General features: G+C 38.3%; 5 protein-coding genes across 7 annotated transcripts; 4 read left to right on the top strand and 1 right to left on the bottom strand.

Moving 5' to 3' along the window:
• Window positions 1-12,621: 12,621 nt before the first annotated feature.
• LOC128491350 (pinopsin-like) lies at window positions 12,622-16,525 on the bottom strand. Its single transcript, XM_053463667.1, has 4 exons — window positions 16,195-16,525; window positions 13,837-14,165; window positions 13,155-13,400; window positions 12,622-12,759 (listed from the first exon to the last, which is right to left on the bottom strand). The coding sequence occupies exons 1-4, from the start codon at window positions 16,523-16,525 to the stop codon at window positions 12,622-12,624; spliced, it is 1,044 nt and encodes a 347-aa protein (XP_053319642.1).
• Window positions 16,526-42,670: 26,145 nt separating this feature from the next.
• Window positions 42,671-58,685, top strand: DCN (decorin). The gene is made up of 8 exons (XM_053462408.1): window positions 42,671-42,881; window positions 45,066-45,307; window positions 50,058-50,170; window positions 52,795-53,008; window positions 53,689-53,802; window positions 55,170-55,263; window positions 56,282-56,420; window positions 56,952-58,685. The coding sequence occupies exons 2-8, from the start codon at window positions 45,103-45,105 to the stop codon at window positions 57,144-57,146; spliced, it is 1,074 nt and encodes a 357-aa protein (XP_053318383.1). The 5' UTR covers window positions 42,671-42,881; window positions 45,066-45,102; the 3' UTR covers window positions 57,147-58,685.
• A 7,541-nt stretch (window positions 58,686-66,226) lies between these two features.
• Window positions 66,227-73,475, top strand: LUM (lumican). Its single transcript, XM_053462409.1, has 3 exons — window positions 66,227-66,374; window positions 68,468-69,388; window positions 72,084-73,475. Exons 2-3 carry the CDS (start codon window positions 68,488-68,490, stop codon window positions 72,236-72,238), a joined length of 1,056 nt encoding a protein of 351 aa, XP_053318384.1. The 5' UTR covers window positions 66,227-66,374; window positions 68,468-68,487; the 3' UTR covers window positions 72,239-73,475.
• A 17,849-nt stretch (window positions 73,476-91,324) lies between these two features.
• KERA (keratocan) lies at window positions 91,325-100,423 on the top strand. Of its 2 annotated transcripts, none has more exons than XM_053462411.1 (3): window positions 91,325-91,479; window positions 92,919-93,811; window positions 99,765-100,423. In XM_053462411.1, the coding sequence occupies exons 2-3, from the start codon at window positions 92,926-92,928 to the stop codon at window positions 99,932-99,934; spliced, it is 1,056 nt and encodes a 351-aa protein (XP_053318386.1). In that variant the 5' UTR covers window positions 91,325-91,479; window positions 92,919-92,925; the 3' UTR covers window positions 99,935-100,423. The 2 variants fall into 2 exon arrangements, with proteins under 2 accessions (XP_053318386.1, XP_053318385.1); XM_053462410.1 differs by lacking the exon at window positions 91,325-91,479 and adding an exon at window positions 91,628-91,715.
• Window positions 100,424-103,548: 3,125 nt separating this feature from the next.
• EPYC (epiphycan) lies at window positions 103,549-124,644 on the top strand. Of its 2 annotated transcripts, none has more exons than XM_053464531.1 (7): window positions 103,549-103,693; window positions 105,139-105,315; window positions 118,688-118,853; window positions 119,949-120,107; window positions 121,714-121,916; window positions 123,342-123,437; window positions 124,090-124,644. In XM_053464531.1, exons 2-7 carry the CDS (start codon window positions 105,148-105,150, stop codon window positions 124,258-124,260), a joined length of 963 nt encoding a protein of 320 aa, XP_053320506.1. In that variant the 5' UTR covers window positions 103,549-103,693; window positions 105,139-105,147; the 3' UTR covers window positions 124,261-124,644. The 2 variants fall into 2 exon arrangements, with proteins under 2 accessions (XP_053320506.1, XP_053320507.1); XM_053464532.1 differs by lacking the exon at window positions 103,549-103,693 and adding an exon at window positions 104,591-104,675.
• The last annotated feature ends 19,535 nt before the right edge of the window (window positions 124,645-144,179 follow it).

The raw sequence follows: 144,179 nt of genomic DNA, 5'->3' as shown, positions 1-144,179 counted from the left end.
TCTTGTGTCGTGGAAAAATATAATTTTAATGTTTGAATTCATTGATAAAGAAGAAGTTTTACTATCACATATGTCCCCCTCATTGCCTTTCATTGTTAACAGGTAATGTACCTGAATTCCTTGGGATTTTTCTTTTTTTCTGGATCTACAGCTTAAGGCACCGTACCCAGGAGGCAACTACAATGGAGTTGGTACACTCTATTGGCTATTATACCACCCAGTCTTCATTTGATGTAACCCACTAGATGACCAAGGTATTATATCCATATACAGTGTGTTAAGTAGTCATAGTTACAGGCAGCACAAACACTTGTCCATAAATGTTTATTTTAGCAAATTTTATTCACAGCCCAAATTAGGTTTACAACAGCTTATTAAACCAAATTTTTCTTAGGAAGGGAAAATCCATTTAAAAAGTGATGCTTTATTTATTTTTAATGTCTTTAATTAACATTCAACAAGTATTCAGCTGCTTATGTTTTTTTTATTAACCAAGGCAGCATATTTCTAATTTTTTAAACAAGCAGGGCAAAAAAAAAACATTTGCAAAATATGTGTATAAATAATTTTTCAGTTTAGATACAGTAAGAGGAATAATTTGTATGTGACAAAAATAACAGTTCCCACAGGTCTTGTAATATTGTCATAAACTGCAGACACTCAGAGATGACTTTTAACAGCAACTTTCTTTATTTTCTTTCCTAACATCACCAAATTCCTCCCTCCATGTCCCGGCTCCCAGCAAGCCAATTCCCCACTTCCTGTTTCCTGTCCAGAGTCCTCTTCCCTTAAAGGGATGCTTACTGTATGTTACAGGTCTGTATACAAGGACTTCATGTGTCAGGTTTGACATCCTGGAGCACCAGCCTCAAGGGACCCCCAAGTAAACTCTCACTATAAAATATTTTTTTTCTCTCAAAGTCTTGTTTCTCACTCTCTACCATCACTTCCCTCTCTCTACTTCCTGCTTTCTTTTATTACCCCTAATGAATTTAAGCATCCATTTACTCCCTTTCTGCATACTCTTTATGGACTTCCTTCCTTCTTTCTAAGTCTTTACCTGGTGTCTTTGTACCTTTGTCTCTGTCTTCTCAGCTACGCCCTCATGTCTTTTTACTACCTATCCTCTGATCTTCAACTTTTTCCCCAAATCCTCCTTCATTCTCTTTTTTCAGCCTGGCTTTTTTTACCCCTCCACAGCCAACATTATTTTCTAACCTTTTTAAACAATTTTGCCTACCTTTAAGTACAAATGAGAAGACATTTTCCATGGTGGTCCACAGGAGAGTATGTTAAGCCTATTATTCCAAGTGTATGATCTAAAAATACAGATGGACCCTGGACTTGGCCACACCAATATTTAAGCAATCATAAATAAATAACAAAACTATTTGTTGAAAACCCCAAATTAAATATTTCATAAAACTGTCAGGTATTCTTATAAAAAGAGTTTTAAGACATTTACAGTTGCATTTAATGATTACAATGGCGAATGATCAAAATAATGTATCCCTTTCAATGCACTTTTAAAATATTTTTTTCTTGTCAGCCGTAGTTTACAAGGAAGACCATTGGTATTGTTTTACTAGATGTGGGAAATCACTTTTACAATGGCCTTTTGTTTTTACAGGTTTTTAAGCATTGTTAAATCCCCTCCAATCATTCAGGTACAGACGTAAACGCCTGGGGTAGTTACATTGTCTCATTGAGACTGGATCAGCTGTTAATAACACAGATATAGCCAAAGTCCAAACAGGTCAGGCAAGCTTCCCCTGCTGTCAGCTGAAGTTGACATGGGCGTGTTTATTCATGTGTAAATAGTGAAACCCAAGCACTATATAATAAAACAGAACAAGATAAAACAAACATTCAGGCATGTCTGTTTTTTTGAAAGGACTACATGTTGACAGAAAATAAACAGGGTATATAAATGACCCCTAATCTTATGGTTTAAAACTGAAAGACTTTTTCTACCTAACCTTGTAAAAAAGATTAAAAGAAAGAGAGATTATATATATATATATATATATATATATATTGTAGGGGACAGCTCACGCATGGGGCGGCAATGACAGTTTCACACAGGTTTCCAACGTAAAAGCGCGTTTATTTAGATGTTGTAGTCACAGAGCACCTTGTAAACAAAACAAACTATAAGCCTGTCCGGCTCTAACTAAACAGCAGGATACCTCTCTAGCAGCCTAAGGTCTGACGCAAAGCAAAGTAACCAGTTTTGTATGGGGTAAAGCTTCATACCTGGTGAGCTGCAGCGCTGGCTGTAGCTGCTCCTTCATTCAGTTTCTCCCTTCACCTGCAAACTTAACAGCCCTCTCTTTTAAGGCTTCCTCCCCAGTAACGAGCTTAGGAAGCCTCACCTGAGAGCACCTGGGTTTGCTACCATGCCTGGCAGAGGTAACCAGGTGAGATATATATACCATCAACCACGCTCCCATACACTTTACCACATATCCCCCCCGTCGACTCCAGAACAGAGGTCTGGACAGCGTCAGCAACCATACAGTACACCCTGGACAACGCATCCGCATTCCCATGTAACTTCCCTGGTCTATGCTCCACTGTAAATCTAAAATTTTGCAAGGAGAGAAACCATCTCGTCACTCTTGCATTCCTCTCCTTATTCTGTTTCATCCATGCCAGAGGAGCATGGTCAGTCACCAACACGAATTCCCTGCCCAGGAGATAATATCTCAGGGACTCCAACGCCCACTTGATGGCGAGACACTCCCTTTCCACTATGGCATAATTTTCCTCGGCTGGGGTCAGTTTCCTACTCAAGTACAGCACTGGGTGTTCTTCCCCATTAACCACTTGTGACAAAACTGCCCCCAAACCTCTAGCAGACGCGTCTGTCTGAACCAGAAATGGTTTCCTAAAATCAGGGGAAACGAGCACTGGCTGGTCACACAGGACAGACTTCAGACTCTGAAAAGCCCTTTCTGCCTCGGGGTTCCACTTTACCATCACTGACTTACCACCCTTTGTTAAGTCTGTCAATGGTGTGGCCATGGAGGCAAAATTGGGCACGAACCGACGGTAGTACCCGGTTATGCCAAGGAAAGCCCTCACTTGTTTCTTTGTTACTGGCCTAGGCCAGTTCTGTATCGCCTCAATCTTATTGATCTGGGGTTTAACCAGCCCCCTACCAATGATATAACCCAGGTATCTTGCTTCCTCCAGACCCACTGCACATTTTTCAGGGTTTATGGTTAGGCCTGCATCACTAATGGAGTCTAACACGCCCTGTACCTTACCGAGGTGACTTTTCCAGTCAGACGAAAAAATTACCACATCGTCCAGGTAAGCAGCGGCATAATCACGATGTGGTCTCAAAATCAGATCCATCAGCCTCTGAAAGGTAGCAGGGGCCCCATGTAACCCAAATGGCATCACAACATACTGGAACAGGCCCTCTGGAGTGGAAAAGGCAGTCTTCTCTTTAGCCTCCTCAGTTAACGGTATCTGCCAATAGCCCTTTGTAAGGTCAAGTGTTGTAATGTACCTTGCCTTCCCAAGCCTCTCAACCAGTTCATCCACTCGGGGCATGGGGTACGCATCAAACTTTGAGACCTCATTTAATCTCCTGAAGTCATTACAGAACCTCCACGTCCCGTTGGGTTTTGGGATTAGCACTATGGGGCTTGACCACTCACTAGTAGATTCCTCAATAACACCTAATTCAAGCATGCGCCTGACCTCCGTGGATACCGCCTCTCTACGGGCTTCTGGTATCCTGTATGGCTTCAGGTTCACTTTACTGTGAGGCTCAGTTTTAATATGGTGTTTTATGAGGTGGGTACGGCCAGGTAGGTCCGAAAACTTTCGTCTGTTTTCCTGCAGGAACTCCCTCACCTCCTGCTTCTGGGGCACTGACAGTGCCTCTCCTATTGTTACTGGGGGAACTGGTTGCCCCACTTCTTTGACCCCTGCCTGGGTCGCCCCCAAAGACTCCCGCTCTTTCCACGGCTTGATCAGGTTTACGTGGTAAACCTGGAAGGGTTTTCTCCTGCCCGGTTGATGGACCTTGTAGTTCACCTCACTCATCTTCTCTACAACCTCATAGGGACCCTGCCACTTGGCTAAAAACTTACTTTCAACGGTGGGCACTAAAACCAGGACCCTGTCCCCAGGATTAAAGGCCCTCAACCTGGCAGATCTGTTATAAATTCTGCTCTGGGCCTCCTGCGCTCTTTGCAGATGCGTTTTAACTATAGGCATCACCGTCGCTATTCGCTCCTGCATCTGAGCCACATGCTCAATAACACTCTTATATGGGGTGGCCTCGGCCTCCCAAGTTTCTTTGGCAATATCTAACAAACCCCGTGGATGTCGGCCATACACTAACTCAAAGGGGGAAAACCCTGTAGACGCTTGGGGCACCTCCCGGATAGAGAACATGAGGTAGGGTAATAGACAGTCCCAATCCCGACCATCCCTTTCTACCACCTTTTTTAGCATATGCTTTAGGGTTTTGTTAAACCTCTCCACTAACCCGTCTGTTTGAGGGTGGTACACTGAGGTACGGAGGTGAGTGATTTTAAACAACTTACACAGGTCTTTCATGACCCGTGACATAAAGGGCGTACCCTGGTCAGTAAGAATTTCTTTAGGGATCCCCGTGCGAGAGAACATGTAAAACAACTCCCTAGCAATATTTTTGGAGGCCATGTTTCTTAAGGGTACCGCCTCTGGGTACCGGGTAGCATAATCCAAGACAACCAAAATGTATTGGTGTCCCCTAGCAGATTTGACAATGGGCCCTACCAAATCCATGGCAACTCTCTCAAATGGTACTTCAATGATGGGAAGTGGCACCAAGGGGCTACGGAAGTGTGGTGTTGGGGCACTCTTCTGGCATGTGGGGCATGACTCACAATACCTTTTTACTTCTTCATATACCCCAGGCCAATAAAACCTTTGGAGGACCCTCTCTTGTGTTTTATTAGTCCCCAAGTGCCCCCCAAACACATGGTTATGGGCTATGTCCAGCACCAGGTGTCGGTATGGTTTTGGCACCAGAAGCTGTTCCACAATTTCCTTGTTAACTTTGGTGACCCGGTACACTAGATCCCCATTCATGGCAAAATGCGGAAATTTCTGGTCAGCTTCGGGTTCCTGTGGTACCCCATTTACTACCGTGACATTTGCCCGTGCAGTTCCCAGAGTGGGGTCTCTCACTTGCTCGGTCCCGAAGTTACCCCGAGACATTTCTAAATCTAAGACCTGTTGGCCGGGTAGGGAAGTTTCTTCTTCTTCCTCCCCAGCTAACACCTGCAAGGGGAAAGAATCTTCACTATACATTTCAGGTGGGCCTAGATCCTTTTCATCATGCCCCTTACTGGTATCATTGTTCCCAATGGCCGTCTCACCTGACCCATTATTTACAGGGAGGGTTACAGACTCTGCCGGAGTTTGTTCCCCAGCTGCAGAAACGTTCCCCCTTCTCCACAACTCCCAGAACAAGGGGAAATCGCGGCCTAAAATAACCGCATGCATAAGTCTTTTTACAACTCCGACTTCGTAGGTCACAGTTCCAGATGGGGTCACCAACTTAATGGGGGCCACAGGGTAAGCTACAATATCCCCGTGGATGCATAGCACTCTTATGTGCTTGTTCGGCACGTAGTCCATAGTCACAAGGCCAGCCCGAACCAAAGTCACCAGGCTACCCGAGTCCAAAAGTGCCTTCACGGAGCAGTCACCTATCTTCACCATACAAAAATGCGGCTCAGTCTCTGATTCTGGAATGGCTGCACAAACAGGTTCTGCAAACAGGGACTGACGCCGACTAGCGTCACACACCATGGGCTCTGAGTTAAGAGGGCAATAGGCGGCTAAGTGTCCCCACTCATGGCACCTCCAGCACTGGGGGGTCCCTGGCCTCCTTAGTAGGGAGCCCTTTCTAGGATTGTGGGGTCCCAGGGGTTCAGGATCAGTCTTTTGCCCTTGCCCAAACTCTAGATCCCTGCTCTCTCTCACATTTTTCCATACACCTCCAGCTGGAACTCTCTTACCCAAAGATGTCGCGGGTCTGACAGTCTTGGAAGGTGTTGGTGCCGCAGGGACCTCACGGAGGAAGTCCTCGGTTGCTATGAACCTTTCCACCATGTTGACAAGCTGCTCAGCAGTTCTGGGGTCTCCATGCCCAACCCACCGTTGTAGCTCCGCCGGGAGGGCGCGGAGGTAGTGGTCCACTACCACCTTTTCCACAATCTGGGCTGGTGTAGTGGATTCTGGTTCCAGCCACTTGCGTACAAGATGAATCAGATCATACATCTGGGACCTGGCAGGCTTGTCCATGGTGTATTTCCAACAGTGGACTCTCTTGGCCCGAACAGCGGGCGTAACACCCAGGCGAGCAAGGATCTCCATTTTTAGTTTTGTAAAGTCCCGGACATCCTGCTCCCCGAGGTCATAGTAGGCCTTTTGCGGTTCACCAGTCAGGAAGGGTGCAATCACTTCTGCCCACTCTGCAACTGGCAGTCTCTCTCTCTCCGCCACTCTCTCAAATACGGTGAGGTATGCCTCAACGTCGTCGTCGGGTGTCATTTTTTGTAAGCCCCGCTGAACGGCCCTCCTCACGTTAACAGTCTCAAGGGGGCTTGCCTCCACTTGTTGGGACTGAGCCACAACAGTCTCTCTGAGCGCAGCAATCTGCTCCATTAACAGGCGATTCGTTTCCTGTTGTTGGGCCATAGTCTGCTGTTGCGCATGTTGCTGGGCGTGAAAAGCCTCTGCATGAAACTTCCGTTGCTGTTCCAAGGCCTGCTCATGTCTCAGGTTAGCCTGTATCAGCTGCTTTATCACTTCCTCCATTGTGCCGGATGGGCCTTACAGTGCTGCAGCCTTCACTCAGGACATATGCTTCCGGCCCTTTAAATGTCCACAAAATTCAGATGCTGTGTTTTGTCCTGCCGTTGCTCCGAGCACCACTCTGCCCGCATCCTCCACCAATTGTAGGGGACAGCTCACGCATGGGGCGGCAATGACAGTTTCACACAGGTTTCCAACGTAAAAGCGCGTTTATTTAGATGTTGTAGTCACAGAGCACCTTGTAAACAAAACAAACTATAAGCCTGTCCGGCTCTAACTAAACAGCAGGATACCTCTCTAGCAGCCTAAGGTCTGACGCAAAGCAAAGTAACCAGTTTTGTATGGGGTAAAGCTTCATACCTGGTGAGCTGCAGCGCTGGCTGTAGCTGCTCCTTCATTCAGTTTCTCCCTTCACCTGCAAACTTAACAGCCCTCTCTTTTAAGGCTTCCTCCCCAGTAACGAGCTTAGGAAGCCTCACCTGAGAGCACCTGGGTTTGCTACCATGCCTGGCAGAGGTAACCAGGTGAGATATATATACCATCAACCACGCTCCCATACACTTTACCACAATATATATATATATATCAGAGTCCATCTCTAACATAAGCACTCCACTAAAAAAGGCACTACTCATGTAACATGCAGTGAGGGATTATCCATTAGGCCAGGCCTGGACTAGCCATCTGGCAAATGCTCAGTGAATCAGTACCAGATGACGCATGTAACCTACCTTTGGAGTCACTCGCCTGGTAGATTTGGTTCTTTAATATGTGGCCAAATATGCGCAGGTGTAGGAGAATAGTGTGTGGCTTAAAGTGCCAGTAATACTTTTCTTCCCCAGTCTGGCCCTAGGCACACTAGGTATATATATATATATATATATATATATATATATATATATATATATATATATATATATATATATATATAAATATATATATATATACTAATTGATGTTCTGGAGAATTGATGTAACAATGGTTTAACTATTAAATATTTACTTTGTGCTCATCCCAATTATTTTTGCCCCGGTAAAGCAGGATGATATGTATTAACCAGATGTTGCTCTGAAATCTAGAAATTAAATTCACGATAGAGACCCTTTTGTTGCTATTGCATATGACACAGGAGCTTTGTGCATGCATGTACATCATTTTATGCAGGGAATACTTACCTAATGTTCGTTATATAGGACACCGTTCGCAGTAGGGCAACTGGCTAATGCAGTTTTTACTCACTAATGTCATTTCAAGCACACAGAACATGTATGCCTTATTTATTGTATTATTTTGTTAAATTGCTGTCCACAATATTCTTTTTGGATAGCTACTAATTATGTTTAGGATCATCTATATCAGAATGAATGATTTTCATCACTGGAGCCATTAAACCAGTTGTTGGTGCTGTATTTTCCCAAGTCTACTGTCAAGCTTACCCAGTTACAGGGGCTAAACGGCGGTAAGTAGATCACATGGTAGTATAATCTCCTGCATGGAGGATAAAGTGTCTTCTATTTATTAACGTGCATATGATGCCTGGAGTGTCCCTTTAACAGATATACAGCACTGCCTTTTTCCTTTGCATGCAAGTGAATAGAGGGATTTCATTTTTTAGACCATGGGACTACTTACATAATCATGTGTGGATTTGCCTATTCCCAGTACACAAATACTCAAAATTAGGGTTTTTCAACTAAACAATATTTTGACAGCTTCTGTCATTTTATATGCCCTGGATGACAATTAAAGCAATCTGTATTGTATATAGAAAATATAAACCCATCACTGACAGCTACAACAATGAATATGCATACCAGCATTAGAAATGTCACATTGAATATACAGTATGGATCACAGCCTATTCAGTAAGTCATCAGTTGTTAGAGATAAGAGGCAGCTTAATACATCGAATGGCTACTTTGCCATTGCATGTTGTCATTTTCATGGTAGCTTTGCCCTGAAGTCCATTCTAGCTGGCAGGTGGTGGATTTGTTCAAGGGTGAGACAAAACAGGTGCTGTAACTCCATTTATTGTTCCATCATCTGTTACTCCAGGCTGACAATGATAAGATGCAAGGCCAAAACTAAATAAAGGTTATGAGATGGATTATGGAAAACTGCAATTATGTTTCGTCTTTTTTTTCTTTCTGACACAGAATATAGGTCAGAAATCCACCCTATCGCTTCATCTGCTGCTGGGGAAGAGGGCCACTGCTGATTTTTTAAACAACAGCACTCCAGTACAGACTTTAATCTCATTAGACCATTTTTGAGTATTTCAATGTTATCTGAGTCCAAAATTGCGTATTTTTTTTAATAATAATGATACATGTTACAATTAACAGAAATTTTTTTGGTACTCTGTTACTACTAATTACATTGAAATCAATAGTGGAATAAATTACTGCGGTTAGTTGAGGATATACATGAATTTAATTGACCTTAAAGGACCTTGAAGGAAATGTTTATTGATTACTTCATTAGTTGATCTGCCATTATTGCAATGCATAATCAGAACATTCTAACACAATGTTTTGGGTTTGCTATGTTTCAGACACACGCCAGGCACAGTCACACGAGTGGAGCTGAGACCATCTGTAGATCACCCAGCACATGGCACGTGGGGTGTAGAGGCAGGAATAGAACATTGTGCTCCCCAGCTATTTTTTTACAGAGGTTATTTTATTTACACTACCCTTATAGTTTTTTTTAGTAGATTAGGTTGAGAAAAGACTTGCATCCTTCAATCTCAACCCTTTTTAGGTGCGCCCCTCGCAGCCGCACCCAAGACGAGTGCCTCTCTTGCTTCACCCTTCCTATGGCCCTGATGTAGAGGTCTATGGAGTACTCTGTCTGTGGAGTAGACCCATTGCCACAGGTGTATAATCAAGCACCTAGCCATCTAGTCTGCATTTACAAACATTTGTGACAAAAATGGGTCATCCTGAAGACCTTAGTAAATTCAAGCATGGTACTGTGATAGCATGCCACCTTTGCAATAAGTCTGTTCTTGAAAGGTATTATTGGAAAGTGGAAGAGTTTAGCAACAGCAGGAACTCAGCACCAAAGCGGAAGACCAAGTAAAGTCACAGAGCGGGGTCACAAAATACTGAGGCAGGCGGTACATAAAAGTCACCAACACTCTGCTGATTCATAGCTGAAGAGTTCTACTGGCATTAATATCAGCACAAATAAACATCCAGCGGGAGCTTCATGGGATGGATTTTCATGGCCAAGTGGCTGCATGCAAGGCTCACATCACCAAGTACATTGCCAAGCTTTGGATTGAGTGATGTAAAGCACACCGCCACTGAACTCCGGAGCAGTGGAAACGTGTTATGTGGAGTGAGGAATCATGCTTCTCTGTTTGGCAGTCTGATGGCCAAGTATGGGTTTTGCGGATGCCAGTAGGATGTTACTTGCCTGACTGCATTGTGCCAACTGTAAAGTTTGGTGGAGGAGAGTTAATGGTTAGGAGCTGTTTTTCAGGGGTTGGGCTAGGCCCCTTACTTCAAGTGAAGGAAAATCATAATGCTTCAGCATAACAAGACATCTTGGACAATGCTATCCATCCAATTTTGTTTCCAACAGTTTGGGGAAGGTCCTTTTCTATTCCAGCATGACTGTGTCCCAGTCCAAGGTCCATAAAGACATGATTGGATGAGTTTGGTATAGAAGAACTTCACACAGAACCCTGACATCAACCCCATCAAACACATTTGGGAGGAACTAGGATGAGCTGTTTATACAACAATATGGGTTTTTATTTAGTGTATAGAGCTGTAAGATGTAAAAATTTATGACAGATCAACTTCAATTCACTTATTCACTAACACCATTTGGGGTACAGGTTCAGGTACAGAGAAAACTAGTGTGGTATAGAGTGCACCTTGAGGGTTTATGACGTTACTCAAACTCCTCAGCATATTCACAGTTTACTAAGTCTTTCTGCTAACGATTTGTAATTGTGCCAATTCACGCCAACAAGAACTTTGCTAAGATGTCTTACAATAGTTTAATACATTGGAGGATGGAAGAAAAGGTTGTTCTGTTTACATATTTGAAATCATGCCACCAAGATAATTGCCAAATTAGGCACAGAATTATTTAGCAAACGTAAGTTGAATTAGTCTAATTTGGTACTGAATTAACAGAACAAATAATTCTCTCATTATTCGTGGAGAGAAACATACAAATCCCGGCCTACATATTTTCCCGGAAAGAAACATGCAAAATGAATGCCTTAAGTTCTTGCTAGATAAAAAAGCTATATATAAATAGTGCAATGGTGCCCCCTGTTGGCATTTCAAAAAAAGATGAGAAGGTATGTTAGAAAAATAAAAAATAATACACGTTTCATGTACATTGTCTCTACACTGGCTGGCATAAGATAATGGGGAAGAAATATGCCAAGATATGTAAACAGAGTTGGTATGTTAAAGCTTGTCCTTTGGAATGTGGAGTATTAAGAGCTATGAATATGCTTGATTGATTAAAACAAACAGAGCTTTATATAAAAGAGGGGAAGAAACAGAAATAACATGTATTATGGACTCCTAAACAGACACTTGGGAGTAGTGCAGTAAACTCAGACTGAAGGCTGAAAAACTCCCCACATAACTGTTTACATTGACTCAGCTGGGCATTAAGAATAAAGCAGCTAATCTCTAAATTAACTTATACAAATAGTTGTTTCCTACTGTTTGCCTGATATCTCGCTACCTCCATGGACTAACCTTTACAGACCACCCTCAAACTCAGAACAAAGTCAACATATGAAACACGCAAGCATACACCAGCTCACTCACTGTACCTTAATTTAAGCCCCACTCAGTGTAACAGACAATTCCCATGGTTACAAGGCATATTCACACATACATCACATCCATATTTGCCTGAAAGAATAACAGGATAATATAAAAGAATAGTGAGACAGATAGTTGCTGTTTTTACTCATCAAATTATACAAATGTGTCCATATCAGTGGTCCTATATGGCCATTTCAAAAAGCCATACAGTGTGTGTGTATGTATATACATATATATACCGATCAGCCATAACATTATGACCACCTGCTTAATATTGGGTAGGTCCTTCTTTTGCTGCCAAAACAGCCCTCACCTGTCGAAGCATGGACACTCCACTAGACCTCTGAAGGTGTGCTGTGGTTCATCAAACCAGGCCACCTTCTTCTATTGCTCCGTGGTCCAGTTGTTATGCTTACATGCCGGTTGCATGAGCTTTTGACAGAGGACAGGAGTCAGCATTGGCACCCTGACTGGTCTGCAGCTACACAGCCCACAACAAACTGTGATGCACTGTGTTTTCTGACACCTTTCTATCAGAACCTGCATGACATTTTTAGCTATTTGAGCTACATTAGCTTGTTTGTTGGATTTGACCACACGGGCCAGCCTTCACCCCCATGTGCATCAAGGAGCCTTGGCTGCCTATGACACTGTGGCTGGTTCACCACTTTTCCTTTCTTGGATCACGTTTGACCTTGTTAAAGTCGCTCAGATGCTTACCCTTGCCCATTTTTCCTGCTTCCAAGACATCAACTTTGAGGATTAAATATTCACTTGCTGCCTAATATATCACACTCACTGACAGGTGGCATGATAACAAGACTATCAGTGATCATAATGTTATTGCTGATCTGTATAAATATAGATTTTTATATATATATATATATATATATATATATATATATATATATATATATATATATATATATATAGTTATAGTTTTACAAAGTAAATATAAACAATTTATAATGTTGTCCAAAATCTATTCTGTTGGTGCCACTTGGTTAGGTTTGGAAACAACTTTGGTTTCAACAGGGACTTGCATAGAAGCACTTTCCTCTTCAGGTGTGGATAAGCTGATGTGACCACAAGTTAAACATTTGACAGCGCAGTTTCTGAACTATAAAAAAAAGATAGATTATAACATTTAAAGGAATAACAAATGTACAAGTAGGATGACACAGTTTTTATAGGTTTTGTTATTGTTACTACATTCTTATTATAATTATTCTTTAATGAAACCTAAACTGGTAGGCAATGCTGTAGAAAATAAGCCCTGGCCGTGTAGTACCAGGTCTTCAATGCAGTATTTTATATTAGGGATTTCCCTCTTTTAATGTTTACTATCCCTGGCCAATATTAATGCTTAAATAGGTCACAAATCCAGCACTGGTAGGGTATTCCTCTAGCACTTGTTTCTTACTTTTTCGCCAGAGAAGCCATGGGAAACTACCTATGGAAAACCTATCTGAAATTTGTTCCAGATTACTAAAATACAACGAGTAATGGCTGTACCTCTTTGTTAAGGAAGATGTAAATGATTGGATTGTACACAGGACTTGTCTTGGCAAAGTATGTAGGAAGAGTTGCAGCAAGTGGTGAAATGTAAAGTGTTGGATTGATGACAACTATCAATGCAAAGATTGTGTACGGTAACCAGCACACAAGGAAAGCGATCACCATGGAAAAGACCATGAGTACAATTCGCTTTTCTTCTTCTGGATTAGTCTTCCCTCCTTGTTCTTCAATTTTCCTGTTTAGCTAATAAAAATAGACACACATTTGAAACACAGAATTAACATACACATTTATATATTTTAACTGTGTGGCTATCATAGAAAACATGAGAATTATATTGTCAAAAATAATTTGAACATTTTTAAAATTAGCAGATATACATTAACGTATTTCTTGCAATAACCTGTGTTGATTACATATATGTTTTCAATGACAGGGCCTTAAGGACTTTGAACTATCCAGCTGTTGACCAGAATTCTGTGTTTTGGCAAGCTTAAATGAATATGTTTGATATGTTACTATGCTCCAACTTCACATGAGTTGTTGATGCATCAAACTAATATATAAAGATAAGAAATGTTATCTAGAGTCTGATGAAACATAAATTAAGTTACATGTATTTAGTACTGTCACCCTTTTATAAAAGAAGAAAATAAATGTAATAACATATGAAACATACCCTATGAAGTGACTGAAGGATTTTACCATACGAAAATCCAATTATGCTTACAGGAATAACAAAACAGGTCAGAAAGTAGGCAATTATGTAACTGTAGTTGTTCCAGGATCTCACTTCCCATCCAATAGAACAGGATGTTAGGACTCCTTCAGGACCATAAGAGCTCCAACCAAAAAGTGGTGCTATAGCCCAAATAAGACAGAAAATCCAGATAAATATTAGGCCTTGGAAGCCCCTGATGCTGCTTAGTTTTAGTGCTCCTATTGGCTGGCATACAACATTGTACCTCTCGTAGGCTAAGATGGTCAGAGACCAGAGCGAGACAATTCCTGCAATACATCAAAATACAGTGAGTAAATAAGATGTATCAGATAAACTCCAAATATATTAAACAATGTTTTTTAAAAAAAAATAATATATATGTATATATATATATATATATATATATATATATATATATATATATATATATATATATATATATATATATAAAGAAAAATAGCTGCAAAAAAGTAAAAACAAATAAGACCAAATGGTTTTATAATGCCCTGAAGACTGAAGCTTTTTACCACATGCTTATTCAAGTAGCCACACAAATTAAATATGTTTTATGATTATTTATTAGTCCTCATATTAAAAATGGCAAATTAAAAAAGACAATGTTTTGCTATTTTTTTTAGGACTTCTTCTCAAAAAATGTAATATTTCATTTTTATGTTCAGTGACATCCCTCAAGTAGAGAAATATACCACATATACATGTTTTTTTATGTTTTGGAAGGCCAAAACTCACATATTTTGTGTTTTTTTCTTTTCTTCAGCAGAAACTCTGGTATCCGATGCCTTGGCTGTAAATTCTAAGAGTCAACTTGATACTTTTTGATTATTACATAATTTTTACGTTATAGTATATTTATTGGGTCATGAAAAGGTTAACGTCTCCAACAGTAGAGTTGGTGTTTGTCATTGTATTTCCAACCCAAAGATTTATTGACCACAACGAGTAATATATATATATAGAGAGAGAGAGAGAGCTGATATATATATGGATGTAACAAACAAAAAGCTCTACAACACTTCTAGTGACCAGGACAACGTAAATATATTTGGAAAGCCTGATTAAGAAGTGCGTATTATTAGTTTATTAACATATAAAAGCAAAGGAAGAGAGAAATAAAGCTATGAGGAAAGAGAAAACATAAAATATTCTATGCATTGTGATGGTAAGCTGAAGAAAGTGTACTGCATTATTCTTTTGTTCTTTTAAACTCACAGCATCATCTGCTTTCCCAGATGAGCCGTAGCATTTAAGAATCACATGTACACTTCTGACAGAGGATGTAGCAGATTGCTGCTGATCGGCGGGCTATACTACAGATACCTGTTTTTTTGTGATCACTTGTTGTGATCGCTAAGGGGAGTCCCTACAGTGCCACTACACATGTAATGTTTATGTATCAATCTAGCTCCAGATTTCCAACTACAGTTAAATGTTTCAGGGCAGAAACCAAACTCTACAAGAAAGAGAGCCTTTTAACTGCCCCTCCGTTAATAAGTAGATAGCAATATGTAACATGTGAGAGAATATCAATTCCTCCACTGATCCGCTGCTACTGGAAGCCCCTGTTTGAGGTTATTGCTGCCAAAGGTGGTTCGACCAGTTATGGAATTTTTTCCACCAGCAATGTCAATGTTCATCGTGTGTGTTTAATAGAGATGTGAAAGAATATCATTGTTTGTGTGTTATTAGCTTAAGCATATTGTGTTTGTCTATACTTGTGATTTAGATGTAAATCAGATCACGCTTTATGAACAATGAATACAGAAAACAAGGTAATTCAAAATGGTAAATTTACCTTTTCTTGTCAATATTACTACTTACACGGGTATCCAAAACAGTTGTAACATCTACATATGTAGAGTTTAAAATATATACAGTATGTAAAATTTAAATTTTGGTTTCAGTACCTTTCATGGCTAGTTTAGCTTAATTGAACATAATTGTTCAATGACTTTGATGTTAATTGGCTGCTCAAATGGTAGCTTTGACCTAGTTAGACAAGCTGTGATTTTTTTGTGTGTTTTTTGAATTGAAGATAGTGTTTGCTTTCAGGAAATTCTGAGTTATGTTCACTAAACTTGTGCACAAGGTTGAAAGTAAACACATATTATTTGACTATGTGCCCTGGGAGTTAAATCATTAGTGAGCACACAGAATCCTCAGAATCCACACTTATATAAAATTACACACATACAGCATATACATCTTTAATTTACTAGAATTGAATATAGATTATTAAAGTGCAAAAAGACATAGAAATACCAGTACCATTAAACAACACATATTGATTATACTTACCAAAGTAGTTTACAGCAAATCCTTGAAAAATACAAAATCTTTCACCGAGGTAGAAGTATCCATGGTAATTGGTGCTGACCACAATAGTGGTACCACACAAAGTCATCATCAGATCAGAAAATGACATGTTTAAAATAAAAATATTGATAGGACTGCGCAACTGAGGATATTTTATGGTCACAATGATTACCAACATATTGTTAAATATTGAAAATACTGCATTTAAAAACATCAGAAATGACAAAATGCTATATCCAGATTTTGGAAAAATTGTAGGTTCTGCAGTGAAGTTGCTATTTAAGAGACTTATTGGAGTGCTATTGTCGGCCATGGTGGAGTAATAGCTTCCTGGCATGTCTCTCTACCTATGACTTTATTTTAAAACGGTCATATAATTTGCTGTGATATTAGGGCATCATGTTTGCAAGAACTGCTATTAGTTTATTGTTTTGTGTAGGATAAAGAATATGGGATCTTATGCTAAAAGCAGCAGATGTTCTTATAAGCTCAGCCTCATTAGAGATCTATATGTAATATGTATAAGAACAGAATATTATAATCAGATTATATTGAGCTCAAGGAGAAGACTAATTAAATGCACATGCTTCTCTTGATTATTGTGATTTGACAGATTACAGAATTAGAGTAATTCTGTGTTAGTGTGAGTGTCTGTGTGATAGTGTGAGCACTAACTTCGTCTTTTCTCTGAACAGCTTTTGAGTGTCCAGGAAATGGCTCGGCAAAAAAGGTTGCAACCCTCTAAATGAGTTACCACTGCATGAGGGAGAAGATGACCCATGTCCTTTGTGAGGTGGTCACTGGTCAGTGGTCTCTCCAACCAACCCTTTCGCATATGCTGCAACAACACTTGGCTAAAACTCAGTGGGCTCCTGTACAATCACGCAATACTACTATTTTACATTCTTTTGTAATATACACTATTAACAGAGAGTGACAAGTAAGGGAGAGTGGTAGGTAACAATATTCAGAAAAATGTTATTAGTGGCTCAAGGATTGGTTGCTTGCATGACTATATGAAAGTTTAATTCCCAATAATCCAAATTTAAAAGGGTTTGGGAAAATTATGAGAATGGACAAAAGTGTGATGAGTGAATTAATGCAGAATCCTTCACATACGACTGAAAAGGTCAAACTAGCTGCACTGGCAAGGTCTCACCTAAACTATCACTGGCAGTACTTTAGACCATATGTAAAAGATGGGGCTCATAAAAACACAGTTTAGGGGAACTTTGATAAGAGGCTACTATATGCCTACTATAAGAGGCTACTATATACCCCCCAAATTAAACTTCCATGGGGTATACAGTGCTGTGAAAAAGTGTGCCACTTCTCGATTTCTTCTATTTTTGATTATTAGTCACATTTAAATGTTTCAGATCATCCAACTAATCTTAAAACAAGGACAATGTGAGTAAACACAAAATTCAGTTTTTAAATTGTCATTTATTGAAGGTAAGAAAGTAATCAAAACAAATATCACCCACGTGAAAATTTAATTTCCCCATAAACCTAATAACTGGTTGTGCCACCCTTGGTGGCAACAACTGCAATCGAACTTTGTGTTAATTGGCATTAACACATTTTACATTTCCGTGAAGGTATTTTTGTCCACTCTTCTTGTCAGAATTGTTTTAATTCAGCCACACTGGAGAGTTTTCTGGCAGAGACTGAGCATGAATACATCATTTCAATCAGATTCAAGTCAGGACTTTGACCAGGCCACTCCAAAATCTTTATTTTGTTTCTTTTGAGCAATTCAGTGACTTGCTTGTGTGCTGCCAATCAATGTCCTTCTGCATAACCCAATTGCCCTTGAGCTGTATGTCACAAACCGATGACCAGACATTCTCCTTCAGGATTTTCTGATAGAGAGCAGAATTCATGGTTCCATAATGGCAAGTCACTCAGGTCCTAAAGCATCAAAGCAACCCCAGACGGTCACACTACTACCACTGTGTTAGACTGCTGGCAAGATGTTCTTATTGTGGATTGCTTTGTTAGCTTTACTCCAAATGTAATGGGACCCATGTCTTTCAAAAAGTCCACAAGTATTATCTCAAAAATCTTGGGCGTCATCAAGATGTTCTTTGGGAAATGTTAGACGAGCCTTTGTGTTCTTTTTGGTTAGTAGTGGTTTAAGTCTTGCAACTTTGCCTTAGATGACATGTTTGCACAGCCTCTTGCTTATTGTGGAACTGTGAACACTGACCTTAACTCATGTACTGCTTTTTGAGACCTTTTAGCCTGCTTTACTTAGCAAGACAGGTTCTTCTTAATTGATGTTTAGATTCACCAGGACTTGAAGTAATCATGCCTGTCTGGTGAAATTTAACCCAATTATCAGTTAAACTAGGTTAACCGGTTGATTTAGTAACTAAACTATTTAGAAACTTGACATGTAGAAATGGGCCAGAAACAATTTTCAGTAAATTTTTGACCCATTTATTTTGGGCAACAAATTATGTTATCTGTCTATTTGGTTCGGACGAAAATCGGGAGGCATTTTTAAATCGGGAATGAAATTTGTTGTCCGGTGCACACATTTACTCACATTCACACTCACTCTCTCGCACTCACACTTTCGTTCACTCTCTCAACCTTCCCCTAGTTTTCCCTACCTTCTTTAAATGTTTCCCTACCCTGCAGACTTTAGATTCTAGACCTGTTACTGAGAATTCATAGAAACGGTAAATGGGTTGTCATTCAATGCAATCATTTAAAAAATATATATATTTCTATAGTTGCTCAGTGATGTTTTTGGTAGTTTGAGATTGTTATTGTACAGGTTCGTGTTGTGATATATTGTTACCACTAGATGCTGCTATAGTTTAACATAATCAAATGCATCTTGCTGTACCACTGAGCAGCAGAAGAGGTCACTGTTGCATAAGGTAAACCATGTGTTCAGTTTATATATTAGATTTTTTTTTAATTTTTTTAATTAATTTTTTTAATTAATTTTTTTTTTCATTTTTTAATTTTTAATTGTTGTTATTGCATAGGCATACCTTAAAGCATTTTAAAAAAGACAAAAGCAAGGACATTTTTGGGGAGGTGGAGATTGTGACTTGGAAATGGGTTTACCACAATTTAAACATTTTAGTTAGGTAATAAAAAGAAAAAGGTTTTGAAGAAGTTTTTGCTCCGAACTTAACCGTCTTATGTTCCTATTCTGATAGCCTCTACTCTTTCTTTCTTGCTTGCTTTCTTCTTTTTCTATTTCATATATATCTTCTGATGCACCTTTTTATCAAAAGAAAAACTAATGGCATGCTGGACTCCATTTATTAAATAACATTGCTTCTCTAATACCATACCTAAATATGGGGATCCCATTATTGAGCCTTGAGAAGAACTTCCTCTGAATATTCATCATTAACTACAACCTTCTGTCTCCTGTAACTCAACAACTGTTTTATCTGTTCAACTATCTTAACATCCAAATAAAAGCACTGCAGTTTATTTATAAATCTGCTATGAGCGAAAGGGTCAAACGCCTTACTAAAATCTAATTTTCTTGTTGTGTGGTATGGTGTATATACACTTCTCTATACAACCAGCTCCAATTGGTTGAAGGAGGTATTGTAGCCTCTATTTACTTGTATAGACCCCTTTCAAGTCTATGAAGCTGCCACCCAATCCAAACAAAATGTAAAATAAAAAGTGTGGACTTTTGGCCCTCCACAGCATAATAAAACCATGGTCTTAAGTAATAATCACTATTATGGATGAGAAGACAACTGTCCTATTGCCTAAGACCTATACATATTGCATATTATACTACAACTCATAAATATATAGCAGAAGTTGGATTGTTCTAGCAACGGTGTAATGCAGTGAAATAACCACTAATAAGACCAAAAGGCAGGGTTTTTTTATAGTCAAAGTTCATATACATTAGAAGTATATAGTTTTGTGTGTGCACATATAACACATGTAACCTCTGGGAGCCCCACCTATGTTTTGTAAAAAATGGCCTCACACAACCGACAGTTGTGCGCTAAAGTATCAAAAGGGACATGCCTCATTTATTTGGGCTAGGGAACAGTTATCTCCAGTTATCTTCTCTCCAAATTATGTTAACCCCTTAACGACCAATGTCGTGCCAGGCACATCATGGAAAAAGCATACGGTTAAGAACCAATAACGTGCCTGGTACATCATGGGGTTAAAGAAGCATAGAAAGCTATAAATGATTGCTTTCTTCACTTCAGTGTTGCTACAATACCTTGATATTGAAGCATTCAGCAAAACCAAAAACATTGCAGGGGCCCCATGCAGGTCAATGGAGCCCAGCTTACTTATGTGATCAGTAACAGAAAAAATAAATATTTTTAAAAAAATAGTTAATACAAAATTAGGATGTAATAAAATTTGAAATTAAAAAGGCCCCACTACTGTCACCATGACACCATAACCATCAGGAACCATCCAGCTGCAAAAAAAAAAAAAGTAAATAATAATATAAGCAAGTCCTAAAATTGGCACTTCCCAAAATAGCATGGAAAGTATTAAAATGCCACCATTTGAAATTACTTAGAGTGTCTAGTTTAAAAGAAAAAATAGTTGATAGGGGAAAATTTAAGCAGCTCATATAATTAAAAATATATTGAGCACCACACATTATTTCAGTGCCTAACATAATCCGGTTTATGTAAGTAATTTGTTTCTGTGCAAAAATCAAATTTAATTTACATAATCCTCTTTTCCTGGAATGTATGATGTGAGGAGACCACCAATACAAAATAATTCAGGCGACACGGGATAGCGCGATAACTATATACAGTAACGTTCAGCTACAAAAAGCAAGTATATTTTACTTTGTCTAGTATTCAGGGTTTTTCTGATTTCAGTAAGATCTGTGGTCTGTGGTGCCATATTAATATTTGAATAAATAGAGTCTTTTGTAATATATCAGCTCACTTAAGAGTTAAGGGGATGTTTGCAAGCATTTGATGGTCTCTTTCTGTGTTCTTGTTCTTAAAAATTATGTATGTAGATAAACATTCACCATATACAAATGTTACTCAATGTAGAACAAGCATATATATATGGAAGTACGTATATAATAAGCACAAATCACATCTGAATAGGAGTTGTACTCTTGTATTGGCAAATGTAGTTGCACTAATAACTGTGTTATGCAAATCAAAAACAGATGCTAACAACTGTGAACATAGCCAAGCATAACTTGTGCATGAACCAATTTTTCCTCTTGATCAGAGGGGATTAAAATGTGCATAAAAAAACCAAAAGGTATTGTGGCTTAAATTTGTATTTTTAAGATAGTTTAACACCAATTTTGGCATTTTCCTTAGGAAATGACATACTGCATTCTGCAGGAAAATTCAGTAAGATTTGTAATATTTTCCCAGAAACAGTCAAAATTCAAATTTTCTTTTCCCTATCCACAATAGGACAAGCAAATAAATACTTAGCTGTGGCCAAGTATATAAAATCATTTATTGGCAGGGTCTACATTTGCCATTTGGGACCATGTGGGCTGAAAAACAGGATGCATTAAAATTTAAGGAAATTTGCCTAATGCTCCAAAACATAAAGCATGACTGTCAAGATAGGGTTTTTTTAGCCTTTTGTATGCTTGAACAGGGTATAATAGCCTTTGCTTTTTTAACGGGAATATGGTCTTCCCATGAAAAACTGGGGTAACACTCGTCTAAAGTAAAAATGGGTTTCAGGGTTTACATTAGTGTGTAAAGAAGTGAAAACATTTTCATGACATCTTGTTACCCAAAAGACTATGGGAGTTTCAGAAAGAGGGACAAAAAAGGGAGAAGAACACATACAACTGTGATGGAGCCAATGTATTTGCCACAAAATGTTCCAGAATACAACAGTCACACCAAGATGTAGATCTTTGACCAAAAAAAAGCCACACAATCATGCAAAAGAAAGTATTGCATCTCATGTACAAATACTTGTCTGGTTTCTGCTTGAACCTTCTGGTGTCAATGCACCTGCGCCTTCTTCCACTTACAAAGGAGGATGTGAGGTCAGTATGTATATAAAGCCTGGTCATTCCATTTATCCATGTTATTGTGCTGAATTGCTCCTATACATATATACATTTAGGTTACCTTCTATTTGCGTAGGGATGTTCTGAGCAGGCATTGTTGAAAACAAAATAATATATTAAATTGAATATAATATGTACCAGTCCATTTTATGGGGTATGACATACTGGGGTTTGAAATTTATAAATGCTTGCAAAACCTTTTTCATTTAAAGAATCATACCTGCTATCAATATTTCTGCTTTGCATCCAGTTACTAATGTTAATAAAGGATATAAATTAATTAATACACCGAAGTGCCTTCATAACTCATCTGGCTCATCTGTTCATCATAAGCTTCACAATAATCAGATTACTAGTAAAGCCATTATGAAATGGACTTTTCACAACAGGGTTTAATTAGTAAGGTTATATTTAACAAATACCTATTTGACAAATTGTTAGGAAACAAATTTGTGAGAAAAAATATCTGGAAATATTTAAGTGATGTGTGAAATATATGTGTAAAATTAAAATTAAAAACTGACTTAAAGCAAATAAAAACAACAGTTTAATTGTTTTCTAACAATTCCAATATCTATTCGTCTTTGGTTTACATTTTCAATAATTTAAAGGCTAATTACTTTAATTTCTCCACTAAAGAATGTAAGCTCGCAAGAGCAGAGCCCTCTTCTCCTTTTGTACCAGTTTGTTATTGTTTGTGATTTTAAATTTAACCTACCGACTGATTCTAAAGCCCTACAGAATCTGCTGGCTCTATTTAAATAAATGTGATGTAAGATAACTTGGATGTTCCTAAAAACTAGTTTTTTTTCTTAGGCTGTATGTCCTATTTATCCTTATTAGTGATTTAAGACTAATCTCAAGTAGTTTATACATTTCCATTTTTAAGATCACTCTTTTGTCGGTTGCTGACCATCCCCTGTTAGTTAGACTATGTGCAGTATGCTGAAAACCTCCATAATGGCTCCATACCTATTGCTTTAAATATAGCAGCTTACAGTACATGTCTGTCACTGTCTTATGACATTTATTCATGCTGGCCCATTGGTATTGTATGGAAAAGAAAGAATGTATATTTACTAGCACTATATCATCTGGCATGAGTAGTATGAGTCTTCTCTTTGGAATATGGATTACTTTATGAGATGATGTATTTTCCTAAACATAACATTCTTAATAATCAATATTTTGTTATATCACCTTAAACTGTATCCCAAATCCCAAAAACCTTATCCAGACTCATATATAGTAAGTGATAGCTCTCTTATTGAGGCAGTGGGTAAGCCTGATCATCTCCTCTACTGTTATTTGGATGTGAAAATACTTAATTTACACTGGTTCTAATGATGATGGACATTTTCTGTACACTATTACTTTCATCTATTAACAATTGATCACATATTTATAAACACTCTGATACACATTTGGACTGTATAGATACCGTGAACATAATACCTTTTATGACTGAAGAAAAGATATTCTTGGGAATAAGGAATTCACATTAACCCAAACCATATATTTTTTCATATTTTTACCAAAGAAACACTCTGCTGGTTTATTTACACAGTATCACTATACCAAGAGCATATTGATCATACACTTTTGTTTCGAGTAAAGCTTTGCTGGAGATTTCTGGGAAACAGCTTCTCTTAGCAAACAAACCCAAGTGGGTAGATTTTCTAGGAAACATAGGCATGCATTGCTTATGCATAAAAGAAGAATGAGTGCTTTTTTTGACACAAGTATACTTAGTTTATAAAGACTGCAAATCAACCAACTTCATGGTGAATGCTTCAGAGAATGTTATATGCAAAATTGTGAAAATGCATTTCATTTTATTATTAACCCCTTAATGACAAGTAGTACACTTTGGGATAAGGGCTCTTTAACATTTTTCAGTGTTGCTGTTTAACTGTAATTTTCTTCTTTCTCATTTTGTGCACCCACACATATTATATATTGGGGTTTTTTTCAGGATAAGCACGCCTTTCTTTCTTAATGAAGGAATGTTTTGTCATTTGGTGAATAATTATAACTAGACATGCACTTAATTATTATTATTGATTTATATTACACCAAAATATTTCTCAACGTAGTGCATAGCAAGTGGGAAGTGGTAATGGCAGTAGAAGAGAGACACAGTTCATAAGAGGAACGAAGAGGGTGGTTAGTGGTGTATTTGGATTAGATGGTAGAGATGTAGGGGGGTGCAGAGTTGTTAATTTGACTGGGAAGGGTAAGAGCAGCCAACAGAGTGATTTGCACAGTGGAGCAGCAGATGAGGAATGGTGACAGAGAAAGATTAGTCCAGCTACAGTGTTGAGGATGGATTGGAGCGGTGAAAGGTCGGAGAGGGGTAGACCAGTTAGTAGGGAGTTGCAATAATCCAGAGGGGATATCACAAGGGAGTGGAATAGTATTTTGATTGTTTCTTGAGTGAGGAATGGGCGAATTCAGGAGATGTAAAGGCGGCAGGATTTGGTAAAGGACTAGGTCTGAGGAATGAAGGAGAATGCAGAGTCAAGTGTGACGCCAAGGCAGCGAACTTGGTCTGTTGGTTGAATGATGGAGTTGTCAACAGTAATAGAGATATCAGGAATTATGGACACAGGCAATGGCAGTATAACCATAATCTCAGTCTTTGAGATGTTGCGTTTCAGTTAATGGGATGCCATCCATAATGCAATTCTAAGCACTGCGTAAATTGTCGGCACTATATAAATAAAAGATAATAATAATTATTACAGAAAGACAGTTAATGAGTCGAGTTAGAAAAGAGGGAATGTAGAACTGGGTGTCATCTGTGTATAGATGATATTGGAAGACAAAGAAATATATCAGTTGTCCAAGGAAAGAATTTTAAACCAACCAGAAAAATATGGGGCGCAGATACATATAGGGAAAAAAACAAAACAATATATAGTGTAGAGTGTAAGATCAATCTTATGTGGAAGTGAAGTGTTTGCACTCACAAGTGGAACAGATGATCCAAGCCCATCAAAGTGAAATGCAGTGATATCTTTAATGATCTTCGTGTTGAATCTAAAAACATAAGCTAAAATGGTGCAATATCTAGGGTAAAAAATCAAATTCACCGTTACAAATGCACTCACATGTAGTCCATGCACTCAGAGTGCATAACAGCGTGTATGTAGAAAATCCACCGATTGTGGAATAGAAAATAGTCCAAATGGATCCTTCCAAACGCGTTTCGCCGACTTGGCTTCCTCAGTAGAAGTATAATCGATCCGGTAAGTGACTTTAGGGTTATGGGAAAGGGAGGAGATTAGTGAAACAAAATAGGTTTGTTTGGAAAGATGGAGGGCCAATGTATAGGAATAGAGCATGAGTTTGTAAAGTCTTCAGTTGAGTGAAGCGTAATCCACACGTGGTTAGAGGTACATAAACACCTTTGGAAGAGAGTGGTCTGTGTGGAATGAGAGAGCATTCTTTTATTATACTGTAAACTATAAAGCCCTAAGTACATCCGTTTGTGTAAATAAATAAAAAATATACATAAACACACATAAGACAAGAGGCAAAAGCACTTGCTAAGTTAACTTGAACATCCACTCTATTTACACAAAAGTTGAACAGCCTGTTCTTCAGTTGGGTTCAGTTGTACTCAACAGCAGGCAAGTTGATCTGAGTTTAACAGCTCAGTTAATTTAAATGGAGTTAAAGTGATTTGGACAGGTTGGAGCCCATTTCACAACTCAAGAAGCAACAAATATGTAAAATTTCTGTGAATAGACAAGTTTCTATGATTTTCACAGCAACTGTCAGTGATTTAGCAGATGGGTCAACTGGAGCTGAATCAGCGTCAACTATGGATGAGTTGGCGGACAAAATCACTTTAGTCAATAGGACAGCTTCTCAATTTCATCTAACTAAAGTTGTATCAGTCCGAGCCACACAACTGTGTTAGCAGAAATGAAGCTTTTGTGAACAGACCACATAGTAAACCAGCTTTGTAACTGGATGCTCTAATCTTCTATTACCACGGCCCAGAGGTATATTTAAGCTAATTTACTGCATAGGCATTCACAAGATGTGAATTGTTTATTTCTCAATGTTATTTTCAATCTGTAGGAATATATACCTAAAACACTAACATCCCTTACAACAGTAAAGGTTCATAGCAATAAAGAGTTTGTTCTATCTGAGAAATACAATATAATGGACCCAGGAAATATGCATGTCTGATTAAGAAAAAATAATGCTATACTTTTTTGCCTGATACATGGGAAAACTAGATGGAAAATAGTTTGTTTAGTGCTTTAAAACTGCCACGTAGTCTGTATTTTCTGATCCAGAATGTTAATAAAGAAAAAATAGAATACCAGAGAGAATTTGGAAGCCTGCTCACTCTTGAACTCAGACCACACATTAACACTGTACAAAAGAATGTAGGGCTTTCTATCATAAAAGATAATAGTACATATGTAACAAATTAAAACTGCTCAGTGTCTTAATGAATCAAAGGTTTTTGTTAAAGACATATTAAACTATACAAATAAAAGTGTTACATTTATTACAGGGTGCTCTGAGCTGTATTATGAATGAGGAAAAAACTGGCTACATATGTTCAGATGGGGAAATATGATTTAGCTTTATGTGACAGCACATTAATCGTATATGCAAAAGCTCACACATAGATAAAACGTATCAGATTTGCATTGTGAGACGTATGAAATAATGGAGATTTAGCTTTAGCGATACATTCTATGCCCTGCGTTACACACCAAGGAAGCCTTTTACTCCTAGAGGACCGTCACAGTCACATTACCTGCAAAATCATTTTTTTTCCGCATGAACTGAGATAATGCAGAATGGTTTGTAAGCATGTTGATGCAATGTTGTCATCTGAATAGAAAATGCTTTCCCGGCTCTTTGCCCTACCTGTGTTTTCAATAAACTATTTGATTTTATTAAGCAAAAGAGAAAAAATAACAAGAACGAACGGGGGTATTTGAATGCAGCTGTTCTGCAGCTGTTCATTGACCCACTGTTGAGTAACTTTTGCAGACATGGAACATTTTGCCACGTGGATAGAATCATCTGTCCATTCCTGACTTTTGCTGTAGAAGAATAAATTCAGACATTTAGAAATCCAAATCATTCTCATTTAGAAGGATATGGATTGTTTGCTTAAATGTATGTTTACACTTCTATATATCAAACGTTTTGTGGAATATGCTATGAGGAAACATAGTGACCATTAAAGGCATAAAAAAAAAACAGTTTTATATTTCAAGAATTAATTAAATCAATACCATGCACATTGGCTGTTAGTGGGAATAACTGTCTCGCAAGTACTACAGTAGTTCCACCCACTGGCTACTCCCACAGTGTGGTAGGTGGCAGTTGTAGGGTTAATATACTTTTAAAGGCTGAAGTTTTAAGTACAGAGCTAGTCAGCCTATTACAAAAGACATTTTTCAAAAGTGGTCAGGGAAGGGTTGGAGAGGCAGCAATTTGCCCTTGGGCTGCTTTGATGTGAAGACTTTGGGCCACTGTTTTAGTTGAAGTTCTACATATAGCCACTAGGATGTCAAGAGTTACAAGGGCCTTAATCAGCATTTTCACTTTGTATCCTTTCTGTGCTCCTTCTAAGCAAACCACTTTGGCAAATATGCGTGACAAATTGTGCCCATTGAGCACTGTTGCCTTAGCCATCATTAGCCAAATGTTTTAGCATACTATATTAAAGGGCCTCTAGCTGTTTCTTGCCCCTGGGCTGAATAGTGCCCACCCTTCCCTGAAAGTGGTTATTTTTTTCTATTATGAAGAGTACACAGATTTCCATCAGTACATGCTATTTCGATAGAGAAAGGGGAGTTATGCATGCAAACTATGTTTACATCTTGGAAATGTTTGTTTACTGTTAACAGCATGGTAAATACCTGTCCAAGTTGTAGGTATTATGCTTCTATCAGGTTCATTTGTCAGCAGCTACTGCTTATTCTTTTAATTATTTTATGTAAATTCTTTCTGAGTGTGTGATGAGAGCTCTGCAGCCACACTAGGCAACAAAAACCTTAAAAAATCAACATGTTAACACAAAGCATTGCTGGTGTACTTGGTGAATACATTATATTCACTTAAAAGTCAAATTACATCCTTTTTTGGTATTTTCCCATTAAGCTGAGGATTTTGTGATGTAACGTTTGCTGGTTACATAGATGTGATGTAAACCAAATGCATAATTATTTGTTGAGTTATCATAAAGGACAATTTGCAAATGAATAGTTGTAAATTTCTGTAATTGCTGTTAATTTGCATATTAAACTTAATTGTGATGCCATCAATAAGGGACAATGTAGATCAATTTAAACAATGTATACAACAGCTATTGTGCTCTATACTAACGTTAAGTAATATGTAGGTGACTATTTAGATTAGTCTGTTTAATTAAGTATGCATTTTGTTCTTTAGTGTGGCATCTGAAACAATGTTGCACCTTCTAAAAGCATCCAAGAGTGTTTTTTTATGCAACATGAAAAACATTTGTTTTGTTCTTACAGGTCTGGCTAGAGCTCCAGAGGAATGTCAGAGGAGGTTTGCATGCTATCATTAATTATTGCATTCATTATATTCAGATGCTGCGAAGGGCTGGCCTGCCAGGATACCATGGAAATGTTAGAGAATTCCTCTCGCCTGCTCTGAAAACTTGTATGTTTAACATATAACTTGTGCTGCAACATTAGTGAATTTTGATGCATCCTTTAAGGTTGATTTTCTCAAGTCGATTTTCCATATAAGATGGTATAAAAAGGCAAAAAATCATCAGAGTATCCCCAGAACTCTTAGGGTTAAAATAAAGTGGTTTACTGTGGCATGTGGCAACAATAAAGTCCTTTCTTCCAATCGTTGTGTACCAAAAACGCTATTTAGCATTTACTAAATTATTACACAAATTTGGTCTGTCTATGCCAAAAAGTTTGTACAGACATGAAAATTAAGTTAAAGTCCAGCTGGCTGCAGTACCTTGCTTTGAAGTAAGGTGGCGCTTGTGTAGCCTCGCTTTCTTAGTTTCTTTCCATTTCTCTGTCTCTTAGCCAGGGGAGCCAGACGGACCCATATTCAGAATTTTTACAGATGCTGACTTGCTGGAAGCTTTCTTTGTAAAAAAAAAAAAAAAAAAAAAAGGTGGAGTAGCATAGCACAGTCCAACATGATGTGGCAGTAAGACTCCAGTGAAAAAGGCAATTACTTCATGAAGCTCTCCTGTTACTGACATCTTATTCTGGTTTACAAGAACCATTTTATTTCATATTTAAATCGAAAAAAACAAGAAATGGCTGTTTTCTGTGACTTTACCATGAAACTCTAAGAATGAGGAACATATGTGGCAAATGCAGACAATGTAAATACACTTCAGAACATCAAATATTTCTTTACTGTGATTAAAAAGATTTGTTCAGTTTGAAATGTTTTCATTTTGTTTCATTTTATAAACCGAATATACAGGCACAAAAATATACACATACACATTTTGTGCGTGAAACGCTGTTGTATACTGTAGTTAACCTGACCCATGCAGCTGTAACTAATTACAATGTGACTATTATATCGCTTTTGTCATCACATGTCGTCAATGTCTTGCTGTTTCATTCTTTAATTCTGTCAGGTAGGGGAACATCACCTCATGTTATATGTGATTTGTATGGCTGAAAAAGACTAGAAAGTTTTTAATAAAAGTAAATATTAAACATAAAGTTCTACACTACATGGCTGTTAGCAATCTATCTGGGGCAATACTTTCTTAACCAGTAGTCCCTCGGTATCCCAACTTCCGGCCATGATACCTAACTACCTCTATTTAACCAGTATAAGTCCACACTTTCTGCAGCTAACCTTATACAGATTTGCAAATGCAATGCTGTTTGTTTTCAGAGAAAAAAACACTGCACGTCCACAAAGAAGAAGGAACCCAAAGAATACATGCATTAAACTGTATGTGATGTTATGTGGACTAAAACTTAAAGCAGGTAGATCACAACGTTACTAAAGCCAACCACATAAGTAGGTGTGAAAGCAACAAAAGACAAAAACTTTGTTGATTACATCTTATTTTCAATTTTTGAGATGTTAGCATTTCTAAAAAAAAAAATAAATCAATAATATAAAACCATGTGTATATCCTAAGGCAAAATTAACTTTCAAGAGTCTTGAGATTTCTCTTTTCAGACAAGTAAAATTAAGCGTTACCGAGCAGTTTGCCTCTTCTGTCTGCAGCCATTAAGATCTAACCAGGGTGCTTCTGTTATACGTGCTACAAAAACATAATGTCTAATGCAAGCAGTGCATGGTATATATCGTGAAAAGAGCTTATTTGAAACGCACATGTACTTTGTAGGCATGTCAGTGATGAGTAAAACCCATAAGACAAAGTCTTTAATCATAGGCACTGAATGAAAAAGTATCCATTCATTTTATAGTGAGTTATTTTGCTGCTTTTAGTTCTTTTTCAATTCATGACCTACACATATGTTAGCATATATGCAGTTCCTTATGGCTCGTAGTTTTCTATGGGGCCCTATTCTGTCTTCAGGAGACAGAAGATAATAATTTAAACAACAAAAAAAAAACAAGAGCAACCCAAATAACACAAAGACAAGATCAGCAAGATGGGGAGACAGTACTATGGCGACTTTTTGTAGCCTGAGTAGGACATTAGTATATCAGTCACTCTTCAGCGGTATAAAGGAAACAAAAAGAAAAATGAACATGGTCCAAATTATAAAAATCTAGTGTACATATTTAGCACTCCTTATGTATCAAAATACTTGAAACTTTAAATGGATCGCATCTTTCTGCCAGAATAAAACAATTTATAGAATGCTCATGAACCTCTGGTCATGGTGAATGAGTGTGTTAGCATGTGTGAATGCTTTGTGTGTGTGTCAATGTGTATATATGTTTGTGTTTGTGCTAGTTACATGAGGCATATGGCTTTACTTGACCCCTGGGAAATAAGGTACCAACTCTCCCTTGGGATCGAGTAATATTCCATTGGTAGCATACTGGTCACTGAAAACAATGTGGTTTTCAAGTGGCAAAATAATAAATCCTGCGTATGACTCCATTTTTTCATGGCATTACAAAATAATGTTCATGATGGAAACTCGCTGGGATTGTCTCTTCATGAACCGATGTTTAATGAACCAACCAATGACCTAATTATTTCTCTTAGTTTCTATCACCCTCTTTACTTGTCTTTCTTTGTCTAGACAGACACCTTTTCACTTGCAATAAAGAGAGTGTTTACTGTATTTCCAGTTTCCAGTTGTCTGTGTCGAAGCCCCAAACTGGCAGCTTCCAGTAACCACAGGTAATGGAACTTTCCCTTCAATGTTCTTAACGAGTCAAAAAGAACATTTGTAATATGTACCAATGCGCCTTAAGACACATAAACTGGAGTATTCTAATGATTAAATATATACACTTCTTTAAAGGTTATATAATAGTAACCTATGCCTCCTTTGAGTTTCTCTTTTATTAGGTTTGCTGGACAAGACAATACATGAGATATGTGATAAGCCACCAACTATCACATACCCCAGGAAGTGCTTTTCCCAAATTTCAGCTGAAATCTTGTTTAGAAGCACATGCAAAACTTTCATTTACATTTAAAGTTTAAAGCATTGATGTTTGAAGAGAGATTACTGCTATTGTTTTCATTACCTCACACCTAATTTTATCCAGTTATTACTAAGTACTAATGCTTCCCCTCTCATGGGCTGTGCACCACCTGTTATGATGCCATATGCTTCAACCCAGCAACTGGCAATGCAGCTGCACAGACTGTCAACTTGCTCTTAGGGCTAGGGGATGGATTCCACAAAGTGGAATCTTGCCCAGGAGGCCTAATTATATATAAAAGTGTCCCTAAGCCCATTGATTGGTACCCTTTTCCTTTACACACAGCGTTGGATGGCACACAAGAGACATTTATTTCAGATAGTGGCACGGTTAATTTTAAAACTTCTCAAAATATGTGTTTTATGCCTAAATTGTGGTTCTTTTTTATGAATGTGGCATGTAACCACAATTTATGTATGCCTACCCAGTGATATGCTGTGCCGTGCAACCTACATTTGCCCTGTGTGCTATCTACAGGTATACAGAACAACAAATATTGATAATTTACTAAGAGGGCTTCCAGAACAAAATGTGTAGTTTTCATTAATTTTGTAATTTGCATATACTGGAAATAAAGAAATTGTTTCATTTTTTATTATTATTTATTTATTTTCAATTCATACCATTTGTTAAGGGGGGCCCTGCTCAAATGAGCATACAATCTAGAAGCATCTTTACCATCATATTTTGATGTGATGCACATTTTGACTCAAACTAGGCATACTAGGTATGAACTATCGTGAATAGTTTAACTTGTATGGTGGGGGAGCGCAAGGTCTCTAACATCCACCAGCTCCGTGATGTTGTCATGGAGGTGTGGAAAAGGACTCCAGTGGCAACCTGTGAAGCTCTGGTGAACTCCATGCCCAAGGGGGTTAAGGCAGTGCTGGAAAATAATGGTGGCCACACAAAATATTGACATTCTGGGCCCAATTTGGACATTTCCACTTAGGGGTGTACTCACTTTTGTTGCCAAGGTTTAGACATTAATGGCTGTGTGTTGAGTTATATTTGAGGGGACAGCAAATGTACACTGTTATACAGGCTGTACACTCACTACTTTACATTGTTGCAGAGTGTCATTTATTCAGTGTGTGAGATACTGTAATTCTCCTGATTACAGTCATACCCCACATACACATTTTTTGTGTCCAAGAGCGTCACATCCAGGCTTTATGTTATTGTTTTCCATTTTTTTTGTTTACTTTTTTTGTTTTGTTTTTTTGCACTGTTCCAAGTGCAGTATGGCTCGATTTAGTTTTGGTCTAGAAAGACCCTGCTGAGGCTTTCCTGTGCTCAAGTGAATCACGTGAGCAGGCATGTCTTGAATGACATGTACTGGTGCTCACATGGCGAGCACAGTTACCCACGAAGCAAGTCCAGGCATGTTGATAAGCTGTTGATACTTCCCCATGGTTTTAAGCATATACCGGTACATCCTATGGTGACTGAAACGGTAAAAGACTGGCACAAAACAAACTTACTTGGTATAAATAAAGCTGTATTCTAAATTACTTTAAGAACTAATATAAAGTCAAGATGGAATAGCAATATACATATTACTTAAAGACAACACTAGATATTTTGATTAAGAATTGTTTTTGTTATATTAGTCCATAATGGCTCCTTTACAGGGGTCTGAAAAGGAAAGAAAACCACTCCTGTGTTACAGTTCAACATACATGTACAATAAAGTATAATGAAAACAGATATAAATGCTTACTTTCACAAGAATGAGTTTGACTTCCATTAAATCCGACAAGGGAAATAGAATTTTATTTCCAGATACAAAAACTTTTTGGAGAAGCCTTTTGTATAGCTGGATGTACTCATGGATTTTTCCTCTGTCCGTGTAATTAGGACGCCTCATGTCTGTTTAAAGTCATGTCTGGCGACAATGGTATATTTCTTAATTCACTTTTTCCTTTGCAACCGTACAGACCGACTCTGGTTTGAAAGATTGTACTTTGGAAATTCATTCCAGTTTATTGTAACTGGTTTCGGATTCAAGGGCAATTTAATAGCCAGTTTTTCTGTAGATTGTTTGTAGCAAAACAATTTAGAATGATTGTATATCCTGGAAAGGTGTTGTTTTGCTCTTTCGTAAATGTATAATTGACTCCTCCCTATAGAGTTATTATTATTATTTATTTTTAAAGATGCATTATTTAGAATATAAGGGTTTTTTTGTAGCAAAGGTTAGCATTTCTCTATTTACCACGCAATCAAATACTTTGGCATTTCTCTTAAGGATTTAAAATGTTTGGTTTATGCCCTAACAAGTTTATAAATTTTTTTTTGTTATTGTCCTTTTACCTTTAAAAGAAAAGCTTTGGCTAAGACTGCACATATTTCTTAAGATAATTAAACTACATTTTGTTTGTAATACAATTTATTTGTATTCTGCTATAAAAGTTGCAATATAAAATCAAAAGGGAATTGTTTTCTGCTATGGATTTCTTAGGGACGACTTGAGCAAAATATTGGGATGTTGTTAAGGGGTTTTCCTTTACCATGGAAAGGATCCTACAATTATCCACCACTGTTGTATTTCATGGGTGTCCAGTCCTTTTTATGTTGCAGAGCTCACCAGTGTTCTTTTTATGTCAGAATAAATTAATGTCCCTGCTATCTTTCTGATGGATTTTTTTGGCAGCCTAATTATGGCCTGTTTCATTGAGAGTGCATCTTTTACAGCAAGTTGTGGGTTCACAGCAACAGCTTCCAAATGCAAATGCCACACCTCAAATCAACGTTTTACCTGCTTAATTGATAAAGAAATAACAAATGAATAGCTCACACATCTAAATGAAACAGCTTTTGAGTCCATTGTCCAATTACTTTTGGTCCCTTGAAAAAGCGGGGCTGCCGTTGAAAGACTGCACTTTAAGTCCATATTAATTATCTAACTGTAACTTATTTTGGCAAACAGCCAAAATAACAAAACTTGGGTCAGTGTCGATATTTCCGGACCTAACTGTATATACATTGGCATTATCGGGAAATATTAAAGAAAACTATTAATGGCTTAAAACCACTATTAAAACACATTTTTATTATGTTACAGGGTATTCTGTAAAGTTCTGTAAAGCCATATTTATCTTTTTATTTATCTATTGCAGTCCTTGTATCCACGTAGCTTATTTTTTCTTACTTTTTTGTTAATAACCTTTGCTCTAAGGCCTTCTCTTTTTTTTGCTTTGTTAAAAGAAACATTTGGAAAATCCATTTAACAAGATTACTTTTCCATGTGAAAAGAGGTGTGTCCGGTTCTTTGAATTTACAACGTACCTATTTTTTTAAGTCCTGATTCATTCTTTTGTGGATTTGTGCAATATAACACTAGAAGCATACTAGAACATTCTTATGTATTATTTAGTTAACTGTTAAGAAACAGAGAAAAGAGGGACAATGAGGGGAAATGCATACATTGAAAACAAAAATTCATTTTTATGCTAAAGCAAGTATTATTCATAAATGCTGAACTGACTTATGTATATTTCCAACTCTTTTGCTGAGATAAAATTATTTATGTGCTATTGTATCTGTGCACAGTTTAAAAGTGTTGCTTCACTAAAAGGAGAGCTGCCAGGAGAGTTTGCAGAAGAGTTGTGGTTTCAACTCCCTTACTTCCCTATTCTTTATGAAGGATCACCCCTAGCAAATTTATATAGAAAGAAGGGCTGAGTTGGCCCTGTATAATTCACAATTCAATGGGAAGAGACTTTGAAGAAATCTCACAACCAAACACAACTCTCCTGCAAACTATCCTTGCCACTCCCTTTAGTGAATAGACCATTTGATCCAATGATGGGGGCCAAATTTCCCAATGATGTAAAGTAAACCATGACAACAATATAAACATATTTATTGTTAACCTAAACCACCCCTCATCTATTGAATTTAAAAAAATGCCATATGTACTATTTTGAGAGATTTCAAAAATAACTCAGATTGCAAAAAGCAAACATTGAGGCAAAATACATTGATAAGTGCTTTCTTATAAGTGATAATCCACCTCCACAGCTACAATACCACTTATTTTTCGAATCCTTTCATTTATATGCACACTCGTTTACAGGAAGTTTATTAAATAGGAACTGAAGTCCAATTAAATTTTATATAGAGGAATAATGACTAGTGTGCCCTTGTGCTAGCAAACCATTGGTAGCATGAAAGGGGTTAACTGATTGAAAAGCAGAGGAGATCCTGCAACTTCTGGTCCGTCTGTACCAGAAACGACGATGCAAGATGAGACTTCCATGGAAACGCTGCTGCCATTTTAATAGGCTCGAACTACTATCTGCATGTCAGCAGTAATGAAGCTACACTTACCTTCGGAGTCTGGTTTGTTAATGAGCTAGATGGGTCCCAGTGCCACCTCAGATGATGGAAAATACTATCAATAATGATTATTTGATCATACTTTTTATTATTGGAATATAACTGCTTTGCTGTTATATTTACCACTACGCCAAAGTACTCCAATATTCGGTGGGTCCTAACGCTAAACCCTGCCTACTGATTTATTAAAAAGCTGAAAAAACTGCCTAAAACTGTGACTTTGTCTTGCAATCTGCATTGGTCTTAAGATATGCACATTTGTAGATACCCTGTATCTCTTCCCCATAGTGCAGGATGACCACATGTTTTACGCTACCTGTCTCGCCTCTGTCTGGACCTGGATGTCTGCACATTTCCTGAAAAAAAATCTCTCCAAAACCAATCTTTTAAACTTCCCTCCCTCCAATGCTAAGGCTCCCCCTTTATCAGTTTCCCTTACTGTTAATGGTCCAATCATCTCCCTGTTTCCTCATGCTCGCTGTCTTGGTGTCACCAGTGACTCTGAACTTTCGTTAACCCCTCACATTCAGTCTGTCTTTAAAAACTGTTGTCTATCTTAAAAACATTGCCTGCATCTGTCCCTTCCTAACACAAGATGCCACTAAGGCTTTTGTCCATGCCCTCATTATCTCCTGCCTTGATTATTGTAACTCTGTCTTAACTGGTCTCCCTCTTACCTGTCTCCCCCCTCTACAATCCACCATGAATGGTGCTGCCAGACCTATCTTCCTCTCCCATCGCTTTACTAACACCTCTCCCCTGTCAGTCTTTTCACTGGGGGCCTGTACGCTTCAGGATTTATTTCAAAATCCTGATTCTTACTTACTCTACCTACATCTCTAAATGCACTCCTAACCTGTCTCTTAGTTCATCCAATGATCTTCTTCTATCCTCTCTTCTCATTTCTAGCTCTCATGTGCGCTTACAAGATTTTTCAAAGGCTGCCCCTATCCTCTGGGATGCCCTCTCCCGGCCTATCCATCTTTCCCCTTGCCTTCAGTCCTTCAAAAAATCCCTCAAGACCCACTTCTTTAAGGACGCCTGCAACATTGCACATTAACGCCCTCTCAAATTCGATTAGCTCACCTTTCCTAGTCCCTCTCCTTTAATACCTATACTAGTGTGGCTGGTCCATCCCTAATAATGGAACTTTTACCTTTTACCTAATGTGTAATACACCCTAACTCCTTCTAGATTGTAAGCTTGTTTGAGCAGGACCCTCTTCACCTGTTGTTTTGATAAGTCAAATTGGTATGTTATATACTACTTGTTATGTCCTGTCTACCAATTGTACAGTGCTACAGAATATGATGGCACTATGTAAAGCAATACATAATAGTAGTATTAAATCATAGTAGTAATCAATTTGAGATTTGGAGAAAGGAGGCATTTTGACATGGTGGATTAATTGAAAGAAATGGTATGATAGTCAATGCTAGATCACAGCATGCATATTTATCCTCTGAGGCGGACTGTTCCCTATTTTAATGTAAGATACTTTTACTAGTTTGTTATTAAATATTTGCATTGTATTGATGCATTGCTTACTCTCCTTCTAGCTTGCTCCATGAGGATATCGTCAGTTGTTTGGAGAAACTACATCCATGTGATAAGGACCACAGGTGTTTCAAGCAATTCTGCTGTGTAGAGCAGGAAGTGAAAGCCCATTGTCAACAGGGACCCTGTGGCAAATATTCCTTTTGCCCCATAGTTAATCAATCCCTGAAAGGGAAATAGAACAAATAAGCCTTTCATCAGGTTCTAATGGTCCTGCAATTTCAAACTTGCAATTACAGGGGTTGTAATCAGTTATTTTATCAGTTTTAAGGACCTGTAACTTCCACCAGATTGCACTCTAATTTGCCAATATAGAAAATATACAATGTAAGAAGAGATCTTTGGATATGAAAATGTATTTACCTATTTCACTACATGATTTTATCTACCTCAATATTCAACTAGACATGACCTGCCCATCCAATATTAACTTTCAAATAACAGAGACACATTTACAACCCATTTTCATTTAAAAAATATTATAATTATATAGCACTAATATTGCGGGGGTAAAAACTACCAATAATATTCAAATGGAGAGTATACAAAGCTGTCAACAATATCAATACATGCTAAGACATACTGGTACAGAAGGAGAAGAGCTTAAAATGAACTTACAATCTATCTGAAGTTTATTTTTTTTTTACAATTGATATAAACCTATATAGAGGTGCTATATATTCTTGATTTTAATTTAAATAACCACTCTGCAGATTTTGTAATAACTCTATATATTAAATTACAATAATCTAGTTGTAAAAAAGGCAAATTCGTTATTGAATGCACCAAGGGTACATTTTTTAATTATATTCCAAAATCTTAAACATATAAAATGAATTCCCAGAATTTAATTTGCATGAATTTCTATCTATCTATCTATCTATCTATCTATCTATCTATCTATCTATCATCTATCTATCTATCTATCTATCTATATGTGTGTGTGTTTCTTAAGAATCATGACTTCTATATATACACTTTAAAGTCATTAAACTACTTTTCATATTCCCCAAATATGTACATTTTCTGAAACACCACTATACCTACTACAAATATCCTTAATTTGTTCTGCAGATTGTCCTTTTACTAAAACATTCAACAGAAATGGAAAACCTCTAGCAGATTCATGAAAGGAATTTTATTTAAAACGTGGCATATGCCTAGACATACTCTACAAGAGCTGAAAGTAATACCACATGAATCAGCTGTAATTATGGGTAGAAGTACTTATATAAAATCTTGCTAAATAAAGTTAGTGAGGGATTTTGCTGTTTATGACCAGTGGAAAAAACACAATGGCACGGTAATATGACTGTATGTTAACTTCCTTTTCTTTTGTATCATACTTTCTATCAAACTCCATTCATGGCATTTCAAAATATTTCCCACTCTCAGAACTATACTTATATAACTCCATTATATCATCAATACATTAATTAACGCCATGAGATTCTGTAGCACTTTCTTTTTTTTTATCTATTCTTATAAACATATAGATTTAATGAACTATCATAATCACAATAAGTTATCACTCACTAGTTAAAAGTTCTGAATCATGCTCATGAAGGCAACACATTCTAAGAATGACAATTTGTAGAGCCCAGCTAGGGCACTTCCTGTGACATACTTCTACACTCAACTAAAGAAACAAATGGCCAAACATATTGATAAAAAATATTGATTGATTCCAAACTCATCCATTCTCAGTTACATATAAGAACAGATTGTGTGAAATTGCCATATGAGATGGTGATAGATTAGATAGAAGTGAGGTATTCTGTGAAGAACTTTCCATACATAACCAACAGGAGAAGACAGACATGTATGCACAAAAGATGACCATACAGAAAGGATGGAAATCGTGAAGAGTAAGACTAAAGTTGGGTAAAAATACAGTGGAAGTTACTGCAGAAACATCATGGTTTTGGTTTCTTCCGTTGGGACTGAAGGTGCCCACAGCTGATATCATGGCAGACACAATGTTTGATGTGTCACATCTGTGCACTGAAAAATCTAATGCAGCTGCATAAATCAATAAATAATAAGTGGTAACATGATGTCAATTTTACAAATGCATGTGACACAAATGGCTCTGTTAACTCAAATGTGGAAACAATCAGGACAGAAAGTGCCCCTTTTTTCATATATTTTGTATATAGGTAGTTTAGCCAAATCTAATAAAGTTTTACAACCCCTCCGTAGGTTCAAATAACACAGGAAACTTTAATTCATTTGAACAAGATTATCACAATGTCAGTGTAGTTTCAGCAGCAATCATGTGTTTTTATGGTAGAACAATATTCAAATCCTGAAGAAAACCTACGTCTAGGTTGATGGTTTTCTGAAGCAGAGGAAACTTTCCTTACACTTCAGGTCTGGACGTATGGATGGGTGGGATCAGTCTGACATTCTGACATATAGTTTTCTCTGCAATTCCACTTCTGTGGTGGATTTATTACAAGTCTTTAGCACTGCCTGCTCTTGGCCAAGCTAGGGTCACATTTATTATCTTATAGTCAACCACCTGAACACTGCATCTTGAATGTTTATGTTACATGATTTTATGATATGTATATATAAACTCCAAAAAAATAATGTTATATGTTTAGTTTACCACATTTCTGATGGATTTATCTTTAAAAAGCTGTACTATTATAGGTGGCATCATTGTGAAAACATTAATCTTAATTTCCAAGTCTTGAGAGGTCTTGCATGTCTTCCATTATAATTGTATAATTGTCCTGCAAAGACCAGAATGAAATGACACATTTTTAAAGTAATTTCTGCAATCTCTTTTAGAGTTGTAATGAAGATTACAAAGATAATTTACAGGTCATTTATGTAAGGTTCCTTGTGAACTGTAGACATTCTACCAATCGACACTTCTTTTTTTCCTTACTTCTCCATGAGTTAACCTTATTATGTCTCCCTCCACATACTCATACCCTTACCTTGCCTTGAGCTCTTCCGTATAGCTGTACAAGCAGTTTGGCCATTTTTGCAGGGTCAAATAATGTAGTGTTACATGACCCCACTGGGTTCCAGCCTCTGCAAGTGGGTTGCTCCAAGTGGAACTGGGTCTGTTTAATTAATTAAGGACCAGACCAAAGGGCAATAATTCCCCCCTGCCTCCTAGGCCAGCCTGCTGCTGAAGTTATGTTGTAAATTCTCAGTATACTTGTGAGGTCCAAACGTGTTTAGATTTTTTCATACAATTAGTATCACAGTCAGCCTCAATTATTAGAAGGTAACTAAACAGTAAAATACTTTTGTCTTTCTGATCTGTTTAGGACACTGACAACCAGAAGAATCAGTTTCAGAGATGGGGCAATGAACCATATACTTTCTATTGGCTTGGAAGCTGTCATAGGTGAAATGTCCAACAGCAACTGCAATAGCCACAACCACCAAGTAAATGTCACTTGCTATAGACATAATATACACCAAAACATATAATCCTGTCTGGCCTGGCTTAACCTGATAATGGCCTCTATGAACTTAGCTTTTACATTGTGATGGGTTTTTTTTTGTCCGATTAGTCCTAGAATCGGACAATAGCTCCTTAAGTTCCAGAACTAAATCAGAAAAGGTGGTTTGTATTGAGTAGAAACTGTAGGGTACTCCCATTTAAAAGCTCAGCTTGTCTTCTCTGAAAACAAACCCAATTAATAAATCATTTTCATCAGGATATTTATTTTAACTACAACATGAAACGTGGAAAGAACGATAACATTTTAACACATTACATATTTCAGTAAGAAATAAATAATTCCCTGATCTATTCACAAACATGATTTACAAATAACTATGGTGAGCCTAATACCTCTTCTTTACAATCAAGGCTGAAGTTGCACCTGGTCGTAGCCTAAGGGCAGGCATGCAGGTACATGTCACAGAGCTTTTTGCATATTTCTGCCTGATAGAAATACAATTCAGTTGCTTAAAGGATAGTAATTAATGCACATACAATTCAGTTGCTTCAACCATATAATTTAATACAGAATCACATACAGCCTTATACAGTCTGATTTTTAAGTCACTAATGCAACATGCAAAGTACATGGAATCTTTAACATTCAATAAATGTTTACAATGTTTACAATGCAAGCAGTTTCATTTCTTCTAAACCTTACAAATATGTTTTATTTGCAATAACGCTAAAAAAAACAAAACCTCAGATAGGGCATCGTGTTATGTTTATTCATTGCCCAAAGGCCCAAAAGCCTATATGCAAATACCATAAACACTTTAAACCTACAATTTATTGTATTGTTCCATTATTAAGAAAAAAAGTAGTCTACTTGCATCTACAAGGAAAAATACAAGTACTTCATTTTACATCTGGAAAATATGTTGACACTATTCAATTAAACTAATTATAACAATGTGAATGTTCTTAAAACGCAGGATATACACTATAAAGGACATACAGTATATGTCATAAAGAACACCCTCTAAAAGGCTGCATAATTTAACATGACATATTACTATAAATAAGTTAACCAATAGCTTTTCAGTGTTTGAAAGACAATGGAAATTATTTTAGATTTTTTTTAGAGTGCATGTGCACGCTTGGTATTCATGGAGTTAAAGTTATTGTTTTTTTTCTTATACTTCAGGTCAGAAAATATTATTTTTCTTAAAGAAAATACAAAAAGCATCATGTATAATAGGGCATTAGGACTAAGGAATCTGCATATTTTAAACATTCTGAAACTATAAAATGTAATCCAAAGTAAACAAATAATAACTCTTTTACTTGACAGAGTAACAGAGCACAGGAAAGTTAGAAAAGCAAAAACTAAAAGGCTGATAAAATCCTGGCTAAAGAGCTGGAGACATATCATTACCATATGATCTAATGTGGGTGTCAGCCTGGATTGTGTTCATTGAAGGAAACTGTATTCTCTTAACAGTGCTTAGGAATTGGAGCAGGAGGGTTTTCCACAAAGTGACAGTCTGTAAACCCTGGGTGTACCCCCTCCTCAGATGCACACCTGCATACTCCTTTTGTCTGGACTGAATATTTAAATTACATCTCTGCTTTGAGAGTTCTTCTAGCAAATCCTAGGATTACAAGGTATGAATTAAATAAAATGTTCAATTTAGCTTGTTACTGACTACATTTTCTTTAGCTGTAGAGAACAAAATATGCAATTTGTATAGTAATGGAAGAAACTTTGATTTGTGCATTTGCTTAGCTAACATAGCCCAGTTGTTTTGGGCTTCAGGTTTATATGTGGTTCTATTAAAGAATCAGTTTTTGTAATAAACCTGAGCTCAAGGTTTGCATAGGGAAATGTATACCTTTATATCAACATTGCTGGTATCCTTGATGTGTGTCTCATGGCAGTGTGACCCTAATTGTGTGTTGACTTTCTGCTTCATAAATGGTACATGCATGTAAAGAGTTTGGTTGGAGGAGGTCTGCATCAGGTTAACTGTACAGCAACATACCTAACATCTGTTTGATTTAAAATTGCTAGCTATAGCAGAATGTTAAGTCAGTACAATAAAAGGTTGTAATTATTTCAATTGTTTAAGTATATAAACCTCAAATGCACAGTCAGATGCCTAGTTGGAATCATTTTACTTGGCAATGGATTTGTTACTGTATATAAAATAGTCAGTGCGGTATTTAAATAATTACACATTGGAAGGACTGAAAAAAGATTGTGTATCCAGTTTTGGTTTATGACTAAATTATGATTGATTGATGTTTGTGAAGATGAATTTGTAGTACCTCTTGAACACCTCTTGACATCATAAAACAGGTTTTCATATTACACCTGCTTCATCAATACCCAGTAAATATCTCCCTTACTTAATGAATATACATTTTTTTTATAGCACATAACCAACTCATTTAGTGAAATCAGAAATCTCTGTGCACATAACATTGTACGTAAATTGTCTACCTATGTATAGACAGGATCTGTAAACCTAAGATGTGATTGGATAAGAAAACGCAATGCCACCCCTTATCTGCATTCCATATAATAAATGTGAACTTGCACAAGCTACACTTGCTTTTATTATATCTATATTATTAATGATATTAAAAAACAATTATATTTTTATACATACAACCCAAACTTGTACTGTTTTAGTACAGTCATATCATACACAAAACTAAACTAAAATACATAAGCATTTATATAATTTACAAACCAACGGAAAAACAAATTACATTTTGTTACATGAAAAGGAACATGAATGTATGTTTAAGAAGACAATTTGAAATATGAAGTTTGTTAACCTATGCTCATATATCAAAATAACTGTTATTTAAAACCTTTGCTTTTTGCATATTTGTGCACAGGTTTTAGTCAGTATAGCTTCTTTGGCAGTTGATAGTACTGGGATTCAAAGAAACATCCACAAAACCATACTACAAATGTGGAACATTTGTATCTTGCTCTCCTAAAGTGGATGACAAAATAAGATAAACATGATTAATCTGAAAGCAATATGTGCTGAAAGCAAACACCACAGGCTATTTTCCAAGACTTGGCAAGTAAACGCACTCATTTCATGTAGCATTTCTTCCATTTGAAATTTCCTTGACATAATTATGCATTTTTCCGCATATAAATCTTAAAACGTATAGTTTACAGTAACTCAATAAAATAAGTTCATACTTATATTTCAAGGTTTTAAAACCAATGTGCATATAGAATTCAACTTTCTCTAAGTTAAAAGTATTTTATACAATCCTATGATATCTATAGTATTACTGTAGAGATGCAATTAACAACTATAAATAGTTTAATTTGCTGCTAAAAACATTGTTAGTAAAAGTCCATTAACAAAGTATATAAAATATTTGCCTTGAAAATTATTATTTCTTTGCTTAGGCACATGCTTTTGCCCTACAAGAAGAGAACATTTTGATTGCTGCCCACTCAAAGAGGAAAAGGAAGTGACAACAATGCTTCCTGTTAAATATAAACAGTAGACAGCTTTCTTACCAAGCGTAACTTTTTGAAATAAGCGTTTTCAATTGAATTTTTAAGTTTAATGCATCACCATTGCCAAGAGAAAAAGAGTAGTTCTCGACCAAAAAGCATTGGAACTTAAATATGGATGGGCTTAATATATTATCATGTTTATCAACTGTGTCTACCATGCATTTTCCAAAAAAACATTTTGGTACCTGTATACCAGAAAAATGGAAATGGGGTTAATTTGTTATTACAGTATTATACATCAGTAATATGCCATTATATGTGTAATCAGTCTTTTGCTTATTTTTTTATCCTAGGGTATTGTGCTGTCCGCGAACTAGATGATCTAACACCATGAGGACAGCCATCATTCTCACTCTTCTTGTAACAGTATGTTGGGCCAAACCCTTCCACCAGAAAGGGTTGTTTGACTTTATGCTAGAGGATGAGGCATCTGGTTATGGTCCAACACTTGATCCATTCCCTCGAGAACCAGTTGTACCTACCTGTCCCTTTCGCTGTCAGTGCCACCTCCGTGTTGTTCAGTGCTCTGACATAGGTATGTTTCCCTGTCAGAATAATTTACTCTGTAATAGACTCTCAACTTTGAAATGAATACAAAATCCAATAGGATTGCCATCCCCTCAATCTAAAACCACTTTGTGCACAGTTATAAAACACATCCAGCACTATAAAAACACGGGTAATCTGTTAAACCAACACTGGTACTAGTGGACCTTGCATCATAGGAAATTTGCACCAAATGCCCTAGATTATGCTTTGACAGAGACATATGTGCTACATTGTTAGAGTTGAAAAAATATATGACGTATGAAATAAAGAACAAACAGAGGGTTCTTAAACCAGGATTAAATCATTGGTTTATCTCAAATTTGTCAATAACCCTTTATTAAGTTACTAATAAATACATAATAGAAATATTCCACTAATAATGATGTAGTCCTTGTTTAGAAAATACACTCAAGCCATCATCATAATCCCCTCTAAGCATTTACTCTCTTTGCATGAAAGTGGTACAGAACATACAGAAACTTGGTCTCAGGTGCAAAAGTCTTTGCAACCTAGGTAGCCTCTTGAAGGAAGACTTTTGCACCGTGACCAAGTTTCCGATGACATAAATGCACAAAATGTGAGCGTGTTGATATCAGTAGGCTGAAACAGTTAGTTTCCATCTACTTTTGGGCTCATCTTTCCTGATGTGTGAGATAATAAGAAGCAGCTTGATAAACTTGGTAAACTGGGACACTCTTCCTCACAGGGTGCAATGGACCTACAGAGTCACTAGAAATAAAGCAATAAGGGGCCATATTAACTATTAAGAGTGACTTATGATGGAATAATTGGGGGGGGTTAAAATGAAAGATGACACAAAGGAATTATCAGCTTCATTTCACTTTTGCCTGTTCAGTGTAATGTGTTAACTATCACCCTTAATACACTGGCCCCTTTGCAAACCCTCCAGCTTACTGTTCTGCAGAAGATATGTTCAGCCAAACACTTCTACCTACATTTGATACTCACCACCAGTCAGCTCCAGCTTTGGCTCTGTGAAGGCTGCATTCAGGGGACTGTTTAGACCCCAGTGTGCATATTTGGAAAGTGCTACCATTGATTTCTTGATATTGATTGACTGCATCAAGTAGCCAATCGGTGACAAAACCAGATGGAACATGGGGGGGCAGCTGCTGTTGCAGGGCTGTCTTTCCTGTGTCAAGTAAGTGCTTTATTACTTTTGTTGTTTGTTTGGGGCAAATGTATATTAAAGTACTTAAAGAGTTTTCTGTAGCATCAGGGATATTATACTGTACATTTAAAGAAGCAACCAATTGCAGTTGCAGTTTTCTTGTGCATTTGAAAGATGAATATGCTTTCAGTGGAGGCAACTAGGAGAGGAATTACATTTTTGAGACAGAATTCTCATTTTGTAACTCCAGTAAGTATGCATGCTCAAGTTTACATGCAGCAAAATGCACAGGGGTCCATGCAAGGTAGTATCAAAAGTAGTCAGTATGTTTGTGCTATAGATTGGACTAAGACAACACAGCTAAAACAAATACACATGACCACTGGCGTAACTACAGGGGTCACAGCAGTCGCTGCGACGGGGCCCATGCCTCTTAGGGGGCCCGGCACGACCCGTTCTTCCTGTCTCCCGCGCTGGTTAAAAATTGTTTAGAAAGGGCTCTTCCAACCTGGACCACACCGATCTAGGTCAGAAGGGCCCTTTCTAAACTATTTTGACCTGACAGGGGGATATGGGGGGGATCACGTGACGTCACATGGCTGCAAAGTGAAACAGAGGCTGCTCACACAGGCGGGATGTATGTATTTGTGTAAACATGTTTGTGTGTGTACTTATGTGTGTGTGTGCATAGTGAGCAGGAATGTGTACTTGTGTATGTGTGTGAGCAGGGGTGTGTACTTGTGTATGTGTGTGAGCAGGGGTATGTACTTGTGTGTGTGAGCAGGGATGTGAACTTTGTGTGTGTAGAGATGTGTAGGTGTTTGTGAGCATGTATGTGTGTGGAGTGTGTGTTAGTGAGTATGAATAGGTTTGTGTGATTTGTGTAAGTGTGATTTCAATAATAAGTGTGATTCAATAATAATAAAATTAGGGACAAATGCACATAATCTTTGTCTACTAAGTCTTCTGGTAGTTACTTTACCATAACACATATTTTAGAAAAAAAACTGTTTCTGTTAAAGAGGCATTCGTTTAAGTTTTATAGATGCAACATGTTTATTAGGTTTATAATTAACATACTGCATTAGCTCAAAGCAAAATCATTTTTATAAAAGAGGCACAGCAAGGGTAAAACTGCTTTTTTTTTTGCTGTAACATGTTTAATTTCCATTACTTCATCTGTGCTGCATATAATTTTTTATATGCAAGGTTTTTTTATTTAAACTGTCCGATGATCTTTTGGCACTCTCTGTGAAAATGAGAAATCTGTTCTCCAGAAACCCTGGATTCAATTTTTTTTTTAAACTTAATTTTGGAAACACTTTTTGTATAAGAGTCATAAAACGGTCAAATCTTACGTTGTTCATTTACAGTTGCTGAAGTGAACAAAAAGAAGGGATACAGAAAAGTAAGGCCATTGACATGGAATAAAGACACCCATTTTCTCTGACTTTACAGCAAATTATAGCACAGATGTTTCCCATGATGAGACATGCACAAGAAGCCATCTTATCTGTGCACGCCACAGGAAGTCTGTACATCTCTTTGTAAACAGCATGACTGCTGTGATTTGCCATTCAAGAACACCCATGTGGTGGCCTCATAGACCAAAAAAAGCTTTATAGCAAAACTAAAAGCAGTGTGTTAGCAACGGCTAGAAGTTTATTCTCGTGTCTTTAATTCTGCGAAAAATAGGCAACTGCCTTAAATCCAAGTTGCCCCATTGGTCCCTGAACATCTGCCACTGCCATGGACTAGAGGTCTGTAAGTCACGTCAGAGGTATGTGCAGCCACTGGCTTTAGTGTGACTAAAGCCTGCCCTGGTCATGGCAGGCAAATTATAAGAGCATGTAGTTCATCGTTTTGTGGCCAAACACATCTCCTGCATGACTTATAGTGGGGAGTAGGGCAAATGCATATTATTAGATTAAAGGGAGCCCACATAAATCGATCATAGTATGTAAATATTTTAATAGTTTAAGGAAGCACTCCAGATCTATTTTCATGATAAATTGCATGAATGAGACAGAAGTTTTATTTGGAACTCCAGTTACTAAATTATGGGTGCTCCTATATGCATGTAGTAAAATGCACTAACATCCAAGGTAAATACAATTTTAGGGACTAAACTGTTCCCTTAAGAAGCTTGCATTATGGAATTATATACTGAAAACGTACATGCAAAATCTAAATCCAGTGTACAGGGACGTAACTAGAAACCACAGAGCCCTGGTGCAAAAAATTGCCCTTGGCCCCCCCAACTTCACCAAGCAACATCTCCCACAGTGCCACCCCAACCAGTTTATCAGTGGCATCCTAATCCCCAAAGATCCCGTTTGTGCCATCTTTGCCCCCAGCTTGTGAGTGCCTCCAAACAGTTTATCTGTGCCATCTTTGCCTCAAACAGCTGGTCTGTGCCATAATTGCCCTCAACTTGTCTGTGCCTTCATTGCCTCTTGCCCCCCCCCTTCCAACATACAATCTGGTACACAAACACACACATACACATTCATTCTAACACACACTCCATCTCAACCCACTTACACATCCATTCTTACACACAGACACCTACGCATCCATTCTCACACACACACACACACACACATTACTCATTCATTCACACACACACACACACAATTACACATCCATGCTCACACACATAGTTACACATCCATGCTCACATGGGGCAGCTTTCTCTCCAGCTGCTCGCACAATGTGAGATCAGCCTCGGTTTCACCGCAGGGTCAGGTGATGTAACATGATCCAGATGTTCCTGTCTCCCTGTGCTGGTTCAAAATAGTTCAGAAAGGGGCCGTATGACCTGGGTCGGAAGGGCCTTTTCTAAACAATTTTGAACTGGTACGAGGAGACAGAAACAATTGGTAGTGGTGTAGTTATGTCGATGTCAGTGGAAACTATGGTATTGTGAAAGCTGTTGGAGTTGTTTACAATACAGTGTTTTACACTTCCAGAAGCTACAGTTGTTAGGGTTTGTTATGAACCATTGTCTTCATAGGTGAAATATTTTGCAAAACAAAATTAAAGGAGAACCCATCATACAAGCAATTGCTATGCATTATCTGTGTCATTGTCCCTAGTTCTGCAGTGGTAAAGATCTCAAAGGTGGGGAGGACAGATGTTTCTTCAGGATGCAGGTTTGGGGTATTAGAAGGAGATGTATGCTTCACTGATTGTTTAATATTAGAATAAGTGGGAGAGATAGAACAAGGCAGGGAATTCCAGAGCATAGGAACAGCATGAGTGAAATCCTGGATACCTGAGTGGGAAGAGGTGATAAAGGTAAAAGAGAGAGTCATGGGAACAGCAAAAAAGTCAGGTAGTATTTGGACATGGTCCAACGTAGGGCTTAGTGGGACAGCAGACAAAGAACAATGGAATAAGAAAATGAGTCTGGAGGTGGTGTTCTGGATGGATAGGAAAGGTGAAGGACGAGAGAGAGAAGGAATGCAGTTGCAATAATCTAGATGAGATATTACAAGGGGATTGATTAGCATTTGGGTAGTCTTCTGTGTGAGTAAAAGAAGAAAACCATTAAAATTACAGGCCAACATAAAAATGTTTAAATGAGTTTACTTTATCCTAGGACTAGAGCACGTGCCAAAGGACATCCCAGCAGACACAACTCTTCTTGATTTGCAGAACAACAAAATCACTGAAATTAAAGATGATGATTTCAAGAAGCTCAAGAATCTTCATGTAAGAATGTTTCTAATATTTCTAATATTATTGGTTCCATTGACAGTTTGTCTGACATAACTTGTAAATGTAACATACTTATTGGACTTGTCTGAAATTACAAAGAATATATTGTCCTGTATTTATATATATACATATTTATATAGAAAAGTCATGCTCTAGAACCCATACAAAAATATGCAGCACATGTTTTTGTCTCTTTCAAGCATTCTTTTAGACAAAATAGTTTATCCAGTCCAGTTCCTTTTTTTGTGCCCTGTCTGTGCACATGTATAGCCATAGTGTCATAAGCATGGGGCTGAGGTAGAGACAGGGACACGCATCCCCATGCTATACTGTTTCCTCAAATGTTCTCTGTCACAAAGATATACAACTTACAGACCTTCCTTCTCAAAAGAGCACTAGCTACTTTAAATCTGGAACCAACTGAAAGCAATATGTGTAAATATGATAACTGCTGCAAACCACAAATTCAGTAAACCCATGGTGAGCAAGCAAAGTTATAGAAGTCCTACATAGTACAGAATGCAGCAAGAAAAAAAAATCACATACATGGGTCAGTGAGCTCATGCAATGGCAGTTTAGGAATAACAAATTGTATTACGCACTTTACATACATGCCTCCACCTACGATTCTTAAAGAAACGTTCTAGTACTATCTGCCTACAATGTTGAAAGGGTAGGTTTGGTAGATTAGAGGAGTCTGGAACAGGGACTGGCAGATGACAGCAGATTGAGACCGTTTCCGATGGGAGGTGCAAAAAGACAGACATGGAGCCAGAAGATGGAACCAGGGAGAACAAATGAAATGTAATCAGAGTCAGCTGGATGAGCCATAGAACCGGAACAAGGATGACAGGGAACGTGGGGAGACAGGAATGCCAGCAACCCCAAAGACTACTGGTGGAAAACAACTTCCCGTGCTTAGGGTAACTGTATCTAATTCAAAGGTTCCTGATACTGTTACAAGAACACTAGTCCAATATATAGTGAGTTGTAGTCAGACTTGATTTGTCTCAAATGGGTAGTGTTGCCACTGGAAACACATGCGCAAAATATCACATTCATCATATGATCATTAGCTTTGACTGTGCATATATTGGTCAGTTTTCATAGATTTGATTATATATAGTACCCACAGTCATTATTGCAGGTTACCTTTGGTACAATGTACCGAAAAGTATCTTTGGAAGGTCACTTAAAAGGAAGAAACAGATTTTATAAGAAAAAAAAAATCAGTAACACTTACTAAAACAGTAAATAGGCTGAGGATAATTCTTAACATAATAAGAATTTTAGCATCAGTTCTCCAAAACAATAACATTTTTAATAAATTAAAAATATTTTAAAAAGTCGCACTAAATATTTATTAACACTAAATTCATGATTAGTACAGGGCTGCATTGCTTAGAACATTTGTGAACATAGTAGTTCATTTGACCTAATCATCTATTTGGAAAATAATGCCTTTTGAAAAAAAAGAACAACACTACAAGAACAACTTATATGTAATACTGTTACTTCTGAGAATCAAACTGAGTATTTTTTGGCATTATTTTAAATCGTCCTCAGTTATTTGTCAGAGATGTTCTTCGCTCTGTCTTCATACAATTTGTGCATTAATTACAAGTTCAACCCCCTAAAATACTCTTAGTAAATTAAAGTGAAGATAAAATGTACTTAATTTTGGATACAATTGCCATGGTCTATTTCCAAGTGCAGTGACATTTGAGAAAGAGGCCAAAAGGAATCTTGGCTGTCTCACAGGTAGTAACGAAAAACATCTGCAATACTGCTGACTCCAAATTAAAAAGCTGAATGTGAGGAGAAAAAAAAATAGAACTTTATGGAAAAGATTACTTTATGTTTCGTTTATACAGGCAGGGTACATGCTCGCTAGAAAAGTATATACATGTACTAATTTAAATGTACCTTTAATTTTATGGGAGAAAAAAATACTTTTTTTTTCATATTATAATTGAATAGTATATTTATTTTTTTAATTAAATAATTAGAAAACTTGATAGTGGTAGTTTTATAATATTTACCCATGTTCACATGTTCTCCATCCTCTTTTGACCCAGAGCAACCTATGAACTAAAGAAAATGAGCTAAAGTGAACTCATTTTTCTAAAGAGGGTAAAGAGCATTTTGTCACAGCATATTGGTAATGAATGGGGTTTGAACTGGCATGTCTTTGTCTTGCTATCCTAAGTTGTTATTTATTTCAAGAATGGAAAGTAATTATTATTATTACAAAACTTAATACTGTTTGGCATTAAGGAATCCCACGTTTCCGTGACTAACGATTTGTATTTCGTAAAGAAGGCAGTAGTAATATTAATAATCACTCAACTGAGTGGAGAAAACATTCCAAGCTTATATATTTCCTTTTAGAAGTGGCTACAGTTCTAAATTTAGAACCCCATATTCTGTTTGTAGTTCTGCCATAGTTCAAGTTTTCATTTAATCCATACATATCATCTTATATTGGCTGATTCTCAATAGAGTTGGCCACACAAATTATTTTAACTAGAATTTTAACATAAATATAATTGATCTATTTTTTACAAACATTATAGTACACAATTATCGTTTTAATTATTTTGTATTTTCTTTTACAGGCCTTAATTCTCGTTAACAACAAGATTAAATCAATCAGCCCTAATGCATTTGCCTCCCTGACAAAACTGGAAAGGCTGTACTTATCAAAAAATAACTTAAAAGAAATTCCTGTTAACATGCCCAAATCAATTCAAGAACTGCGTGTGCACGAGAACTCGATCACTAAAGTAAAGAAATCTGTGTTTGATGGCTTGAATAACATGATTGTTATAGGTAAAGTACACACAATTATTATTATAATTAGTATCATTAGTATTATTACAGTGATTATTCAGAAAGCATGATAAAACCAAAATCTTATATTCCTGTGTGTGACGATGTGCTTATTCAAATGTTCAAGTTGATCTTTCAAAAGCATTCAGTACACAAAATAATCATATGTGTTTACAGATTAAATAAGATTAAATGTTTGGAAAAACATATGAGGTTAAATATACCATCACAAAATAGACTGAGCTAAATGCAAGACCTGTTCGCAGATTATTTCCTGCCTAATTGCTATGATGGATTAATTACTCCTGGCTATTGATTGACAGTTATTTTCAACCACCAATGGTGACCGATATGAGTGCCTATCACCTTTGGCTTCAAGAATGTTTCAAGAAAAGCATTACTTCAATGCAGATACAACAATGTTCATAAAAAGTACAGTTGTATAGACTTAATATAAGATTTAGAAACAAGAAAAACTAAACTCAAACTAAAAATGTCCTACCATTCCATAACAAATTGTTCGTAAATCCAAGTGAGACCATCTCAAAAGAGTCAGAATAAAGCATCTCTGTCTTTAGTGTTATTGGATTTTGCAGTAGATTTAAATATGTATCACGCCCTCTATACCAAAAACAATGTAGAAATGTAATAAATAAAATAATGTTATTGCTCTCTTACAGAACTCGGTACAAACCCAATAGAAAGTTCTGGAATTGAGAAAGGAGCTTTTCAAGGAATGAAAAAACTGTCCTACCTAAGGATCGCTGACACTAACATTACTAGTATTCCAAAAGGTAAGAATGTCTAAGTGTTGCCTTTAACAGAAGCATTCTAATAACACATGTGAATATTGAAAAACATTATGAACAGCATTTCTAACTTACACAATATTCCACCTTCATACTACATGAGGTTTTGGCCATGTCTTATGTTATTTCTTTAGCCTAACTTAAACACTGAGTCCTAGAAACAATACACCATGTCTTTTATTAATGCACATCAAAATATACAGAATGCTTGGTTTAGGTGAGATAGATTGAACTGACTAACCTAGAACGGACCAGTAAATAGTCTTAACAAAGGGCAGCCTTTCAGTATCCTAATTAATTTTCAGGCAAACTTCATATGCTACAGTTTTAAGAGCTTGACTGGGTCATTTGTATTTGGAGTCATGAGTTCAGAGTATGGATGTTTGGGTTCTGCAGTTTAGATAGCAACCCAGAATTTAGCATTGATGAAAGGACTGCTTCACTAGACATGGACTGTAATTAACATACAATGCTCCTAGGGTTCAGGTTAGTGTGGACTATGGCCAGGAGGTTTTAGTGATATAGTAAGGAGAGGGGTTTCCGATGGATTTTAGATTAAGTAGGGATTAGTGTTTAGTGTGGGTCACTGAAGAACTTGGCTGGTAAGTGTAGTGTGTTCACCACGCAGGGGGTGTTATGCTGGTGCCTCATCTATGTCAGTACTCTTACAAACCCCCATCTAGTCAACATAATCTCATCAGTTAGCAATTTCAATCTAATCTAATAATTTTAATAAATTACTTATATTGATAAGATATTTTATTACAGTTTGTTAACCTTAAAAAAAGTCTAACAACAAACACTGTGGTCTTTAATCTCTGCGCTTCTGTCTCTATTTTACTGTAGCCAGTTAATGTATTGACATTGCACGTGTCATAAATGTCAATTTATATGTATCCTATGATTTAAATCTAACTTGTCTGAAAAATACCCAATGTGCCCCTTTTCTTTCCAATGTACAAAAAAAAGCGAATCTTAAAAATAAAGTCTGCCTTCTAGAAAAGATGCCACAATATTTTTGAAGTTGTATCTATTTATAAAGGTGTAACTTTTGTATCTTTATGCTGGCCAGTGTGAGATAAAGAACAAAAAAAAGTAAATGGCTGAATCGATCAAAAAACTAAACTAAAACTAGACTAGTTTATGACAGATGTTACATGTCTTTCTCAGATTGTTGAAGATAAGATGTGAATGTTCAGGGTCAGGACGTAATGCAACAAATTTGACACAAAAAATTCCAGATATAACTCAGGTTTTCTGATTTAATCATCACTTTATTCCAGTCTACTTTGTTGAGATGTTTACGAGTGATAATACAATGGACATAATATGGGAATTATTTTTCTTTTAAGGTCTACCAAGCTCTCTCACCGAGCTTCATCTTGATAGCAACAAAATCACCAAAGTTGATGCTGACAGTTTCAGTGGTTTAAACAACCTTGCAAAGTGAGTAAATCTATCATTCATCTAATTAGATACAAATGTTCAACAGCAAACATTGACTTTGATTCAATGAACCTGACTAAAACTAGTAATAATAAAGTGTTTGGGAGTAGTGAAGGGTATTTTTACCTGTAGCGCCATGATGTAATACCGTCTTTATTCATTCTACTAAATGTGTTGTTCTTACACATATCCCATGATAGCTCACGATAGCTCATGATAGGTCCCATTAAGATTTATGTTTTTCAATATTCATTACACTAAATATCAATATGCGCCTACTATTTCATCAGCAAGACATCCTTACAACACAAACACTACATCAAATTATATCACAATGAGTTTATTGATTTATTTTTTAAAATATTTTGGGTCTAAGACCAAAACTCGTCCTCTCTGTACATTTCACACCGTGTACTTATTAGAAATGGGTTAACCTCTCTGACACCTTTTGAGATAAGAATTCTGCACATTTAGATAACAGTGTCCAAACATGTGCTAACCCTACAGGCCATAACATAGACAGCAAGCACAGACAGTCAACATTGCTTGTGGCTTCATAGATAACACATTCCAGACTTGCTCAAAAATGCATTCATCTTTTTTTTTTTCAGTTCTCAGCATGGAAGCCCAACGTTTATCTCACATGAAAAATAAAGTAGATTAAATTGCTTTAGATTACAAATATTGCCATTCTTTTGTTAAAATGATTGTGCTATATAATTGTGCTACCATGCGTCATATGATTATGCTACAAGGTCTCATCTCATGTGTTAGACTATGTCAGACTACTAATATTTGAAGATATAATAGTAAAATAAGCTACTTACATATTGTAGGTAATATTTAAGATCCTTGCATAAAATTAAAAAAAAAAAATACCATGTTAATAAATAAATCAAATGTATTGTTGTAATAGATATCTGTTAAAATGAATTCACAGTGTAATACACAGTTTTCAAAACAAGTATTAAACTGATTAGGTAAATATTTATTTTAACATACATCCTTTTTATTACAGACTTGGTTTGGGTTTTAATAACATTGCCTTTGTTGAAAATGGATCAGTACCCAATGCTCCACATCTTAGGGAACTTCACTTAGATCACAATTCTTTAACCAAGGTGCCTGCTGGACTCGGTGAACACAAATACATACAGGTAATCTATCAGTACTCTATAATTCCCATGGAGAAAAAAAACTGTTTTTTTTTTACTGTATGTATTTAACCAATATAAAGTCAGTTTCAGTATGTGGTACTTCTATGCAGGGAGAAGACAACATTTTAAGACCACTATGTGACTTGAAACAACTTGAATAAACACTAAGCAATGCATCAATGATAGGTGGCTACATAAATCTTTGCTAGCCATAACCTTGCTCCCTCAGACTAGAAATATATTCTTTATGATAAAAATGCATTGATGGTGATGCTTACTGTAAGATGGAAGAAGATCCAAAGACAGGTAGTAGGAGATAGCACTGTAAATGGGGGAAGTGGTAGGCGATAATGCAGAAGAAGATTCAATATTGGTGTTGGGGTGTAAATGGTTATCTAGAGAGGAAGTGTCAATGGATGTCCGTTATGTGTAGGAACGAGACATGGGCATGTATAATACAGAAGAAATAGTAATATATCCACCTAGAGACATTTGCCATTTGAGTAACTAATTTCATCCTGAATTTTGCAGGTTGTGTACCTTCATAGCAATAAAATTGCCGCTGTTTCAGTCAACGACTTTTGTCCCATTGGATACAACACCAAGAAGGCTTCCTATTCAGGCATCAGTCTGTTCAGCAACCCTGTGCAGTACTGGGAAATTCAGCCAGCCACATTCAGATGTGTATATGAACGTTCTGCTGTTCAAATTGGAAACTACAAGTAAACTGTTTCTATGTTATAATGTATTTCAAATAAAGTTGTATTTGTTAGTATGTTTCTTCCAAAAAACCTAAGCAACAAATAAAAAATAAAATTCCAGAAAATGTCCTGAATAATAGAGTGTATAAAGCATTTGATGAAGTGATTCCCTACATTGCAACGGGATTACATGCAGATAATCCATAGTATCGTGCAGCAACCCATGAGTTATGAAGGGAATTGATAGTTCATATTTAAAGTTATGTAGAGGATTCTGTTATCATGGTAGGTTTGCTTATGTGTTGCTTCAGAAAATGAATGTTTTAGGCTCTATTTCTCAGAGACAAAAACTTCTCACATTGGTAAATATATAACATTTTTAGCAAATGGTAAGGTCATAATTTCTCATTGTCTTAATTCAAATTATTTTAATGGGCAAATAACAATAGGAAACATGTTTAACTGAATAGTATCCACTGATCAGCACTTAATCTTTATCAAGACATATAAGTGATATGTATAGGAACGTCCCAAGCACAAGAAGCTCCAACCTAACTCAATTCTGTATGAACTAAAAATTTGAATAGGGATAACTAAGGTTATTAACTAGAAAAATAATAACTAATGAAATATGTGTCACAATATAATAACCATACCAATTGCATTGCATAAGTACCTTCGTGGGGAATTTTAAGTGGAAATGTGCTTTTCTGAAGTTTTGGGTTTTTTCACCCAAATCACAGTTTAGCGGCATTCTTTCATTCGTGCTTTATGCCCTTTTCATGTCTGCCATAAAACATGTGAAATCCAATCCTTCATCCGAACCGCAGTCCTTAATACTATGTTTGTACTTAATGGTACTTTTAAGGCATAGAATTATATTAATATGTATAGTACTTACACATTTAATAGGAGACATATATTTGCCTTTTAATATACAATTGACCAATGCAGGCATTTAAAAAAGGGATAAATAATTAAATTCATTTATGCAAAATTAGCAATATTGTTCACAAGTGGCAGTTAATGTTGGCCACAAAATGAAAAAAATAATGGCTATATATATGATTTCTGATGTATGAAAATAAATGTATTGTAGAAATATATTAAAAAAGCATATACATGTACTGTTTGAAAAGGGTTTTAAGTATGTGTACTACACTTAACATTGGGCTGGAATGTCTTACTTTCCAGAAAAGAAGATAATTGTGAAATTTCACAGAGTTATACATGTCTAGATAGTGAATGGATGTTAGAACTATGTAGCAACTTCTATTATAAATTGGAATGCGATGAAAGATATGTGGTAAATTGCGGACTACTATGGAGTATCAGTACAAAAAAGATTATCTCCCTATAAATGTTACAAAAGTTAATAAATTGAAGCCAGATGTGGATCACAAATTTAGAGCAGTAAGTGATACGGCAAACTAAAGATGACTGGATAACGACAATTAAGAGTGCAAAGCCTCAATTGGTCTTCTGTTGTATAGTTTTGTATAGACTCTTATACAACATGTTTACATTTTCCAATTAAATAAAGCTTTAGTTAGTATGACTTTTATTACACTTGTTATGTTTTTTGTTTTGTTTTTTTTTTATCTTTTTTGTCTCTTGTAAAACTAGATTATGGGAAAGAGTCATACAGAGAAAAGGAAACATTTAAGGAAGTAATAATACCTTTGCCTCTCTGAGCAAAGTTACCTGGGTGCAGGTTGTGATATGAAAACATAGAGCCCAGAAGGATTTAGAATCTTTCTAAATCATGACATGATGATCTTTGTAGGCCTAAAAACAGTGGGCTCTAGTCAGGACACACACCAGAATACAGGCAGATACACAGTGGTGGAACTACCGGGGTCGCAGGGGTCGCGACTGCGACCGGGCCCTGGAGTTCTGCCAGTACGGGGGGCCCAAGGGGTGCCGAGCGGTTGCTGAAAACGACCGCTCGGCAACTCTTGGGCCCCCTGACTGACAGAAATCCAGGATGCCTCTGCTCCCCACTGCTGCCGCCGCCGCTGCCGCCGCCGCTGCCTGCCTCCGCTGCCTGCCTCCGCTGCCTGCCTCCACCGCCGCCTGCCTCAGCGCTGCCCAGAGTGCAGTGTTGGGAGCGTGAGGCGTTTGTCTCATATGCCGGCACTCTGCAGTGAAGCGCCGGCACCCGAGACAAACGACTCACGCTCCCAACACAGGAGTTGCAGGTAAGTGACCTACAAAGGGGGGGAGTGGGGAGGGAGAGGGTAGATCGTGAGAAGGGGGGTAGGGAGGGAGAGGATAGATTGTGAGAAGGGGGTAGGGAGGGAGAGGGTAGATTGTGAGAAGGGGGTAGGGAGGGAGAGGGTAGATCGTGAGAGGGGGGGTTAGGGAGGGAGAGGGGAGACTGTGAGACGGGAGGGAGAGGGTAGATCGTGAGAAGGGGGTTAGGGAGGGAGAGGGGAGATTGTGAGAAGGGGGGCAGGGAGGGAGAGGGTAGATCATGAGAAGGGGGTTAGGGAGGGAGAGGGTAGATCATGAGACGGGGGGTTAGGGAGGGAGAGGGTAGATCATGAGAAGGGGGGTTAGGGAGGGAGAGGGAGATCGTGAGAAGGGGGGGTAGGGAGGGAGAGGGTAGATAGTGAGAAAGGGATAGATGGGTTGGGGGGTGTGGGGGCCCCTTAACAGATTCTCGCACCGGGCCCTGAGGTTTCTAGTTACGCCCCTGCGCATACATAAACAAAGTTATATATATATATATATATATATATATATATTAATCCTTAGTATGTGGTTTTAAGTGAAATAAATTGTTAGAAGAAACCAGGTGTCAATAACATGAGTTTTGTATGGAAAATACAGATCTGATTTGTGAGAAGCATTCACATATAGATGTAACTTAATGGCACCTGAGTAGGACTTTAACCACTGGAACAGTTTTTGATGGCCATAGTTTGTGGCATCATGAATAGTTCTGATCCCAAACAACTGTTTTTATTTGCTCAAATGTTTATACTGCAACGGAAATTAATTATTAAATTATCACTATGGTACTTGACATGGCACAACTGAATTATTTCTCCTGTGATCGCAGGCTCTTTGTTATGCCAACTATACTGAGTGAAGTACAGCTTCACTTTGCTTCAATATGACTTCTACCAGCACAGATACTATTGTCAAACCAATTGGCATGTCTACATCCTCTCTAAATGATGCGATTATATTCAGGAAGTATTAGTCAGCTGCCTGGAATAAAAACACTATGCCAAAATGTCAAACTTTTTCCGAAAATTCCTGACCACAATTGATTTTTAAGCCTGATGATGGCTTTTGGAGCACTTTATGTGCACAAGACAAGTAATGTCTGGAGATCCTCTAACCACTCTTAAATTAACCAGGAGAAGCCCTAATATCTGGAGACACAGATAGAGGTTTTTGTTAGTGTAACAGTTGGTTTAAATACACTGGGTTTTGTAATGCCAAATATCAGAAGGATACATGTTTAAGTGTTACTATCAATATGGGTCTGCTTTACAGGCCATTATATTCATAATAATAAAACAAGAAAAATAATAATATGCATAAGAAGTTACCTATGTAGTTTTGAAAACTTACAATCTAATTCAATCGGTATTATCTTCAAATTTGTTTATTTTCTTTCCACAGCTAACTTATTCTACATCTTTATATGTTTGAAACATGCCACACCGAATACAGCTATAATTTTTTTTTCTTGAAAATAAAGTCTTTTATGAGCTGACAGTAGAATTTGATTTATCAAACAACTATCGTCTTCAGTTCCTATACATGTATTGGTAAAACATAAAAATATTATACTTGGAAATATATCTAAAATGATAAATGTGTTAAAGGGAATTCTGATTAAAAGCACATAATAAATTATGGACATTATCAATATGTTATTCCGCGTCTTATTGCTCAGGATAATAGATTAGTATATATGATGAATGGGATAAAAGGGCCATTTGCCTAATGCCCCTAGGTGGCATGGACCACCAGTTGCTGCAGTATGATTTATATATTTGCCTTCAGTAGAAACACAGTGCTTCTTGTGCTGGGAAGGCCCTTGGTAAATTGGGGGTCCTCTCTTGCAGGGGTGTATGTTCAGAAAAGCAGAATCCACTTTTGGAGTATGATCAGCAATCGCAAATTGAGCTTCTCACTTCCTGTCATGTGACAGAACCAGCTAGTAGGAAGCTTTCTATATCTATATATCCTTTTGCAGTCACATGTTGCGTAACAATGGAAGCTACATATGTATTAATGTTAAGATATCACTCCATGAATGCATGTGGCTGAACCACTTTATGCCTTTATATATCTATGTATATCAATGTATCAGTATAAAGAAATGAGCAGGATCTCTAATTCTATGACACATATAACAGATGACATATATAACAGATAAATGGTTATATGTGGACATTCAATTAGCTGATAGAATTTGAATGCAGAAGTCTGTGGAAAAGAAAAAAAATATTACATGATGGTCCAAGTGGTCCACTTTAATTGAGCTGTGGCTCAATTGTGTGAATAAAAATTACCCAAAAATGTCCATGTTATTTTATTAACAGTATTTAATACACACCATCTTAATGGACTTCTTTCTTTTTTCAACCTCAATTACTCTAAGTATCTCTTTAACTGTTCAAAAATGGGAAAACATGAGTTGTATCCATTAAACATGTACATGATACTACGTTCAAAGTAAAAAAGTTATCTTCTCAGAGTTGTTCAAATCTTTTTTCCAGTGCAAGGAAGATATGGGAAGTCTACTACTTGATGCCATTTTATGTAGACCATAGTAAAACTATTCAACCTTTATCCATATCTCCCTTGCATTATTTTGAAAGGACACAAATAAATGTTTTCTATTAAATACTTCTGCTGTTTTGCAGTTAAATTACATCACACTTCCCATGAAACTGTTAATCTTTAGAATGCAAAAAAACAGAATGTTGCAGAATCTTGTAATACCTTTTTTATTGGACTAACAGTATTTAAAATAATAGAGGAGCTTTCGGGAGTCCTCCCTTTATCAAGTCAAAAGCATTAATCTTTAGGAAATACATATTGTTTTTTTTCGTTTCTAAAAAGTCACAAACATATTAACTATTGGTAATCTATTTTTGCTTCTAGTATTTGCTGCATAATCTTTGCCCTAAACTAAATACATTTTGGTTAGAGCAAACTGTTGTATTTCAAGTATGACAATCACCACCATGTAAACAATAAAATGTAGTACTTTGCTACTGCTTTTTTTAAATATTATCTATGCCCATTTTCCATTGACTGGGGCTTCAAAATGTATCTCAGATTTCTCACTGTCAAACATTAAGTATTCCCAGTTTCCCCAAATCAGAAAAAGAAACGATTACATTTCCTTTCTTAAAATTATTTTTTTCAAACAATATCCATACATCTATAGTTTTACCACATGTGGATGATTTGGATTTTAGTAGTATGGCTATCATGTTCAACACTGCATTTCTTTATTATATTTAAGCCACTCTTGCACATTTCTGTGGTAAGTGGGTTTGGCTGGAACAGTATTCTTCATTTATGTATTGTGTTTCAAATTCTCTTAACTTTTCCTGTAACCGTTTCTTTTATTAGGATTTTTTTCTAATTCGCTTTGAAAATAACATTAAAAGATATCTGGGATTACAGCACCTGTATTATCCATCCCTCTTACTTTTCTAGTTAAAAAATAACACACAAAACTAATAACACACAACCTAGTGAGTAATAACACACCTTTTAATCTCAGTAGTGTCAGGCAGGTATGAACAGAATGAAACATTCACAAACATAGCCTGGACGATGTCTGGAAAGAAAAGCTTTGTCTATGGGAAGAAGAAAATGTAAGAAGGAAACTAGAATATTGAAACACTTCAATGGCACAATTTATTACTACAAACAATATGTTATTGTTTGTAGTCATTTTTAAAATGTGGGTTGGTATCCTATTGGTTCTCAGGTGTACTTGAGAGAACCATTAAGACTTTTTTGAACATTAGGGGTTCTGAAGCTGCTTTAGGCCATAAAGGGGTCCTTAGTTTTAAACAACTAGTCTGGAAAGTAGGGTGAAGCTTTTAAAATGTACATTTGTGAGCTTCCATAGCAAAATAAATATGTGCATCTGACTTGAATTTTAAGTTAAAAAATAGCAGCTGAAATGAATAGCTATGGTGAACCTATGTTGGAAAATTTTGAGATTGAAAAGCAAATTTAACCCTAAATCTGGGAACTTGGATGAACTTCAATGAATATAGACTATATGACCAAAACTATTTAGACACCTGACCATCATGCATTTATAAGCTTCTTAGACATCCCATTCCAAAACCATGGCCATTAATGTGGAGTTAGCACCCATCCTTTGCGGCTAGTAGTTTCTGCTCCTCTGAGAAAGCTTTCTATAATAGCTTGCAATTGGTGTTGCAATTGATCACAAAGGTGTTTAGTTGGGTTAAGGCCTGGGCTATGTGCAGGCCACTCAAGTTCCTCCACACCAAACTTATTAAACATGTCTTTATGGGCTTTGCTTTGTTCACAGGGGCACAGTAATGCTGGAACAGGGCCTTCCTCAAACTGGTGCCACAAAGCATACATATGTCTTAAATGTCTTTGTATGATGTAGCATTAGCATTACCCTTCACTAGAACTAAGAAGCCTAGCTCAAACCCTGAAAAACAACCCAAACCATTATTCCTGCCCCATCAAACTATACAGTAGGCACTATGCGTTGCAGTAGGTAGTGTTCGCCAAGCATCCACCAAACCCAGATTCATTCATCATTCCAGAGAACATATCTCCAACTGGCATTAGGCAAAGTGATCTTTGTCTTGTGTGTAGCAGCTCAGACATGGAAACCCATCTCATGCAGCACCTAAAACAGTTTTCTAATGCTACAAATGATAGCCAATTTTTATGAGATAAATGCTTCAGTACCCCAATCAATGACAATGTGTGGCCTATGACTTTGTTGCTGTGTTGTTGATACTCCTGGATGCTGCTACTTCACAATAACAGCACTTGTAGTGGACCAGGACAGCTCTAACAAGGCAGAAGTTTCACAAACTGATGTGGCAAAGTACGACCTAACAGGATTGTTGCACGATATTGGCATCATGTGTGTTCCCAAGAAAGTCAGCAAACACCTCCATTATTTAGACATTATTTAGGTAATTTCTACCAAAGTTGTTAATGTACATTTTTGTGGTATGTATTTTTTGTTTCTGTACAGCAGTGATATTGTCAAAATAATGCCATGTGCACATATATTCATGTGGTGTGTCCGGTCCATACAGATTAGACATAACTCCATGGTTGTAGTTTAGAGCCCAATGTATCCATCCTAGAATTTTTCCCCCAGGCATTTTTTCTAGCTCTACAGCCGATAAAAAGACTTTTGGACACATCATTAGAAATGATCCAATTATTTGCTTTTCCCTATAAGTTAAAGAATGCATTTTAAACTACTTATAAATCAACCAAAGATGACTTAAACATGTCATTGTTTTAGGAATAAATGGATTATGAAGAATTGCAGACTTTATGTAGTAGCAGGACTACCCTTAGGAGTTGGAAAGTGGATGCCTTTCAGCTCTAAAATTGTGAACCACTACATCAAATAGGACAGCTGTAGGACAAACATGCATTTCTTGCTTTCTCTGTTGACACTATATTATCCCTTGAGCCTGCTTCAGCTGTATGTCAAAGGTCCTATTGCTCAAGGGTTGAAGACATATGAAATCCAAACTTAAGGACTTTAGTTTGCAATATTTTGCTTAACAGGTAACAGCATGTAACAAATGCGATTCATATAAAAAAACTAAATAGCCTCCAGTGACACCGCATGTCACATCTAGTTGCAGGTGAAAACTGATTCGAATCCCACAGTCCATCATAGAATCCCATATACAGATCATTGTTCCAGCTCTACCACACTTCAAAATCTGGTGTCATAGAAAGACCTTTCACATTTTTGTACATAACACAACATTTTGGTTAAATATTTTTCTTCCCTGCTCACCATACTAATAATATACTGAAAGTTGTTGCTGATCCATAAACAGGTTCATGTAGAAATGCTATACACAAAATTGCTACCGTTTGGTCCCTAATTATCCAATTAAAAGCTGAGATCTACTGTTTAGATTCATTATTATAAGACACAAGTTGCACAAGATCATCCCAGTAATCTCATCTGTTTATTGAGTAACAACTTTCTGGTTTGTTTTGTATTAGGGGCAACTAAATACCTTCACAACATCAATGATTTAAAACCACCATAAAAGGTCAGCAATACATTTTTGACTTGCTTCCAAGAAAGAAAAATCAAAAAGAACTCTAGTCAGCACAAAATGATTAAAAGCAGACATTTGGAAGTAGAAAAGAAAAAAAGAATCTGTGGCACACATTAATATTACAAAAGCGCGTTGAGTGTTACCGTGTGTGCTTATATGTGCCATTTTGGCTGTGCAAGTGATATTATTAAGTATTAAGCACACAAAATCATTTAAAAACCCAAAACATTAGAATAATAAGAATATGCATAGAATGTAACAATATCAATATCAACAGGAACTCAGCTTTCTGTTTATATTTGTAGATAAATTAGTAGAAGTCTGTATTAATATAAACACCTTCATTGATTTAAAAAGTGCCATTTCTTGAAAACCAAAACCTGCGACCTATTAGGTGCAAACATTTTAATGTAAACGCTATTATTGAAGTAAAATTATTTTAAATGTATAGCATAGTACAATCTTGGAAAGCACATGAATTGAAACTATCATTTTCAATAGGCAACCACATTGGTATATAGAGCAAAGCACACACATTTCAAACCTCACATTATAAAGTTTTTGAACTATTTATTAAATGGAAAGAGAAAATAACCTATTGTTCACTGAAATTGTTGATTTCCATAATTACAGCCATAATTGGGGCATAATTGATAATGATACGTATACTAATTATTATTATTATTTCCGCATTATCCTGATTAATTTTATTCAGAGTAATGGCAGCTGGGCTGAGCTATACACGTCCACCTGCACTCACTCAAAGAGTTATGATGACATAACAGCAGTGTGACTAGCTTTTTTTTCTCCCTCTTCACTTTTCTTTTTTCAGTTCTGAATTACAGTGGTTCTGGCAGGCAGTTCCCTCCCGACATTGTTTACAGCACATGATACCTGATTCAGACTCTTTTTAATCTGTGTAGGGAATTAGAACGAGCAGCATCAAGGTAAGTAATGCTTCAATCATGTTTAACTATACATTGTCTGTGTAAATGTGATAAGTTTATGTTCATTTGCCAGATCTAACGTGAAATGAAGTCATAAAAACACAATCTTTGTTTTTTAATTACCAGACATTAATAACGTCTATTTCTTTAAATATGGCATATTACTTTATGTGATCACAAAACGGAATCGCTGTGATTTGTTTCAGAGTTAATCCTACATTTTCAGGAATGTTTTGCTTTTACATAAAAGTTTCTTCTTAGCGAGGGGCTTGTGCAGGCATGCATTAAAATGTACAGGTTTTACTAAAAGCTAAACTTTACTAGCTAAACTATACAGATTTGCAACCTATAACTTAAAGCATTATAATAACATTTGAGAATTTCACTTAAAACCCCACCTAAATTACACTAAAGAAATAATTCTTTCTATTTTTGTAACGCATTACTATCTTGTAAAACATAACTAAATGCTGATTATTTTGGCTAAGGCTGTTGTAGTTCAAATTTTAAGTGCAAACATCTTGCTTTTGAAATGTTTGGTGGTTCTGTGAAAATAAACTGTTGTAACACTGTAAGTTGTTATAAAGTGTTGGTTGAATATCTAGTTTCTTTGAATTGTTTAATCAAAACACTCAACATCTAAAAGCCCTAGTTATTAAATAGGATATCTCAAATATAATTTCAAACTTTTAAAGTTATAAAACATAACTTAAAATATTAGTATATACACAACTTATATATCCATATATGTTACCTCCAGTTTATAGGCAGTAATCCAGAAATATTTAAGTTACTCAATACGTGAAACAAGTTTTTGTTGAGCATCAAATGTGACACATACATTGCAGTTGTGTTTAGAATGTTATCTGATAAAGAACATTTGTGATTAAACACATTTATTTGGGGAATGCCAGTGTTACATAGTCATTTTGTCCTATTGTAAAGATTTTTTTACATTTGTATAATTCATATACAAAGACAAAACATTTGTGTACAACCTGAAAACTATGCAGCTTGAAGTCTACACAGAATCTAGTAGCCATTATATACCAGCCTAAAATTGTAATCCATATATTATGATTTATAGTTTACTAGTTTACACAAATGTCTTAAGTAAAAAGTACATAAAATATTAAGTATAGATATTGAAAAATATTTAATTTACTGGAATGCTAAAAAAAAACAAAAACATATGCGCTCCTTTAACAAATTACACATTTTTTTCCCTTTTTTAGTTGTAGAATATATCTGTCTATTTTGATGATCCCTTCAACTATAAAAATATAAGAACAACACGCCCACAATAGGTGGGAAATCAATCGCTTTAGCTAGCACTAGCTGAGTCAGCAGTCCTAAGCTAGAAAACACAGGTGAACAAATAAACAGCATTCCACACCTTGAGCATGGTATAGGATGCAAAAAACAAAACAGCATGAGGATACTTTGCCTGTTTATGTATAACATATTATCATTATTATTATTAACTATAAAAATATTAACTTAATCGATAACCATCACCCAAAGTAATTATTATTGCAACCCTATATTCTCATTCTCTATATACACTCAACCAAACCTGACCAAGGCTACTTCTGTGCTGCTAACACACTATAGAGAGCAACTCTGGTGCCATCAGCATAGCCACCAATGGAGTATTTCTGAATTTGAAAGAAATTGTTTAAATTAAGGCTCAAATATCTTAGATAATGAAGGAAAATGGTTGTAGACCATTAATTTTTTTTACAGAATAGGATAAAGCCTAACCTATTGAAAGAAGTAAAATATTTGGCATTTTGTATGCAGAGTATTCAGATATGCATATTTCTTGGTCATGGAGACAAACACAATGGCAGACATAAGAAAAGTGATAAATCTGACTGTATACGTATCTTCAGAAATAAATAATGGTCCAAATTTAAAAATATGCTCTTGATTGCCCTATTTATTAATGTAAGGTGTGCTATTCTATAAAAAAAAATCATATGTCGATGCATTTGGGCATTAAACACATATTCATAAAAATGTCATGAGGTGATTTAAAAAGTTGACCATCAGATTCATCCTTAATTTGTTTTTTTCCTATTATTACTCAGGGAAAGAATTCATTGCAAAGATGCATCTTTACTCCATTCCTTTTTTCGCGCTACTTATTCCAAGCATTTTATGCCAATATTCTGACTATGATTACGGAGCATACCCTTCACCAGAGGGTTATGATTATTCAAACTTAGCATTTGGTCCAGCGTCTCCAAATTGTGCACCAGAATGTAACTGTCCAGCAAACTACCCCACAGCAATGTACTGCAACAACCTCAAATTAAAGAAAATTCCAACCATTCCACCAGGGATACAGTATTTGTACCTGCAAGAAAACTTGATTGAGGGCATAGACGATGATACGTTTAACAATGTGACAGACTTAAAATGGCTAATTCTAAGCAACAACTTTCTATCCAACGCTAATATTAAGAAAAATGCCTTTTCCAAATTAAAACAGCTACAAAAACTGCATATTAACTTTAACAACCTGACTGAACTTGTCGGACCACTGCCAAAGACACTTGATGATTTGCAAGCATCCAACAATAAAATCTCCAAGATTACCCCCAACATCTTGGAAGGTTTGGAGAACCTGACTATCATACATTTGCAGCACAACGCTCTGAAGCAAGACTCAATCTCAGGCGCATTCAAAGGACTAAAATCACTTACATACTTAGATCTAAGTTATAATCAGCTGACGAAGGTACCAATGGGGCTTCCTCCAAGCATAACTATGCTATATTTAGACAACAATAAAATCACCAATATTCCAGATGAATATTTCCAAGGCTTTAAGGCACTGCAATACCTCCGCCTATCCAACAATCAGCTTTCAGATTCAGGTGTACCTGGAAATGCTTTCAATATTTCAACTCTCCTTGAGCTGGATCTTTCATTCAATAACCTGGGCAGTATTCCAGCTGTTAATGAAGGCCTGGAAAACCTCTACCTGCATGTCAACAAAATCCAAAGTGAGTTTACATATCATGTGCTCTTTGCTACTGATTTTTGCAGGTACCCGCAACTCACTGGAAAGAAGTAGGATACTCGTTGTTGTAAATTATAACAGCTAAACCACCAGTACAGATGATTGACACATTTGTACACGTTTATGCAGAAAAACCTGTAGGAGAATGTTTATAACATTGCATGTACATATGAATTTCAAATTCTAGGCCAGACAAATGCATCTAGGTAAGTAAACTATGTGGTTGATTTTAGTGAGATGCAAGTATGCAGAACACTAGGTTGGCCATATCAGTTAGGAATAATTATTTCTTTGAGGCAGACACGCAGACCAAAGCAGTGGGGAATGCAAGTCAGTAATATGAATTATTAGTAGAAAAAAGAGGGATGTGGTTACGTTACAGACCTCACCTAGAATATTACATATAACAGTTTTAGGCCCACCTCCAGGTAGATATTGAGGTACTCTTGAGGAAGTCAAAAAAGGGTCTGCTGAAAATTGCCCAGGTTTTACAGAACAAAAAATAATATCAGGAGGAAATATAATAGAAATATTCAATATACAACTGGGTAAAACAAACTACAAGAGACTACTATATTTAAAGAAGGTAAAATAAAGGGTAAGTTCAGATTATTATTATTTATTTATATAGTGTCATCATAGAATTTTGGACCTACAGAAACAAATAGTAGGGAGAGCCCTGCTCCGAAAAGCATTCAATCTAGATATTGTCTACATTTATAGCATCAGAAGCCAAAACAAGTATTTCTTCACCAAAAGAGTGGTGAGGTATTGATTAAGTCCAAAGCATACGCACCATTCTTCTGAATGGTTGTTTGAAACCTATGATATTTCTGGGTCTGCTAAATGCACAGCCATTGATTATGATTATGATTAATAGTAAACTCTGATTACAAATATCTGGGAAGTAAGTAAGTATCCTTACTAAAGATAACATATTTATGTATATGTTTGTCACAACTCAGGTACACACCAATTATTGCAGATGCTGTGTTACATCATGTGCCCAGGTACCCAGGAAAATCACTGAGAAAAAGAGCCAATAGGCTAATAACCAAGTAAAGCCTCAGGTCTTGTGGCGGAAAATAAATGGGCAGAATAGATGGCCAATCACCCTTGCCTGTAGTAACGTTCTGTTGGGGTCATGTATGAAAAGAGATACTGGGGGAAAGCTAGAAAGTGTGTCTGCCATAGCAACCAATGGCATCTTTAGGCAACTACATCACTCCATTGGTTGCAATGATGATAACAGAATATTTTTAAATAGTTTTTTTATTATTTATTTTCCATATTGTGTTTAGAAAAAAGACAATTGCACTCTATGTAAACAATTAAAGCAATGAGGATGTGGTTTATGCTAATTTTAAAACTCCATCCCAATGGAAACAAGATGTAGAGTTAGTGTTAAATAATATTTAACCCACTCACATCTCTGACCAGGGGAACAGGATATATTCCGGCAATGTACTATTATTTACAATTATTTAACTACCCCTACCCCGCTGATGGAAGCAGAGGGAGGACAATCATTTGCACCGTTAAGGACCCCCATTTTGTATTATAAAGGTATACGCCCCTCAGGTGAGGTGGGCTTTGCAAGTTGAAACTAATTCTGAATCTGTGAGTTGCCTGCTTTTTTCTACTCGCATATAATCAACCTTTCCGTAAGTTGATTAGTTATGTTTTGCTTGTGTTAACACAAGTAGGCTTTACTGAGTTTGCAAACTCGTATTTTGTGCCAGTTTGCAAGCACTTGCACTTTAGTTAATAGATCCAAGAGTGATAATCCATAAGAAGTGGGGACCCATAAAACAGAAAAGGACTTGGAACTTCCACACGTACTGTTTGTCTCTATTCCTATGTGTATGTAAGATTCCCCACCCATTAGACTGCCATCCGAGGAACAGACTCCATATTCTCTTGGATCAATTTAGCTACATTCATTTTTCTTCTTAACCCAGAAATGAGATTGAAGTTACTAGCTGCTTTATGCCAACCTTTTAGACATCTATCAGACCACCAACATTCATTCACAATTTTACTTTAACATAGAACAAAAAAGGAGATAATATTTGCATTAACTATTAATTGCTTATTTGAAGAGAAAACACATTTAACTTCTGTTTGTATCAGCTCACAACTCTAGCTGATCAACTGTGAGAAGATAAGCACAGAACATGTGGTACACATTTTTGGAAAATTCCTGTAGAATATTAAAAATAACTTTTTCCAAGAAAGCTAAAATAACATTTCAACTTTAATGCACTAATTTTCCATAGGGTCTCCTAATTTTACAAAAGTAAAATGTAATTATTTTTTTTGCTGCATTAGGAACACTTAACTGGAGCACCCCATAAGACTCAAGCCCACCTGGTAGTAGTAGTCCCTGTTTTTAGCCTACTAATTTTCTCAATTATATGTTTTGTTTTATAATGGTTGGTGCTTAAAGTAGATAATATTCTGGTTTATTTGATCAGGAAAATAAGCAGAATGTTCAATATAGACATAAGGAAAAATATCACTTTTTAATCTCTGCACTACAACAATTAAACATATTACTACTACTACTAATAATAATAATAAACCTCAACACTGGTAAAGTGCACAAATATCATTTTGTAGTTTTCTATGCCCTATGCTTACACCTGTGTAACAATTGTGCTATTTTTGTGTTTCAGAGTTTACTCTCTCCAGTTTTTGTAAAGTTGTCGGACCCCTGGAATACTCTAGGATAAAGCACTTGCGTTTGGATGGGAATAACATTACCAGAGCTGACCTTCCTCAAGAGATGTACAGCTGTCTTCGCACAGCTACAGATGTAGAACTAGAATAAGGGATGTTCATACTGTTTAAGCAGTGGTCCCCAAGCTGTTGAGTTAGTCATTCTTTCAGTTACAAAAATGCAGTTAAAATGTACAAAAACAATAGCAGATGTGAAACCTCAGTTTGACACTTTTTATGGTGTATGCATGCTTAAAATATACAATACCACACTGCTAGGGTATAAAAAGTAAAATTATACATAAAAGCAAGAGTAATGAATACAAGAAGTATACATCAGTACTTTATGAAAGCAAGTACAATGTATTGCTAGTCACTAGCTTATATAACTGGTTGCCCTATACAGAAGGGGGAACTAGAACCCAAAGTATGGAATCAGTGGTGATGGGGCTGAATGAAAACCAGGTCCTGCTTGCCAAGCCTGCATGGAAGCCAAGGTGACATATTGCTTCAGACAAGCCAGGTTGAAACCCACACAGGCTCACTCTGCTCTACTGCCTAGCACACGTTACATGCCAAATAATAAAGATATTCCCTGGCAGTTTAGAAATTTACTTTTTGGGGTTAAGTACAAGTAATTCTGAAGCAAAGTCAGTATAGCAACAATGGAATGGTTTTGGTAATTGGATCATTCCATTGGTTGCTACAATAATGAGACCATTTTTTAGACCAGGATCACTTTTTTATACTTTTTGTGTCTATATTTTATGATTCCATGTTACAGCCATATAATCTGACTGAAGGTGACATGTTTGCTGCTTGCAGAAATGACTACTTTATGTAGAAGCCCTTCATAACTGAAAAAAACCCATTGTGATTCATTCTGATATTACATATCGATATAATCAATGAATTACTAGCGCCTGAGCCTAACAAATTCAGGCTTCCTTAAACCAACGGCTTACAGGTCTTTATATTTTCAATGTATGTATGTATATATGTATATATATATATATATATATATATATATATATATACATACACACACACACATATATATACATAAGTTGGGTAATGGCTAATAATAAGATAACGTGTCATCGTAGTTCCTTACAACAATGAAACTTTTGACTATCCTGTGTTTAATCTTCTATTACTTTACCATTGTTATTGGTGACATTATATGCAGCTGTAATAAAAATAGAAATTGCTGCATTTTGGGTTCTTATAAAAAAGGGGTGTCTAACACGTTGTATTAGTTAACAAGGAATAACTGGAATATAAAGATGCCAGGAGCCCACTGTATAAACTTGACCACTGGTTAAGAAATAAAGCCTTATCAAACAGTATGTCTCGTTAAAGCCATTTATTCAAAAGACCTTTCCGACAGTGCTGTGTTAGAAATGTAAATGTACAATATCTCTGAATGAATGAAGGCAGTCTGGGCACCACTGACTCAAAATACTACTTTTTTTGTCCATGCAACTTATCTATTCAGATACTATTTTATTTACCAATATGGTGGCTGGTGGCTAGAGTTTACTTTTTATTCTTTATGCTTTTTTAAGTCAAAGATTTATCAGTTTGAGGTCATATATTATACCTGTATGTTTTTAAGTTTTAATTTTTTTATAAATAATATAATTATTCACTTTAATTCAGACTGACAACCACAACATACAATAATTCAAAATGTCATATTAGCCACAAGGAACAAAGAAGTACCCCTGGTACTTTAAGGCCAGAGGCCGATTAATCGCTTGTGTGTGTGGCTACATGCTGGATACCGTGAATTATTTCTACAGTCTTACATCTCTCAGCTCCACTATTACAGCGTGTGGCCGTTTCTATCCAGCAGGTGTACAGCACTTATGGTGAGAGCTAAACAGCCCTTACGAAAAATTACTGCAGTTTTTTTCTGAAGTAATACTGCAGTTTTTTGGACATGAAAAAACTGCAATACTGCACTTTTACTGCAGTATTACTGCACATTTACTGCACTTTTTTTTTATATTGCAAACCTACAGTTGTACTTCAAAGTACTGTAGCTTTATTGCATTTGTACTTCTGTACAAAAATAACTGCAGTACAGTGAAGTACAAATGCAGTAAAACTGCAGTAAATGTGCAGTAATACTGCAGTAAAAGTGCAGTATTGCAGTTTTTCATGTCCAAAAAACTGCAGTATTACTTCAGAAAAACTGCAGTATTTTTTTTGTAAGGGAGGCCTCTTAGCTATGAGCAACGAAAATGCTCACATTTAAATTTAACATAAACGTTTTATCACGTTAATACATAAAGTCAGAAATGGTTTTGACGGTTTTGGTAAATAATTACCATTGTTTAGCATTTATTTTCAATCTTAAGCAAAGTGTTGAGATTACAAAATAAAAACGTAAATTTCATGTAACAATCATTCTGTTTAAATAAGGGTGTTGAGTATAACAAAAATATAGAAATTCAATAATTTGAAATAATTCTGCATTATATATATTTAGATATTTGGTCTGGTACCGACAAATGTTTTTTTTTTTTTGAATTTTGTATAATTTGGTTAAGGTTTTACATTTCACGCTTAACTCATTTGCCATTGTCTTTGGGAATTGTTGATTAAATCCCTTTTTACTTTTTTTGTGGCTGTACTCTTTTCTTTTCACAAATGCATGTTTTATCTTGTTTTTAATTATAATTATTCTCTGCATGTTATAATAAACAATTATATGGCAGCCTTCCTGTGATTAGCATTAAAATCTTTACAAACATATTTTTATTTTAAGTATCGCAAGATATCTGTGCGTCTGTCTATTGAGTGATACTATTAACCCAATCACTCAAAAGCTTGCTAAATTTGTTGTGCTATTTTCACATGCATGTGTCTATGTCATTATAATTATATTATTATTTCATTTTAATTAAATTATCACTCAGTTTTGAGATAGATTGAAACACATTCTAAACCAAGGACATGTTCAGTCTAGCAAGTAGTATAGTACCTAGTTCTAATTAATAGTTCTAATATTTTAGATATTACAAAACGTACTAGATTTTTTTTTTAATTTAGAGACAGTTACTGAAGATACAGTTTTGTCAATAAATTAATTAATCTCATAAAGACAAAGTTTTGTTTTATTTTTGTTACCCTTCATGACAATAGCTGTTTTAATAGCGGTACTCATATTTAGCTGTAATTTTTTTCTTTCTCATTTATTGTACCCCCACGTACCCCCTGGAACTGGATGGTTCTTCTGAGGGTGCTATCAGTGGGAAATTATTTTTACATGTTACAACATTTTTATTGATTTTTTTTTTACTTGTATTTTTACATATCACTGTATATCAATATATCACATTGTGATTAGTAAGCTGGGCTATATTGACTTGCATGGTTAAATGCAGTACCTGTATTCAACCTGGAGAGTTATCAGCAACATCTGGAGAGAGCCCGCAATTTTCGTCACAATACCAAAATAATATCCGCATGAATGGAAGGACCCAAGGTTTCCCAACAGAACATTGCCCAAAGCATCACATTGTCTCCACCAGCTTGCCTTCTTCCCATAGCGTATGCTGGTGCCATGTGTTCTCGAGGCAGGCGACACATAAGCCCCAACAATCCACGTGATGTAAAAGAAAACATGATTCATCAGACAGGCCACCTTCTTCCATTGCTCCGTGGTCCAGTTCATATGTTCACATGCCCATTGTAGGCCCCAGGGGTCAGCATGGGCACCCTGACAGGTCTGCGGCTACACAGCCCCATACACAACAAACTGGGATCCACTGTATATTCTGCCACCTTTCTATCCGAACCAGCATTAACTTTTTCAGCAATTTGAGCTACAGTAGCTTGTGAATTTGATCACACGGGCCAGCCTTCGCCCCCCTTTTGCATCAATGAGCCTGGTTCACCACTTTTCCTTCCTTGGACCACTTTTGTGGCCCATCACAATTTGGCCCTTGTGAAAGTCTGTCAACTTTGAGGACGAAATGTCCACTTGCTGCCTAATATATACCACCCACTGACAGGTGCCACGATAACAAGATTATCAGCGTTATTCACTTCACCATGATGTCAGTGGTCATAACGTTAAGGCTGATAAGTGTATATACGCACACAAACAGCATAATTGTTAACATTTGAAAAACATTTCCAAGGACATTTTGCAGCGCAGCTATCAGTTGCTTACTTAAAAATTAACCACACCCACTGCCCAAAACCTTAGACCACTCTCCTCAACCACCAGTAACACTATCATACATCCGTGCTATGCGGTAGATACATTTGCAGCATAGCATCTATGGGGAGTGAATATACAGTAGCAAAACAAAAGCTAAACATAGGAAATAAAAAGGTATAGAAAGTGATTTTATAGAATGGAATTAATGAGAGAAATGGGAGCAAAAGGAAAACATATCCACATCTGCCATTAGCCCTTTTTCACACCACCAAATCAACAAATCTGTTATTTTACGTAGAATAATATACTGAGACTTTAGTCACTACGCCACTGCTTCTGAATCTCCAATACGGGTGACAGGGCTCCTTTAAAGGTGCTAGGTGCGGGTGATACCCACAGATAGGAACACCAAGAGTGTAGATATCATCCAATCAGATGATCTCTCAGATTCTCTCCCTGTATGCAGTGTCTGTGTTACGTTTGCAAAGGTGTGGAAACCAGGATGCAGGATACAAATGGACCAGTCTCTTATTGGTCAGATAGTCCAGGACAGGAGCAGAGAAGTAACGAGGTCAGGAATCAAGCCGAGATCGGAACCAGGTATCAGGCAGAGAATGGTCAAAACAATCCGGGTCAGGAGCTGAGAGGTTAACGTGGTCAGGAATCAAGCCAAGGTCGGTAAAAGGCAGCAGGCAGAGAATGGTCAAACAATCCGGGTCAGGAGCTGAGAGGTCAACGTGGTCAGGGATCAAGCCAAGGTCGGTAACAGGCAGCAGGCAGAGAATGGTCAAACAATCCGGGTCAGGAGCTGAGAGGTTAACGTGGTCAGGAATCAAGCCAAGGTCGGTAACAGGCAGCAGGCAGAGAATGGTCAAACAATCCGGGTCAGGAGCTGAGAGGTTAACATGGTCAGGAATCAAGCCAAGGTCGGTAACAGGCAGCAGGCAGAGAATGGTCAAACAATCCGGGTCAGGAGCTGAGAGGTCAACGTGGTCAGGGATCAAGCCAAGGTCGGTAACAGGGATCAATATAACAGGTAAGCAACAGGTAAGCACCAGGTAAGAACAACAGCTAGTTGTAAAAACAACTGAGCACTGAACTGGCATCAGTGCTCTGTTTTTAAACCTGCTGCCCTTCCAGATCCCGCCCCCAACTATGATGACGTCCAATGGACGTGTTTCTTCTCCATAGGGGTAAGAGATCGGCAGGGGGGCGTGTCTTGTGACACCAGAGGTGTCCATCGCTGTGCGGCGGTTCATTCTTGTGAACCGCCGCGGAAGAGGACCCTGTGTGGCTGGATTGTCCCGGGAGGGGTAAGTACCGAGTACCCGCCACTCGGGGGTACTCGGGAGATGCACTCCGCACCGGAGCGCGACGCCACGAGCACCCGGGCGACACGTCCCGGACGGGGCTGTGACGCCGCGGGTACTCGGGCGACGCACTCCGCACGGGAGCGCGATGCGGTGAGTCCCCCCGGACCGTACTCCGGCCGGGATCGTGACAGGCTCCCCTCCTGAGGAGGGGCCTCCGGCCCCTCAAGGGTCCAGGGCGACTGGGATGACCAGAGTGAAATGCCTTTATCAGGTCTTCAGCGTGTAGTCCACGGGCGTCTTCCCATGAATTGTGACTGACATCATACCCCTTCCACTGGATGAGGTATTGAAGACGTCCTCGATATCGCCTGGAATCCAAGATGCTGGCTATCTCATATTCCTCCGTATCGTCTATGGTACCGGAGCTGGAGGATCGGGACTGCGTCCCGGGAAAGGATTAGCGTGATAAGGCTTCAGCAAAGATACGTGAAAGATGGGATGGATCCTCATCGTCGGGGGTAATTGTAGTTCAACAGTTACTGATGAGGGTGTGTTTAACACGACATACGGTCCTACGTATCTAGGTCCTAATTTTTTAGTGAGACAACACAGTTTGAGATGGATGGTTGATAAACATACCTTGTCTCCTGGTTTGTAGACCGGGGCAGCGGAACGCCGTCTGTCTGCTTGTGCCTTATATCGCTCTTGTGCTCTATGGAGGGTGTTGCGTAACATCTTGTGTGTCTCGAGTATGTTCTTTACGCGTTCCGTCACAGAAGGGACCACACTACGGATCGGAGAACCAGGAAGCATGGATGGATGCAGTCCGTACATCGAAAAGAAGGGAGACAAACGTTTGGAGGAGTGGATATGATTGTTGTATGCAAATTCGGCGATGGGGAGCATCTCATACCAGTCATCTTGGAGATGGGTGGTAAAGCAGCGGAGGTATTGCTCTAGCGTTTGATTAGTCCGCTCCGTTTGGCCGTTGCTTTGTGGATGGAATGATGTAGACATGGAGCGGTGGATGTGGAGTGTGTCACAGAAGGCCTTCCATACTTTTGAAGTAAATTGGGTTCCCCTATCTGACACGATAGTCTCTGGTAATCCATGTAAACGAAATATGTTGCGTATAAAAAGAGAGGCTGTTTCAGCAGCTGAGGGTAAGCGTTTGGCTGGTATGAAGTGACCCATTTTCGTGAACCTGTCAACTACCACCATGAGGGTGGTGTGATGCGATACTGGTAGGTCTGTGATGAAGTCAATTGACAGGTCTGTCCAGGGTGTCGCGGGGACCGGGAGTGGGCACAGAAGACCAGCCAGCTTGTTCCGAGTGCCTTTGGCCCTGGCGCAAACAGTACAGGATCGAACGAATCAAAGGACGTCGTTGCGTACTGTGGGCCACCAAAACGATCTGTTTATCAGGTCCATGGTCTGGGTCATACCACCATGTCCTGCTGCTGGTGTGTCATGGCAGTATTGTAGAACTTGGAGACGTGCGGCAGGAGGTACATAAAGCAAGTCTCCACGGTAGTAGTACCCGTTCTTCTTGCGTAATTGGAGGTTCTCTGGAGGGACGGTGTCAGATGCTTGGAAGTGGAACAAGTCCCAGAAAGAGTGGGTACCAGCCAAAAAATGCCCGGGCCTTAACACGGTCTCCTCGTCTTGTTGACGAGACGAGGATACGTCACACATGCGGGACAGTGAGTCCGCCTTGGTGTTCTTCGAGCCTGGTCTATAGGTTATATGAAGTTGGAACCTGGTGAAGAATAAGGACCATCTTGCGAGTCTAGGTTTCAGCCGTTTGGCGGTCCTGTAATACTCCATATTTTTGTGGTCGGTGAAAACGGTAATGGGATGTTGCGTCCCCTCCAACAAATGTCTCCACTCTTCTAGTGCTAATTTCATGGCTAACATTTCTTTTTCTCCGACTCCGTAATTCCGTTCTGCAGGAGTCATAGTACGTGAGAAGAAGGCCACCGGGGGGAGTTGGTTGTCGACATCGGCCCTTTGCGAGAGAACAGCACCAACCGCTGTGTCAGAGGCATCAACCTCCAACGTATATGGCTTTTGGTGCATCGGATGGATCAATATGGGGGCTGATGTGAATCGCTCCTTCAGAAAAAGAAAGGCTCTCTGTGCGTCTTCAGACCAGTGGAATTTTCGTTTGACGGACGTGAGAGCGGTGATGGGCTGTATGACTTTAGAGAAGTTGCGGATAAACTTCCGATAAAAGTTCGCAAAGCCGACAAACCTTTGAACGCTCTTTCGGTCCCTCGGGGCAGGCCACTGTAGGATGGCCTGAACCTTCTTTGGATCCATCTCCACTCGTGTAGGTGTCAAAATGAAGCCCCAGAATTCCACGGTCTGTGTTTCAAACACGCACTTCTCGGGTTTTGCGTATAGTTCGTTTTCTCGGAGACGTCCCAGTACCCTGGAAACGTGTTCTCTGTGTTCAACCAGCGATGGTGAGTAGATCAGTATATCATCGAGATAGACCACAACAAAACGATCTAACATGTCTCTGAACACGTCGTTCATGAAATGCTGGAACGTGGCTGGGGCTTGCATAGCCCGTAAGGCATTACTAGGTACTCGAAATGTCCATACCGGGATCTGAATGCTGTCTTCCACTCATGCTCCTCTTTTATTCTCACCAGATTGTATGCGCCTCTCAGGTCAATCTTGGTGAAGTAGGAGGCAGTGCCAACTCGTTCCATAAGTTCTGGGATCAACGGCAGAGGATATCGATTCTTTACTGTCACTTTGTTCAGTTCCCGATAGTCGACACAAGGACGTAATCCTCCGTCCTTCTTGGGAACGAAGAAAATCCCTGCTCCAGCGGGGGAGGTGGATGGTCGGATAAAGCCTTTGGCTAGATTCTCATCGATGTAGGCCTTGAGGGTGACGAGTTCAGGTTCGGACATAGGATACAAACGGCCGAACGGAATAGGGGCTCCTGGGAACAAGTCGATCGGACAGTCGTACTCCCTGTGGGGTGGCAATCTGTTGGCTGCTTTTTTCTCGAACACATCAGCAAATCGGCTGTAATGACTCGGAATCGTGGGTATCGGAAGGGAGCTGTAGTCGTGTGCTATATTGATGGACGAAGGCGGTTTTTGTGAATAAGGGTCTTTATTGATATGAAATGACACAGAGTTGGATGTCCAGTCAATGTGAGGGTTTTGAGTCCATAACCAGGGGAGTCCCAAGATAACTGGAAACACAGGAGAGGGTATAACATCGAATGATATGTACTCCGTGTGATCAGGATCGACGTGCATGTGCAAGGGTGATGTCTCTGTGGTGATGGGACCGGACTGTAGAGGACGTCCGTCCACTAACTGGAGCAGTAGAGGTGTTGTCTTCTTCTGGACAGGTATGACGTGTTGACGGGTCACGTCTGTGTCGAGTATGTTACTGCTGGCACCCGAGTCAATCATAGCTGCGAGAGCGACGGTATTCCCCTTCCACTGTAATGTAATGGAGAGGGACAAATGATGTGGTAAATGTGGAGAAACACCATGGGTGGCCGGAATGGATAATGAGGGTAGCTTACCCCGGGATAGTCGTCTCTTATTTTGGCACTCGTTGGCGTAGTGGCCTGGGGTACCACAATACAGGCAGAGATCAAGAGACCGACGTCGGTCCTTCTCGGCACCTGACAACGGACCTCGGATGAGTCCCAACTGCATAGGTTCCTCTGGGGTCTCACAATGTGGCAAAGTCTTCCAAAGAGGACGGGATAGCAGAGCGAGCAAGTTCATCTCGTATCGAATCCGACAGGCCCAGCCGGAACTGGTCATGTAAAGCCGACTCATTCCATGTTGTCTCGAGGGAGACACGTCAGAATTCGGCTATGTAGTTCTCTACTGGACGTTTCCCTTGACGAAGGGCTCTTAAGGCACTGGTAGCGGACGTGGTCTGGAACGTATCGGCGTATAGTGCATCCATGGCCTGCCGGAAAGTGTTCCATGTGTCAAGCACCGGACTATTGTTACGGATCAGATGATGGGCCCAGAGTTGGGGTTCTTCAGACAAGATGGCTATGACCGTGTGAATCTTGATGTAGTCATTAGCATAAGTTCTAGGTTTGAGACGGAACAATATTTAGTATGAGTTCATAAAGGTCTGGTATTTTGTGCGGTCTCCGGTGTACTTGTCTGGCAAGGGCACTTGTGGTTCCAGCGCTGTTGCTCCTTGAAGTACTGGTGGTTCAGGCACCTCGACTGGTGCTGGAGGCAGGTTGCCAGGTACCTGGAGAGCACCTTGAATTTGTACAATCTGTTGTTGCTGTTGATTTTGTCCGTTTTGGATCTCATGAAGGGATTGTGTAATTGTCGCCATCTGTTGGGCGAGAGCAGCGACAGCATCGGCTAATCCTGCGGTTTCCATGTAGGCTCAGTTGTTATGTTACGTTTGCAAAGGTGTGGAAACAATGCAGGATACAAATGGACCAGTCTCTTATTGGTCAGATAGTCCAGGACAGGAGCAGAGAAGTAACGAGGTCAGGGATCAAGCCGAGATCGGAACCAGGTATCAGGCAGAGAATGGTCAAAACAATCCGGGTCAGGAGCTGAGAGGTTAACGTGGTCAGGAATCAAGCCAAGGTCGGTAAAAGGCAGCAGGCAGAGAATGGTCAAACAATCCGGGTCAGGAGCTGAGAGGTCAGGCAGGGGGGCGTGTCTTGTGACACCGGAGGTGTCCATCGCTGTGCGGCGGTTCATTCTTGTGAACCGCCGCGGAAGAGGACCCTGTGTGGCTGGATTGTCCCGGGAGGGGTAAGTACCGAGTACCCGCCACTCGGGGGTACTCGGGAGATGCACTCCGCACCGGAGCGCGACGCCACGAGCACCCGGGCGACGCGTCCCGGACGGGGCTGTGACGCCGCGGGTACTCAGGCGACGCACTCCCCACGGGAGCGCGACGCCACGAGCACCTGGGCGACGCGTCCCGGACGGGGCTGTGACGCCGCGGGTACTCGGGCGACGCACTCCGCACGGGAGCGCGATGTGGTGAGTCCCCCCGGACCGTACTCCGGCCGGGATCGTGACAGTCTGACTGATCCAGCATGCAGGACTTGATATAACATCCACTTCCTGCTTTCTGGATGAGTCTGCACACAGCACGGAGAAAGAGAGACACACTACTGGGGTGGGCTGGGGCACTGACAAGCTGTTTGGTGGCAAATATAGAACAGGCTAGCTGTTTGGGAACAAAGATGGCAAGGTAGTAAAGATGTTTGGTGGCAAATATGGCACAGACATGCTGTTTAAGGGCATTAAGGAGCTGTTTGGGGACAAGGATGGGACAGGCAAAATGTTTTGGGGCTGTTTAGGGATGGAGGGATTAGGACAGCCTCTCACGGTTCATCCTTAAAGGAATAGAGTGTGCTCAGAGGCAGAAGTGGTGAAACATTCTGCAAAAGTGCTGTGTGACAAAATGCTGTAGAGTAAGAATGCTTTCAAAAATAGATAATAGTTTATAACAAAATGTGAACAGAACAAAAATACAAATCAAATCAATATTTGGTGTGTCTACCCTTTGCCTTCAAAAAAACATCAATTCTAGTGTGAATATTGATTATGTGCCTTCAGCTTCTCAGCAACCCTGAGTGTCCTTTTCTGTGTGACTCTATGTGCAATGAAAGGTTAAGAGTGGACAGGTGTTTGGCTATTTCTTGCTCCAAGTAAGTTAAGAGAAACTGACCAAGTCTATTCAAGGACCACAATGGGGGAGGGTCAGAAAGTGATTGATCATCTCAGCTGCCAACATGGTCTTTGACATAAACTGACCATAATAGGATGAATGGTTTTCTGTATCTTTCTGTATGTGTATTTCAGGACACTAATTATTTGCTACGTAGACAGATCTTAGCACATAGCTGTCTTGTGTGTTAAGGTATATAAGACATGTGTTGTTTTCATGGAGAGAGAGTAGTATGGCTGATGACACTCCCTCGTGTGCACGAGCAAATCAAATCTGCTTATTCAACTCTTTTGGGAAGAATCTGTGTCTCAAAGTTATTGAGCATTCACACTAGGTACATTTGAATACAGTTTTTTAAGGAACTCGGCAGGTAGGTTGTTTCAAACATCTTGGAGAAGTTACCACGGTCACTCTGTGGATTTACATAGCCTTAGTTGCTTCTTTCTCTTCATGTTATTCCAGACAGAATTGATGTTGAGATTGGGGCTCTGTGGAGGCCATATCATCCCTTATAGGACTCCTTGTTCTTCATTACACTAATGATTACAGTAATGACTTTGGTTGTATGTTTGGGGTAATTTTCATGCTGCAGAATACATGCAGGGTCAATCAGATGTCTCCTTGATGTATTGCATGATTATTAAATATCTGCCTGTTCTTCTCAGCATTAATTCTGACCAAATCCACGACTCCATTTGCAGAAATGCAACCCTAACCTTGCAAGGAAACTCCACCATGCTTCGCTGTTGTCTGCCCTCTCTGGTCCTTCAGTGAGCAAACTGTCTTCTGTTACAGCCAAATATTTGAAATTTCGACATATCAGTCCAGATCACCTGCTGCCATTTATATGTATCTCAGTCCCTGTGTTTTATTGAACAGTTGAGTCACTTGGCCTTGTTTAAGGACCACTTCTGACCAGACTTCTACAGACAGTATATGGGTTTACCAGAATCCCACTGTTTTCTGCTAATACTGGGCTGATGGCGCTGCTTGAAATCTTTCATCTGCTGCACTGGCCGATCACTGTGTCTACGGTCCTTAACCTCAAACAATTATTTGCGCTTCTTCAAAAGAGCTTGGATAGAACACCTGGAAACCACAGTCTGCCTTGAAATTTCTGCCTGGGAGGGACGTTGTCTTTTTGCTGTGATCAGTCTTGCCATTAAACTGTCTTCGGCAACCTCAACTTGTTCATGAGCTTGGATGCTCCTCATCCAGTTTTATCCCTCCTACACAGCTTGTTCTGTTTCAATTATTTCAGTGTTTCAACCTACATATTAAATTGATGATCATTAGCACATGTGTTGTAAAATTGTTTGCTTCCAAATTCCTTAACGTGTTATGAAGAATTGATGCTGTTTTTAAGACAAAGGGCGGTCACCCCAAATATTGATTTGAGTTTTATTTTTCTTCTGTTTTCTAATTTTACAAAATGATAAAAAAAAGTATAAACATGTCATTTTTCACACCTGCCTAAAATCTTTGGACAGTCAGACCGCTCTGTGTGTTAGGAAATTCATGAAATGGGTTTCCAAGGATGAGCAGCTGCACACAAGTCGAAAATCCCTATGAAGAATGCCAAGTGTAAGGCACGACGCCACTGAATTTTTGAAAGTGTGTTCCCTGGAATAATGAATCATGCTTCGCTACCTGAAAGTCTGATGGACGAATCTGGTTTGGTGGATGCCTGATCAATGCTACCTACTGGAATTCATATTGTCTATTGTAAAGTTTGATGGAGAAGGAATAATGTTCTAGATCTGTTTTTCGGAGTCTGAGGCCAGGCCTCTCAGTACGGGCAATCCTTGTGGAGGAGCAATGTTAGAACAGGAGGTCTTGGTCTAAAACCTGAAGGCCAAAGGCTTAGGTGTAATGTAAGCAAGTTCTTCTTTACTCAGAGGCTAGTAGATAAATGAAACTCCCAGCGGCAGTGGTAGAGGCTAATACAGTGAGGGAATGTAAACATTCATGGGCTAGATATAAAGCTTTACTCACTTTAGGACCTGACCAAAGACTGTGTTTAAACCCCTTACATCAGAAAAAATAGTATGGATGGGCAAAATGGTTCTTATCTGCAATCAAATTCTTTGTTTCTATATTACAAAGACATTTTATACAACTGTATGCTTCCTGCTTGGTGGCACCAGCTTGGGGAAGGCTCTTTCCTCTTTTCCACGACGACTGTGCCCCTGTGCACAAAGCAAGGTCCGTAAAGAACGTGAGTGGCCTGTACAGAGCCCTGACCTTAAATCCACTGAACACCTTTGGGATCAATTGGAGGGGGGTAAATCCATATATGGTAAAATCCTTATATGGTAAATCCATATAAATCCTTTTAATTATAATTATATATATACAAACCAAAGGGAGCGGCTGCACACTCAAAAATACTGTTAGTATACTACAAAGATCCGTGAGTGCCCATTTTTCTTTGGTTACATATATATATATATATATATATATATATATATATATATATATATATATATATATATATGGTCTTTTTTATAAAACACTATACAAGCAACTTAGAAATATGTTAGAATTATGTTCATTCTAAAATTAATTAATTTTATTATGTTTTTGTTTGTTTGTATAGAACAAAGCACTGGTTTATACGATTATGTATCTGTCAAATGTTTATGCAATTAATTATAAAATCTCTTAAATATGAATGATAAGTGAAAGTATCATGCATAACATAATACTACATATATGTTATATTATCATATTATACGGTCATGACATACCCCTATGTCATGCCAGCAAAGTGGGTTAAATTGCAAAAATGTTCACATTTGAGCCAGAAATGTGTACCCCATAGATTAAGTGGGATAAGTACCCTAAAAAGACATCATCACAACATATATTCCCTGAAGACACATCACTTAAGTTTCCAAAGATCACCTACTTACCTAGAAACCACAGTAACCACATTTTTTCCCAGAACGTATAATTGTGTTTTTTCATTTGTTATAGGTGTCTATATTTATATCTATATGAATCTGAGAAAAAATTGTCAGACCTTTGGAAAACATAAAAAGTTCTTATAGGAAACAATCTTTAGTCCTAGAATAAAACACAACGAAAATTATAATCAATCGACACATTTCCATTGTAAATAACATGCAATTTAGACAATTGTAGAGGGCAGTGACGGCTTCCATGGCATACTCCAAAAATCCTATAGCCTGAATAAACGTATCTTGGCATCTGAAGTACAAACTATGAAAACCAAATAAATCAATACATAAATATACATTAACCCCTTAAGGACAATAGGGGCTTTTACTCGTAGTATATTGTGGGACAATGGCTCTTTTAACGTTTTTCAGTGTTATTGTTTAGCTGTGATTTTCTTCTTTCTCATTTCGTGCTCCCACACATATTATATATTGTTTTTTTCAGGACAAACAGGGCTTTCTTTAGATACCATTATTTTTATCATACCATCTAATTTACTATACAAAAAATGATAAAATATGGTGATTTTTTGTTAAAAATTACTTTCTCTCACTTTTTAAACCAAAAAACTTTTACTCATCTGCAAAAACTAATGATAAAACCTGCTAAATAGATTCGACTATTTGTCCTGAGTTTAGAAATACCCAATGTTTTTATGTTTTTTTGCTTTTTTCTGCACGTTTTGGGGCAATAAGTACAGGTAGCGTTTTGCCATTTCAAAACAATTTTTTCCCCAAAGTTAGTCATTCTGCCCCATGTGCCATTTCGGGTATCTTTGAAGCCGGCCAATGCAATTGACCCCATCAAACCATATATATTTAAAAACTAGACACCCCAAGGTATTTGAAATGCTGGTATTTTAACCCTTTCCATGAACTAATTCTACCACTAGCCTTTGTCAAACTTTACGGTAGTAATTTTTTTTTGTATTTTTTTCACACACGTTGTACTTCAGGTATAAATGTACCGCTCCTGGTATATGTCAGTGTCAAACACCCCCCCCAATATGTATTCAGTAACATCTCCTGAGCGCAGTGATACCCCACATGCAGGGGTTTGTTGGGTTATTTGGGAGGTAAAAGGCCACCTTTGTGAGGTGTGTATATTTTTGCCATTTATACATCTGGTCACTCTGTGCCCACGTCCCATACTGGGGACATCTTTGAAGCCGGCCAATTCAATTTACCCCATCAAATCATAATTTTTTAAAACTAGGCACACTATGGGCATTTATAATGCCAATATTTTAACTCTTTGCGTGTGGGATTTTTTTGGGAAGATACAGCGCTAATTGTATGTAGCGCTAATTGTGTATAAAAAAAACATACATATATACCTATTTGCACTTTTTTCGTGACTTTTTTTACATGTAACTATATATATATATATATATATTTTTTTTTTTTATTATTTTTTTTTTGAAAAAAATTTTTTTTTTTAAATTTTATTTTTTTTTAATTTTTTTTTTACAATACACTGAGGCTGTGTAGCCCCCTCTGAGGCTACACAACCTCAGTGTATAGTTAAAAAACGTCATTGCCTCAATGAAGAGGCAGGCTGGAATGGGGGGTGAGTGATTGACAGACCAGGTCACTGGTCTGTGGTTTAACCCACCGATCGCCGTGATTCACTGTGAATCACGGGGATCGGGAAGTTGTGAATCCCCCCCCCCCCCCGGAGCATTGCAGGCTTGCCTCAATGAAGAGGCAGCCTGGAATGCCCCTCACCCGATTTGCATCGGGTTCGGGGGGGGGGGTTTGACAGACCAGTGATTTCAGTCACTGGTCTGTCGTTTAACCCACCGATCGCCGTGATTCACTGTAAATCACGGCGATCGGGAGGTTGTGAAGCCCCCCCCCTGAGCATTGCAGGCTTGCCTCAATGAAGAGGCAGCCTGGAATGCCCCTCACCCGATTTGCATCGGGTTCGGGGGGGGGGTTGACAGACCAGTGATCTCAGTCACTGGTCTGTCGTTTAACCCACCGATCGCCGTGATTCACGATGAATCACAGCGATCGGGAGGTTGTGAAGCCCCCTCTGGGGCATTGCAGGCATGCCTCAATGTAGAAGCAGCCTGGAATGCCCCTTACCCGATTTGAATCGGGCTCGAGGGGCGTGTTTAACAGACCGGTGATTTGCATCGCCGGTCTGTTGTTTCAACCGCCGATCTCCGTGAATTGCGGAGATCGGAAGGTTGCAAAACCTTTTTTTTTTGTTTGCCTGGATAGCCTCACTTGTGAGGCTTCCAGGAAAACCGCGATGCCGCCGATCGCGGCGAAAACGCCGCGGTAAACGGCAAATAACGTTACCACGTACATGTACGGGCATTGTCGTTATCGCGTTGCACGGCAACCCCGTACATGTACGTGGATTGTCGTTAAGGGGTTAACAGGGACATTGAAACATTTTAAATTATGTAAGAAATAAGCAAACACTCCATCTGCTTTGTTTTCAGTAGGGCTGTCTAGACATAGTCAAGGTTTACTCGGGCACTGGGAGCAATAAAACATTAAGTTTCTTTATTTTCATTTTTAAGGCACATGTTCAATTGTTTTTTGTCAGTGTACCTTCCTTTATTTCAGGGGCATTTTTTAAATGATTTTCATCAAACTTTTTATTAGAGTTTTTATAATGTGAATCAGAATCTGACATACCACAATATAGGTGTAACCAACTTACCTGCAACTGCTACGGATGTAGCAGTTTCTCCTACTGGAGATGATCTCCATGCTGGTTACAATAGGCTGCCTATGCCCTCTTCCAATAACAACTGAAACCATCATTTTGTTTAGCAAACAGCTAAGTAAACCAAGTACCAAACAATTTAAATCTATCTAGCAAGCAATGAACTAAACTAACCAACAAATGAAAGTATTTCAACCCCAACTAGTAATTATATAAGGATGAAGTGATTAAGTGATTGTTTCTAAAGGTTAGGTTAGGGTAGTGGATAGGAGACAGAATAAGGATTAATGTTCAGCGTACTTGGAAACACAACAGGTTTGAGATGGAATCTCGGGGTGAAGTCCTGTTTCCCTGGGTCAGTTTGGCCATGCCCACTCCCCACCCATGAAAAGCTGTCTGGTGCTAGTCCAACCACCTACTCATGGATTGCCTTTCTCCTTTAAGAAACAATGCCTCCAGAAGAGGGAGAGTTCTATGTAGCTTACCTTGGGAAGTTCAGAACTACGGCGCTAGGTGTTCAGGTACTGTTAGTGGATACTGATTGTGTAAGTTGTTAGGTGGCTGGGGTTAGTTAAGGTGTTAGTGTTAGATGTTTATGTAATGCAACTATTATGCTGGATCCCTTGAAGTAGTATGTCAGTTGCAGTCAACCAGGCTGAAAAGAGCTGGACACACAAAGTTCAGACAGGCTTGGTCAGCCACAGGAGAGCACAGATGGTAGCCAAATCAGGAGACAAGGAGCAAGGTCAAACAATCCAGGTCACAAATGGTTAATGAGTCGAAAATAGGGCAGTCGCACACATTACAATGAAGGGTAAAGAAATAATGAAAGTCTTGCCTTAAAATAGGCTGCATGAAGCGAGAACGAGGCACGAGGTCAGGCAGGGTCTTCCGAGGTCATAAATGTGTGTCACTCCTGTACTCGATTAGACGTGACGTTCCCAGATGGGAGTGAGTGTGGTCAGCTGCAGGGTTGACGAGGAGGCTGAGTAGCGGGCTTTCTGCGGTTGCCCGCTACTCCAGGCCGATTGTTGCCAGTGGGGAAAGCTGCCTGGAAGAACCCAGCCACAGGAGCAGCATGTGGAGTGCGGAGTCGGGGCGTTGCGGGATGCGTGGACAGGTATGTCCTAACAGTTTATTTCACTACTAAGAGACAATACAATAATACATCTAATGTTAAAATAACAATTACACACTAATTAAAACAGCAACATTTATTTAAAAAAAAGACATATCTTACAATGCAGTAGCATATGCCATCGATCTGATCGAGACTGATCAATGGTTATCAACATTAAATGGCAGTCATCAGATATCACATGGTGATTGCCGATTAATTATGCAATAAAACATGGGAAAACAATAATAAATCTATAGGGAAAAACAATACAAATATGTGGCAATCTATTTTATGAACTTGTGTGCAATTTTCAATGCTGTCATAAACAAAGGTATAAACAATGTTGTCTGTTTCACCCTTACCCTTTTCCTGCTACCCCTGCTTGACCCCTCCCCACGCACTAGCTCCCTGTATATTTTGAGAGTATTGGTTTTGAAGGGCTCAGCCCAACATGCACTATACTTTTTTATTATGTGTAGTTCTACTGTTTTTTTAATATTCTGTATTAAATATTTCAATAAACCCTATAAATCATCGATTATGATCTAGAAACTGATCCAAAATGCATCACCAAAATGCCACACCAATCTCATCCATACATGGGTGAAATACATAAAGGCAGAATGCCTCCATTTCTTTGCAAGATGGACCATGGACCACATGAAAATTTAAAGGGACTGCTCATCTTTTAACAAAATGCATATGATGGCTGGAGCGTTCCTTTAAAGGACTCCAATCAGTGGGACTAAAAGCCCCACTATGGTTTAGTTCTTACATATAATTGCCTGCATCAGTAACATCATAATAGTAATTGCCTTTTTCCAAGACTGTTTTGTGTTGGGCAATAAGAGCGTGAAATTGAAAGGGCCACTAATAGGTATCTTTATACATTGTATCCATATGTTTTTATTAAAAATATATTTAAATAACATGTGTTTTTATTTACAAACTAATAACAACTTTCAATAGGAATATATATTTTTGTTTTGTTATTTGTGCAATATAAATTTCCAGCACAGAACATTCCTGAAAGTAGGTAATATCCGAGTGTATATGTCATTTTATACTGGTTATGTTTCACTAGAAAAATGTTTTTTCCAAAACATATTAACAATACTGTGCTTTGTCTGCGGCATATTGAGGAATATGAATACAGATGATAAAAGGCTGCCCTCAAGCAACTTATATGAAAGCCGGAAATGTCCTTCCTTTTTGGTTGGCTGGTTGAGGTACTGAGGTGTTTTTAAGTTCTTTTATGGGTTAAAAGCCTTAGTCACTGGTGCATATATATTAGGAAGACAACCCTCATACAGTTAGGCATTTTGCTTCAAACCCTAGTCTTAGCAGCGACCAACACAAAACAACAGAAGACACAAGAAAACAAGGTAAGTTTGAATTTTCATTATGATCAGCATCATCAAAGAAATGTGGTTAGGGATAAAATCAGTCTAAGAATCAGCTGTTGAATTTTCCATATGAGAACTTATGCTGTAATGGGAAGTGAAATCTCAGGGGGTAGAATCAAAACATTCAGCTAGCAGCCAAGGGTTTCCACTTTAAGGTAAATTCTTGTTGGGATCACACATTGTGAGAAAGCACTTCTGCATTCCGCAGCTGTAAGGTAAAACCTTCAATATTAACTTTCCTTGTTACTATTAGTGATGAAGATTTCATTAATTGTTTTATATGCAATTACATTTTAATGAGCATGTTTGTTAAACTATCCGATGTTTTTTTTTTTTTTAAAGCAAGAATGCATGTTTACACTTAATTGATTTTTGCAAAGCAATTCATAGTAAATACTTGTTTTGGTTGCGCAGTTAAGTCATATTTTTGAACAGTTTGCTCTGGGAACATACTAAATTATGTCACTTGACAGCCTGTTCTGGGGAACATGCTAAATGATATCGCCTAAACTGGAAGACATCATATGTGTTGTAAGATGAATTCTAGAAAAATTCTAGAAAAAGCACACCAACTGTATTCTTTTATTTAGCCACAGCTCTGAATAGGTAGAAAAACAAAGTAACAGTTTATAGTCCTATGCTTGCTTAGTTTATATTGACAGTGCAATATTTATTACTGTACTATATATTGGCGATAAATTAGAAATATCACGTTAAAATCGACTTAAACTGAAAAGGGTTAGCTAGGGGAACATAGTGGCCAATGGTTTTGGGTCACCACATGCATGCAGATTGGAATGTATTTGTTTAATTTCAATTGCTGGAGGGAAAGGATTTCTGAAAAGAGACCATTCCAAATTTTGGGACAATGGTCATAAAACAGCTGTTTAAACCTTCTTTGATCTCTTGTGGTTGACTACATAGCATTCGTAGAAAATGCTATCCAGATGATTATTTTAATATTCAGGAATTAAAAGCAATAATGTCTGAATACATTTGAGACACCATATCTTAAACAACAAACTCTCTGTTTTGTCTACTCCCATTAGGCTCATTTAAAATCCCACACATTGTTTGTTTGCAAGATAATCAAGAAGAAAAAACAATTCATATGTGTTTTGTTAACCATTAGTGGGTTAACCATTAATTAACCATTATGACTCACTGTTTTAATGGTAAAAATGTTCGTATGGACCACACTTTAACGTGGAACTTCAATGTTTTCAAAACTGTGGTGTTTTTTGAGGAAGAATGAAATTAAACGTTGCCACTGGTTCCACCTGTTAGCTATATCTTGTAGAGACAGCCAAACATTATGTAAATCCAAATCAAGTTCTTTCCCCCAAAAAATCTGATGTAGTTTTTGTTGAGCAAGTTTCTATAGAGCTGAAATAACATTTTATTAACATTGTTTTAAGGGCTAACATGGACCCACCACTAGTTTGCAGTCTACTGATGCTTATTTTGACCATCCTCATCCCCTCTTATTGTGATGCCCAGTACTATGATTATATGGACTCAGGACTCTACAGTTCACTCTCCACAGACTGCCCAAAGGAATGCTTTTGTCCTCCAAGCTTCCCACGTGCTCTATACTGTGAAAACAAAGGCCTAAAGGAGGTACCACCAATCCCGTCAAGAGTTTGGTATTTGTATCTTCAGAACAATCAAATTGAAACACTTGATGAAAAATCTTTTGCAAATGCTACAGAAGTGAAATGGATTAATTTAAACAGAAATAAAATAAGCAACAAAAGAATCAAAAAGAACGTATTCACAAATTTAAAGAGCTTACTTCACTTGTTGTTAGAGGACAACGACCTAGATGAAATACCTTCACCATTGCCAGACACCATGGAGCAACTTCGTTTGGCAAGGAATAAGATATCAAAGATCCCAGAAGGTGTGTTTAGCAATTTGGAGAATCTTACCCTGCTGGACTTACATCACAACAAACTTACAGATGGTTCCTTTGAGGCTGATGCGCTTGCAGGACTTAAAAATCTGGTGCAACTGAATGTGGCTAAAAACTCCCTGAAGAAAATGCCATCTGGCCTTCCATCTAACACCGTACAGTTGTACCTAGACAACAATAACATTGAATCTATTCCAGGCAACTACTTTAACGATATACCCAGAATAGCTTTTGTTAGATTAAACTACAACAGGTTAGCAGATGCCGGTATACCCGCCAATGTTTTTAACGTATCGTCTATATTAGACTTGCAATTGTCCTACAATGAACTGACAAGTGTACCTGTTGTGAACGGCCACTTGGAACGTCTTCACCTTGATCACAACAAGATAAAAAGTAAGTTTATTTCATTGTTACAATACACAGTTTAAAAATGAGTCGGTCAATTAGATATTTGATGTTATGATGGTCTTATCTGCCACCACAGTTTATGTCTGTTTTGTCTGTTATGTCTATAACACAATTTGTCATATATGGGTAAATTCATATGTTCACATTCAAAAAGTTAAACATTAGCAGGTGTGGGGGGTTAGTACAAAATTAGATAATATCACATTGTATATATTTGTATTAACAGGAGAGTCAAGCTTATTTTTGTGTTTTTAATTTCATTTAAATTGTGAACCCGCCAGCATTTTAATCGTGAAGCATACTGTTTCTGTAAAGAAAGACTATGCCGATACTTCAGGCCCTCCCCTTTTTACTGAACCGGTTGTCTATCCTGTGTGACGGTTTAATGCTTCAGTGTCATTCTTAGGACACCCCTGGGTTTATAGCTGAAGTCAGTACATACTCTGTTTGCTCTAGTGATCTCTGTCATTAACAGGCCACGATAGTAAATCCACACCCGGTTGCACTGTGTCATATTGCAGCAGTAATAACTTGAGTGTCATTAAAAAGGGATGAACATTAAGAAATGCAAGATAATTATATTAAACCTATGCTAACACAAAAAAATATATTGAACTAATTACTGAATTATCTGTCTGGAATATTATCAGAGTATCATTTGCATGCTGGAGAGGTGTAAGAGTGTAGCATGTGGCTGCACGTACACAGCAGGAGGCCACACACGCACATTCATCATTCATTAACATTACTGTGAACTCTCTGGCTCCGGCTACCCAAAGCCTCCCTTGCAGGATGCGGGTAGGAGGTCCTGCTAACCTCTGTGGGCAGTCCTGCAGATGTTGTGGGACACACACCATTTCTGGAGGGGAAGTGGGCAGGGAGTGGGAATTGCCGCAACACAATTCCCGCTACTCTGAGGTTTCTTGCAGTGAACCAGAATCCTAGGGAATCGCCGCTTCCTGAGTCTCCTAGGTATATTCATTAAAATGTCAGGTCATATTTAAATCTACTACTTCATTCCTTGTTTGGCAAATACCTATTTATGAAGACTGACAGCTGAGGCCTAGCTTGAATAATTTCAAAGGGTGCAGCTCCAACTGTGCCCCAGGTTTTCCACACTGTCATCCCTGTTATTGGTGAACTATTGGGGAGAAGTGTGAAACATGCCTCCACGGATACAGAGGGATTTTTTCCATGCACCAGTTCCTAGGGGATCAGGGAGCGTTGGGTTCTCATATAACGGCGCTCTGTTTCGAGAGGTGGATGGAAATAGAATGCCCTTGTAGCTCTACCCCTAACCACTCTTCTTATCATGCATGTGCTGCCAGCAATGGTGGAAGGTATGCAGTATGCAAATGTATTCTTTTTGAAAAGAATGTATAATGGTACTTAGCAAGTCTGCACTAAAATGTAAACATGATTATATACTTGTATCTATCCAAAAAGATTTTCCAAAAAGACACCTGCAAAAACAAAACAGTACTTACCTTCCTAAAATGCTGCAGCTCCAGAGCTTCAACTCTCTTCTCCTCAGTCTAAGTTTCACACACATTTCAGCTGCTTTTTGTACATGTGGAGCATGAGAGGTCTCCTTAGATCCCCTGGAAATCTCTTGCTAGCCATGATTAGCCGGCGGTAAGTATACCATGAGTGTGCATTGCTGGTGGTGTAGAAGAAGAATCATTTTTATAACACTAGCTCTGACCAAAATGGCACCTCAATACCCTCACTTTTGGAGGAGGAGACCCTAGAAGATCAGGTCCCCAGGAAGGGGGCTGCATATTCACTAAGGGAGTGTGCAGCCCCAGAAAAAATAAATTTGAGAACCTAGTTTCACTGTGGCCCTAGCCCTCTTGGAGCCCTTTGTCACCTTTCTTTGTTTATCACATCGAGGGTGGAAGCACGGAACCCCGGTTACTGACAGGGACACAGTATAAAAGTATAGAAGGGCTTTTTGATAAGGTGTCAAGGAGAAAACATTCATTTAAGCTGTTGAGCCAAACAGCTGTCCATGAGTGGTGATCTGGCTACTGCACCTCTTCCCAAGTTTTGTCTAAAGGCTGTACAGCGGGCAATTACTTTCAAGGGATCCATGTATAAAGTGGACATAGAGGCAAAAGGTGATCCTTATTGACCTTGTTTGCATGCGCCTTCCCAGAATCCCTTGTGATTGTGGCAGCACCATGAGATTTCTGAGGGAAAAAACAAGCCTTCTGGCTTGTCTGGTGTCTGTAGATGAGTGTTTAATAATGCTTATACATATCTATAGATACACAAAACTGTGAATTGCATGTTGCTTGCTAATATATTAGAAAAAAAGAATATTGAGCATGCTTAAATCTCTATTATTTGTGCATGCTCACAAGCTATCCAATTTTGTATTATCAATTTAATTACAATGGGTTGCATTGAACACATAATTTTATAACTCTAAGTTCGTTCCAGATTGCAGATCACTGTAGTGAGAAAAGTAGCTATATCTCTACAGAAGTTACAGTGATGTTTATTTAAACGTCTCATCTTTCAGTACTGTCTACATGTGGATAAAGCATTAAATGTATAACACAACCTTTACTGGTTCTATGAGACCCATCAAACTCCCTTTTATAAATGACATTAAGAGCTTTGGCGCATAGGTCATTTCCTGAAAACTAGTGATCTATAGGATGAAATATGCACAATGCTAGCTGAATACAGTGACCAAAACCTCTCTGTATTTGCAGTATTCTAAAGCAAATGGAATTATGAGGTAAACGTTGTAAAACAAGCCAAAGGGGAAAATCTTCTTACAAGACATCAGCTGTAAACTGAATTCTTAGTCTTAATGAAATGTTATTTATACATTCAAAACATGATTACAGAAACTTTTTCAAGCATCCCCCCCAAAACGGTTATACAATTGCTTTCAAATAAATGATAGATACATACATACATACAGTCATACATATCATATTTGAAACTAACTGTATAACTACTTGAGGCTAAACTTTAAAACTGACACCTTTTAACATGTCTTTAACCAAAACAGCTGCATTCACCACCCCTCAGGGAAGTGGACATCGCCGACATCGTAGACATCGTAGATAACCTCTGTCACATATAAGTAAAACAAAAATTGACAGACCTTTTTTTTTCCCACATCAACAATCTATTCATGTATGAAAGAAGTGAATGGACATGTTCTCTTTGATATTTTTGTCCTTCAGGCTGTTTTGCATATTTATTTATTTTTACCATAAACCACCATCTGTTCCAACAGAATAGAAAAAAGGAACTACAGTAAGTAGCAGAAAGGATTGCTAACTGACAACATAGGTATAATAAAAAAATATTTGTCCTATCACTCTTTCTTCTTTTTTCTATATGTCATATTTAAATGTTTAAAAACATCAAACTAATTTCAATATCAAGTCAATATCAAGTCAAAGAAAACCAGAGTAAACACAAAATGCAGATTTTAAATGATGATTTCATGTAAAAAGCTATCCTGCGCCACCAGGCCCTATGTGAAAATGGCTCGCTTACATTTGACAAAAAACATATTGGTGATTCCCTAGACCTTTGGGATAATATTCTGTGCACTGATGAGTCAAAAGTGGAACTGTGGGTCCTGTTACATTTTGCATAAAGTTAACAATGCATTCTACAATAATCCTAAAGGAGAATCTCCAGCCATCAGTACGTGACCTAAAGCTCAAGTGCAGCAGGACAATGATCCAAAGCACACAAGTAAGTCCAGCTCTGAATGGCTCAAAAGAAACAAAATTAAGATTTTGGAGTGGCCTTGTCAAGGTCCTCAATTCTATTGAGATGTTGTGGCATGACCTAAAAAAGGGAGTTCATGCTCAAAAACCCTCCAATGTGGCTGAAATAAAACAAGGACCCAAGATTCCTCTACAGCGATATAAAAGACCCACTGCCAGTTATCGTAAATGTTTGATAGCAGTTGTTGCTGCCAAGGGTGACACAACCAGTTATGTTTTGGGGTGCTATATAAAACAATAATAATAATAGTAATAATAATCTGAAACATTTAAATGTGAGAAATAAGAAAGGGGCAAATACTTTTGTGTGTTAGTAAAGTTAACCAACAACTAACAGAGGCCACATCTTTGTAAATGCACTTGATAGTTAAAAAATAACCCACTTGAGAGTTATGTTTATGCATAATTGTAAATGTAAATACATTTTCAGCCTAAAGGGCCCTCATAAATCTCATAAACCAGCATTCAGAAAACTCAGTCAGGCAACTGATATTGTTGAAACACTCAAGTCACAGCATTCCTAGAAATATACTAGCAAAAACATGGATACTACAGAAGAATCGAGAATCTGAAATGGGCACACAAAAGAACAGCACTCATAGACACTGACTCACAGGCATTCTCTCAAAACACTCTAAAATTCCCTCATAGCACAAACACAACTTATATACTTCACACACATATAAATCACATCACCCGCAGCACGCACACAAAAACACAGGTCATGTAACCGGTGAATATACCAAAACATTCCATAAGGATAAGTCAAAGAAGTAAAGTGATACAAAGCACTCCTTGATGCAAACAATCGGTACATATGACATTTGAGACTTCCTATAATCCCAATAGCAGTGTAGGTTTCTTAAAGTGCCATAACTTAACAGGAACAGACAAGGTTCGAACTGCATGTGTTTTGTGCCTTAGTTCTCAACACAAACATGCAAATGACAACACTGACAGACACTCACTGATATAACTTACAGTATTCAGATACTCCAACAACACAACACTCAAGGATAGAGAACCTGCAAAAAACACAACACAGACTGGCACAATTCACAAACACACAATTCAGCACTCACACAACACACATGAACTCACAGAGTGCGTCATTGCCTCTCTCAGCTGCCAGATCCTCCTCTTCACAATAAAGGGACCTACTGAATCCTGCCTGTTGGCATAATTGTCTGCTTTCCATGCTGAAAAACAACATATGTCCTGCACAGAATCCAAACGGAAATATCAATCACCTCCAAATAGTGCAGTCAGTCCCTTACTCCTGTGATCAATCGGAGTTCCCAGCAGGGTCGGGACAGGCCTTCAGTTACCTTTTCGATGGACAACAGCAACAGGGTCTACTGGGGAATGCCCGATTGCTAGATTGGGCATTCCTTATGTAACGATGTACCTCCATTCATGCTGAGCACCATTACACGATCAGTCAGCAGGAAGCCATCAATGCTGGATCTCCCATTTCTTTTATACCTCTTGGACCAAGGTATCTAACTATTTACAGTCCAATGCCCCAAGCTGTTGGAGGCTTACCAAGGGGCACTACATCTGTTTTCCCTGTATTATTTACAGTGTAGATAACCGTGTACAGGTATTACTCTTCTACCTATTTGGAGTTTTCATCAGTTTATTATATTTTTCAAAACCTCTGTTATCACGCAACATACAGTACATACTGTATAGTACTTTTATTATAAATGCTTGGGATAAGGTATAAAGCACGACTCATGTCTTCTTGTATCTCCACACTGAACATTTCAGTGAAGATGATTCATAAACAAAAACAGTGGCATAACAGAAAAAACATAACCTTCAGCCTATGAGTTAGCAATCAATCACTTTTCTAAAAGTACCAAATAATATATGCGCTGCTTGTACAATTTTCCGGTTTGCTTGAGTGCTCACCAACAACAACCTTACCCCATGGATGGTCTAGTTGCTTGTTTATTTTTCTGCAATAATTAAAGATTGCTTTTCTTTTTTATATATATGTGCACACAAGTCTGTCCTTTACATTTATGTCTTCATACAAAAATATGTTTCCTATATAATAATAATTAAAAAAACTGGTAGATCATTATCTATTAACTTTTTAAGATTTTTTGTATATTTGCTATACATAGAATTGTGTTTTGAAATGCATATACTTTCATATTTTGCAGATATAACTGGTACTATAGTTTGCCCCAATGATGTCATAGAAGAGTTTGACCCACATTTTCCACAAGGACCAAGACTTCGTTATTTGCGTCTTGAAGGAAATGGGATTCAGCCACCAATCCCACTAGATCTTATTATATGTTTCAGGCTTCTTCAGGCTGTTGTTATTTAAATACATAAGATTCACATAAGTCTCCATAGGAGTTTGGAAAACAAATTTGTGAAGAAGTGTAACCATTCTGACTTTGAACCAATGTATCCTATGTCTTGTTTACTTTTTTTTTACTTTTCTTTAACTAATGGAATCCTAGAATAACCACTTATTTCCCAAAAGGCATGTACATTATTAGGGCAATGCATTTCCTTTGTTATTTAATTTAGAATTTTTGAGTGTCTTTTTTTAACTATAGTCATTTTCATAATATTTTATTGCATTAAAAAGATGATAGCAAATATTTAGTACTAAGACAAACAGAGAAGCTTTTGTTGACTATGTGTTTTAAGCCATGGTAACATGACTAATACACGGAATATCAATTTAACAACTACATAATGTTACTGTATGTTTGTGCTGGTTGTATGTATGCTGCTGTATGTACATACAGATGTTCATGTTTCATTATAAAGTTGTAAAACATGTCAATAAAAATAGTAAAGTTTATATGATTCATTTATAATTACAGTGTCTATATGGGATTTTTAAGGAATATTTCATTTCTGAGAAAGGTGGAACAATAAGCTGAAATGTAAATTTTTCTTGGACCTTATAAAAAATAATTTGGTTCTTTAAATGTTCTCTTTCACTACATGAGTTTGTCCATCTATGCAGGTATCCTTAAGAATGAATAATTTAGCAATTCATTTGTTCCAGGTGTACAAAAATATTTTAAGAAATGTTATAGAGTTTAGGATGCAACCTTTGTTTTTCTTAAGGCTCTCTTTTACAGTGAATCACACAATTGCTATCATAGTTCAATATTAAGCAGATAGTATTCACTTAATATACTTAGTCACTGAATATATCGATACGCAAATCTTGGTGTGAAGAAAATGAAATCCTGAAAATGAAGAATTTAAATTTTCTTTATGTTTGGTATTCTAAGAATGTCATCAGTACGGTGTTACTTTATGAATTTACTGTGAATGTCTGAAACCACCACATCCATCCTTTTCCCAATAGGTCATATTCACAATGATATTCGGAATGAGCTTTTAGCCAACACTTTACAGGTGTGAAATTTGGAATTTATCTGTAAAGTAAATTTAGATATTGATCTGCATAACATTTTTTTACTTTTGAAGTGCCCTTCTTTAACCCTTCAAGGATCAGGATATTTTAGATCTAAAGAACCACTTTTTGTGGTTATGACATTCTTTAACATCCCATTTACCTACACTGTTGTTATTGTTTGGTTGCCTTTGGGTTGATTTTTATTTTGTATTTCTACTAACAGGAGTGCAAGCTTTTAGAATGTTTAAAATTATTTTTTAACGCTAGTTATAATAGAGCAGTACAGCATGACCAGAATTCCTGATCACATTATGTGTGCAATCAGTGCTCAAGTGCCAGATTTAACACGTGATGTACCAGGTGTATTATTGGTCTTCTAGGAACATTTCTTTGTGACATAACTGGTATATCATTGGTCTACAAGGGGATACATTGCTAAACAGATTAATGTGCATGGTTTATAAATGCAAATGACAGCTGAAGCGTCCTTGTAAAAGAATTACATCACTGTCCTACCTCAAATTACAGCCACTTGAATAATGCACATCATCTAGCAACACAAGCATTCACTAAACTTTGCTGGCTAACAGAAAATGTGAAAATTGCAGGCATGTTCATAGAGGTTGACAATTTGAGATCCTCTTCCTTTAATTTTCGGTGTTGTGGAACTGAGGCCATTTTTTCAATCCTTTCTCTGTCCCTGCATCCCATTAGATTTTTGGCATTTACATTAACAGTGGAGAGCTGAAATAGGTGGCAGGATGACAACTGCCCCCTGAGCTACTCTGGTTTAAAATTATGGGCCTCTGCCTAAAGTTTTATTGTGTGTCTTACTGGAAATTAAACATAAAGCCAACAGTGTCTAGAGAAACACAGACTTTAGGAAGAATACTCTGCATTGCCATTTGTTTATGGACATGACTGGATAGCACACATTGATTATGTTGTCTTCCAAATATGCGTTGTGCTGCTTTATCACTGGGTTACTTGGCTTGAATTGTCTCATACTAAATGTTATCAGTCCTCCTTTTTTATGGAATATTTAGAATAGCTTACGCAGTACTCTCAGAACATGTTGTTGTATTATTTCTTTAACATACTCTCTATCCGTATCTAACAAGACTTTTCCTGGGTTTCCAATACTTGTGTGAGACTTCCGTGTAACATCAAAACCCATTGCATTAGAGATGCCTCCAACTGGCTTAAATTCACTGAACCCTTTAGTTCTTTTATGTTCAAAACCCAAAAAGTCACTTAGATTTGCCATCCTTAATCACTTTCTTTGAAACCTGTTTCCCCTGAAATGTAAATTTCTAATTGTCCTTTTCCAGGAATTTTATATAAATATCTTAGGCAGCAAGTGAACAATTCATCCTCAAAGTTGACAAGGGCCAAATTGTAATGGCTAACGACTGGGTCAGAGCATCTAAAAATAATTGTCTTTGTACATTATGTTGTTGGCCAGGTGCGTGCGCTTCCTTTACCTAGAGAACACATGGCACCAGGATGCAAAATGGGAAGCATGCAAGCCGGCAGAGGCAGTGTCATGCTTTGGGCAATGTTCTGCTAGGAAACCTTGGGTCCTGCCATTCATGTGGGTGTTACTTTGACACGTACCACATATCTAAGCATTGCAGACCATGTACACCTTTCATGGACACGGTATTCCAAAATGGTATTGGCCACTTTAAGCAGGATCATGCGCCCTGCCACAAAGCAAAAATAGTTCTGGAATGGTTTGAGGAACACAACAATGAGTTCAAGTTGTTGACTTGGCCCTCCAAATTCCCCAGATCTCAATCCAATTGAGCATCTGTGAGATGTGCTGGACAAACAAGTCCAATCAATGGAGGTCCCACCTCGCAATTAAAGGATCTGCTCCTAATGTCTTGGTGCCAGATACCACTGCATACCTTCAGAGGTCTAGTGGAGTCCATGCCTTACTGGGGTAGGGCTGTTTTGGTGGTAAAAGTGGGATCTACGCAATATTAGGCAAGTGCTTATGGCTGATGGTGGGTGTATAATGCTCAGGCATTATACCTAAATTAGAGCAAAATTTTAAGGAAAATTAAAAAAGTTATGTTATTTTCTATCCGAGTATAATACACATCTCTTCTCTATGTATCCTAAAAAGAGAAAAAACGTACATGTAAAATTTTACAGTTCTCTGGCCTTTCTCTGTATAGCGCAAATAGGTATCCCTGGGGTGTTGATCCCCATTTGTCAGGCACAATATCTAGTTTTAGGATTTGTCTAACCAATCTGTGATCAGATAACTGCCATTGGCATAAAGTCATGTTTTATCCAGAAAATACCTGCTATGTCTTAGTGCTGGATTTAGGGTAATCTTCCATAGATACCTTCATAAAAAATATAACAAAAAACACCTCAATTTTACAAGTTACACAACACCACCTTAAAAACTAGGTGATATTAGCATATCACAATATTGCAGGTCAGGGACCTTACCTTTATAAGTGCTTTATAACTACATTGAATAGTATTGTGTTGTTATATGAATTAATCTGCTGAGATCAGGTGTCTGCCAACCCAAACTAATGTGTACAGTTCTTTATCTGAAGCTGGAAGCAAATGTACCACCCTCCTTCAAACTGAGATTTACTCTGCAATTGGTCAGGGTCACATCCCACAAACACTGCAGTCAAACTAACCTGAATCAATTTCAGAGAAGAAGCCAAGGTAAGTGCCACACTTGGTATCTCGTGATATTAGCTATTTTGTCATCATTTGTATAAAAGTTTAATATAATGTTATTTTACTATACCAAGATATCTTCCTTAAATTCAACACTACACTGCTTATGTTAAAAGCATTCTTGCTTTTATTGACCACATTAAATAATGCTTTCCTGTATAGTAAACTGTATATTGATGTATCACTTTTAAGCGATAACTGAAATTAACAATATCATAAATTAATTGTAAATGCAATGATAGATTTGGAATTTTTAATTAAATATGGAACATGTTTCTGTGTGAATCATGCAAAAAAATAGAAATTGAACTTGGTAGGAATTTCTGGCAATGAATGGACCATATATCTTATCAAGTTTTGGAAGTTATTGTGTCACTAAAATGTATTATTGTGACACAAAAAATTAGCAAGCAAATTAACACAGAATGGTGTTAAATGTAAAAATCAAAAAATAATAAACTACATAAGAAATTAAAATATTGTTCTAATGGCAACAGAAATACCTCTTATTACAAGCATTAACTCTCCTTATAATGTCATTACAATACTTTATGATTTCATTATAACTAAAAACATTTTGCTATTGAAATATCTAGCTGAAGCAGATAGGTACATTTCATAAAGTACCCTTTGAGAATCTACTATAAATGAGAGCTTTGTGCTTGTCTGTATTCCTGAAGGAATTTCATATCCTCATGCCTACATTTGCTTCATAAAGACTTCCTTTCAAACTACTGCAATCCATTTTATGTGTCAGTGAATTCTACCTCATGAATTCATAATGTTTCTGGGTTAAAGTAGCTAGAAATTGTAGATGAATAGGACAAGTGTGTAGCATCCTCCAAAAAAACAACTTCTTTGTAGAACTGTCATTCCACCAGGTATCAGATGTCACAAGCTTATTTATCTAACTGTGCACCAGAGCGACTACAGCAACTGTGTTCTGGATGTTATACCTCAGTATAATGTAGCTACTATGAGTCTTACTAGTAATCTAGAAACTTAATGATAAATATAATGTAAATTGGCTACCCCCATTCTCCCACCAAGTCTAAATATTTTAAAACATCAATACATTCTGTTTCAAGTATTAAACTTGCAGATGAACTAGTTTGGAATAATTTTTTTTCTTCATAAAATACTATTCTGGAAGTTAATGTGGTTTTGTTTCCACTGGGATGTCAGTTGACCAGAAAGTGAGATTAAATGGATGCATGATGGCACATTTCCAAAAACAGATGAAACCCTATACAGACACTAGCAGAATGTAGCTACTGTGTGTTGAATGTAGAATTCCTTGATACTTAGAATTGGCAAGATGTGCCAATACCTGAAATCCTCATAACCCAAGAAGGTTTTATTTGTAGCACAGTTACAATGTGAGTATTTTGCGTTATATTCTAAATATTATTTAATTTTTTAATCCAAAGCTTTGAAGAATGAAGACTTTGGCAAATGTTTTTCTGGGACTTTTCATATTTAAAGCAGTTCTAGCTGCTCCTCCAACAGCTGCCATTAACTATGATACAGATACGTATGAGGTGGATCTAGAAGAACTGGATAGTATCTATGACTATGATGGAAGCCTTAGCATTGATCAGGGAGAGGTAAGATTATTTTACACAAATACTTCATTTTCTGAATTGGGTTGGATCCCTAAGCAAACATCACCTTAAGTTACTGTACAATTGTGTTTAATTATATGTGAAGTGATTTTCAACCAATATATAAAGGCCCTTAACATTTTTAATATAATTTAGCTTATAATATAGCTTAATATAACTTTTAATATAGCTTAAGTGGATCAGTTGCTGTATTTCTGAAGTTGGGTATATAACTAAGCATAATACTATGTGAGACCTTAAGACTTCATATAATCACTTATTACGATACTGTTCACCAACATTAAACTTTTGTGCATGCTGAGCAGTGGGGTGCGAATTGTAATTACTGATTATGTCTCATATGTTGGTATCTATCTTGTAACTATTGTTGCCATATTTGTCCATTGATTTATTTAGCTAGAATGATAAAAGCCATTCTTCATCTATGTGTACTGGCCATTAATACCCAAAACATAAGGCAAATTGAAAATGACCTGCATAACGAGAACAGTGCAGCCATACAAATCTTGCTTTAAAGAGGAAAACAAAAACACACATTTCTTACACTAAATCAGGACCAAACTGGCAGCCCACCAGAAAGTTATTCCATCATACTGCTGAACACACTCAGCCACAGACGCATTTGTTTACAATTTGAGCATTTGCAGTATTTGCCAGAGACGAACCCCTATAATTAGTCTCAACGGGGTGTGTTGCCAATCTCAACATGTGATCACATCCAATGCAAGGTTACTTCTACGCACAACTTGTCTTCTAACACTGTACCAGACAGACACACAAGGCTCTGCAGCTATAGCCTGACCAAAGACAACATCATACAAGACAGCAAAATGTTTGCACAACACTATATAAATAACACGTCAGTGCAATGTGAGTGACATGCAACAGTTTATTTTAATTTCAAAGCAAGATGAAACGGTTTATTTTAATTAAAATACAAGGGAAAAACAACTGTAAAGATAAGATAAATTGAAAATAACCTTATTTGTTGTCTCTGATTACGTAGTGATAGTAATGCCAAATGTATTTCTTGCATTTGCGAGATATTGCTAGAGGAATACTAGGAAACATCAGAACATTACAGAAACATGTGAACACCTGTTCCATAACGTACAAAAATGCCATACAGTGGGGTATATGTCCATAATATCCATCAACAGAACAGTACAAGCATTTTTGCTTATATAAAAATGATATTTCAATAATGTTTCAATATCAATAACCCATATGTCATAATCGGTAATCTGGTACCTATGACAAAGTTCTTGATGTTTTCATGGAAAAGAGAATCATGTCTCCAAAAAATCAAGTATATTAATACCTTCATTATAAACTGCTAACCAATCCATTCTAAACCCAACACTTGACAAATATTACTTAAATTTGACAGGCTCTTAGATGTTAGTAACCTCACATGCTATGGTATCAAAAAGAGGTGGATCAAGATCAGGTGGATCACTGAAGTAACATTGCAAAATAGAACCCCCCCCCTTTTTATATATATATATATATATATATATATATACTATTTATCCTGTATTTGTGGGAGGGGTAAACAGGGGTACTTACAGTCCCCCTCTGGATCCTCTCGGGGGGTAGTTGTTTTCCATGTCTTGATACGTGACATCACGACACACGCGCACCCTTTCTCTTCTGCAACACGGAACTGAGAGTTGCAGTAGTCTTTGGGCAGCAGTGACGGCATTTGAAAGTCCACAGGGGTCAGCCACAGGGCGGATGGGAGATTCACATCTTGTGCATTGCGGGCGGTATATCTGTAGGGAATTGAAGAAGCAAAGACACCACCCCTAACCCCACCACCACTTCTGTCTACCATTACTCAGCCGCTTTTCAATTTACTTGCATGCTTGTGGCTTCCCATCTCATATAAAAGTAGTGCCACTTGTGTCATGAGCAACATGCAGGAATACCCAGGTGTCCTTGTCTCTACATTTGTGCTGCCCAGCTGAGATGAGATGAGAGCAGTAAGATATGTACCCCCACAAAGTGGTGTCCTTTGTTCCTCTGGCTGATTTTAGTGTTTGGTTCTACCCGCTTTAACATTGACTCACGCTTATATCATACAGTAACACACACACTCACTTTCAGCACCATACACTTATACATACACACATACTCACCCTCTCCCCATCTATTTTTTCGTGAGGTGCACCTGCTTTAGCTCACCTTTGGCTGGGAAGCTGTAAGCAGGACAGGTGGGAGTGCAGGGTCTGGAAGGGGGCACATAGAGGAGACAGTGGGCAGCCCTAGTAACTCAAGGCTAGAGTCTTCTTTCGGGCTGAAAACCAAAACACCCAGGGCTTCAACCCCCATAGCCCACACCTAGCAATGCTTTTTTTTATTCATTCACATAATGAGAAAGGAGACTTGTTCTAATAACAGCAAATTGTTTCATATGTATGGAGGGCATTGTCCAGGGAATGTCTCATGCTCATAGGCATTGACCTTGCTTGTGAAGTTAGAAACTTCACAATTCAAAAACCCTTGACAAGATAAACACTTGGCAAAGCTTCATGTTCAAGCCTGCCTGAAAATTAACCTGCTGGGCCTTTGTAAATTCATATCATATTTAACCCTTCTGACATCTAAGATTAACATTTAAGAACTTAATTTTAGCCTTATAGCCCAATGTCTACCTTGTTGACCTTTATGCAAGCTCTGTGGATTCCCTCAGTCTAACACATAACCATGCAAGTAAATCATTGGCACATTTTAAAGTTTTAAGATGTGTTTTGTTGTAGCACACCTCCGTACTTGCAGAGTGAAACTGAAGTCTAAGCTGTATAGGTGACCAAGTGGCAAGTATATTCATAAAGGTTTTAAAACCATAAGATATCAGTTGTGTCATGCAACCAATTAATTTGCTGCCTGTCCCACTTTGTGCTGCAGTACCACTACCTCAGTTCCAGCAGCCTGATTCACCATGGGAAAAAGTCAGATACGTTACTCTAGATATGTTACTCTAAATTAATTAATTAATAATTAAGGTTAAAAAGACACAAGTTCATTTAATTTGTCCTTGCTGTTGATTAGGCAAAGCATCCACATTGAGGTCATTTGTAATTGTGCCTCAAAAAGGGAAAAAAAAATACTTCTTGACTCTAAAATGGCAATCTGATTTCTCACTGGATTAATGAGATATAATTAAGTTCTTATAACTAATTTTATCCCTGTACTTCTTCGTTGCTAAATAAAAATAATCCAACCCATAAAGGCAGACACAATGTCTGTGTATAGTGAATTCCACATCGTATATGGAAGATGAACGTTGTAAAGAACCCTTTTCAGTTCTTTAAGGGACAATTCCTTTCTTCAAGTATGAATGGATGACCTCTTGTACTGTCCTACTATGTAATTGTTCTGCTCCCTACTCTGTATAGCTACTTTGCTGCTCGTCCCTGCTAGGCTTTAAAAATATTGCCATCTATGTAAAAATGTGGGGAGGTCTATGTGCCACTTGGTCTAGGACCAGCCCTTTTTTTTTGGGGGGGGAAATGATTTAAAAACTCTTACAAGACTCTCAAGATTGGGCCTGTTACATGTTTAGTGCATCAAAGTCCAATGTGGTATAAATTAGCTTTAGTGCTATATGGCATTGTGTCCTTTGATATTTATTTCACTTGGCTTTTGGAAAGTAGGATGGCTGAAAGTAGGATTTGCATACTAAAATGATTGACTACAGCACTTGTCAAAGACTATTTTGCAACTTACAGGAGTTACTGGTGTCTAGTTCTAACTGGAAGTGAGGACCAGTAGTGACATTTCAAACAGCAGTAAGATCGCTTCAACTAGGAGGTTTGTTTATAAAGAATAAATGGCCTTTTCTATACCTCACCTGTCCATATTAGCAATATTTGAGAATGTCCACGGATTGCCCATGAGTGTAAAGGTTTTTATTCCAATCTCAGGGACCTATGGTGATTTATGACAACCTCTCATAGTGTGGAGCTGGTCTCATTATGTTTTACTTTCATTTAATGATATGTGAACATCCCAAAATCCCTGCTTAAATATAGGTATTCTTAATTTACAATACTCTTTCTATTTAGCATTAGCTTATAGAAGTACCATTAATTCAAACATGCAGCCAACATTAGTGAATCTTTGCATCCACTATTCATAAAGTATTACCAAACGGTTAATATCTGAGAAGTGTCATAATCAACTCACTTTAAAAAAGTCCCCATATATGTCAAAAGCTAACTTACCTCCAAACTTTACCTTTACCTTAATGAGTTGCATTTGATATCACATTATCAGAGATAACCGTTTAATTACTACCGGCAAGCAACTACCGTATTTGCTCGATTATAAGACGACCCTGATTATAAGACGACCCCCCAAATCTTAATATTAATTTAGGAAAAAAAGAAAAAGTCTGAATATAAGACGACCCTATAGGAAAAAAGTTTTACCAGTAAATGTTAATTCATTTAAACTATTTTTTTTAATAAAAGCTATGATTGAGAAAAATATTTTGGTTTTATTTCCTTCTATTTTCCAACCTGCCCCCCAGTTATGCACATCTGCCCCAGAAATGCCTTATACCCCCTATATGCCACTGTGCCCCATGATATGCCTTTTAACCCTATATGCCACTCTGGCACTTTGAGGGTTAAAAGGCATATTACGGGGAAGAGTGGCATATAGGGAGGTTTAAGGCATTTCAGGAGGCAGAGTGGCGTATAGAGGGTTAAAAAGGCATTTCTGGAGGCAGAGTGGCATTGGGTTAAAAGGCATTTCACAGAGCACTCTGCCTCCAGAAATGCCTTATGCCCCCCATTTAACCCCACCCCCACCCCACTTACCGGTACTTCTGAGTCTCCTGTCATGTAGCTGGGGCAGCGTGTAGACTTACACTGCAGCCGGAAGGAGGCGTGGCTAGCAGCGGGGGTTGTCTGCGTGCATTGCGCAGACCTTCCCCGGCTGTCAGAGATCAGAGTTCTTTGACAGCCGGGGAAGGTCTGCGCGATGCACGCAGACAACCCCCGCTGCTAGCCACACCTCCTTCTGGCTGCAGCGGAAGTTGTCTACGCGAATCGCGTAGACATCTACACGCTGCCCCAGCTGCACACCGGGGACCCTGAAGTACCGGTAAGTGGGGCGGGGGGTTGAGACAGGAGGATCCAGATCCCCTGCAGCTGCGGGGGATCTGGATCTTAGTTGTCTCATAGTCAGACTTTGAGGTCTGATTATAAGACGACCCCGATTATAAGACGAGGGGTATTTTTCAGAGCATTTGCTCTGAAAAAAACCTCGTCTTATAATCGAGCAAATACGGTACTTATTTTACAGAGATAGCTACAGGCAGTGGCTACATAGTTTAATCCTTTACCGTTTGGTGGGTTTGAACCAGTAAACATGATATCATCCAGATGCCCAGCTTGTGGTCCGTTGGAGTAGTGCCAGCCAGTTCCAAGCTATAAGCATTTGTCCTTTGGATCAAGAGTCGAGCCCTCTATCTAGTTAGAGTGACTTGCCATGTATGGCGACTCTATGGCCCAGTCTGGAGTCTGGCTCAGCTGGGGACATGTTGTACTTGCACCAATTCACCCAATCAGTGTAAGACTAGAGACTAGACATAGCTAGAACATATGATAATTGTTAAGATAATTGTTAAGAAATTATGTTATGTGCCATAGAGTACAGTGCCCTCCACTAATATTGGCACCTTTGGTAAATATGAGCAAATAATGCTGTAAAAATGGTGTTTACTGTTTAACCCTTTAAACTTTTCTTAAAGAAATACACAAAAATACCCTGCTCTCAAGGAAATCAAACAATTGCAAACACAATACAGGTTATAAAGCCCTCCCTCCCACCGAATTGTGAAATTTTGCAGCACAATTACTGGTACCCTTTTAGTCAATACTTCCTTTTGTCAAGATCTGAGTCTTCTCCTATAATGCCCAATGAGGTTGGAGAATACATGGAAGGGACCTGAGACCATTCCTCCATATAGAATCTCTCCAAATCCTTCAAATGTCGAGGATAGCCATGAAAGTACATTGATTTTGTGGCCAGTAAACCTTTTTTGTGTTGATTTTGATGTATGGTTTGGATGATTGTCCTGCTGGAAGATCCAACCACGGACAATTTTAAGGTTTCTGCCAGAGGCAGTCAAATGTTCATTTAATATCTATTAATATTTGATAGAGTACATGATGCCATGTATCTAAACAAAATGTCCATGTCCTCTGGCAGAAAAACAGCCCCCAAAAAATTTACATTAAAGAGCCACCACCAAATTTAACCGTGGGCACAAGATACTTTTCCATATGGCTACATCTCTGCGTGCGCCAAACCTACCTCTGGTATTTATTGCCAAGAAACTCTATTTTGTTTCATCTGACTATAGAACTTGATACCATTTAAAGTTCTAGAAGTGTCTGGCAAAATGAAGACGGTTGAGTTCGTTCCTCTTCCAGGTTGATTCATAACATTTCCAGTTTCCAGTTGGAACTTCTTAATTATTGCCCTGATGTTGGAAATAAGCATTTTCAATGCTTTTGCTATTTTCTTATAGCCACTTCCCATTTTGTGAAACATTTAGAACCCAGAATCCTTCATAGTCCCCACTTCCTTCCCTGTTAGTAATTTGCAGGTTCAACAGTGATTTGTTTTTTGTTTTGTTTTTTTCAATTTCACCTATTGGTTATTATTTATGTTAAAATAAACTTGCACTTTTTTAATCTGTTCGTGCCTAAGAACATACCAGTATGTCCTTAAAAGCTGTGCCAAGATGCCCATTAGGGCATGCCAGTACCTCTTGACTTTGTTGCAGTGGCAGAAACATCTCCCTGCCAACACGCTAAAGATCAGGCTGTCTAAGCATTGATGGTTTCCTACCAACCAATTGTGTGTAACAGCGCACGACATGAGCTGGATGTTCACGAAATACTCTGGGTCTTCATAGACAATACCGGGATCTCCGGTTACTCCGATTAACACAGTGTGGTCAGCACAGACAGAAAGCAAATATCAGCACAGACAACAAAGTATCTACCCTTCCAGTTATGTCACCATGACATCATTGGCAACAAAAATGCAAAAAAGGTCCCTAAAGGCTGAACAGTGCACAAAAAAGGAAAATAAATAAGATTTTTAAAAAAGTGCCCATCAACTGTAAGAAAAAACATTATATATATATAAAAAAAAACATGTCCCAAACCCCTTAAGCAAATAGATGTGGCCCTCTTGAACACAAAAAAATGTATGTGGGGTATGACTGTAATGTCGCTAAACATAAATTGGGTCACTGCTTAGCTGTGGCACCTACAGTATAGAAGCAATTTTAAGCAATATTGCTAAAATTTCAATTTTGTACCTATTATCACTAATTATTATAATGTTTTATTTATTTATGTATTTCTATGATTTTAAAAGAAGGTCCTACCTCTCCTGAAAAAAACAATGTATAATTTTTAATTAAAATGGAAAAGAGGAATCATGGTTTAACATACATATATTTACATACAATAAAAATTACAAAAAGGGGTTTTTGCCAATCCAGGCGAATTCCACTTGTAGTATTGCAAAATGTGATGGAGAATTCAGGTATGCAGACTTAAATGATCTGAAGGTATGAAGGTTTTCAGCCCTTCAAAAGGACATTGCTTAAAGGAGTATTGCACATATGTTTTGCAACTGTATTACTTGCAGCTGTGAAAAAAAAATAGTCCAATACTAAGCGCTAACTTTACATACAGCAAATTCTTTTAGCACTTCAGGGTAATAAGCTACCAAAATTAGCACCGGCTTAACCAACCTTTTTCAAAGACTGCTTAATTGTATTGCTCTGCCTGTCCTGTTCCTAGGAAGTCATACTGCATTCTGGTCCATAATCTCTGCAACCTGAGATTTATAGGTTATAGCAGGGTCGGACAGGGAATGAAAATATTTTTACACCAGACCCGTATATTTTATTGTATGGTTGAGCTCATGTTTCCACACGTCACACCAGGGGTATAACTAGAAACCACAACATACCAGTGCGGAATTGCCCCAAATTCACAAGCAACATGTGCCACGGTGCCACCCTTGCCTCCAAACAGCATGACTGTGCCACATCTGCCCCTAAACAGGTTGCCTGTGCCACCTCTTCCCCCTAAATAGCCACCTCTGCTCTCAAACATTGTACATTAATTCACTCTCACTGGAGAATTCTGGTTCACAGATGTAACAAAACATTTAAGTTACAGATTCTAGTCCCTTCATTAAGCTTAACTTATCATAAAGATATTGTTTCATCCATGGCTTGCAATTTGATTGCCAGTATAGATAGAAATCATTGGCTGTTAATTTAAAAAACAATTGCTAAAATTCTTCCCTGTTAAACTCTATTCAGTTTTCAACTCTGTAGTTGAAAACTATTATCCCTGAGCCACGCAACAGAATGTACTGAAGTTAGCACATGTTAAAACAATACTTTCATTATTTAGATTTCAGACCAACAAGGAATCTCTCAAAACAATATTTTGGGGGTGGTGTTCATAATTCAAAGTCAATTAATTTGCTACATGTGGTATTTCATTGACCTAGATAATTTTGTTAAATATCATTATTTTCCTTAAATGGTAAAGAGGTTAATCACACATTCAGAATAACCTCTGTTAATGTTGTGTCTAAGTTACACATTAAGTTGAATCATACAAGCTCTAGGTTGTCATCTTATAAACCATGCCATTGGAAAAGTTACATACACCTCAAAATCTACAGCACATGTCTTCCATATCAAAAAGGGAAAGAGTGCATTTTCATGCCATATACACATTTAGTACATTAAATGAAAACCAGTATATCGTCAATGTCCATGTGCTACGCAGTTGTATGCTTCAAGTCATATCCATCCAAATGAAAGGACAAGCATGTAATTTTCTTTTGGCATTCTTCATTTCCTGTAAGACTTCTTTGTTCCTTAACTTTGTTGTCTGGCCAGTGCATTGGGTTTTAAAGCATTGGTGTTGCAATTGAATAATGTGTGAGAAACAACCCTTGGAAGCTGCATTTCTCAGCAATTCAAGTGCCTTTTCAGAAACCCTTGCACATCCCAGATGTGGGGAAAGGAAACCAGAGAGCGAGACACAGAGAAACTGATGGACAGATAGTGGAAGACAGATATAAGTTATGATAGAAACAAAGAGCACAATAACACGACCAACAACACACTGACACATAGTAATAGACTACACATAAGTAAAGAAATCACAACAAAAGGAACACCTGGTATGAGTATACACAAGGTTGGAACACTCGAGTGTTCCACGAGGCAGCACTGGGTCTAACTGGAGGTAAGTATATCACATGCAGGAAGATGTGATCAGCTAAATCTCCTGCTTACCATTTATCTTGGGCATTTAGTTGAGGAAAGGGGCAAAGAGGAAAGGGGATTCTATCACAGAAGCACAGAGCTGTCTTCAGATTCTGATCTGACATATAATAGCCAAAACAGAGCTTGAAGCAGACAAACAATTGAGAGCTAAGGAAGTAGGTTGAGGGAGGGGTGATTTCAACAACTTTAATATCTTAATAACTACATATATTTAGAGAATTCCATTAACATGACATATAGGGGAATTGCCATGACAAGTGCTTGAGCTAAGCTGCCTGGCTCTGTTTTGGTTGAAGTCGCTGCTGCTTTGTGATTTATGGAAACTAAGTTGAGGTGATCGCCATAATGTAGAGGCACAACCTGCAGAAAATGAAGTGATAGTTACACAGAGAAAACTTGATGATGAGGATACACTACTCCACCTTCCCTGTACATCAGTAAAACGACTGCTTAAGCCCTGAGATCCACCCACATACCAGCTAAATGCCCCTACACAAAACTGACATAACACACCAGTCTGCAGGGTAAAAGGGCCTGCAGGGCCACAACTTCACTAAACCATTAACCACTCACTAAATGATAGCAAAACCACAACTGAACACTACCAGTAAGCTTGTGGGCCATAGTACCTAGAACTTTCTTTCTGGGGTACCATCAAGCACCTTCAGAACTTGCCTCTTCAAAACCATTTTGATAACCTAATCAAGGTGAAAATTCATGTACATCGCTTAAATGCATATCTTTAAGTGTGCATGCAAATGGTGTACAAGACTGAACACCCCATACCGTATAGTTTAGACGTAGTTTAAAAGCGTTGTCTACAGAACAATTAGGGCAGGACAATTTACAGAGAAGAATTGAACAAAATACTTATAGGGGCCCAGTAAGGATCGAGGGTGGGCATAAATACCTCCTAAAGCCTTTATTACTGTAGACACCCTGATGGTTATGTGGAAATGCATGTAAAATACCAAAAAAATTCAGGTAGTGGCCCCACATCTTTAAATCAGAGTTAGCATATTCCCACCCCTGCCCCCTTGCCTGCTATACGAAAAGGAAAAAACAAACGATCTTTTACAAATTGTAAAGATAGTAGTTGAGGTGAACAAGTCCTGTACAGATATACTTATGCATGTTACCTAAAGGGGGCATCCTCGTGAAAGCTGGCATTATTGATGTCTGCTGCTAATAATGTAATTATTTCCCAGGCATGTGCATAGTGTTTATCATTAGAAGCGTATTAAGGGGTGCCCAGCACTAGCTATAGATTATGCCAGTGAAATTTCTTGCATAGATACAGGATAAAAGGGATGCTAGCCTGTGTCATCTTCTGAAGCAAATTCACATATGGATTCAGCAAGTGGCAGTGCAGAATATTATCGCAGTTAGTTACAGAGAATGCATGGCTTTAAAAAACTGGAGTTTTTCTGCTCTATGAAGTAAATCCATGTTATGCTTCCATGACGGATGTTATGCTTCCATGATGAAAGATAAACACTCCAGCCTATTCCTAGAAAAACGGAGAAGGTAAAATAATGTCCACCCAGCTATACCAAAGGAGAAGTCATGTAACTGTAAGTCGAGATTCCTTTAGTGGCGTTAGTACCACAAACGTTTATTACAACTTTAATTACAAAAAATGTTCAGAACAGTCAGCATTAATGTCTAGGTTTCCAGGTTTGTCAGGTAAGCCCTCAATGTTTTTAAATATGAGCTTGAGAATTTTAATTTGATCACAAAAATGTAGCATTGTGCTATATACAAACCTGTGCATCAGAATACTATTTTACAGCGTAATTGAAAGGCATAAAAATGTATTCCTACCCAACACACCCAGTCATTACAATTTGTTCAGCAAAAAAATAATATTTTGGAAGAAGCATCTGTTTAAATGATTTCCCACAACTAGCTCCAGATGTGTTTGATATCCCTAAACTGAAAGTTTAACAAATGCAATTGACTAGTTGGATTTTTTTATTCCCATTATGAATTTTAAAAGTCCAGCATGTCCACCAGGTCAACAGCTGGCAGTTTAGGAATTAAAAAACTCTCATTATGTTTTTTTTTCTTGTTTACATTGTCTATGTAATATGTAAATTAAAACTCAAGTAATAGAAAAAAAAACTCTCATTAATGTCTGCCTTGAAAACAAAAGAAAAAAATAATATTCATGATCAAATAAAATTGTGGGTTTATAATCCTGAACATATGAGCCCTTGTCTTGTTGAGGTGGACAAGCAGGCCAATCCAAACTCATGGTGGCTCTCGGACTCTTCACACCAACCCAAAAGCTTCTCAGTGGATACACAGGCACATTAGAGCATACTTTCAGGTGTCCACAAAAACCTACATTAAGACCAGCTTGTCATGCGCTCATTGCTTCCCTAATAATGAAAAGACAAGGGGAAAACTATGTATTTTAACATGGGCTTTACATTCTTAAACCAGATATCTGCCAATCTTCCTTTACATGGCACAATGGTGCCATTTTGTGACAAATTACGTCATCCCAGCTATTTCTCCTGTGTCCTGCTTCTCTTACACCCCATAGATGTGTACAATACGCAAAAAGGAGAGTGTTACATGGAGCACTGACTACATTGAAAGCATTATGAGTTGTAATCTTGAGGTACTTAACCCAATACTAGAGTCTAAAACCGTAATACAGTTTGGATCCTTCAACTCCTTGCACTACTACTGTTGCACTAAAAAGCCCTGGGTCCCAGGGACCCCATGGGGCAGTTCTGCCCCTGGCTGCTTCTTAATGTAACACTGATCTGAACACACTCAAACCTCCCAACAGCTGTTTTTGTATAGTAGTTAAAATCTCAGCCCTGCAAAAAACATACCTCAAAATGATACCCGCCAGAAAAACATAGCTGGCCCTAGGGTTTCTTGTACCCTAGGCATGTAGCAGCAATGGGGTACCTTGCCAGATGCCCGCATGGGGCAGACCAATTGGGCCTTGCTAATGACCCTGCAGTGAGTGAAAGGATGTCTGTTACAGCTTAAACCTTCAATAGAACTATTATGTCTGGTGAGGTTAAGAGACCGTTTATGACATATCACTGTACTCGGCTCATATACTGCCCAACTGTCCCTGCTTCATGCAGGCACCCAACACAGATGTCCCCTGCTACTTGGCAGCTTGGGTGATTGCCTAGTTAGCTTGCATGATGGGTCTGGCCTCATAAAGAAAAAGTTACTATTCAGGAAAGGAAACATTACTAGGACACAAGTTTTCCCACTTTTGTATATATGTGAAAATAACAGACTTTTTTTTTTATCTATGCGTGCCACAGGTGAGCGGATTAGTGGAGATTTTCCGCCCTGACAAATTTCATCATTATAGGACTGTCTGTTTCTGCAATTACCAGTCCTGAAGGGATCATTTGAATGATCTCAGCTTATTGTCTGGGGAATTTTGGTTTTCTATGAAATTTAACCCTTAGTTGGCTATGAACTGTCTTTTCTTTGTATATACCAATCCCAACACTTAAAACCACTCAACTGCCACATAGTTAAATTAAACAGTCCCTTGTGGCTTCTAAGTGTCTGGCTTTTCATGCATTCTGGCTACATTTAATTTTACCCTTCTAATTTATCCCCTAAGAAGACAGCACACAATGAGACTGCTATTAGGAACCACAATATACTCAACATGCTTAATATCACCTAATTCTATACCAACATGTTATTATACTGTTGTAAGTTAAAATATTTTTTACACAAAAAAAAAAATGCAACAAAGCTCAGTATATGGTCACCACTCTGCTGTTGCCTGATCAGCTGAAAAAATGTTTGATGCTAGCAATCTGTGCTTAGATAATAATTTCCCCTGATATTATCATTTTGCAAAACAGCAGCATATGCACACGTTAAGCAGAAAATGTAATAAAAGAACAAGTAGTGACATCTAGTGTCCAACATAGTAAAACCAAGTAATTGCCAAATTAAATGTAGTTTTAACTTTTCCTGATTAATTCATTTTATATTTTTCAGATAGAAATTGGAACTGTGTTACCTGTTGTGAATAGACCAATCATTTCTCCAGAACATGTTCCAGAAGAAGAAGAAGAAGCAGAAGAATCCACACCAAAATTAATTGATGGTTCTTCACCACAGGGACCTTTGTCTCCTGGAGTCCTTGTTCCAGAGACAAGCGGAGGTTGGTTCTATTCGGTATACTTTATTATTGAAACATGCCATCAGACCATATTTTAGTATTCATATAGATCATATAATATTAATAGTTTCCAGTCATTTTGATATTCATGATGGGTTTTTTAACCCATCATGTTAATGAGAACATTAAATTAATTGAGAGTGAAAACAATTTGGTGGTCCCTTATATAATTAATATTATACATTTTAAAGAGGCAACAGAGCTAAAATAGCCAAGTAAACTTTAAAGTTTAGTAACCCCTTCAGTATTTCACCAGAGCACAAGAGGAATTTTTATGTTTTTTTTTACTGTCTCTGTACATTTGAACTATATTCATATATGTAAGACACTATTTTGTGTAAATGTTGTATTAATATTTATTTTTGCACAGCAGTCAGGGGGTTTGCCTTTATCACTCCCCAGTCTAACAAATGGTTCCCCTCTACAGACCTGCAACTTCTATTTGCAGCCCCATGACAGCTTTACTATTGGGGCTACAGCACGCACACACACACTCACTGCCTTGTAGCACATTGTGTGATTAATCAGTGAAGTATGATGGTGGAAGACCCCCCGAGTCCCTGCCGCATGAAGGGGATCGCCGGCGACATCAGCAATGACATCACCATATATATATATATATATATATATATATATATATATATATATATATATATATATATATATATATATACACACTCCTGTACAGCCAGTGTTTTCCAATTCTTTTTTTATATTTATACATGGTGGTGATTTATACATTGCTAATGAGAGTTAGCTTTAGTGACTTTTGTACAACTCGTGCGAGCTTGCACTCGCATTTTTTGCCAACTGTCAAGCACTGTTAAATTGACCCATGTGTCAGATATAACTTTTTGTATCAACTATGACATCTGTAGTAGAACTTTGACAAGATGAATTTGAAGGTCCAATGCTCACAATTTTATTTTTTCAAGAAATAGAAAATTAGTTTATTTTAGCACATACTAAAATGTAAATTTACTAAAATTCTCTCAATTATATTTGCTATCTGTTTTGTCTTCTAATTTTTTACAGGCTTCTTAATGTCGTATAACAATGTTTTTGTTCATTTTGCAGACATTTCAACGTGTATTCTATGCACCTGCATCAGGACAACAGTTTACTGTGATGATCATAACCTTGACTCAGTTCCTCCTCTACCAAGAGAAACCACCCACGTCTACCTGCGCTTCAATAGGATTACCAAGATAAACAAGAATGACTTCGCTAATCTAAGTATGCAATCATTGTCCAGAATAAAAGTTACAAACATGTGGCATAATTGCCACAACAACGTGTAGCGTCTAATAGAACTCACAACTTTTGCTTTAGTCACTTTTTGACCACCAGTGGTCAGATGTTGTTAAATATAATTATTAAGGGATCATTACATATTACAGAAATATGTATTCTTAGAATCTCATGGCTTAGGTTTTTTTAGGACTTAAGGTTTAAAGAAGAAGAAGATGTGAGTAGGAGATAACAGCAGTGGTGTTCCCAAAGCTTCTCAAAAGCCTACTGGTGGCCTTTGTAATGTTGAAAACCCATAACGTCTAATGTGTGTGTGCTTCTGAGAAACCCCATCTTATTTTTAAACAGGATATTTGTACTAAACATTATAGAAAGTTGGATATTCTTTCTTAAAATCAACAGCAAGGTTGAACTTGATGGACTTATGTCTTTTTTCAACACAAATGGATATTAGTTAAAAGTGTGTATAAAATATGTATATGCATTTGGGAGATTCCAGTAGTAAATACAAGTCTAAAGTAAATACTTTTTAATGAAATATGAAAGAGTAGAGTATGGAAATAAATCAAGCTAGCCTTATAAATATTTTTCAAACAGTGGGAAATTGGACTTGTGCTCTTATATTTTTAAACTCCTTCTCCATAGTTTTGTTTGTGACTTCAATCCAGGGGATGTGCCAGTTTGTCTAACGTACATTACTACACAAATATTTATTTTTATTGAGTTCGATGTTGCAATGTTTAATTTAGATGTTGTAAAGGTTTAGAGTATATCATAGAAACATAGAATTTGACGGCAGATAAAAAACATTCGGCCCATCTAGTCTGCCCATTTTTCCTGATGGAATTAGTCTTTGATCGGGCCCTATAGTGAGGGAAGCTTTATGTCTATCCCATGCTTGTTTAAATTCCCTCACTGTATTAGCCACCACTGCTGTTGGGAGACTGTTCCATTTATCTACTACCCTCTGAGTAAAGTAGAACCTCCTTACGTTACATCTAAGCTTCTGGCCTTCAAGTTTTAGACGATGACTCTTCTTCTAACATTGCTCCTCCTTTCAAATAATCTTGCCTCCTTTGTTAAATTCCTTTCAGTATTTGAATGTTTCTATTGCATCCCTCTCTCTATTTCTTTCATCCAAGCTATACATATTGAGATCCTTTAACCTTTCCTGATAATGCCTCTCTCCAATGTGTCAATATCCTTCTGGAGATGGGCTCTCCAGAACTGTACACAATACTCTTGGTAAGGCCTGACCAGAGATCTGTAAAGTAGCATTATCACCTCCCGCTTTCTGCTACTAATAGCTCTCTCTATGCAACCCAGCATCGTGCTTGCCTTTTGAGATGCTTTATTGCCTTGTCTGCTTACCTTTATGTCATCAGAAATAATGATTGTCCCTGCCTTGGGATTTTTATTTCTCAAGTGCATTATTTTACATTTATTAATATTATTATCACACCATCCATATCAGTTAATTGTAATGTGGTAAAATATTATATGTAATAACAGATTATTTAGCACAAAGATTACAATAAGGAATGCATCATTGTTCACAACTGTAAGGACTTTGCTCATATCTCCACATTAGATAAATTACAGAAGCTTGACTTGACATCAAATATCATAGAGGCGATTGATGAAGATGCTTTCAGAAGTCTATCAACCCTTAATGAGCTTATACTTCGAGATAACAGACTAAGACAACTGCCAGAGCTACCAAACACTCTAAATGTCATTGATGTGAGTCACAACCGACTTGGACGCAAAGGAATAAAGCATGAGGCGTTCAAAGTAAGTAAGATAACTTGTGGGAAAATTGTTTTGTTGAGGATAGCTATGCTGTATAAATACCAGCATTTAGTATTGAGGTTGATATCAGGCTATCATTTAGTTTTTAGGACAAGTCCTCAAGAGTAGCATCCTCACTTTAGCAAGTTGAAGAAAAAATGTTGACTTCATAAAGGAACGTTGATACTTAAAAGATCAACCTACATAAAAAAATATTAATGCAATAAAAAAGGTTAATGTTATTTGGTGTAAGTGTAATTTAATGTTCTGATTTTCAATATAATTTACAAATAATGCGTTAAGGTTCTGCTCATTAGTTGGTGTTAAAATACTGCAAATTAATGCATAAAACAAGGGTTCAAAAACTATGTAACGTTTAGGAAGCAAGGCTTTTATTTTTTGTTTCCAACTGGAGTTTCAAAGGGAAAAAAAGTGCTTGGTCCATAGACTGTATTAATATAGTCCAACAATATAGGTGCCAGCGGAAACATTTTTTAGGGCCCTGTGGATCTGACTACAATGTTACATGCGATAGTGGGCTAGCAGTACCAAGGCATTTCCTGACATTCTGGACTCAATGCACTGTGCATGTATGTGAGCAGAACATGGACTGACAACAGCATTTTATAATGCCCCCACCCAGTGTAACCAGAGTGTGATGTGCCATAGTTACACTGTCAAATTACTTCACAACAACATGGATCAGAATGTTGAGGAGTGTCAGTTTCATTCTTTTTTGTATAGGGCTCAGTACAATCTCTCCTGGGAGGAAACAGACATGGTCAGCAAAGCAGGCCACAAGCTATGGATATTCCAGCTTGGGCACAGGCATCACAATAAAGAAATAAATAAACCGTCAGGAGACAACAAACAGAATTCTTAGCCCATTTTTACCCTCGAGGCCTGAAGGTTTACACCACTGGTATAAACTACAGATAGTATTTATGACAGGGAAAACTAGGCCATTAACTGAATCTTTTCATTCGTTTTCATTAAATCCATTTATTAAGAAAACTTGTAGCTTGTACTTTTCCCAAAGAAGGAACTATTTCAGCTTATGGAAGCAAAGATATGAGTCAAAAGGTGGCAGAAAATAACATAGGGGACCATCATATCCATTAATTTCCTGTTCTGGAGTCCATTGGCGTCATCCCATCATAAGGTTGCTAGCCTCTGTCAACAAAAATTACTCTTAACCACCATTACATAGGCCAAGTGAACTAGAAAACATACAGGTCTGATTTAACAAAGTTGGCATGGGTCCTGTATCTGTTTGTCTACCTTCTAAATTCTACAAACATTTGTCAAGTCTACAAAAAGTCTACAAAAATTTGTCAATTCTACAAACATTTCAGATATGTCCATAATGTACATTGCTATGCAAAAATATACAAAAGCAGTGGTTTTATTGACTTTCCTGTTTTTAAGGACATGAATGATCTTCATCTTCTGTACCTAACTGACAACAGCCTGGATCACATCCCAATACCACTTCCTGACAGTCTGCAGGCTCTTCATCTCCAAGTAAGTGTTTTGCTATGCTTCACGTGGTTTATGTGTATATATTTACAATAAAATAGCCAGATACACCGATCAGCCATAAATTTATGACCACTGACAGGTGAAGAGAATAACACTGATAATCTTATCATGGCACCTGTCAGTGGGTGGGATATATTAGGCAGCAAGTGAACATTTCTCCTCAAAGTTGATGCGTTAGAAGCAGGAAAGAATTGTGATGGCTATATGACTGGGTCAGAGCACCTACAAAACTGCTTTTGTGGGGTGTTCCTGGTATGGTCAGGGCCACCATCAGAGCCCAGTACATGCTTAATGCTTGGGACCCATGCTCCTCCCATCAGCACACCCATGTCCATCTCACTGCCCCACCCATTTCTCCTCCCATCACTCCTCCCATAAGCACACCTTATGAGAATGGGACAAGCCTAGGGTTAGTATTTATTCAAGGCACCCTATAACTAACTGGCCTCCTTTCCACCAGTCCTTCCACTACCGTGAGGTCACGTAACATGCATTACATGTAACTGCATTTTGTACATATGACATTCTACTTAATCTGAATTGGGCCTGCCATTCACTAATATATATAGTGCAAAAATAGGTTTAACAAAAGAACGCTTTTAAGAAATTTTTACCTATTTCATTTATGTTTTAGGATAACAACATCCAGGAAATGCACGAAGATACTTTCTGCAAAATGAAAGATTTTTCATATTCTCGAAGAGCTTTAGAAGACATTAGACTGGATGGAAACCCTATTAACCTAAGCAAAACTCCGCAAGCTTTCATGTGTCTACCTCGCATACCAGTTGGTAGACTTGTCTAAATCCGATATCCCCCAACCAATCCCCCCCTTAAAAAAGAAACTTAACTTGGCAATGCAAAACAATAAAATATTTGTATTATCTCGTGATATATGATCATAAATGAAGTGTGATAAGTAAGTGGGGTATCGTAGTCAATGCATTTTTAACAAAACAAAGTAAAATAATGAACAATATTATGTATTAAAAACTGGAAAATAATATGCACAAAAATGTACATAGGGTACTTATACACATTAGTGTTTTTAACATGGCTGCAACAATATTGCAATTGTAATTTCTCTGTGTTGTATGCTACCTATTACACAATACTAGCTGGGTCAATGTTAGCTGGAAAACAAAATGTGAAATGTATTACACATGCAAAATAAATGTACATACAGTTGTTTGGTCTCTTTTATACTTACATTTCACAACAGAACTATATTTCCCAAAAATGCATGTCATGTGATGCAAAAAAACTCAGTTTTATATTCAAAATGATTTATATCATGGCTTGGTTGTCCCAAGTCAACACTAAAATTATAAGATGTCATTTATTTCAACAAATGTACTAAATTTGAGAATCTGAAACATTGAAGAGCTGCAACAAACACCAATGAAAGTGTAGCAATGTTACATTATTAGTATTGTTCAGATCAAATACATTGCAAACAGCAATGTAAAAGCTATGTTTATGTAATAAGTCCACTGGGAAGCACCAAATTGGGATTCACAACCCAGCTATCACATAGTTTTAAGTCAACTGTACGTGTCTGGTTTACATTTTGGTTCACTCATTGTGGAGCGTTTGTGGTGAGATCAACAAGTAGACACATCTCAAAATGTTTGCAAAAGCTTTACATCTAGATGATGAAAGTGGTTAAGATCTAAATTTCATAATATTTATTGATTTATTGCCATCTTGTGGTAAGATTTGCACATAACACCCTTATTATTGAGCTTGGTTCTAATGGAAATTGCATTGCATGATTTGAATATACATTTCAAAAAATGTTGGTGTCCTTTGGTAAATGTAAAGGTGAAGTAACATTTTAATATCTACCATAGTGGTTTTTCCCCCAAAATGATATGGTAATACAGCTACACTGGACTTGAGACTTAACTGAAGCAAAGTAATTTTGGTGAAAGGTCGACCCGGGGACATTAAAATAATAATAGTTTGTATTATTTTATTTATAAAAAGGGCTAGTAACCTAGTAACTATCATAATTGATATACTAAACACTTAATAAAGTTGAGTGATAAAATATGGGTTAAAAGTAGGGTTGCCACCTTTTATCAAACCATTTCTTGGAAAATGTTTGAAGGCACTTTCAAGGGGTTTGGTCAGGAGTGTGGCTGGGCTGTGATCAGGGATATGGTTTAATAATTTAGAGAGAAAGGGGGAAAAATGAAAGATGTAGTAGAAGTAGAGGGTAGAGAAGACAAAAGAGGAGACAAAAAAAGAAAGGATATGAGGTGAAAAAAAGAGATAAGAGAGAAAGAAGAGGAGAGGCACAAGCAAAAACAGGTAGATGAAAGAAAGGAGGGATGAGAGGAAATAAATGAGAATTAAGAAAGAAAGAGGAAATGAGAGAACCGAGAAGAAGGGAAAATGAGGGGAGAGGTGTTGGATGAGTGGAAAAAAGAAAAAAGGGAAGACAAAGACAAAATATATACAAATTCACACTCACTCTTACATACAGGTACTCACACTAACACATTTACACCCAGAGACTCATAGTAACACTGACACATACCCAGACACATACTTAAGTTTTTAATAAAGTATCGTTCAATACATTAAGTATTTGGAAATAAATATTAATGATAATTCATTTAATAGAGAACAGATAAATAAAAAAAAAACCAAAACATTAACATCTTAAAACAAAATTAAGACAGTAAAATAATACATTAGTTTATTGGTAAGTCAATCATTGGTAAATAATAAATTTCTAAATAAAATTATAAATACATTAAACAATAGGAGAAAAATCAATTTAATGTTCATTAAATAAAGTTAATAAATGTATGAGTACATTAGTAACCGTAAGTGTAGCAATATTAATCTACCTGGAATGGAGCTCACTGTGCTTGTTACTTCTGTACTGTGTAACTTTCGTGCTTGCATGTGTCACACGATGCTGTGTGACCTCATGGAATGTGTATCCTTCAGTCTCTTCATGCTCCAGACGCCACTATCCCTAGGCTCACCCGTGACACACACGATAACACCATACACATATGCAGGCCCGGAGTGGGACAAAAAATAGGCCCGGGCATTTAAGACTGAGCAGCCCATTTTTATTTATTTATTTATTTATTTATTTTTTGTTAAACCAAATTCTGACAAATTTAATATACCATTTCTTGTTGTCTATTAGTTATATTTCAGCATGCTTTTGTCACTGTAATCAATTAGCATTACATAAATATTTAATAAATGAATCATAATGTCATGCAATTTATAAAGCGCTATATCTTTAATGAAAGATTCAAAACAGTAACTAATCTTGGACCATTTAGTTGGTACTTAGAAAAAAAACTAGTGGCAGTGTGGCCTTGGCTGGTCAGATCACCCTCACGACGAGTGAGTCTGTCAGTCACAGACTCACAGCACACACAGCAGGGAAGAAACTCAGACCACCCCAAATTAATTGTGGCGCTCAGCCAATCCTCTAGACAGAGCAATGTGACTAAAAAAAAGTCATACATGCGACCCCTGAAGCCACAATTTACTGCCACTAATCCTTTTTAATAAGAAACACAGGTTGAAATAGAGTAAATAACACAATGCCTTTACTTTTGCTCTCACTGATTTCTGGGCCTAGAATGTTTTGTCCTCTGAAGTGACTAGAAAATCAGGAGGGAATTTTATCTCTGGATAAGTAAAAATTAAATAGTTCAATTTATTCCTACAGAAAGTAAAGGGCCAGAAAACAGATGACTAAATACACACCAGGACAGGCTCTGCCACCCAGACACACACAACAGGACAGGCTCTGCCACACCGACACCCGAACACACACCATGACAGGCTCTGCCACACTGACATTTCCTTGGGCCCTGCTCCACTCTCCCTAGCACGTAATCAATCCCTCCGCTACCACACCAAAAAAAAATGCCACACTGACTGCAGATTAGGGGAAGACTGTGAGAGTCAGTGCAGTCTTCCCCTTCTCACCTTGACCATGACTTTGAGAGGCCCTCTCCCCTGAAATCATTCCCAGTCCCTTTGTCCCTCATTCACTAAGCCATACCTCTCCTTTCCTTCCTCCCTGTGAACTATAGATCAAACACATATAAACAGCACTTGCATGTAGAAATCACATACAAACCCTATAGTTGCAGGTATGCATAAATGATGTAGGGATACAGCATAGCATGTATAGATAACCCCCTAAATTACAGCATAGATCACAGGTTGCACACCCCAAAGCCAGCCCTTGTGTCCACATTGCCCACATAGAACCTGATCAGCACCCAGATTACACACATATTACAGCCCAGCTTGAGCCATCTTTGTCGGCAAACAGCCCACCATTCATGTACCATCTTTGCATTTCCCCAAATCACTTAAACATTCATGATAGACACAAACACTTACACAGTTCCTCACTCATTCACACAAATCATTTACACATATTCATTAATGCAGTCTCACAAATCATTCAAGCAATTCATCCACACATTTATTCATTCATTCTCATACGCATTAAAAAAAATTCATCCACACATTTATTCATTCATTCTCGTACGCATTCACACAATTCATCCACACATTAATTCATTCATTCTCGTACACATTCACACTACCCCCTCTCCCCATCTTATCTGCCACTACTCAATATGTACCCCCTCTTACTATCTATCACCTCTCCCCTTTTCTCACTATCTAACCCCTCTCCCCCTTTCTCACTATCTACCACCTCTGCCCCTTCTCACTATCTACCACCTCTGCCCCTTCTCACTGCACCCCCCACCCTACTTACCTTGTTGCCGGAGTCCTGGGGTGGCGGCGCGAGGCATCCGTCTTCCCGCTCTGCCGCGGTGCGCGCTTCACAGCTGAGCACTCTGAAATTAAGTCTGGTCAGTAAAGTTAACCCCTAACTCAACTGAGCACTCAACATCTTAGTTATTTGAGCATAGGGTCCCAGAGCCATAACAAACAAATGTTGGGGTCATCATGGAAGGTGTGTTGAGGGACCAGCCTCTCTTTGTGTTTATAAATCTAAATGCTGATGTCTCTGAATATGTCATTCTATATGACTCTAGAACAGAATATTATACAGTTATATTTTGACGCTAATATTATTAGTCTGTTTTGCCTGGTAATACTTACAAAATTGCCTGGCAGCATCAAAGGGTCCAGTTGTGCATCAAGAACCCTTTGGGATTCCCTGGTATTGCAGGGACTGTAAGGGCCTATGTTGCACCATGGCAGAAAGTGTCCATAAATTAAATAAAGGTACTACATCAGATCAATTATTGGGGACATTGTAGGACTCCATTTTATAGACTACTTAGGTGTGCTTGAATGTTGTTTTTTGTATGCCATAAAATAATATTAGTTTGAAAGCAGGAGAAATCCAATTGCCTTTTGAAGTCAAGAATGAATTTTTCCCCCTGATGGCAGAATTCGAAGTAGCTTAATTAGGGGGTTTGTGCCTTCTTTTGGATCATTTGGATCAAGAGTAGGAAGGTTAGGTAGAAGGGTTGAACTTGATGGACTTACGTCTTTTTTTCAACCTATGTACTATGTAACTACTGTATATGTAAACCAGGCTTAAACATGGTAGCTTTATCCCACTGGGTGGTGCTGTTTCCAAATAAACATGTAAAATTGTGTAGCATAACTATTTGTTATTCAGTTCCCAAATACTTATGGAAACTCGGTGGTGATTTTGGAATAGAACAATGCCCCCACTACCCTCAGTGGCAGAATGTGGAATGCTATTCAGGACCAACTTTTTTGTGAAAAAGTAGATTTCCTCGTGGTATGTTTATTTTCTTTTGCTGTGTCTTTGATAATACTCATTACTTCACTTCATGAGCCACTTCTGCAAATGCAGTGCCAGTATATGATCACGATAAACCTTTAGAAATATATTTTGTACTCATAGGTAAAATAAATCTCACACATAAACTTAATTGAAGCAGTAAAATTCTGGCTAAGGCATTTTAATGGTGTGGTTCCACGTTTGCTAGAGAATGTTACCAAAACAATAAAACCTTAGCTGAACTGTCACTTTACTGTTATTCTTTTAAACATCTTGATAGTTCCTATGGCCAGAGCCAGCCTTAGGCATTGTGGCGCCCTGTGCGGACTACCCCTCTGCCCCACCCTCACTACCCCCCCTCTCTGCCCCTTCAAACTACGCCCCCTCTCTGCCCCTTCAAACTACCCCTCCCCTCTGCCTCTTCAAACTACACCCCCCCTGCCCCTTCAAACTTCACCCCCCGCCCCTTCAAACTACACCCCTCCTTCTGCCCCTTCAAACAACACCCCCCCTTACCTTGTTGCCGGAGTCCTGCGATGAGAGCAGGAGGCTTCCGTCTTCTCGCTCTGCCGCGGTGCCGGCATTTCATGTTGAGCGCCGGAATAGTCCTGCGCTCAACATGAGATGCCGGCACCACGACGGAGTCACGGAGAGTAAGGGGCGCCGAGCGGTTGCTGAGAACTTCACGAGCAACCGCTCGGCGCCCCTGCCCGGGACTTAGATTAAAACATTTTAATTGAAAGCAGTAAAATGGTGGTTAAGGCATTTTAACGGTGTGGTTCCACATTTGCTAGAGAATGTTACCAAAACAATAAAACCTTAGCTGAACTGTCACTTTACTCTTATTCTTTTAAACATCTTGATAGTTCCTATGGCCAGAGCCGGCCTTAGGCGCCCTGTGCGGACTACCCCTCTGCCCCCCCCTCACTACCCCCCTCTCTGCCCCTTCAAACTACGCCCCCTCTCTGCCCCTTCAAACCACCCCTCCCCTCTGCCTCTTCAAACTACACCCCCCCTCTGCCCCTTCAAACTTCACCCCCCCGCCCCTTCAAACTACACCCCCCTTACCTTGTTGCCGGAGTCCTGCGGTGAGAGCAGGAGGCTTCCGTCTTCTCGCTCTGCCGCGGTGCCGGCATTTCATGTTGAGCGCCGGAATAGTACGGCGCTCAACATGAGATTCCGGCACCGCGACGGAGTCACGGAGAATAAGGGGCGCCTTATGAGAACTTGCTGAGAACTTCACGAGCAACGGCTCGGCGCCCCTGCCCGGGACTTAGATTAAAACATCGGGGTTTTTTTGGTTTTTTTTAAACTTTATTTAACATGAATGATGTTAAATAAAGTTTTTAAAAAACCCAAAAAAACCCGATGTTTTAAGTTAATTCCCGGTCAGGCGCCCCTGCTTCCATGGTGCCCTGTGCAGTCGCACAGGTCGCACACCCCTAAGGCCGGCCCTGCCTATGGCAAAACCTACCAGTGTCTGCTTAGGCATTATGAATGACAACTTTCATGATAAAATATTTCTGGGAACTGTTTGGGCAGTTGACATTTGTTCATGTGAATGGTACTGCAGTTAGTTATACAAGTGTTAAATACAAGTGGAACTGAAACTTTAAGTAGGTAGCAGCAAAGTGTTTTATTTTTTATGACTCACTAAAAAGGAAAGTCTTGGGTAATCAGTACTCACTATGTTCCACTTTACTTATTCCAGTCAATGTTAGGGTAATAAAAATCTCCCATGCTTAAAACATGTCCCAGATGAGCAAATTTGTAAATTTATGATAAAAGCTGATATTTCCTAATAATACTAATATCTGAGGGCAGGGGCGTAACTAGACCCCTCAGGGCCCGGGTGCGAGAATCTGTTAAGGGCCCCCCACCCCCCCAAAAAAACATGATTTTTACCCAACAATTTTTTTTCAACAAATTCAATTTACATATTGAATCATTTCTGTAAAAAAATCAAAGAAAAAGGGGCGCATGTTCAAAGGGCATAATCAAAGAAAAAGGGGCACATGTACATAGGGCCCTTTTTGTACATGCGCCCCTTTTTCTTTGAATACATAAATAATCTTTCCACCAAAACAGCCTGACTGTGGCATTTTTGCCACCAAAACAGCCCGCCTGTGGCATCTTTGCCACCAAAACACCCCGCCTGTGGCATCTTTGGCCCCATAACAGCCCGCCTGTGGCATCTTTGGCCCCATAACAGCCCTCCTGTGGCATCTTTGCCACCATAACAGCCCTCCTGTGGCATCTTTGGCCCCATAACAGCCCGCCTGTGGCATCTTTGGCCCCATAACAGCCCGCCTGTGGCATCTTTGCCACCATAACAGCCCTCCTGTGGCATCTTTGCCACCATAACAGCCCTCCTGTGGCATCTTTGCCACCATAACAGCCCGCCTGTGGCATCTTTGGCCCCATAACAGCCCGCCTGTGGCATCTTTGGCCCCATAACAGCCCGCCTGTGGCATCTTTGCCACCATAACAGCCCTCCTGTGGCATCTTTGGCCCCAAAACAGCCCTCCTGTGGCATCTTTGGCCCCAAAACAGCACTCCTGTGGCATCTTTGGCCCCAAAACAGCCCGCCTGTGGCATCTTTGCCACCAAAACAGCCCGCCTGTGGCATCTTTGGCCCCATAACAGCCCGCCTGTGGCATCTTTGGCCCCATAACAGCCCACCTGTGGCATCTTTGCCACCATAACAGCCCTCCTGTGGCATCTTTGCCACCGTAACAGCCCTCCTGTGGCATCTTTGGCCCCATAACAGCCCGCCTTTGGCATCTTTGGCCCCATAACAGCCCTCCTGTGGCATCTTTGCCACCAAAACAGCCCGTCTGTGGCATCTTTGCCACCAAAACAGCCCGCCTGTGGCATCTTCGGCCCCATAACAGCCCGCCTGTGGGATCTTTGGCCCCATAACAGCCCGCCTGTGGCATCTTTGCCACCATAACAGCCCTCCTGTGGCATTTTTGGCCCCAAAACAGCCCTCCTGTGGCATCTTTCCACCAAAACAGCCTGACTGTGGTATCTTTGCCCCCCCCTTACACATCCATGCTATCTCTCACACACACACACACACATATATATTAATTCACAAATATTTACTCACTAATTCACAGATAATCCATTCAATCATTCAGATATTCATACATTGATACTCATTAATTCCCTCATTCAGATACTCATTTACATATACTCATTCACAAACATTCATTCACTCACTCCTTCACAGATATTCATTAATTCTCTCACTCAATCTCAAATACTCCTTCATGCAGCCTCCCCTTACCTGAACAACCGAAGATGTAAAAAGTATGTGCCGCTCGGCGCTCGCAGACCAACTTGTTCAGTGCATAGGGGGAAGCAGATGCGCAGCAGGGTCATGTGACGTACGTCACGTACGTCACGTGACTGTTGGATTCCTGCGTCCCCCGGCATCCTCGTCTGCCAGTAAGTAGCGGCCCCCCGCGGAATTAATCGTGGGGGTTGCCCGGGCCCCCTAGAGTGGCGGGCCCGGTAGCAGCTGCTGCAGGGTTAAGGGGCAAGTGCCCCTTTTGCCCTGAGTTATAGACGGCCGTAGAGGCCGCATAGGCCCAGTCAGTCCGGTCCTGACTGGGCCTATGCGGCCTCTACGGCCGTCTATAACTCATAGACCTTGGGACCCCTTGCCGCCGGGGCCCGATTTCGGGCGGCCCCTTGGCTTGGGCCCCCCTGCCACCGGGGCCCGGTCGCAGTCGCGACCCCTGCGACCCCGGTAGTTCCGCCACTGTCTGAGGGTTTATAGTGTATATACTAACAAATAGTGAATTGCTTCTCTTAGAAAATGTCTACCCAAAGGCTTCCACGTTATCACAACCACTAGCATATACATACCTCCCAACATTTCAAAATGTGAAAGAGGGACACTTTCTTTTTAAATCTCGCGGAACTCACCAATACAAGCAATTGCACTTTAAAATGACGCGCTTGCATCGCCACTTAAAACACGCTTCATTTTTGTCAGCACAGTCCTGCATATTAAAAATAACCAACACATTGAATTGAATTCCCATAAGGCTCAGCCAGACATACTACTTCCATCATGGGAAGCGCAGCAACAGTAAAGCTGCAGATGCTAGCTGTGAACTAAAATTCCTATGATTCTCAGCCAGCCAGGTGTCCACCATAATGCTGGCTGAGCATCATTGGAAGAGTAGTCCACAGCAGCAGAGATTTTTTTAAATTAAAAAAGGCTAATGTCAGCCTCCCTCCCAGGACCCCTTACACACTGCCTTTACACACACCTGCCCATAAACACACATATACACATACACTGCCTTTACACACATACACTGCCTTAACACACACAAATACACATACTGTGCCTTTACACACACACACACACACATACACGTACACTGCCTTTACACACACATATACATGTACACTGCCCTTACACACATGTACACTGCCTTTACACACACATATACATGTACACTGCCCTTAAAGAAAAATATTGACAAGTACACTGCCCTTACACACACATATACATGTACGTTGCCCTTATACACACACACATACATGCTGTGAGACTGTGAACCCCAGGGAGGTGATCGGCATGGCATCTGGGTACAGCTGATATGCAGATTATACATATGGGTCCCTGGGGTGGAGCAATTGGAGAGCAGGGTGGGCCAATGCTCCGTTCCCCCATTCTGTGGAAATTCCATGCCGGCTTTTCCAGGAGGCTAGAAGTCTGCAGGATCCGGTCCGGGATTCCTATGGGGCCGGCATCAGGCACATGTGCTGGGCATTAAAAACCCTTGGAGCCTGATACTCAGAGAGAATGTTGGGGGAAGAGAACGTTTCCCTGTACTCCCAGGGCAAAGAGAGGCCCTGAACAAGAAGACCATCCCTGAGCCAAGTGAGGCAATACCTGCCTGGACATTTTGTGTGCTGTCTGGGGGAGGTTTTCCAGAGCCTGGCGTAGCTGGGTCTGACTGAGAGGTCAAGTTAGTGGGTGATTAGGCTGGTCAGTCTGGACCAGCATAGTTTAGGTAGAGATGGCTCCAATTGGGAGCTAGGTTTTGTTTTATGATTTGGTTTTGGGGTTTGAGCAGTTAAAATAAAGCGCTGTTTTGTTACAAGCTGGTGTTCCCGACTCTGATTGCCCTAGAGGACTGTGCTTAGGACCCTTAAATGTGACATGTATGGCCCTCATGCTACAGGGTTTGTCACAATGTACACTGCCCTTACACACACACATACATGTGCACTGCCCTTACACACCAGCTACCAAAAAACTATATTGCTCTTACACACACAGTTCCATTTTATTCAGTGGAACAAGACAGTGATCACATTATTCTTCACGATATTCTGGTAAGAAACGTTTATTTCTTTATTAATTCATGTAAACTATTTTTTCATATTTAACAAAAGCTATGATTGAGAAATTTTTGTTTTTTGTTTTTATTTCCTTTTATTTGCTAACTTGCCCATTATGCACATCTGCCCCCAGGCTTGCCACTCTGCCCCAGAAATGCCTTATACCCTCCTATATGCCACTTTGCCTCCAGAAATGCCTTATACCCCTATATGATCATCATTTGCCAGTAATTACCTATTTGTGCTAGCAGACATGTCAAGCAACCATTAACATTTCTCAAAACTAAGCCCGAATAATATACACAAGTTACCTCTTTTATTCTTCAACCCCTCACATCCTAGTTTTAAATCTCCTCAACTCCTGTAGCCATCTTCTTCCCCTTGAAAAGCAGATTTCTCATTACTGTGATGAAGCTCATCATTATTGTAGTAATCCTTACTGGCAATTAATTCCTCACATACCAGTTTTCATCAAGGCTCAGGATTCCCCTTGCAGTTGCTGTTAAAACAGACATAAAGAAAAAAACTTGCACAAGCCTTTCAATAGGAAAAAAATGTTACCTCTTTACAACCTATACTATTGCTGATGAATGCTTTACTATTTCCAAACCAACGGTTTTAAATATCTGATGTGCTGGGACTACAAAAACCCAGAAATGTCAAAAAAGTAAAAGTTTTATAATGACATATTGGCCTGCTAATCTGTTTGAAAAGGCAGTTAGAATGTGTTTTTTACTAGACTTGGGCACTGGCCAACTCTTCGTGTTCGTCTTTGTGTTCGTCTTCATGGGGGGAAAAATCTTCGTATTCCACGAATATTCGCCCGTTCCTGTCTCCTGTTCGGGCGAATCTTCGTGTTCGTTTTTTTCTTCGTTTTTTCAATTTTTTTAGAAGGGGTTAATACGGGGTTAACACGGTACGGACTACACAGCAGCTTTGGCGCCAGGAGTTTAAATGTCAGTACGAGCAGTAAGTAAAGTGCCAGGAAACAGATGACCAAATACACACCAGGACAGGCTCTGCCACGCCGACACCCAAACACACACACACCAGGACAGGCTCTGCCACACAGACGCCCAAACACACACACCAGGACAGGCTATGTCACACCGACACCCACACCAGGACAGGCTCTGCCACGCCGAGACCTAAACACACAAACACACCAGGATAGGCTCTGTCACACCGACACCCAAACACACACCAGGACAGGCTCTGCCACACCGATATCCAAACACACACACCAGAACAGACTCTGCCACACTGACCCCCAAACACATACACCAGGACAGGCTCTGCCACACCGACACCCAAACACACACCAGGACAGGCTCTGCCACAGCGACACCCAAACACACACATCAGGACAGGCTCTGTCACACCGACACTCAAACACACATACCAGGACAGGCTTTGTCACACCGACACTCAAACACACACGTACCAGGACAGCCTCTGCCACACTGAAGCATAAAAATTGTATTCTCTTCAGTGCTTTGTCATTAACTGCCCATTTTGTATTTTTGCCCCCTTATGTATTGATGCTCCAGCCCAGCCCCCTTTAGTATTGATTCATTTGTCCCCCCCACATCCTTGTGTATTGCCCCCCTTTGTGCATTTATGCTCCCACACCCTATATACACCCTAAGTATATGTGATGCCCCAGCCATTCCCCTCCCTTGTGTATTGATGCCCCCACCCTTTTTGTATTGGCTAATGTGATGCCCAACCAACCTCTTGTCTATCGATGCCCCCACTGCCATGTGTATTACCCCCAGCCACCCCCCTATTTATTTTGTAATGCCACATCTCAGCCACCCCCCTTTTGTATTATTTAATTTTTGTCCCAAGGGAATCACCCCCCCCTTATATATTGGTCCGCTTTGCTATCCCTAACTATTTTTTTGGTATTATTTAGATTTTTGTGTTTTTTTCCTTGCTGTCCTCCGACATGATGATCCTTTCCTTGCCAGGGGGAGCTCTTCTGTGAGCCCGCCCCTTGAACATCACGTCTTAAAAGGGGCGGGATGAAGAGCTGAGGCACGGCTGCCCAAGTGGCACGGTGTTTGCAAGCCAGGCGCTTTAACTTCATTAAAGTTACCCCCTGTCCAGCACACCTGGTTTAGAAACACATAATTGTGACACTGTGATACACTCATGTCGTCTAAACATTATTAGCTCTTAGAAACATTGCACCCTCTGGACAGCACACCTCTGGTTTAGATACTCATTATTGTGACAACAATACTCTTATACTCAGGAAACAGTCTCAGCTATTCAAAAAGATCTTCAGTATTAGCCGGTCTCCAACTGCAGGTTACACAACCTGATCTAACAAAACATCGTCAGAGAGGATTTTCAACAAAATATAGAATACTCTTTATGTGATTTGCTGCTTCATAAATCAACTCAGTTTTGACAGTTTCATGAATCTATAGATGTTTTTTGCATATGGTACCTTATAAATATAACTCAGCATTTTAATAGAACAGGTCACAGATTTCTAAAAAGCAATATCTTCTGTACCAAATTATATCCATTTATAGAATCAAAACAGAGCTGATATATTTCAGCCGATCTGTATAACCACACATCTCAGAAAAGAAGTAATATTATACTCCTGCTAAATCATATTTCTTGGGCTATTCCAATTTACAAGGCTGTGTAATTTAACAGTAACACTGCTAGAGAAACCACAAAGGAAATAAACAAATATTAAAGTGAAAGTGTCACAGAATCTAGGATTTCTTTACATGTAGAAAGACACCTAATCTAGGTTTGATTGAGTTTATTCAACAACTGAACATACATTACATACAAGGTAGACTGCAACATAGCACAGAAACACAAACATCAGCATCACCAAAACACAGTCACGCATTTGACATTTACCATTTCCAGAGGTATTGGCTTTGCAGCAGGAATAACACTTGAGGATGGGGGTATCAGGAAAGTGAAGGCTGGTGATTGATCTTCCTTCTTGAGGCTGTCAATGATGGATTATTCTCTGAGCAAGCTGAGCATCTGCTTACAACAGTCTTGGAGAGTGATCTGCTCCCTAACCATGATCAGGTGGTTCCTGGGCAACTATAAAACATCCTTAACACAACACATCAGGTGCCATGCTTCTTCAACGCTAACTTCTGTGTGACTTCCTGGGAAGAGCGCATACAAAACTTCCTCTCCACTGAGTCTTTAAGCTTGTTTTCCAAGGTACTCAGCAAAGCCTGTGCAAAAGGTCACTGCTAGAACAAATGTAGCAGGCAGTGTCTGAACCTGCACAGCCCTCTAACATGCATGAATGTCTTTAGGGGAGGCCTCCCTTAATGGCCATCCATTTCATGTCTTTGTGTTTATTGGTCAGCCTGCTCTCTATCTCTCCCTGGAATCTGCTCTATTGTGTCCATGGCACTGATGGGTTTATAGATCACACTAGGGAACCACATCCTGCTAAAACCAAGGTGTGTGCCAGTTGTAAAGGAGGGAGCTGTCCCTCTCGTCCCTTTCCTGAAGGGGAGAATGCAGTATAATGAGGACATTTATGTTTCCTTGGCCTATGGAGTCGATGGCGTTGGCGACCCCTGCCAATAATCTGCCTATAGCTGATGGGTCTGTTATCTCAGAAGAATAGAGGCCCTTGTCTTGCAGTCTTCTGAAGTCCCTCTGGCCTGCTGTCTACCCTTCACCTAAAGCTTGACCTTGGTGTATTTACACTATTGAGCTGCAGTGAGGAAGCGGTCCTTTTTAGCTACATTATATTACACATACTGTGTGCAGTTCCTCCACAATCTCCTGCCTCTCCAACAGTGCAATGTTCAACTTCCAGGAACCTGGGCCACAAAATCCTGTACTCAGGCTGCCCAGAAACATCAGGGAGATTAAAGTCCACTATAATGCTAACGTTACGTTACTGATACTGATTTTAGCAACCAAAGGATAGATTTTCACCCTTTAAACCGTGAACAATTGAGCCTTCATTGCTGAGTTGTTCTGTGCTATTTGCAGAGAATGTTTGGCTCCTGAGTCCTGAGTCCTAAATCTTATATCTTGAGTCCTGTATCCTATATCCTGTACTGATGTATACCTGCTCTTTGACCCTTGGCTTGCCTATTCCGCTTATGAACCTTTGCTGCCTGGATTTCTGATCTCTGGACCTGCCTCACTATGCTTTCTGCCTGAACCCTTGTAAATTGACTTTCTACCTTATCCTGTTGAGAGCTGCAACTGGGTTCCTACCTGAGATCCTGAGACGTTGACTTTGTCATTAATAGCAATGTGTTCTATGACCGTTGGGTCATCAACCAACCTTTCCCAACAATCTGTCCACCCAGTCCACAACATGCCAAACCTGAGCACCTGGGAGACAGCATACTATTCAGCATTCAGGGTCTTGTAGAGTACTCTACCTTCCTCATGCTTGAATCCCCTACCACCACAACCTGTCACAGCAGGGGCGCAACTAGAAACCACGGGGCCCTGGTGCGAAAATTGCTCCGAGGCCCCCCAACTTCAACAGTGTAATGGATGTAGAAGAGGATCCCATAAAGCAGGCTAGGCCAGGCCTCAGTCGACAATATAACATATACTGAAGGCAGGAGAATGCAGGAAACATAGTCAAACAAGCTGGGTCAAAACCAGAGGACCAAATCAGAGCTGAATCAGAATCCAGACGCCATGGCAAACAAGCTGGGTCAATAGGAACAGGAATGGAGCCAAATCAGGAACCAATAAGCAAAGTCAATGGCAAACTGGGTCACAACAGGTTAAACTCAAGCAGGAGCAAAGGTACGCACTTACACCAACTAAGGTTAGTGAGAAAATGAAGGTGTTTAACTAGGCAGGCGACTGAGGTCACCTGAGGTCATATATGCGCATCCCTGTGAACGTGCGAGTAGCCATCATGTGATCGCGAGTTGATATGTATAAAAAAAAAACGAAAAAAAAAACAAATAAATCTATAAAAATGCAGATATTTAAAAATCAATATTGAAACCATAAGGTGTTAAAATCTTCAACGTATTGAATCCTTTGTCGGCGAATGTTTTTCAACCCTTGGTACACCACTGTCAGTGATTCATTCCACAACTCGTTGGTACCGAAAAAGTTAAAATGATACTTATATATAACAGCGGTAAAATAAATTGAAAATAATTTTGTAGTTAAAGCTTCAGATGGTGTGCACAGCTTGTGTAGGTCTTTAATAATTGCAACCATTTCATTTGTTATTGAATGGTTTTCTTCTGTATCATTTAGGTTTCATTATCCAGTGCATGCAATAGAGTATGGTATAATGGTTAATTTATGCAGATGTTTTTTTGGGACTTCAGTGTTGTGTTTAATGGTAATTGTTTAATTTCCTACAATGCAGTTGCAACATGCTTAGAGAGCAAATAGTACAACGGCTGGTATATATATATATATAGCAACAACACAAAGGATACAAAAATAGTATATTTAACCTTCATGAATAATGTTTCTGAATATTACTGATATGGATCACTAAATATTAATGTTAAATGGCAATTACTATTATGTTTCTCTCTTAAAACTGGTAACTACATACTGGGTTCATATGTTATAGACTCTGCAACATACCAAAAACAAAATCTGTCAAGTGTATTGAACCACAAATAATGTAACCACAAATGTCCTCACCCAAGCAATCATGAGGTGTATGAGTTTTCTATAATTTAGTTTTTTTATGAGGAGGGGAGTCCTGCTGCAACAGTCTGAAAGGAATCAGGACCCAATGAAAATAATAATATATGTGGATATTATATATATATATATATATATATATATACACACACTGACTTTACCATTATACAAATATAAACACACAATCACTGACCAATATATAGTACACTGTTGTGGTATTTTTTAGTCTGTTTGTTCAAAATTAGAGTTGCTGGGAAAGTATGGAAATTGTATATAACTGAGGTATTTCTAAAATCAGAACACCTGAATTGTTACATTTTCAGTGTATTTTATGTCAATTTAACTAATGTTGTGAGGATTAAGAGAAGAAAATATATGAAAAAGCTTTTTTCTATTTTCTCTAGTTTTTATTAAATGACTCATACTAAATGTTCGGCTAATCATGTAACTATGGTATCAAAAGAAAGCTATAACCTAATTCAAAAAAACAATATATAGTTTAAATAGGTTCACTATTCATAGGAAAGATGAATAACAGCTAAAACAACACATGGCAATCATGGCAAAATAGCTCTGGTATTTGAAGTATGAAAAACCCCTCGTACTTAAGGGGTTAAGGGAATTAGGGCAGGATACTACTAGGATACATACATTTTACACAGATCACAGTAGTATGTAACGTTTTTTTTTATTAATAATTGGACAGATTTAGAACAAATACTAGCAAGCTGGCTAATAAAATGCATAACTTAACCTTCATGTTTCCTGCTCTTTGTTTACTCTTTCTGTTGAAATTAAGATTTGTTACATCCTAACAAGAAAATGTTCCATATACAAGTTTTCATTCCAGAATGGATTCACAGAAACTGTTTTCCATTACCATTCAGGCAATATTTGACTAAAAATGTAGATTTAAGAGAAAAACAAGGTACAATGGAAATTGATCCATTACTTTCACAAAAAATCCTATATTTTGTATAAAATCCTGTTTTGTAGAGTAAGTAAACCTAGAAGATGCATGAACATATATATATATATATACATATATATATATATATATATATATATATATATATATATATGTATATATATATATATATATATATATATATATATATATATAGTAACTACTGTATGTAAAAATAGACTACCCTATGTATATCATAACTTTCTGGATGATTACTCCTCCTCATTAAGGTATTTAAATCATTAAGCTAATTATTGTCATCGAGTGGTTGAGGGAAACTGAGATTGATTAATTTGCAAATCGGACTGTTTAATCCAACTCAAGCAAGTTTGCCTAAAAAACTCTAGACCAACCCAAAGGGACTAGTATGTTTTATGCGTATTCATGTTGTTGTTTTAAATAAATATTAATTTATAAATTGCATTCCCTACTCATTGTAATAGAACATTTTATAAATTAATAATGGAATGTGACCAGGGGCATACCTTGAGTATTTAGCACCTGGGGCGGAACCTGTATGTGGCACCCCCCCACACACACAAAAAATAATGTTGGCAAGAATAATGATTTCACAAATGTGTAAACTGTATTTCAACTGGAAAAAACTAGAAAAAATAATTATTAACTTATGAATAAATTAAATAAGTTTAAATAAATAACATTTACTGAACTCCCATGACTATATACTGAGCCAGTCACCAGAATGAGGAATCTGCACACACACCAAAGGAACTCAGGTGCTTAACTGTGCCAGGAAGTGTGAGCTCCCCAGTAGATCAAAATAAATAAAGGCTCCAGGCACTCAAGGGTTCCAACTCAGGCAGATTTATTGAAGGACAACACCAACAACGTTTTGACCTCACAATGAGGTCAAAACGTTGTTGGTGTTGTCCTTCAATAAATCTGCCTGAGTTGGAACCCTTGAGTGCCTGGAGCCTTTATTTATTTTTATATACTGAGCCAGACATTGACGGTAGTGCAGCATAACCCTTATCACTATATGGTAAGCCAGACTTTGGCGTGGTAGGCCTCTGCCCCTAAAACAGCCTCCCCATGCCACCGCTGCCCCTAAAACAGCCTACCCGTGCTACCGATGCCCCTAAAACAGCCTGTCCATGCCACCGCTGCCCCTAAAACAGCCTACCCATGCCACCCCTGCCACTGAAGCAGCCTGGCTGTGCCACTGCTGCCACTGAAGCAGCCTGCCTGTGCCATCTCTGCTCCTGAAGCAGCCTGTCGGTGCCACCTCTGCCTTTGATGCCCTTGATTGGGAGAAACCCCTTAAACACACTAATATGGTTCATTATTTATGGACAGTAAGGGAATTTAGTGCCAATAAAGACATTGTTATCAAGTCATTTAACAAAGGGGGTTTGATTGTGGTACAGAAAAAGAACACTCACAACTGCCAGGCGTCTCCACTCCACATAAAAAAGTCCTGCTCCCCAAGAAAAGTATGAAGGAGCAGTGTTATGAAGGGCCTTATATGTTAGTCCCAGGATTTTAAATTTTATTCTAAAGTAATTGGGAGCCAGTGGAGGGTTTCACAGAGTGGGGAAGCAGAAGAGGAGCAGCATGCACGGAAGATAAGCCTAGCAGCAGCATTTAAGACAGACTGCAGAGGTGAGAGTCGAGACCGTGCCAACCAGAAGAGTGTTGCAGTAGTCAAGAGGGGAAATGATAAGTGAATGAACCAGAGTTTTTGTGGATTCTTGGGTGAGGAATGGATGGATGCAAGAGATTTTTTTAAGGTGCAAGTGGCAGGATTTGGCGAGGGACTGAATGTGAGGGATGAAGGAGAGGTTTGAGTCAAAGATGACACCAAGGCATGGGGTCTGGTTAGTAGGAGAGGTAATCGTGTTGTTCAATGGTGAATAGAGAATTCTGGTAGTGGAGATGGAAGGAGGAAAGATAATGAGTTCAGTTTTCGAAAGATTAAGTTTTGGGTAGCGTTGTGACATCCATGAAGAAATAGCAGACACGCAAATGGTAATACGGGATATGAGAGATAGAGAGAGATCAGGAGAAGACAGGTAGATTTAGGTATCATCTGCATATAGGTGATACTGGAGCCAAATGAAGGGGGTGATGATGTCTTGCCAGAGTAGCTGACAGAGAAGAAGTGGTTAGACAGATATGAGGAGATCCAGGAGATAGCTATATCTCTAATGCAAGTAGAAGCAAGTGAGTCAAGAAGAAGGTGGTGATCAACAGTATCTAAAAGCAGCAGATAGATCCAATAGTATTAGAATGGAGAAGTGACATTTTGCTTTGGCAGAGAGCAAGTCACTGGAGACTTTTGTAGTAGAGTGAAGGGGTTTGAAACCAGACTGTAGAGGCTCAAGGGGGGAATTAGAGGAGAGGGAGTTAGTAAGGTGATTGTACACAATCCGTTCAAGCAACTTAGAGGTAAAAGGAAGCAGAGAGATAGGGCAGTAATTAGTCAGACAGATGGGGTCTGAGGAAGGAGTTTTTAGAATGGGTGTGATTAGCGCATGCTTGAAGGCTGTTGGTACAGTTCCAGATGATAACGATTAAATAGGTGGGTAAATGATGGAACAAGGGATAGACACAGAGACTTTGTGAGGTGTGATGGGATCACACCATATGTGATGAAAATAATAGCCACAGTGGTAGAGAGAGCATAATCTAAAGGTGTAATCAGTGATTCATTGAGGAAATACCTCTTGCATAAAAACCCAATTATACCTGGTTTTATACACTCCCTAAGGTGCACAAGGATCCAAAAAAACCTTTCTGGGCACCCTCATTCTTGAAGAATACGAAGGATTCCTAGAGCAAGATTCAGGAAGTAAATGTAGATACCGATACTATTCTAGCTTCATTAGATGTCTCCAGCCTGTATACCTCAATTCCACATAAGCAGGGTCTAGAAGCCATTCAGGGACGCTGGACAAAGGTGAAATTTGTTTATGAGTTC

This window comes from Spea bombifrons, chromosome 4 (genome assembly GCF_027358695.1).
Source record: "Spea bombifrons isolate aSpeBom1 chromosome 4, aSpeBom1.2.pri, whole genome shotgun sequence".
Taxonomy (NCBI): domain Eukaryota; kingdom Metazoa; phylum Chordata; class Amphibia; order Anura; family Pelobatidae; genus Spea; species Spea bombifrons.
Note: the sequence above shows the minus strand (reverse complement) of the source record. Positions and strands in the feature narration are given on the sequence as shown.

Bases quoted from the DNA above. Each gene is read 5' to 3' on its own strand.
- LOC128491350 (XM_053463667.1), bottom strand. From the start codon at position 16,525: ATGGCCGACAATAGCACTCCAATAAGTCTCTTAAATAGCAACTTCACT. The intron at 14,166-16,194 runs GTAAGTATAATC...GATGTATTGCAG, and splicing joins ATTTGCTGTAAACTACTTTG to GAATTGTCTCGCTCTGGTCT. The intron at 13,401-13,836 runs GTATGTTTCATA...TATTTTTATTAG, and splicing joins TCCTTCAGTCACTTCATAGG to CTAAACAGGAAAATTGAAGA.
- DCN (XM_053462408.1), top strand. From the start codon at position 45,103: ATGAGGACAGCCATCATTCTCACTCTTCTTGTAACAGTATGTTGGGCC. The intron at 45,308-50,057 runs GTATGTTTCCCT...ACTTTATCCTAG, and splicing joins TGTTCAGTGCTCTGACATAG to GACTAGAGCACGTGCCAAAG. The intron at 53,803-55,169 runs GTAAGAATGTCT...TTTTCTTTTAAG, and splicing joins CATTACTAGTATTCCAAAAG to GTCTACCAAGCTCTCTCACC.
- LUM (XM_053462409.1), top strand. From the start codon at position 68,488: ATGCATCTTTACTCCATTCCTTTTTTCGCGCTACTTATTCCAAGCATT. The intron at 69,389-72,083 runs GTGAGTTTACAT...TTTGTGTTTCAG, and splicing joins GCATGTCAACAAAATCCAAA to AGTTTACTCTCTCCAGTTTT.
- KERA (XM_053462411.1), top strand. From the start codon at position 92,926: ATGGACCCACCACTAGTTTGCAGTCTACTGATGCTTATTTTGACCATC. The intron at 93,812-99,764 runs GTAAGTTTATTT...CATATTTTGCAG, and splicing joins TGATCACAACAAGATAAAAA to ATATAACTGGTACTATAGTT.
- EPYC (XM_053464531.1), top strand. From the start codon at position 105,148: ATGAAGACTTTGGCAAATGTTTTTCTGGGACTTTTCATATTTAAAGCA. The intron at 118,854-119,948 runs GTTGGTTCTATT...TTCATTTTGCAG, and splicing joins TGTTCCAGAGACAAGCGGAG to ACATTTCAACGTGTATTCTA. The intron at 123,438-124,089 runs GTAAGTGTTTTG...TTTATGTTTTAG, and splicing joins TGCAGGCTCTTCATCTCCAA to GATAACAACATCCAGGAAAT.